Raw genomic sequence first — 144,179 nt, forward strand, 5'->3', positions numbered from 1 at the left:
AAAATAAAATGATAGACACATAAAAAAAGAGTAAAAACAACAAATAATTGCTGATATATTCGTTCTATGGAGACGAAATAGAAGTCTAGAGTACTGAGAGATCATGTAAATAGACACCTAATGACATCAGGCTTGGTCTGGTCTTGGGGAGCAGGCTCATGCTACTTCATACCTGTGAGACTTGAAGCTCATCATTTAAATGACTCAACTTTAGTTTTCTCAGCAATGGCATTAATAGGTTATTGTGAGAATTCAACTGAATAAGGTATGTAAGAGTACCTGGTAACCTATTTATGGAAACCTAAATTATTTGTGCTGTTGTTGACAACCTATTCTGTGTCCATATTTGTACCAGGTCCTACTGGAACTACCTGAGAGGTAGAAGATACAGAATTGTCTTTTTAAACTTGGGAAATCAGATTAGTTCAGGGGAGTAATGAAGAGATGATATTGAAGGACTCAAGCTATCTAAGTTTTATGAGTTCAAAAAAAGGAGAAATTCATCAAGGTGGGTGAAAATATCAGGCAGTCTTCAAACAGATGACTGGATTTCATGAGTTTATCTAGAGGGAATGAATAATTTGGAGTACTACAGGAAGTGTAGGCGAGGAAAATGTTTCCCTTCTTACCTTTTAGGTTATTTGGCTGGTCTAATGATTAAATGGACATAAAACAAGTTAACAGGAGAAAATAAAATTTAAATTTGTATGTATAGTACAAGAGCCCATAGAAATGACCAAAGCAGGCAGATTTTATGCCCTTTAGACAAGAAAATAATACACATGTGAAAAATTGATAGGACAAAAGGATTTGGGTTTAGTGTAGTAAATTAGTGAAGAGGTAACAAGATTTGTTTAGCCTTTTCAGCCCTAAATTCCCTATCTCTCTATCTCTGGTGATAAGGATGCCTTCTACCCTCCTACTACCTTTCTCAGGGGAGAGTTACTGGTTTCAGGGGCATAGAGGAGGACTGCAAGTCCTTATTGTACTGGCTTTTTCTTAACAAACTTCAGTTAAAAATAATCAATATGCTGAAGTGGCATATTTTGGGGTGGCATACTCTGCTCTCCTTTAGAAGGGATATGGAATATAATAGGTACAGGTATAGGATGCGATTATACTGGACTAACCTATCCTGGGTATGGTAGGAATGACCTCAAAGGCAGCTGAGCAAACTGCTGTGGGGCCAGAGTGTCTGGGTTTCCACTTCACTGATATCTCTTCCCACATCTCTAAAACAACAAAATGTCCACCTTCCAATTACAGATCATTAAAAATGTTGTATTACTATATTGCCCCTATTAGTAAATGCATATGACAATGTTTTCTCTACCAATTATTAGTTCTGAAGCCAGAAGAAAGAAATCTATTGCTTCTGTTTGGGGTAGCCATGATCCTGAAGATAGGTTCCATTTGTCCTTCCCTTCTCATATCTTGTTTGTTTTCTCTCTTATGAATTGCCTTATTATTCCATAATTCTACAATTCCAAAAGGTGGAAACCATGAGATTCTTTTATGAGTTCTATAGAACATGAAATTAACATTAAGGTAAACAGATTCTTCCTTTCTGTTCACCCAATTTCTTCACTGCTAGTCAAGAAAAGGTAGAATTTTGGTGGTTACTGAAATGGAGCTTTATAATCATATCCATTTGTGAAGGTGTTCAAAGTGGATTCTTAAGTATTATTTTCTTATTTCTCCCAGTAAACATTTTCTGGACCACACAGTAGAGCATATAATTATATGCTACCATGGATTGTGTTCTACAAGATTGCTTGGTTATTTCTCTATTTTTAAAGATATTTCAGAGCTAAATCCTATATGATCTTTGTATTTGACTTAAAATGTCTAACAGAGAACTATGCACATACCGTTTTTATTTTTTATTGCTTGACATTTTGATGGGCACTGTGTTCAAGTTTATTGATTTATCCACTTCCTGAGACATATTAAGCTATAAAAAATATCAACTGCTCAGCCGGCATGGCTCAGTTGTTAAGTATCGATTTATGAACTAGGAGGTTCGATTCCTGGTCAGGGCACATGACGGGTTGTGGGCTCGATCCCCAATGTGGGATGTGCAGGAGGCAGCCAGTCAATGATTCTCTCTCATCATTGATGTTTCAATCTCTCTCTCTCCCTCTCCCTTCCTCTCAAATAAAAAAAATATTTAAAAAATCAGCTGAAGGAATTATTGAGGTTGGTCAAAAGACATGAAGGGGCTCAACATGCCATGATCTTGGATATCTTCATATTGAACTAAAAGAAAGCAGTGATTATTTTTGGAAATGTACCTCTTACATGTTCTAGAATAAGATAGTGTGGATTTGAATCCCAACTCCACCACGTAATGACTGGGATGTTGGTTCTCTCAAAATGTCGACAATAATGGTAACTACCTCATGGAGTAGTGTGGATAAAATGAAACTGAATATGAAGTAATTTGCACAGCTTAGAATATTATTAGCACTAATTATCTCATTATCTCATTCTCATTACTTTCAAGAGTCTCATATATGGGATGACTTTATTTTTAATGCCTAATTTGGTAGGGGGGTTTTTCAACCCCTTATTTTCAGACATAATCATCAATCCATTATGGTTCAATTCAGGCATTTCCCCCTGAGGATCATTACAGTGAAGGACTAGAACTCTGTGGTCTTAATTATTACCTGTCCAGCCCAATTCAGCTAACTTAAAGCATTGCATGGAAATCACTGAAGACTCTCAATACCATGGCTTACATTTACAACTGACAGGAAATGGCCTGGAATTCCATGCACTTGGGCAGCTGTCTCCTCCTTATGAACTGAGGGCTTAATGTTCCCTTGCTAACTGCAGGATGAACCAAAGACTCACTCACTTTGATTCTTTACTTGAATTCCAAGATCTAATCAATTAATATTTGCTGAACAAGAAAGGCAACCATGCTCCCTTGGATCATAGGCCTAGACTGGTTCCTCTCCATCAAGTTGTACTTCATCAATGTGGAAGTCCTCAAGACCAGCCCAGTGAAAACCTTTAAACCTATCAGCTTGAAGAAATGTTATCTTTTAGCTTTTATTTCAAACTTCAGAGGTATCTGATTGAGAAAACCTTTGGGTCACCTATTGGACAGGAAAAGGAAATAGTCTCTATACTCAAGGGGTCTCAATTACTAGCAGCTGTATTTACTGGGGGAGTTGGTTATTTGTTCACTAAAGATCATTACAGGCATTTAGTCACTCAGAAATCCTACTCAAGCACAGTGCTTTTGCTATGGGACACCAGGAACTCCAGAAAAGATGTTATCAGACAGCCCCCTGAGTTCAAAGGGATAGGGCTGTTCCCTTCTCCATTCTTGTCGGTCTCAGAGGAAAGATTTCAAAGGAGTGACACTGGACAGCAGCATTGTAGTAAAGCAAGCAAATTCATTAAGGAAGTGTGGCAAACAACTTTATCAAAATGCACCTGGCATGGAGCACAGGTGGGCACTCAACTAATCTGAGCGCCCTGCCTGGTAGATGTTTATAATTTTATACTTTTCTGTGTATAGTTTTCAAGTTTCCTCTGCCGGATATCTAGGGCACAGACTGGATTTCAAGGTCCCCATTTTACTTTGTTGTGGCTTTCCAAGAATTTATGAGAACATCTGGCAAATTTTATCTTGGCAAGCCCTAAGACTACTGGCTTCTTTGCTCAGTGAGTGAGATAAACTTCCCCTTTCCCCCTTCCCCAAGATGGCTGACTTCTTTGTTTAGTGGGTGAGAGAAAACTCTCCCTTCTTTCCTTCCTCCTCCCCCACCTCCTGCCTTAGCAGTTCCAGGGTGATTTAAGCTATGAATTCTCTGGTTAGGGAGGAGAAGTATTAACCATTTGCTCTCAAGTGTCCTTGGTTGGTGAAGCTGCTTGGTTGCTGCAAGCTGGCTGAAATCTGCCGAAACTATTAGGCATCATTTAATTTTCTTGTCTTAGTTTCTCTATTCCACTTGCCCAGGAGTCTTCCTAGCTTCTTACTATCCTGTGACACTTTTTTTTTTTTACACCAGGGTCAAGGAATAATTTTTTCTGCCAAGGACCATTTGGATATTTATAACATCATTTGCAGGCCATACAAGATTATCAGCTTAATTATTAGCCTGCTATATTTGGTCAAACATTTAATTAACTCACCCCTAATACCTTAGCAGGGCCAGACCAAATTATTTCTTGAGCCTTATATGGCCCACAGGCTAGATGTTCCCCACCCCTGTTTTACACCATGGGTGCTCTGCTTCAAAATTTATCTTGAATCCTGCCACTTCTTTTCATCTTCACAGTCACCTCATTCAGGTCACCATTTTTTTCTTGTATTAAGGTACTCAGTCACTTCTTACCTAATTTCCCCCAAATAATTCATTCTTCTCACAGTAGATAAATGATCTGTAATAATATATATATCTAATAAAAAAATAGTGATAGTGATGACTATCTTTGATACAGCATTTACTAGACACTCAAACCTGTTTGTTTGTTTAAAAAAACAGCTTTATTGAGATATAATTCACATATCATAAAATTCATCCTTGGTGTCCTCAAATGATTCTAATGAAATTCTATTGAGTGACCCACGCTCTGTGGTGGAGCACACTCAGTTCATGTGGCCTTGGGCATCACAAAAAGAATGGATTTTTCTCTATGGAATTACCTTGGAAATCACTGAAACATTTGTGGAACCATTCTTGCCAATGTTACTTTTTCCTCTCTCCCCTTGTTAGGGAAGGGGAGCTGGAGGTCTGGCTGGGGAGTCTGTCCCCAGTGAGAATTCTTTACATTTTAAGTAAAGAGAATCCTAAGAGTCACTCAGTCTATTAACATGTGGAAATGCTTCTGTGTCTCAGATCAGCCATTCCTTGAAGGTACAATCTTGATTTTATGCTTAAAAGATACAGATAGCAATAGTTTGGAGAGCAGACATATATTTGTTTATTGCTTTAAGGAAAAGTTTTTTTTTTTTTTAAAAAAAGAGAAAAAAGTAGTGCTGTGTTTTTCAGATTCCATTATTGGGAGGAAGCATTGCCCCTAGGCAAATGTTGTGTTCATTTAAAATGTAAATGAACTCAACCATCATTCACTCTGAGCCCTCTCAGCTCCATTATGTGAAATCAAATGGGTTTTTATATTGAGAAGCAGTTCAGCTCACAGCAGGCTATTCCTTCTCCACACACTTGCCCTGCTTCAAATCCTCTTAGGCTTTCTGTCAAAGAGGAGCCTATTCTGCCTGGTGTAACCAGGGCCAGCTCAGTAGGATGGGCACATTTGCACCTGCAAGTGTCACTCACATCAGCATCTTGTCAGTTAGTGAGAACCCTCCAGTGCCTCCCTCTGAGGGAACCTAGTATGCCCAGGGTGAAAAGGTCAGCAAAGAGAATGTCTTAATGAGGGACAAAGGCTTAAAAAGTGGTTTCAGAGGTTATGGCTTCAGAGACACTGACAAGTAATTCTCATGAGAAGCAATGGGTTAGACCAGTGGTCGGCAAACTCATTAGTCAACAGAACCAAATATCAACAGTACAATGATTGAAATTTCTTTTGAGAGCCAAGTTTTTTAAACTTAAACTATATAGGTAGGTACATTGTCATTAACTTAATTAGGGTACTCCTAAGCTGGCCTTTGCTAAAATCTCAAGGGGCCAAAGAGCCGTATGTGGCTCGCGAGCCGCAGTTTGCCGACCACTGGGTTAGACCTAACAGTGAAGTGAAGGAGGGGGCAGCATAATAAGAAAGAAAGAGCCGTGAATTGCAAGTCTGGAGACTGGGTGTGAGCCTAGGTTCAGAATGGCCATCTGTGGAATCTTGTGCAAGTCATTCTACTCTTAGATCCTCAATTGGTTTTCCTATCTGTAACATGGGTGGTTTGGATGAGCTGACTTGCAAGGCTTCTTCCAGCTTTGATGCTTCGTTGGAAAGGAAAGGCCATGCATTTCCATTTCCATTTGGTTATGTGTTTATGTTACTGTCCAAGTCCTTGGATGGTAGATTTCCCGTAACTTGTATGTACATGAAGTTTGCTGTCTCTGAAAGAACTTAATATGTCTCGGCACCCTCATTTATTTCAATATGTGGCCTATAAAACAGATATATGTAAGGTAGACTGAGCAGTTATTACCTGAGGCCTGGATGTCTGTGAATTTGAGCAGTGCTTCAAGGCAAGGGATTAAGGAAGAAGCTCTGCCATGGGGAGAAGGTAGGTGGTTACATAAATGACCTTGAGAGTACTTCCATCCCTTTCAAATGCACAGTGCTGATGATACTTGCCCTGCCTAAAAGCACAGGATACAACCAGGTTATCATTATAGGGAACACATGTATTGCTAGTTGCTGCAGAGAATTTCACTCCACCGGTGCCTGGATGCCTCTTGCTTTCATTGAAGCCATCCCCATAACTGTCTTTTCAGTCTATCCAAAGAGGCAACATGGTGCAGTGATGGAGTCTAAATCCCCAAGTTTAAATGCACTATGCACCTGCCAGCTCTTTAACCTTGCACCTCTCAGGGCCCCAGTTTCTATTTTTCTAGAATAGGAGCTTCAATAATAGTAAATGTGTGAGTTTTCCTAACAGTAAACTGAAATCATTCATATAAATTACCCATCTCAGGATCTGATGCAGAGTAAGAACATGGTAAAAAATATATAGTTGCTATTCTCATATATTTTAGAGCCAACCTTAGGTGCCACCGTCTCAATTAAGGCACTTGTTATTACTTTGACCCATAAAGATCTATTCAGTCTTAAATGATAGCAATTAATATTTTACAGCCTAATTCAGCTTTTGCCTACACACTGTCTTGGAATAGTCCTTAGGGGCAAAACTTCCCAATCATATAATAAGCTCCCTAGTGAAAGAGGAGGGGCCTGAGACAAGTTCAGTGTCTAGGTCAAAGTGAAGCAGCTAATAGATGGCTCCATTCTTATTTTCTGGCTCCGAGGCCACTCTGTCCCCCACTGTTTCTCAGAACACTCTTCTACTTCTTGAAATGAAGTCTGGTTATGTGTTCTCATAGACAGTACTAAGAAGAGGGCACTTTTCTAGGAGTTGGTAACCAGGCTTGAGAGATGTCAGTGCTAAATTGACTTATTCTGGAAATAGGGGACTGAAGAGTTCCTTCTCTGAGCCCCTGTTTCCCTTGAAAATAGGATGCTAGTGGTAGTAACTGGTCAGAGCTCAGGTGCTATAGCTAGGCAGAATGGGCCCCCTCCTGGTGCTGTCTCAGCTGTGTAGTACAGAGCACGTTGCTGGACCTCTCTAAGCTCAATTCTTCTGAGCTTTAGGTAAGATATTGATATCACATCCCATGAAGAGCTGTGAGGGTTCAAAGAAGTTGTGTGTAGAAAGCACTTGCCATACTGGTTGTATTTTCTTATTGTTGGTGGTGTTATCCTCAATAACAACATTATTATCTCCATTAGCTTTTATAGCCCAGTGGGGAAGAACATAGGCTGTGGAGTCAGACTCTACTTGGATTTTAATACCACGTCCATGTCTTACTAGTTGTGTGACCATGGGTTACTCATTTGTAGAATGAGAGGTGGGATAATGCCTACTTTACAGGGTTGGTATAAATTAAGTGTTTTAAGTGTTGTCCACATTGCCTAGCTCAGTGGTCAGCAAACTGCGGCTCGCGAGCCACATGCGGTTCTTTGGCCCCTTGAGTGTGGCTCTTCCACAAAATACCACGTGCAGGTGCGCACGTACAGTGCGATTGAAACTTCATGGCCCATGCACAGAAGTTGGTTTTCAGCTCTCAAAAGAAATTTCAGGAGAAACCAAGATGGCGGCATAGGTAAACACCTAAACTGCAGCCTCGCACAACAATTTCAAAAATACAACTAAAAGACAAAACGGACATCATCCAGATCCACAGGAAAGCTGGCTGTCTGGAAATCCTACAACTAGAAGAGAAAACCATAAGGAAAATCAGAGGAGCTATAAAAGACTGAGGTACAGAGACAAGGGCATGCGCTTGCGGAGAGGACGGAGCTGGAGAGGACGGGCGGCTGAGTGCCTGGCTGGCGTTCTCTAGCTGGAAGGAGATAAAAGCTCCAGACTGCGCTGAACCCCAGCTCTGACTGCACTGAACCCCAGTACCGGGCGAGACCCTTGGGACCCAGGCTCATACTGGGGGAATCTGGGCTGTAAGGCGGAAACTCAGGGGAGCAGCGAAAGGCAGAGCTCCAGGGCAAGCACGTGAATGCGCACAGAGGACAGACTGTTGAGTGTGCCACAGGATTGCTCTAGTGGGAAGGAGACAAAAGCTCCGGACTGCGCTGAACCCCAGTTCCAACTGCACTGAACCCCAGTTCTGGGCGAGAATCTGGGAATCCAGATTCATTGGGGGAGAGACTAGACTGTTTGGCAGCGGGCGAAAATCAAGGGCGCCTTTCTCTCAGAGGTGCTTGCAGAGAGAACCGAGGGACACTGAGACCCAAGAACCTCATAGGGCAGGGCCAATGGGAAGCCAAGGCTGTAGGCTCCACCCTGAAGCTCCACCCTGAAACTTCACCCCATCCAAGCTGAGCACAGAGGCTTTTACAATTTTACAAGTCTAGTCGAATAAGGCTGTCTCCTGGCGTAGACACAGCTGATCCTACAAAGCTACCCTACCAACTCAGGGAAGCAGCAAAAATGGGGAGACAAAGAAAGAGATCACAAACCAAAGAAATGGAGGAAAACAAATGACTGGACATAGAGTTCAAAACCACAGTTATAAGGTTTTTCAAGAATTTCCTAGAAAAGGCTGATAAATTTAGCGAGACCCTCGAGGATATGCGAGAGACCCTCGAGGATATGGAAAAGGACCAACTAGAAATTAAACATACACTGACTGAAATAAAAAATATTATACAGACACCCAACAGCAAACTAGAGGAACACAAGAATCAAGTCAAAGATTTGAAATACAAAGAAGCAAAAATCACTCAACTGGAAAAGCTGAAAGAAAAAAGAATTAAAAAAATTTGAAGATAGTGTAAGAAGCCTCTGGGACAACTTCAAGCGTACCAACATCAGAATTATGGGGGTGCCAGAAGAAGAGAGAGAGCAAGACACTGAAAACCTATTTGAAGAAATAATGACCGAAAACTTCCCCCACCTGGTGAAAGAAATAGACTTACAAATCCAGGAAGCGCACAGAACCCCAAACAAAAGGAATCCAAAGAGGACCACACCAAGACACATCACAATTAAAATACCAAGAGCAAAAGACAAAGAGAATATTAAAAGCAGCAAAAGAAAAACAGTTAATTACCTACAAGGGAGCACCCATACGATAGTCAGCTGATTTCTCAACAGAAACTATGCAGGCCAGACAGGAGTGGCAAGAAATATTCAAAGTGATGAATAGCAAGAACCTACAACCAAGAGTACTCTACCCAGCCAAGCTGACATTCAGAATTGAAGGGGAGATAAAGAGCTTCACAGATAAGAAAAAGCTAAAGGAGTTCATCAACACCAAACCAGTATTATATGAAATGCTGAAAGGTATTCTCTAAGAAGAGGAGGAAGAAGAAAAAGGTAAAGATAAAAATTATGAACAACAAATACATATCTGTCAACAAGTGAATCTAAAAACCAAGTGAATTAAAAATATGATGTATAGAATAAACTGGTGAATATAATAGAATCAGGGGCATAGAAAGGGAGTGGACTGACAACTCTCAGGGGGAAAGGGATGTGGGGGGTGCTGGAAGAGACTGGACAAAAATCGTACACCTATGGATGAGGACAGTGGGGGTGGGAGGTAAGGGAAGAGGGTGGGATGGGAACCAGGTGGAGGGGAACTATGGGGGGAAAAAAGAGGAACAACTGTAATAATCTGAACAATAAAGATTTATTAAATTAAAAAAAATGTTGAGCAGCAAAATAAACACATGTTTAGCAAAAAAATAAAATAAAAAAAAATTTAAATCGTTGTACTGTTGATATTTGGCTCTGTTGACTAATGAGTTTGCCGACCACTGGCCTAGCTGGTATAAATCATAATGATCATATCTACTCAGCTGTAACTTCTTGTGATCTAGTTAGTTAGAAGTTGAGGCTTTGGGAAGAAGTCGAATTTATGCTGTAGGACTTGGTAAAGCCATCTGTGGGTGAGCGTGGGGTAAACATCCTCAGACGTAGCCGGCCAGACATCTATCTACAGTCAGTGCAGTGGCCTTGGAAGGAAAACAAATGGGACGTGGCAGGCTTTTGGCCTCCTGCCCTAGGACCTGCAGCTTGGCACTGTTGCACAGACCTCTGCAGACCAGCTGGCCAAATGAAGTTCTGCTGACTCTCTCCCCACCCTGCTCCTCACATTAGCAAATGGAGGAGAATGCACAAGTGGGTATTTGAGAGGAGATGTGATGAAACTTCCTGAGACTCTGCAGTCAGTAATGAAATACAGCATTGAGAAAGACTTTCTGGAGGGAAGAAGGGAGACCAGGAAGCAATGGCCAGTGGGAATATGTTCTTTGCAAAAGTACTTCCCTTTTATTAAAAGAGACCTCTGGTTAGATGAATTTAAAAAACGCACAAAATACCTCAGGTGGGTCACAGTACTGTTTGGAAAGCACAAGACTAAAGAATTTCGAAGTTCCCTTTCTATTATAACTTTTCTTAGGATTAAAAGGGCTTAAAAGAGCCAGAAACAAACACAAAACAGCATGAGTGATATTGCCATTTCCTTCTCTCTGGGGAAAAAGATGCATGACCCATATCTGTGATATAGATTGCAGTACTCCCTACTGAGGCAGTCAATAGATTTTCTTTTTTGTTAGTTGAAAATTAGGAAGGCAAGTGTGTCAAGCGATACAAGATTAGTTATTGTATTTAGTGATCTTGTAGCTCTGTTGTGGTGTCTAGCCATATCCTTTTCTGCTTCCCTGGATCTTCTCATCTGTCAGCCTCTCAAGGTTGCTTTCTAGAATTCTATTAGAAACAAGCTAGGAAAAGGAAGGTGACCTAGTGAAGGCAGTGCAAAGCGGTGCTGAAAATGACAGCAGTAATGGATGGCAACAGTACTCCAGAAAGAGTCCCCAAGTATGTAAAGGATTTAGTTAAATGAAGCCTGGACCAGTAAGTGGTGTTCTGAGTGATTTATTACATGGTTGAATAAATAAGGGGAAGGGAGTTACTTTATTCATATGTTTAAAACATTTCTCCCTCCTTGTAGCCCAGTACCTGGACACAATGGGGCCTGTGACTAGTGAATTTATTCTTTCTTTACAGGTGTGTATTGGGCATCTATTAGGTGGCAGGAATTGGGCTGTGAAAAAGAACAGGGATTTAATTCTTTTCATTTTAATAGCTTTATCAAGATACTAGAGGCCCGGTGCATGAAAATTCATGCACTGGAGGGGGGTTCCCTCAGCCCGGCCTGCCCCTCATAATCTGGGAGCCCTCAGGGACGGGAGGCGACCCGGCAATCAGGGGAAGGTGACGCTCCATCACACCTCTGCTGCTGTCACTGCTGGCAGCACAAGCCTTGGCTGGCCCTGGTTACCTGAGCCTCAGGCAGCCCTAGGCGCCATCTGAGGCTTGCCTGTGTCTCTGGCAGCCCTGGGCAGCTGTGAGCCGCCATCCAAGGCTTGCTGCTTACCTCCTGCCCCGGCGGGGCTGAGGGGACTGGGTGCCACCATCTTGTGGCTGTGGGCACCGCCATCTTTGCGGGCATGGCAATCAATTAGCATATTCCCTCCTTATTGGCTGTGGGCACCACCATCTTTGAGGGTGGGACAGTCAATTAGCATATTCCCTCTTTATTAGATAGGATAATTCACATACTATACAATCCACACATTTGAAGTGTAGGTTTTGCCTGGCCTGTGTGGCTCAGTGGTTGATTGTCGACCCATGAAACAAGAGGTCACTGGTTCTATTCCAGTCAGGGCACATGCCCAGATTTCATGCTCAATCCCCAGTAGGGGGTGTGCAGGAGACAGCCCATTAATGCTTCTATCTTTCTAGCCGTCTCTCTCCCCCTCTCTCTAAAATCAATAAAAATACTTTAAAAAATAAAGTGTAGGCTTCAATCTTCTTAAATTTGTTGAGGCTAGTTTTGTGTCCCAACATATTGTCTTGAAATCTATATAATCTTATTAACCACGGTCACCCCCAATAAATTTAACTTAACATTTTTTTTAAAAGAAAGGGTAGAATTTAGTGGCTTTTACTGTATTTAGCAATATATGCAACTATTACCACAGTCAATTTTTGAACAATTTTATCACCTCAAAAAGAAATCACATACCAGTTATATATTGGTCCTCTGTTCCCCCCATCTCCCAGCTCTAAGCAATCACTGATCTACTTTCTGTCTATATAGATTTATCTATTCTGGACATTTCCTATTAATGAAATAATATATAATATGTGGTCTTTGGTGACTGGCTCTTTTCATTTAGCATAATGTTTTCAAGGCTTATTCTTGTTACATAACATGCATTAGTACTTAATTTCTTTTTAAGGTAAAATATTTTATTATTTGGATATATCACATTCTGCTCATCCATTCATCAGTGATGGACATTGGATTATTTCTGTCTTTTGGTTACATGAATAATACATTTGCATACAAGTTTTCTGTGTGGACATATGTTTTCATTTCTCTTGGGTACGAAACTAGTAGAATTGCTGGGTCCTATGAAAACTCTATGTTTAATCATTTGAACAACTATCAAACTGTTTCCCAAAGTGACTGCATGAAACTTCACTCTTGGTGAACTTAAAGAAATAGTCAAATTGGAGGTGGCAGTGTGTGAGATGTTTGACAATATGTAGTCTGTCTCTCATCACCCTATTCCCTTCATTCTTCCCACCTCCATCTGTATAGACTCCTTAGACCATCTCTTTCAAATGTTATTTCTCTACTCAAGAATCTACTATGGAAATCCAATGACTGGTACGATTAAACCCTCCAGGATATGATACTTGAGGCCCCCATGTTATGACATAAACAAAGCAGTGCTTTAGACATAATAATTAACATTAAAAAGACTTATGTTTTAATTCAGCATTGGAACTTGATTTGCTTTATGTCCTTGGCTATATGATTAATTTTGTTCTGCCTCAATTGCCTTGTCTCTTAAATAGATTGCTATAATGATTTTAGCAGAGAACATTTAGTTCAGTTTCCGGCACATTATAGGTACTCAGTAGTGACAATATAATATCAATATAAAATAATAAGTTGTACTTCTATTTATGAGCTGCAAATACTTGGAAAATGAAATTTTAATATAACATTTACAAGAACATAAAAGGTACTCATAAAATCTAGGGATTAATTTGATGGCAAGATCTGTGAGACCTCTCTACTAACAGCTCTAAAATATTCCTAAGAGATTTAAAGAAGATCTAATTCGATGAAAATAACATGTTAGTGAACTAGGAAATTCAATATTGTTTTGATTAAACACAATCTCAAACAAACTTTCACATATTCTTTTGTGTGGAAACAGATACTCATATTCTAAAATATATATAAAAAGGCAAAGCATATACAACATTCAAAGACATCCTGAACAAGAACAAAGTCAGATGAATTATATTATTTGATATAAAGATTTATAAGCTATAGTAATTAAGACAGTATTTTATTAACATAAGGATATACAAGTTGATTAATGGGGCAAAGTAGAGTTCAGAAATAGATCAATAGATCAATTGTTCAATAAAAGTTCAAAGGCAATTCAATGAGAAAAGGAAAGTCTTAACAAATGGTGCTGGAATAAGTGAATAAACATATGGAAAAAAATGAATCTCAACCACAACTTCACACCAGTCACAAAATTACTTTAGATAAATTATAGACCTAAGCATAAAAGCTAAAACCTTAAAGCTTTTGAAGTAAACATAGAATAATATATTTATGATTATTGGGTAGGCAAAGGTTTTTAGAGATGAAAGAAAAAGCAGTAACTACAAAAAAGTGATATACAAACCCTGTACTTATTGAAAGAAACTGAAAAATTTAGCTATAATCTGGGAAAAATATTTGCAGAGAATATTTTACAGTGAACTTGATCCAGAATAAATTCAGAGCAAGCCAAAATTATCAAGACAAACTTTTTTTTTTTTTTACAATTAGGCAAAAGATTTGGACTCTTCACAAAAAAGGATGTATGATTGGTGAATATGCACCTGAAAAAGTTCTCGATTCCAGCAGTTATCAGAGAAATGCAAATTAAAACCACAATGTAATACCTTTTCATCATGGCCACAACAAATGGTGGTTAAGAGAGGAAGTGGGGGAACTAGAAACCTCCTATTGCTCAGGGAAGCATTTATTAATGGAACAGCCCCTTTAGAAAACAGTTTAGTGGTTGCTCCTAAAATTAAACACATACCTATATGTCTACTAACCCAGAAAGTCCACCTCTAAGTATTTACCCAAGAGAAATGAACATATTTTTTTCACAAAAATATTTGAACAACAAGCAGCTTTACTACTATATAGCACCCCCAAAAACCACTTTACTAATAATAGCCAAATGGCCATAACCAGGACAATGAGTGAACAAATTGTGGCATATTCATACAAAAGCATAGTCCTCACTACCTAAAGGCAACAGACTGCTGATACTTGGAAATATATGGATGAATCTCAAGAAAATTATGTTGAGCAAAAATCATGTAAGAAACAAATGAGAACACACCGTCTGATTTTCTTTATATGAAGTTCTAGTTCCTGGTGATAGAAATAAGAACCATCATTGCCTATGGAGGTTCCAGGAATGCCTGGAAGGGAGCGTGGGGAGATTTTCTAGGGAATGGGGATTTTCTTCTACATATTGATTGCAGTGTTGGTTATATGGGCTTATCCACTTGCCACACTTATGTAATTGTACACTGGGATCTGTCCATTTCTCTTCATATACATTTTACCTCCAAGAAAGAGACAGATTTTAATTTTTCTTTGGAAATTTATTAGCTTTGTGTACTTGGCAATATAATTTATCTCTGCATCAATATAATTTATCTCTGCATCAGTGTCTCTATTTCTTTAACGAATTGTTACAGGATATAAAGACAAATGTATGTTAAACGTTTAGCTATTTTTGGCACATTATAGGTACTAAGAAGATGCATTGCACCATCATGGCAACTAAACTTCCAGCTAGACAAATAAATGCTGTAATCAAATAAGAGTCTTGAAAACTTTTGCACATCCCCCTTTTGTCACTTTCCCTATGTATTTTCTTCAGGCGTCTTCTAGGCTGGAGCTTAGGCCTTTACTCATTGATAATTAAGGCAGCACCTACCGCCTGCTGAGTGCTGATAAGACCTTAACTTCTTTCCACTTTCATTTCTCATTTTGTTTTCTCATGCCCCGCTGTATATTACGATCACCTGGTGAGATGCTTGGTTCTCACCTCTACAGATGCTCATCTAATTGACCTGGTGTGGGGCCCAGGCATGTGTTAATTTTTAAAAGCTGTCCCGGGATTTGAACATGATGTCAGAGTAGAAAACCACTGAGTCAGATGATCTTGAAAGACCCTTTCATCTCAAATGGGAGTCTACAAGCTGAAGACATTCAAGTCTTTGGTGAAGCCACCTTTTTTATTATTGTTCTTAGGGAGGTTGCTGTCACTGAATGACATTATGCTTAGGCAGGACACAGAATTTCCAACTGGTTACTCGCACTGTGCTTTCTACTGCCCCATCCCTAGCCTTTTCACCCATCTGCCTGGGCCTTTAAAGTATTAGACTCCCTTATTTGGGGTTTTACTTGTGGTCTTCTAAATATGTTCAGTACCTACTACAAGGAAAATATTTGTTTTTCTTTTTTAAGTCATTGTTATTTTTATTGTCCTCTTCTCTGAATGGAAGCCATGATCTTACACATCTGGACAGGCAGACAGAAGTGATTCTGAATTTTGAGTAAATCTCTCATCCTGCAGTGCTCAGATGCAGCAAGTTGGCTAGAAAATTGCCCCACACAGCTATTGTGTCTCCTGCTGTATCAGCAAAGTAAGGCAAAGGAAATCTGATACAAAACCTTCTGAAATGCAGAAAGATTTATTTTTTTAAATCTGGAAATCGCAGAGCAGATGAAAAAGTAGCTTCATTCTTTTCTTTCCACGTATAATAAGATATTCAACTTTGGTGAGGAAGATGAGGTCACTAGCTACATTACAAATAGCTTGAGCATGTGGGCTGATTTTGCAAAGATAATGCTTTAGAATTCATAAAGACAGAATAGAATGGGATACTGGGGTTGCTCCTGAAGCCCCTTTCAAAGGAGCTGGGCTAATGTTCCCCACCTGTGAAAAATGATTTGCTATTGTCCAATTTTTCTGAATGGCTGACAGTATAATCTATAGCTCAGAACCTCAGAAGTTGGTAAAAATGGGGCTTTTTTTTTTTTTTTTTTTGCTCTTATAGAGGGAAAAATGAAAGTAAGTCCTATAATGATTAAAATAGGTGATATCTCATCTTAGCCATTGTGGTCCATTCAGTAAGGTGGCATGCTTCCACTTTCCTTAATTTTGATGAAAAAAAAAAATCCTGTGGCTTTTAAAAAAAATTAGCCAAGGAGTGAGGATATTTTTTCCATTGATTTTTAGAGAGTAGAAGAGAGGGGTGAAGGGGAGAGAGGGAGAGAGGACAGAGAGAGAAACATGGATTGGTTGCCTCCCGCTCATACCCCAACCAGGGCCAGAAATCTAACCTGTAATTGAGGTTCGTGCCCTTAACCGGGAACCCAACCTGAGATCCTTCAGGCTGTGTGGAGATGCTCTAACCACTGACCTAACTGGCCAGGGCCCCTTTGGCATTTCTGTAGAAAAACCCTCACTCCTCTTCCTACCTCGTGATGTCTAGTGCTTAAGAAACAAAGCATACCCAGTATTTCAAACTGGTGCCTAGTTAAGGTGAACGTATATGGTTCTGAGTTGGTTGAATGCATGATTTTTAAAAGTTCCTTCTGGCCACCTGACATTAGTATAGCAAACAGCTCAGATATTAGTGGCACTACTTTATAAGCATCATTTTAAAAATTTTAGATAGGTTTTGGAACATCCACCCAGCAATCCTATGCTGTTCTCTAAAATTACATAAAAAATCGAATTCCTCTTCAATGTGATAGAACTTTTCAGTCTTAGGTAAAACATGGTAACTATTTTCCAGGTCTTAAAATCTTGCTTATCTTGCTTGAAGCAAGACAGGGACTAAATAAATAGCTGTTGTTCTGTTCAACACAGACTTGGATTGCATTAGCTTTTTTTTTGGCAACCTCGTTTTTCCTGTTCAGTGAACTCAATCTCCGTGGCTGGTTAATTCTGTCAGTTGAGAATGTGATTCAGATGAAGCCAGGCTGAGTGCCAAGCCATCTCAGGTTAGAGTCCACACCCTCTTTTTTGCCAGTCATCAGCCCATAGACTGCTGGTTATAAGATAAATGGAGACATGCTTGGTGCATCCCATCCCCCCAAAGCATACTCAGGGCCATGGGAAAAATAAGCTGGTTTTAGCAGTTTGGGATAATAATTCTGGATCTGCTCAGAATGGCTGGGTGATCTTGGCTAATTTTATAACGGGGCTTGTGGAAGTTGTTGTAAAGATTACATTGACACAGAGTACTCTCTTTACCCATATCGATGTTCACTAATACCCATCCTAGTCTTTTAGGAAGGTGGGCACATTATTACATTTTTGGACTGGTAGGACACAGAAACCTTTTGAGCATTAAGTGATAAAATTTCAATTGCCCTTTCCTTTTCTTTTCCACTGATTTTTTTTTTTTTTTAGTATGGAAATTCACTGTAAGGGTCATGTGACTTTTGGACATGCATTTAATCTCCACTGTATTGTAAGCACACAGGAGAGCTCTGTTGGTCATTGAATTGTTATTTTCAGTAATAGACATGGGGATGAGGAGAGTGAAAATCAAAGGTTGCAGCCGTATAACTGTTGTAAAATAGAGGATAATAATCTAAGATCTTAGGCTTTTATGCTGTTCTAATCATTTCACACTGTCCTAGGAGCTCCTCACCATGTGTTCAAACCCATAAAAACGTTGTCCAGTAGTGACCTTATCTTTGATGCCTCGCTTTGCGTTTTTGGGCAAGATCACACATGTGGTTAGTGGTTGCTTACCTTCTGGAACTCATGCCAGTGTTGCAAATACTGACGGTGCATGTCTGCACTTCATCCACTGACCATAGCACTCCTTCGTGTCAAGCCCAGATACACTAAAGTACTCCTCTATGTGGCATTACAGACAGTTACTACCAGTTGATAGCTGGCATGGTCATGAAAGATCCCCGTCTTAGCTTAATATTCTAGAGTTAGGTCACCTGGGTTCAAATTCAAGCTCCGCCTCTTCCTTGGTATACTATTTATGATATTATGCATACTAGATCATCTGTATAATTTCTCAGTTTCCTCATCCACAAAATGGATATAATAATAGTACCTACTCCATAGAGTTGTTGTCAGGATTACATGAGATAATGTGAGGATGTTGGCACAGAGTATACACATTGTTAATTCTTAATAAATGGTAGCTCTCAAGTGAACTCAATGGCCCTTTGCTTTATGCAGCATCACCTTCCAATATACAAGTAAAAGCCTATTTAATGCCTTGGAGCTGGATAGGGGCAGTGGAGATATATTTGACAATTACAGATGTTCAAGTGTGTGCCTGTACATTTGTGCTGCAGTTGATTCCTGTGTGCGCTTGGGGAGATGAATCTAGCAAGATAGCGATTTCTGTTTCTATAATGTACTATTTTAGCTAGCATTTGAATAGGACCATTTGGTACACATGTCAGTAAAATATCCTTTCTAAAATGGGTACCAATCCAGCTAATGATAGTACTCAGCCATTAACCCCCATTTCTTCCATCCTCAATTCTATTTTTAGAAGTACAGAAAAATTACCAGCTGCATCAGGAAGCAGGAGTTGATCATGCTGACCTTTCTATTGGCATTTGGCTAGGTCTTTCTGTGTTTCTGAGTGCCTCTAGGTCAGACAGCCTCTGTCTTTGTGTCTATCTTTAAAGTATGCAAGTGTTCCATTTCTGCCCTTAGGTCAGACAGCTTTGCTGGGATGCTGCTCTCATGGATGAAAGGAAATGTGCAGGGGGAGTGTGTAATGTGTGTGTGTGTGTAGAGGGTGGTGGTGATGGTTTCTGGCAGTGTATTTACGCTGTGCCTGGACACATGAGTTGTACATACTGAGGAAGATGAGGAGATTGTGTAATATACAGGGTGGGGCAGAAGTAGGCTTACAGTTGTTCATATGGAAAATAATACAATAATAAGTAAATAATAATAATACAAGAATAAACTGTTTCACCTACTCACAACTGTAAACCTACTTTTACCCCACCCTGTATGCAGTGGCTGTGGGTGAGGGAAATGTGTACATATGTGTGTCTCTGTCTGTGTGTTTGCAGGTGTGCACCTTTGAGAGTATAAAGAAAAGCCACTTTTCAAGTTGGTATTTTCTTTAAACTCAACCCGTTCACTGTTATCAGACCTTTTCTTTCTTCCTTTCCCTCCTCTTTTCTTAGTTCCTCTCTCTCACTTTTCCTTCCTCATTGCCACAAATGTTACTCTCTCAGATAGTATCACCACTGAACAACTTGTACTGTACCCGCTTCCTATTAGAGCTGAGAGCCTGCAGAGGCCTCACGTGTTGGATCTACCTAGTTTCTCAATGGTTCTGTGCAAGCTAGCTCGTGTTTGCCCAGGCATTCACCACTTTGGGATTTCTTGGGTAAAACATGCCTGACATTTTGAATTTCAACTTTTCTCTTATGCTCCTTGGCAGAGCATTCCCTCTCTGCCAGTTCTAGCCAGGGAGGGTAGATATTATAATCATGCCCTGTAATGGCAAGGAATTTGAGGCCCATGGTTGCAGAGTCAGAACTAGACCCTGGTGCTTTTTTCACGAAGTCATTTCTGTAGAGGTCGGAGGAGAGTGTGTTCAGATCAGACACAAGTAGAGGGGTCTACCAATAAACTACTCCCAGAATATTAGTTCACATGCCAACACGGTTGAGTCTTCACCCATCATAGGCCTCAGTAGAGATCTGCTGATCGACTGACATTATCTCTGGCTTGAGTGAGATGGGTGTCGTTTCCTTCTTTAGTGGCATTCCTTGCAGAATTAATTTTTGCGTAAAGGAGCCTTTCTTACTTCATACTTAGTACCCATGTTGACAATGTGCCTGGCAAAATTAATAGTAATATTAATCATTATGGCAGGTTGTGAACAAAATCTGTCAGTATCACGAAAGATTCATGCTTTCGGCAGCCCTTATGTTCTGCTTGCAGTTCTAATAATTAAGCATCTCAGAGCTCTGTTAGAGAAATAACAACTGAGTTTATTAATGATAACAAGTATGAATATGAAATTATACAATGTACCATTTACATAATGCAAATAAAGGGATTAATTACAAACCTAGAGAGGGAGAGGGCTACAGCTTGTCAGTGAACTCTAAGCCCACAATGTTGGCATTAGGAAAGTTTTCTTCTTTTTTCTGGCAATGGCATTGATCTACCAAGTATCCATGGAAGGCAGACTACAAGTTGTGAATCTAGAGGATATAGGCTTAAATATGATTGCTTTGCATCTCATTCACAGGGTGACTTAAGTATAAAGCTAGTGCCTGAAAGATATACAGCCCTTTGCCTCCCACAATTTTTACTTCTGTACGTGGTATCACTTAAGACTTAAAACCACATGACAGAAGATAAGTCAGGTTTGACTGTTGAGGGCATGCAGTTATATAAGCTAACTTTGAAAATAGTACCTCAGCTCACAAACAATCCCCCTGCAATGGGGACTGGTCCACCTTCTGTTGGGTCATAGAAGTGGGCCAGGCAGAGTATCTGAAATTGCTGTATGCTCTCTGCATGCCTGTGGGGCACTGGGGAGGCAGCTCACACTAGTTATCAGGTCACTAGCTGGGAATTTAACATGGAAATGAACATGAGAAGTGAGGATCAGTCTTTCCTGGTGGTTGGACCTAGACCATGAAAACCTGGGTTATCTTGTCTTCCATCAGGCAGAATGGGAGGGAAAAATCTGACAGAGAGAAGAGAAAGAAGCAGATTGACAGAAAGAAGCAATAATGAAAGAAAGCATGCAATCTCTTCCAGGCCTGCAGTGCATTGTTAGCTCCTTTATCCACAACCTTGAGACCCTATTGTGTTTCTGCTCTTGGCTTCCATGAAATGCCTGTGGATCCTGGAAATATCCTGCTTGTATTATGTTTTTGATTAAGGTAGCTTTAGTGTGTGATTATTAATAAACAGAGTCTCAACTATGATAAATAATTCACCTTAGTCACAAAGCTAGTGAGGAGCACAGAGTGAGAGAGAACTCGGGCTTCCTAACCACTTCTCCGCAGCGTTTCTATAGCTCTGCAGCTGCTGCTCTGTTTGCCAGCCCCCATCCTATAGTCAGGACCCTCCAGGCCTGTCACGAGGGTGGAGCCCTCTTCAGGGTCCTCAGATCTCATTGTCTGGGATGAGAGCATTCTGCTTGACTTCTAGCATGTACAGATGTTCTCTATCAGGATGCTCCTTGATTCATCAAAAATCTACAGGAAGGAAATGCAGCCACCTGCCATTCTCCTTGCTCATCATCTTTCCTGGTGTCACTCACACCTCACTGCATTTGGCAATGCTCTTGTCATGAGTGACATTAGCCAGAGCACAAATCAGGCAGCATCTGCTGAGGAATCGGGGTGGGGGATCATAAATCATTTATAAAGGGGGAAACAAAATCAGGTGACATCTAAGTTGTCTTTCTGATAGTCTCTGTTTCTGGATTTGTGTTTAGGATAGATGGCTCTGATTTTTAGTGTTCCAGTTTAACTATTTCTAATGCTGGCTCTAGCATTTATCACAGAGGAAACTCAAACATTAAACTGATAGAGTAGGTTATAAGTAGGATAGCCACGTGGTCCAATTTGTCCAGGATGATCTCAATTTATAGCTGTTGTCCTAGCAAAAATTTTAGTAGGGCCCCTTTCCCTCTCAAACAGGTCCTGATTTGGATGACAAATTATTTGATCACCCTGGTCATTGTCCCCATTTGACAAACCACCAACCAGTGATATTTACTGAGATCCTACAAGGCATGACCTAAGGTGGTGTGAGATGTGTGTGTGTGTGTGTGTGTGTGTGTGTGTGTGTGTGTACTAGTAAGTGTAAATGTAAGTATTTCACTAATGAAGTTAATTCCAATTTAGGGTTACAACAATAGCAAAACAGAAGTGTAGCTCCAGGAGGCAAAATCTTCTTCTTCTTTTTTTTTTTTTTTTTTTTGAGACAAAATCTTCTTAGTGGTGGGACTAGAGAGAGTCTGGAGATAAAGAACTCAGGTTCACATACCAACTCTTATGTTAGCTAGCAATGTGACTATGAGAAAATTAACTCATATTCACAAGCCTCTAGTTTTTTAACTATATATGTGGATGATAACAGTATCTTCCTCTTGGGGGTGTTGTGAGGATCGTTATATGTGGAAGGTAATTAGCATAGTGCCTGTGGAAACTAAGAACTCTGTAAATGAGAGTAAGGTGGGATTTCTAGCAGCAGGCCCTTACTGGATTAAAAGTCTTTGGAATCAGCCCTTGTCTCTGTCATTCCAACTCTGCGACATCTTAGATAGGGCTAATCATAGCGTCCCAGTGTTGTAAGACTGTACTGTAACCCAGCCCCATCCCTACCACTCAGTGGTGCGAGGCTGGTAGGTAAACAACATTCCTCAGAATCATTCATCACATTTCTTCTCTACATTTTCACGTAGAGTTGTGACAGCAAGGCAAACTGTGTGCCATGGGCTTAGGAGGACAGATGGTGTCAGAAAAATCTAGCATGTGATGGAAAAACATGGTGCATTTCCATCCAGCATAGGGCAAGGCAGGAACAGTATGCACTAAATAATTCCTCCTTCCAGGTGCTGGGGATGGGAGGTGAAGGGAGCAAGTGGGGTACCAACAACAGACTTCACGGAAAAGGTCTAGACTGCTGCTTCTCACGAATTTCCTCCCTGGACCTAGAAAAGTACTAAGTTATGTTACATGCCATTTGAACCTATGTTTCTTAGAAATCTACTAGGGACTCTTTTCATGAGTTGACTGAGAAATTTGTGACATCTTAGGACCTTGGCCAAAAAAACATGAACCCCTCAAAAAAAAAAAAGATATAAAGCCAAATATGTTATTATTTAAATCAATGATTAACATTTATTGAACCTTATATGCCAGATCTAAGAGCTTTACGAGCATTATTTCATTAAATGTTCACAAACAGATTCTCATACGGGTGTTATGAGAATTCCCATTTTGCTTATGAGGAAAATGGTTTGCAGAGGCTAAGGGTCATGCATTCACTAGGAGGAGAGACTACTTACCTGGGTCAATCTGACTCCAGACTTTATGTGTCTGACTATTATGCCTTGTGCTATGATGAACTTGCCCTGACAATAATAGGTTATGAACTAGGCAGTCAAAATATCTTTGATGATCATCATATTCAAGTGTGGAACACTAGTGAATAGAAGAGGAATTAAAATACTGAGAGCTAAAAGGGCATTTCTGGTTTGGTTGAGTCTCCCTCCTGCTCCCAATTGGAGACAACCTCTGACCTTACAGTTGGGTGGCTAGTCTTGTTTCACAAGGAAGCTCTTTTATTTCTTCTTTGGGAAACATTCCAAGATTTTAGCAATACTAAAATGCAAGAAAGGTCTTCCAGATTTTGACCCTAAGGTGGTGGTATGTATTCTACCTAAATGATATGAGGTAGGAATTGGAATATGAGCTCTTTTTGCTATATTGGGTAACACACTGGTTTCTTAATTTTTCTTTATTTGTATTCTTTAGTTTTGTAAATATTTATGATATGATTTCTGTATGCCAGGCTCTGTGGTGTCATACAGAAGACACAAAGACAAGGGAAATAGACACAATGCTTATCCTCCTAAGTTTATCATGCCTTTTGCTTGGAAAACGCAGATTATGAAACTCTGCCATATCCAATAGTGGAATGTATTAATTGCATTTTGCCAATCATCTATCTTTAAAATTCTTCGCTTGCGTGTGTTTCTAAATGCATCCACATGCTGTCTCATAATAAAGTCACAGAGACATCAGTAATGGAGTATTTAATGGTTGATTGCTTTGCTTCAGAAAGATAAGGGGGTCAAAGCTTTGCTAAGTAACCCAGAATGAATTGTTACATTTCTCCAAGCTTATTTACTAATTTAGAAAGTTACCCTCTGCCTTACTTTCTCTGCAGGCAAAGCCACCAATTTCACATGAAGGGGCACCTGTTCCAGAGTTGAACAAGCACCCGCATGGAGCCAGAGAACTCTGGAAGGCTGGTCATAAAGAATAAGCTTTGACTCCTTTTCAAATGTCTACTTTTGGGTAAGTCTCCTCATCTTTTTGTAAGTGGTAATGCTGTTCCTTGTTCTGCCTACTTGATGAGGGTAGGATCAAGTGAGATGGATGCAAGGGTTTCTAGTGAAACGGAGCTTGAATCTGAGCCACTTAACTGACAGGCGTGAAACAATTCCCAGCTGCATGCTTGTGTATCTTGCAATATTAGATGACTTCTTTGGGGGTTGCATGGGACAAGAAGATGGCAATGTGAATTATTCTCTGAACTCAGCTGCCCCTGTAACAGAATGCCTCCTGTAATGCAATGACTGGAGAGCGACCATGTGGAAATGCAGGCAAAGTCATCTATCAGTGCAAGAAAGAGTCCAAGGAATACGAGTTGGTCCTCAAACTTTCATTTCTCCTCCCTGTTAAGGAGAGATGTCTTTAGTTCCTAGCACCACGTCCCCAAAGCAGCCTCCAGATTACAGAGTATGCTCAGCAAGGAGTTGTTCCCTTGTCAACAATGAGCCTTAGTGCAGCAGTTGGACTGGAAGGAAAAGCCTTTGTCTATTAGAAAGCCTGCAGAGCTTGGTTGCTAGGCAACCCAGTGTGGAGGCAGCAACCAGCGTGCAGCACAAGGGAATCCAGGGAGGTGGGCCTGGGAAATAGGGAGAAGTAATTCTTAGAGTCAGCTGGGGCAGAAGAAGAAAAAACACTGCCTACTAACCAGGTAAAGAACTGGTGCATACCCTGAATTAAGTTGTGCATTGTAGCATCAACGTGCTAAGTGCCAACACTCCCTAGTAACTACATGGTCTGGGGGAAAACTGTGTGACCTTGAGTAAGTGACTTTCTCCAGCCTCAGGTTGTCTGGCAAAAGCAGAAAGCCAAGGAACCTGGTATCACTACTTCTCCCTATCATTGCCACTGCAGCCACAGCCCCCACCCCCACCCCCGCCCCCACACCTCCTTAAATCAGAGAAACATGATTCTGACTCTTTATATACTTGTACTTTCATGAAAGGATGGAAAGAGAAGGATATCGTACTAAAAACCCCGAGTAAATGGTCTTTGGGATTCCTTAAGCTTGAGGTTATAAATAAAATGACTATTTCTTATTTACAATACTTTAAGTATTTACACAGGACAGAATATGCCAAAATACAGATATGGGGGAAGTTATTGTTCATATATCATAGCTCTTATAGCTCCTCTATCTTAAAATATATTTCCTGAGTATTTTGCCCACAGATTTGAAAAAAATGCAAGATTAGATACTTTGGGTGAAGGTAAGGCAGGATCTATTCCTAAGTTACTTGGGAGGTCTGACATATCGAATAAACATTCATTCATTCTTAGTTTAGGCCCGACAATGAATTCGAACTTAACAGAATGAGGCACCTTCCAGTGAAACTTGCTGTAAAGGCATATCCAGGGTTGAGAATTGGGCCTAGGTTGGCACATGCCATCCCTGGAGGTTGAGGGCTCATGGGAAGAAGGCAGCAGATTGTAAGATTTGCAGATTGGCAGTTAGTTGAAGCAGGACTCTTTCCCTGATTTTTGCTGTTAACCTTGGACATGTTACCTAAATTATTTGATGCACAGGTTATTCATGGGTACTATGGGAATAAGAATAGTATTTGCCTGTAAGAGGTGCTATGACCTTTAAATGAAAGAATTCATGGAAACCATTAGTAGAGAACCTGATGTATTGCAAACACTGAATAGAAACTGGTGAGCTGGCCATGTAGATACTTGGATCAGTGTCACAGAGTAAAACTGGGTGATATTATGTTTTTTTTGTTTGTTTTTTATAGAATATGCACTCACAGCTCAGGGGCAGGGTGTTGGCATGGAAAAGTACTAGAGTAGGAGTCGGAAGACCAGGATTCTGTGGAGGTCTAGGTCACTGCCAGGCATTTAGAGTCCAGATGTGCAATAGTGACAACTCAGAGATTGCCCACAAAGAGCAGGCCTATGCCCACGACCACCTTCCCGAGCACCACTGGGCTCTAGTTCAGACGGAGTTTAGGAAAGCAGCTCCAAATGCAGGTGCTTCCAGTCTGAAATCGTATTTGCAGATATCACTTGCCTTTGAGTACATTCAGAGTATTTTTGTATTCTCAAATCTGAGAGTCACATTCTCTGAGTGCTCTGCCTTCCAGAATAGCACTTTTGCAGCTTCTTTTCTTTTGTGTAGGCCTTGATTAAAACAACATGTCCTCTTACTCTCTGGCTTACCATTTCCTCACCAATAACAAGAAAGATTGGCCTAAATGCGTTTTGAATTTGCTTCAGCTTGTCTTTTATACAGTTTTTTTAAACTTCTCTTAAGCGTCTTGGAGCTTTTTATTCATTCATTCACTATATAAATTTTATTGTGTGCCTACTAGGGGCCAGGCACTCCCAGAGGCATTGAAGATACTGACAGTGGTAAATAATCTGGCAAAATTTTTATTATCATGGAGCTTACAATGACAGGAGATGGGAAATGATCAGGTCAACAGGAATGCCTGGTTATTTCAGATGGTAATAAATGGTATGAAGTACATTAAAAGAAAAAAAACTGTTATCAGTTGCAGTGTGAAAACCAACCTAAAAGTACTATCTTAGAACAGCAGTGATTTATTAATTCTCTCAAATCTTGAGTTGACTGGATCAACTGAGTGGTCTTCCTTCTCCACGTGCTATAGATAAATTACTCAAGCAATTGCATTCAGCTGGGAGGTCAGTTGGGGCTGGAACATCCAAGATGACTTCTCATCCTCCAGGGTCTCTTCACTTTGTCATCACTCCATATTCCTCCCCAAGCTTCTTTATAGAATGGCAGCTGGACACTACTAGTAAGTGCACAAGCCCCAATGTATAAGCGCTCTCAAAGCATAGCTGGTTGTCATGTTTTTGGATGTCCCATTGGCCAAATCAAGTCACATGGGCAAGCCCAGAGTCAGTGTGGGAGGGGCCACACAAGGGCATGGAAACAGGGCCATGGTTCATTAGGAGTCACCAAAGATAGGAAAAATGACTTCTTATATTGGAAAATGACTTCTCAGAAGCAGTACAATGTGAACTGAGGCCTGAAGACTATGAGAATATCAGAGAGAAGAGGGTAAGCACAGAGGTGCTGAGATAAGAAAAGCTTGGCATCTTTGAGGATCAGAGATTAGGCCTGTATGACTGGTACTTGGTGAGAAGAGTAGTTAGAAGTTTAAGTCAGTGAGGTTGGGCAGAGGCCAGATCATAAGGCCTGTAGGCGATAATAGAAGTCTCAGTTTTACTCTAGATACAGTGAGAAGCTCTTAATATGTTTTAAAAAGAGGGCCAACTAGTCTGATTTACATTTACAGAAACAAATGTCAGGCTTATTTGTGAAGAAAGGATGTTAAGGAAATTGACTGTCTTTTAAGAAGTCAGAAACATAAGAGAGGGACTATGCTAGGTTAAGAGTATGATTAAAGTATGGGGTTGAAATAGGGAAAAATAAGCTGTAAAGGCATTTCAGGATCATTGGAGAAATTTTAGAAATTACTGAAATGCACAGGTGATATTATCTACTAGAAAAAAGTTATAAAAGAGTAGGGGAAATATATTTTCAATTTGGTTAAGAAACAATGTATGTATATACACATACACTCATAGAAAAAGATGTATGAAGACATATACTAAGGTGTTAACCATAGTGGTGATTTCTAAGTGTAAGATTATAATGTTTTTATTTACCTAAAAATAATGGATGGCAAGGAGGCTAGAGTAATAATTGGAAGACCAGGGGGAAGCTGTTAACGATGAGAGATAATTGTTATGTTTAAAGGCTGATTTGAGTGGAGTTGGTGAGAAGGTGATATAATGGAGATAAAATTTGGAGGTTGAGGGGTCAGGACTCACTGATGTTCTAGGAGAGGCATAAATTAACCAATAATGACTTCTAGGCTTTTGGTTTGAGAAATGAAGAGAAGTGGTGATATTCTACGTTGAGGTAGAACTAAAGTCTGGTTTGGATGTCTTTTTCAGAGGGAGCATCTGGAGTGACTAGACACCCTGTGGAAGGGTCATCTATAAGGAAATGTGTTATTTTGAGTTTCTTATTTTCTTGGGTGAGTTCCCTTCAGTCCCCAGAGTTGTATGGAGGCCAAGCCTTGCCAAGCAGTTATAGGAACATTTAGTTAAGAAGAGGTTGAATGAATGAGGACATGTTTTGAAAAGTCACCTGGGATGCTAGGTGGAATATATTTAATATAGCAGAGGATGCTCTGTGGAATAGTGGTTGCCTTCTTAGACCTCTCCATTTTAGAAAGTCTGTGGCCAACACTTGCGATGTTCCAGTGAAATGCAACCCAAATGCAGATAAAAATGAAACCATTGAAGAGGAGTGAAGGCTACTATGTCCAGAAAGTGAAATTAGACATTTTGGAGAGAGATTATCAATGTAAGTAATCATCGATTGGAAGACGGTTTTTGAGCCAGCAGTTACCTGAAATCCTCAATTAACCCAAACTCCTATCATCTCTCTGATCATGAGTTTATCGTGATAGTTTCACAATTTTGTATGATTGCCTGGAAGATTTTCCTCTCTAGGCTGAAGTTAAGGCAATGTGGCCTTTTCGTTAGTCATAGAAGACAATGTTAGGTTAGTTATGAAGAAGAGCTTTCCTAGTACTAAGTCAAGACTAGAATGGATGATTCTTTGAAATGATTTTCACCCATTGAGACTGTTTTCTAATTTATGACTTTATGGCCAAATCTGTAAAGCAAAAACAACCAAACTCTTGAAAGGCAACTCCATCCTGTGTATTTTTTTAACCTGGCTCATACCCAATCTACCCAGCTGAACCAACCCAGATGGTTCTTTGAAGCAGCCAAACTGAGCATTTCAGATGTGTCACAAATTTGGATACTGAGATTTCAGACCCTTCACTAAATAGGAAATCTGAGATGCCAATTACAGATGCTCAGGGACAACAAGAATGAAAAGGGTAGGGGTAAAATGTCAAGTGGTGAGCAGATGTGGATTTTAAAGGAAAAAAACTCCCCAGCCTTCAGTTGATTTTGGGTATTCAACCAAGTTCTGTTAGTAATGCTTATTTAATTTTTATTAAAAAATTTACACTCTCTGAACAATAGAGTCTCTCAAGATACATGCTGTTAGTGTTCTTATTTAAGAAGCAATTTCACAATGGATAGAGGAGGATGTATGAAACACTGATTGTCTTAACAGCCTGTACAAAATATTTGAGTATATAAACTAAAGGTTGGCTTTCTGTAGCAGAGATAGACTATTAAATTATAACCCTTGTAAACATTTGCTCTAAAAAATACCCACAGAAAGTAATAATTTTCTAAATATATCACTTAGAAAATACCTATCAGATATACCACATTTCACTCCACAGTTATGAAATATAGGATTGGAAAGGTACAGTTGTGTAACAATAATTCATGATATTGCATGAGAGCAGAGTCAGATTAACTACTAGGGCTCAAGCGAGAGTCTAAGGTGAAGGGAGGACCAAAAAATGTGCCAGAATAAGTTAGAGGTTGTAAATGATGCAGATTTGCCTGTCTATGCCATGTGAAGAAGCCCAGAGATAGGCCATAGCCACTGTGCTTGATCATTCCTTGCTGGTAGTTCTGTTTTTAGAGGAGCAAAGAGCAGTGCCAGAGATGAAATGACTCAGGTCACAAAAACTCTCCTGGCAGAATCATCCAGAACTAAGTTCATACTCTGACTCCATCAATTATATTCAAAGGAGCTCTATCAATTGAACCTAGTGTTTCATTTCTCTAAGTTTGCATGTTCTCATCTGTAGAAGGGTTGATTATGAGGATTAAATAAGCTACTTCTATCTAAAGTATTTGTACAGCGTTTGATATCTAAGTCTCAATGTTAGCTGTTTCTATTATAATCCAACAAAGAGAGTAGAACCAAAAATCAAAGAAAAGCAAAGAATAAATATTACTGATTTTTGAATGTTATAACAATTATGTTTCTGAGAATGCTATACAGTAGTCCTCCCACTCTCATCACTCATAACTGAGACAGCTACTAAATGACTCATGGACAGGAAGCATATTCAGTGTGGATATGGTGGACAAAGATATGGTTTCACGTCCGGGGTAGGATGGAGCAGGATGGTGCAAGATTTCATCATAATACTCAAAATGGTATTCAGTATGAAATTTGTGAACTGTTTACTTTTGGAATTTTCCATTTAATAGTTTTTGACCACTGTTGACTACTGGTGACTGAAATCAAGGATAAGTGGGGACTATTGTATTTCCTTCAGGTTAGGTAGGGACTAGAATTATGTTACCGCTCACACAGGTGTGGCTCTCTGAACATTTATAGCCTGCCATTTATTTATTTACTTTGGGTAACTCTGATTTTTTTTTTTTTAAACCAGTAGCCCAAATATGATAAAAAAAAAAAAACAGTTGTCTTAAAGCTTCGTGGGGCCTACAGAGATAAAAATGCCACGGTGGACTTATCCTTAGCTCCTTGACTTCCTGGTTTTGTTTAACTAGTTTTGGTTGAGGACCACTGACTTCAGTCTGGGAGTGCAAAGAGAGCCCAACTCTGTCCTGGGGCTGAGTTCCATCCTGCCCACTAGAGCTATTCTTCTTTGACCCCTAACTGCCGCAAGCCTCAGTTTTGCATTTTCTTTGCATGTCTGGAATCTGCCTTCATCTTACATGGACTTGAACTCCTACAACAGGTTGGCTCACTTTTTTAATCTGAACTGCATTCCTCATAATAGTCCTCTGATGGGCCAATCAAGTTTGAACAATATGCCAGTACACATACTGCAAACAATGGGAAGACTACTACAAGGCAATGCTTGCAATTTGCTATAGCTCTAACAGCGCACATCCTTATGTGAGACCATGCTTTACTGATGCGGGACCTGAGGGCCAGTAAAAAGAGAGGGAGGAAAACATCAAGTTCTGGTGTTCTGACTACGAATTCAGTGTTATTTCAATTCTGTCATTCTGCCTGATGTTTTGACTTGGGGCGTTGGGATACAAAGAATGATATGGGTGTGATGGGGCTAATCAGCCCAATTCTGGGCAGAAATGAGTCTCAAAGGCTGTGATAGACAAAGGATGGGCCAGGCGGGCATTTTAAAGTAGACCAAGCCACACATATCCCGATTTGATGGTGATAACTCACACCCTGCATTTTGGGGAGGAAAATCCTAAGTCTCTCATTTGAAATTCTTTTTATCCTTAGGATGGTAATGTTATTTTCTAGTGAAGAATACTTCCCTGCCCAGTAGGTGGTCTGGCTGCGTTCCTAATTTAATCTTTCACTGAATATATATATAGTCCCTCCAATACAGTATCTCAGTTGACAGTTATTAACCGCCTGGTTGACACCAGGCATCAAAGAATCGGGGAACAAACAGGAGATGCCGCAGATTCATTTAGCAATCAAAGATAACTGCGGGATAAATAATGCCCAGAGCACATGTGTTTTCAGGATGAATGGCCAGTTGCTCTGAATTGCAATTCCTAAATTTGTCCTCTTCATCAGCCTGCCAGAACACTCCAGAGGCACTTGTTTGAGGCGGTTCAGAGATTGGCTTTTAAATTCTCACTGCTGCTTAACAATCAGTTCTCTTGGATACGAAATGCATTTTCCTCTCTCATATCTTTCCCCATGCACTGTGCATTGTGTTTTTCTGGTTATCCTAGCTGGTGTAGCATCTGTTACTTATGAATTCATGGCACTGAGAATACCAGTGAAAAGGGGATTTGTCAATGATAGGGTCTTTTCCCCACCTTCCTTCCCAATTTCAGCAGCATAATTTTAAGAACTAGGAGAGGCATGTCTGGTGTGGCTCAGTTGGTTGGGCAGAGGCCTACTAGTATGCACTGAAAGGTTGCTGGTTCAATTCCCAGGCAGTCTCATTTTTATGTGCATGTGATCCCCAGGACAACTCCCAGCTAGACCGGCTTGTTCTCTTATGCAAATGACTCAGAACTCAGCTATTTAAAGGAGGCCAGGGCAGAGCCTGGGTTCAAACCCAGTTTTTGTGTGTGTGGGTGTCTGAACAATACATAGCATACATAATCTAAAAAGCAGGTCTAATTTCCCTCAGACTTCCTCATTTAGAAACTGGAAATAGTAAGCGTAGAGGAAAAACTTTGCAAATGGATAGACTTTGGATCAAATGATAAGACCGCTACTTTCAAAGTATGTGACTTTGTGTAAGTCCTTTCAACTATCGCGCAGTCTCCTCCTTACTGGGTCTGCCTAGGACCAGCTGGTAGTGTGTGGGTTCTTTACTTCATGCAGGAAAAATTTCACAACACAAGTCCAGGTGACTCTGAGGGAACATTTATTAAAGCTGGGGACAGTAAAACAACAAAGGGCATAGCAGAGAAGAGACAACAGGAGAGCCTAGGATGGGTTGCCTTAACTCAGTGGGAAGCCAGAAAATAGGGGGGCTTGGGCTCAGATTCAGGGGATTAGCCTGGGACAAGCTGCTGCTGCCTATTGCTCCCCTGGTTGCAAGCCTCATGTGTCCTTTAGGGCAGCAGTCACCAACCGGTGGTCCGAGGAACACTCATGGTTCATGAGGTCCGAAATGTTAGTGACCACTGCTTTAGGGTTTTGAAGATCCATGCCTGTGAGGGAAGAGGAAAGGAGAGGAAACGACAGGGCTGCTCCCCAGAGGGAGTACGCATAGGCACACTGGATCCTTTCTCTTGAGGCTTTCATCTCTTTCTCACTGGTGAGGATCTTAGGTCTCACGGGAGAGTTTCAGCAGAATCTTTGTCAGTTTTCCGGGTTTACTCTTTCAGGGTCACGGTCTCCACTGATTGGTCAGTGTCAGAGCAGGGGGTCTTCAGTCACTGAAGCTAATCCTGGTGTTGCCCACCTGGTTTTGCTGCTTTCCTGGGTCTGGAACTGAAATACACAGAGACTTACACGTTATTTCTGGGGAGGTGACCTTGTGTATCTGTGTAAATTGCTCTGCTATCTGTCTTAGTTTCCCTATTCCTCTTGTCCTGCCTCATCCTCAGCCATAAATAGGGTGGCAATAGTAGCCCACTTAATGTTCTGAGGATAAAAGGAGATGATGCATCTTTGTAAGGCACTGATGCCAGCAAGGCTTCAATGGATGTTAATAATATAACCCAGTGGAATGTGGCAGGGGGACCATGCAAGGCCAGGTCTGTCAGACTTCACAAACTGCAACCTTTTATTTTGGGGGGTAGGGGGAGGAGTCAAGCCTCAGATCATTAATTTTACTGAATTTAAAATCAAGTTCAACTAAGCGTTGTAGCAGGTAACAAGATTCCAACACCATAGAAAAACCTATGTAAATCACAGGAAAGCAAGCTCACACAGGTCTGTGGGCCATTGATGGACTTTATTTTTGATTCTGAACACCCCCTGGTGTGCCAGTGTGGCAACGTGACGACATCACATTTCCTGCCTTCCGTTGCTTCCCCTCAAGCCAAGGGTGGAGGCTCTCTCCTGCCCATCACAGTCCACATAGACTCATTGCTCTATGACTCAATAATAGGAACATGACCCCAGGTGTTATGAATATACAGTTCATAGTGTACGAGAGAGGAAGGTTCCATTTGCCGCTCGATATTTCTGTCTAAACCCTGTGATTTTAAAGGGAATCCAGGAAAACTATATACAGTTGATTTTCCCATTGGGGCCAATTAATTTTTTAATGGTAACGCATAGTTTCTTTTTAATGAACCTTTGAACTAGTTCAGTGGACCCTTTAGCTAGTTCTGACTTTGTCTGAAAAGCAAAATGTTTCCTCTGGTTTGCGGCGAGAAAGCAGTCTGTTGACATTGATCTTGCAAAATTCCAAAGGAAAGAAGGAGCGTGACTGAACTGTGAAGTTCTAAGTAAAGTTAGAGACAAGGGGAGCAGTTGAGAAGGGGGTGTGTGGGAGGAGTATTGATCGATGGGGAGTCAATTTTTCATCAGTATAATAATAAGGGAGGAAATAAGATGCTGTCATGAGAGTAAGGAAGGATCCAGGTAATGGTATGTGATGTCCTCTGGGAGGAAAGGAATATATTCAATCAATAAGGTTAACAAGTACCAGGATGTGAGCCAGGAGTGGGTGACAGTTTACTAGAGAGCTGTGAACAAGTCGTCATTGCCAAGAGCCTACTGGCTGAAATGGAGCAGGAGGAGCCGACCCATAAAGCAGGAAGCTCCTACTTTAGAGCGCCTGCGCTGACCCCCAGCCTCCATCTCCAAACGGCTCCTGGATTAGCCCTATGGGTGGGCGTGTGCTTCCACATCCTCTCCAAAGGGAATGTCCATCACACCGGTGCTTTTCTTCAAGCTAAATGCTGAGGTAATGCATGAGGCCTTTGCTTCTGAGCTGGATATTTTTTGTTGTCTTTCATTTTTTGGTTCCTGAGCTTTTGCCAAGATAACTCAAATGAAGTTACATGCCTCCTGCTGTGGTGTGGTAGCTGTCCCCTGGCCGGCCAGGTGGGTCCCCAACTTGGTTGAACCCATAGAGGGTTGAACCCTCTAGTTAGGAAGTCCATGCCCCTGAAATCTGAGATGGGCACCTAACGGTCACTGTACCGGATGTGAGACATTGGGCAAGATACTTAACCTCTCCAGGCCTCAGTTTCCTGACCTATCTAATGGGGAACACAGATGGTTAAGTCTCAAAGGTTAGAGAACTTGTTGTTTGTGGAAGAGTTAGAATACCTTGGGTGCTAAAACTAATTAATTCCCTTCAAACCTGATCATGCAAATCTTGTAGATGATGGCTGTGACCTTTCTCTTATTTGAAAGGAAACAGCATATTGAATGTATTTTGAGAAATAACTTAGATCCCGATGCTATCTATGTCCTTGGCATTCTGAGAGGAACAGTGAGCAAGAAAAATATTGATGCTGCTAACCTGAAAATAAAGGCGATGTATGTACCCCAGGACTATTCCACTAATGAGTAATTTTCTATCTTTGCAATTTTAATACTAGAAGTCTAGATAATTTTTAAGGGCCGTGTCACCATATTTTGTTTCTCTAAATTGCAGAATCAGAATACATTGTATCAAAGATCTGAAGTATCCTCAGTTAGGAGAGTGTTCAGAGTAATGCAGTGGAATCTCAGTGCCGGAATGTACCCTCTGCTAACCTCTGCCTATTGCTGCTTATGTATCACAGACAATAGGGGACTTGTTGCCTCTCAAGGCTGTTTATTCTCATCTGAACTTGGACTGCTTGGGCTGTTCTATGTAAACTCAGTATAAGAAAGATAGGCCTGACTCCTTGCAACTTCAAGAAATTCAGTTCTTGCTGTCACAAGGTACATGATGAATTGTTCCTTAACAAGGCATTCCCCTCCTTTGATTCAAAGAGGATACATAGATCTTAGAATCTTTTCTTCCCAGTTAAATCACCTGAGGTTGTCTAGCTATTCTACATGAAACACAGTTTTCAGATCTTTTTTTTTTTTCCTCATGGCAACTGCCCTCTTAAAACACTGGCCTGGCAGTCTAGTGTCCTCCTAGGATGGCACCCAGAAAAAAATGCATAGGCTTCTAATCTGAATTCTACATCTCATGGTTCTCATAATCTCGGGTGCATTTCAAATAGCCTCAACCTTCTTTTCACAGAAGCTCCTGCCTGGTCACATCTTCCTATTTCCTACGTGTACACTTGGTTAAATTATGTATTTAAGATCTTTACATCTTTCTATTTGCTGGTCTGGAGATAATTTTCATCTGGGTTGTTTTTTCCCCCAGCCAGAAAAATACCTGCTCATCTCAAAGGATGTTTTGCAAAGAAAAGAGTTTGGATTTTGTTATATTGGGCCAGGTCCTTCAACTCCCTGAGCCATTATGTAAAATGGGCAAAAAGCTAAGACCTACCAAACAACCAATAGTGATTGTTAAGAAGATTTAAAGAGTTATACACATTCTAGTGCAATGCCAGGCCCATAAGTAAGTACTTAACAAATGGTCCAAATTATCCATTAATAGTGGTAGATAGTGACTCCCAGAGAAGTCAAACCCATGATCCCTCAAGTAAATCATTTTTATTTTTCCAAATTTACACACACCAGAAGTTATTTGTGTCTAGCCATTGGCTTTATGGCCGCTGGTTTCATCCTAGGAGGAAAATGGTTACCAACCTCTGTGAATAACCTTAGTCTAATACTTTAAGCTTTTACATCCTGCCAAGGTAGAATAACTATAGCCATTGTCTTAAAATTCATTTGTTAATCTCATTTTTCAAAGCAGAGAAAGGAAACATGGGAATTTTGTCTTCAGCCTTTTGAGGTAACAGTGTTTCTCATTTTCTGTGTCTTAAAACTTTAATGGATTTAAAAACATTATCAGAAGGAAAGAGAACCATCTTTTTAATTATAGAAGATTCTAGTTTATCTACATATACACTGTGTTCAGTAAAGAGATTATCTTCTGGAAGTGAATACTCCTGATGTAAATTGAGATTCAAGAGCTTGTGTTTTAGCTTTGCTCTGAAATTATGCAGCCTACTTGTATGCATATTGTCAGAATTCTGCAAATATTGTTCTGCTTCAGACTACATGTTGGCTTACTCCATGGTTCCTTGTGAGAAATGGGGTTGCATGCATAATTACAAATTATGTTTTTATATTTTCATAACATTTCATTTTAATAAGCAATAATACACACACACACATATAGTAACCCTCACCCAAAGGTATTTTTTTCCATTTATTTTTAGAGAGAACTATTGATGGGTTGTCTTCTACATATACCCTGACCAGGATTGGGCCTGCAGCCCAGATACATGCCCTAGACCAGGAATTGAACCCAGACCCTTTGTCAGAGGTTTGACGCTCTAACCACTAAGCAAAACTGGCCAGGGCAGCAATACCACATTTTTTAATACAGTATTTATCTTACTCTTTGATTATGAGGAGTTATTTTCCCATTTTACAGCTAAGCAAACTGAGGCTACTCTTTTCCTAATCCAGAGTCTTTAGATGTAGTTAACTGTTCTCTTCTAAAGGAGAGAAAACAATGACTATTAAATGAATAAAAGAGCCAGTAAAGCAATAGCAATTTGATATTATAATTCAAGGTTGATAGAAATGTTCCAATGTTCATAGGACATTTGCTGTGGATAGTAAGGTTTGGTTTCTCTGCAGCCTTTTTTTCAGTTACTCACCATCCATCCATAATAGATATTAATAGATATAACAGAGCCATGAAAGCAAAAGGAGTTTTAAAAAGTCATCTATGGTATGTGGCTGAGCAAGCAGATGTTTGATGTTCATGGTACCCTCATCCAGTCCCTTTATTCTAGCTGAAATCACTCTTCCTCTTCACTAGGCTACAGTTTCTCTAACCTGTTTCATGAATGGTCTTTACACAAGCGTGAAAACCATGAACAACTGCCACATGGGCATTTCTCACATGACAGGTTGAGTTGTATAAGAAATCTGCCTTGCCCTGAGGCCATCCATGTGGGGCACACTAGAAAAGACTGTAAGCATTCTGAATGGAAAATGAGGAAACAATGCTGGAACACAAGACGGTGTGTCACCACTAAGAGAGCTGCTATTATTTCAACAAGCTTACCTTTGGGAGGGGGCTCTGCACAGGGGAACATACATTAGGTAGTCATCCACATCTAGGTGGTATTTATAAACCAAAAATAGATGAGGTCAGCAGGGGATAAGTGTAAAGAAAGAAAGAGGATGGAGGCATGGCTTAGTCCCACAAGAAGGAGAGAAAGGAGCATAGGGGATGAAAATGGAAGAGAGTAGAAGCAAAACCAGGGCCATGTGTTATCCAGGAGGATCTGATTTCATATTCAATGCTATAAAAAGGGCAAGAAAGGTGGGAGGGGCCATGGAACACGGATTTGGCAGGTCTAGAGCAGTGGTGATCCTGAATAGCATAGTTCTGAAAGAGAAGGGAGAGTGGGTTCCAGAGGAAATTAGACAATCTTGTCACAGTTTCCAAGATTACAGTGGGATTGAGTATGAGATGTAGTCTTTTCCAGGCTAGCAGGATCTGCCTCAGCTTCTTCTGAACTCTGTCCCAAAGGAAAATGGGGATATTCCTCATCCATAGGAGTAGCCTACAGAACACTCAGTACTGAGGTCTGAGGTTTGTAGTCTCATATTCCTACTAGTTTTTTTATTAGGCTCAGTCTAAAAACATCTATAAAAGATTCGGCAGATGTTTACTCACTTTTCATATATGTTTTCTAATTTCCAACAACTCTTTGAGAATAAATAGTATTCTTTTCCAAGTGTTATAGGTAAGGGATCGATTGGGGACTCACAGAGATTAAGTCCCTTTACCAAGATGTGACATAAGTGCAATAGGGTTGTGAACCGTGTGGTTTGATTTTACTGCCTCCCCAATTAGGTACTTACAATGTGCATTATGCTTTCCTGGTCCTAGACATTCGCACCTGAAATTTCCTATGCAGAGGAAAACATTAAATTAACCACGCTATACCTTTAGCAAAGAAGGGAGCACACTCATCAGTCATTAGCAAGTGAAACAGAAGCTAAAGAAGGCTGCTGGGAAGAAAGGAAAATAGAATGACTCATGAAACTTTCCCCCAAAGGATTATATATAAAAGAGAATTGAGGAGGAATTATTGAGCGGTAGTTTCCTATGTTGAGCTAGGGTCTCTTCTAGAAAGGCTTGAGGATTAATGAGTTAATCATTCAGTGACATTTAATTAAAAACTGGGAATCTAATCAATGGCTGACCCTTAGAAACATTGGGGTGCTGGTCTGGCTACTTGCCTGGACTATCCAACTGTAATTAGCAATTATCGCAGCTGGATAACCCTGTGCTCCTGGGAAATTTCAAAAAGGAATAGCTATTTGTAAGTGGGAATTCTACCTTTTGCCTCCATCACTTGGTATTAGGCAGTATGTTTATTCAGTTTTCAATGTCTCATTGATGGGAAGAGCTTGCCTTAGACCAACAATTACTGTAATGAGGAGAAATAATGAAGCTCTCCTAAAGGCAGGTCCAAGATCTCAAATGTCCTTCATTTTCACAATTTCCTACCTTCCTGTCACTCTGAAACGTTGCCTTATTTCATTGTATTAATTGTAGTTCTTTCTTGACTAAGTGGAAAAAGAAACCCAACTCAGCATGAAGAAGAATTGTTTTTGCCTCAACTTGAACCTGAGAGTTTTCAATGAAAATTGTTTTCTCAGAGTAAAGAGGAGCCTCTACTCTGACTTTCAATGATGTCTTCTTTTGACCCCCACTTTCAAAGGTGTAGATTCAAATTGTTGCTTTGCCTCTTTGCATCCATGGCCCAGTGATTTAATCATTTTGAGGCTATTTCAGAGGGGACGGTCAGAAAAGGCCTTTCTGTAGTGGTATCATTGAACTAGGAGTCAAAGGATCCTATTTCATGATAATTAGAAATGGGAGAGAAGCTTTGGGCCAATGTGGCTGAACTCATAAGCCCCAGGAAGAATGGCACATGCTGGGTCAGAGAGACAGACGGGGACAGACCACACAGGACCTTATAGATAGAGAGGTACAAGAGGACTATAGTCTATATGCAAGGGCACTCTATGATAGGGTTTTGAGCACTGGAGTGACATGAAACTCTGTTGAATTTCTGTGTTGATGACTTATTAGGAGTAAATGCAAGTTGAGTGCTTAGCACAAAGGCTGGCTTGTAGTCTGAGAAATGTCAGCTGTTATCTTTATGGTTGTTCTCCGTGAGGAGCATCCTTAGGAGGGTCGGTCAGAATTTTCCATGAAAGCAGGGCTTGGCCTCAAATCACTATCCTTGGCCCCCAAAGCATCTAGTCCAGTTCTGTAGGAAGATGTGCTCTCACCATTCCCCACCCTCTCAACCTGTGGAATAATGTCATTGGCCACGATGCGTGTTGTCTATCATAGGTGTGTTGGGTAGAAATAATGGTGAGGACTTCTGCATTTCTATCTAATCTCCTCCTGCAGAATTACACTGCCCCTGGGATCAAATCAAATTCTGGTTTGGAATACAGATCATTAGAGAACCCATTTCTAAACCAAATGGAGAAAACCAATATTTGCAGATAAGGCACTTTTCAGGGAACTCATTATAACCTCAATTGTAAAAGCTGTGCAACGGAAAGCAAGTTACATTTTCTGACTTGTTTATTTGCCACTGTTAATAATGCCAAGAAGTGGCCTTGGATGACACTGGATGCATGGGAAAGCATCCCAAAAGTTTCATCTCATTTGACCTTCTCTGCATTCTGATGACTTCCAGCTTTGGGGGAAATCATGAAAATTGTGTGACGTGGCCAGCCCCACAAGTGAGCTCCTAACAGGGACCCATCCTTGCAAATCACAGTCTGGCATGGTTTCCCTTATCCCCAGTGGCTGCTGCCACCACTAGCCCTATGTTCCCTTCATGGCATTATGGAGGGCAGGGATAGTTCAAAGTGCTACATAGAGCTGGGATTTCTAAAATGCCATGTGGAAAGTGTGCCAGTATTAATTTCATGGTATTCTGAGAAGGCAAGAACTCTGAATTTGAGTTCTTAACAGAGAGGAAATATAAGTCTTCGTAATGTATGAGAAGCCCAGGTTTCACTTAGAAGCCAACTGAGTTTGGAAAGGATTTGCTCTCTGGCACATGAAGGTGTGGAGAATGAGCTGGCCAGATTTATTGTGTTTTCAAGCTATACTGTTCATCAGTCTTTTCAATGAATATCCCCATGTAAAAGCGGAACTGATAGTATGAGGACATTTAGGGAGTAGACCACAATAGGATTCTCTCTGGTAGCATGAGTCAGTATCCTGTTTGTTTTTTATTTTGTGAAGTATGTATTCAAGTACACTTATAGGGCAGCCCATGCATTTTAAGTCAAGCATTTGAATAATGTTTATCCAGTGACTATAGCTATGCAATTACCATCCAGGTGAAGGGATGGAACATCTCCAGCACCCAAGAAACTGTCCTTGCGTCACTCCCAGTCTCCACCACATTCTCAGGAAACCACTATTCTGATTCTCTAACCTCAAATAAATTTTTCTGATTTTGAAGGGGTGGATATGATGTGGTATGACATTGGCAGTGCATTTTTTACCCAGCTTCCTTGAGGTACCATATACATAACATAAAATGCAACCATTAAAAGTATGCAATGTTTATGGTAAACCTAGAGAGTTGGGCAACTTCCTAATTTAGTGTCAGAACATATCTATCCTCTTGAGAAATTCCCTCTACTTGCTTCCAGTGAATCACTACTCTTATTCCCACTTCCCGCCCTAGATAACCAGCAATCTGTGTCAGTGAATTGGCCTTCTCTGGAAAATTTGTAAAATAAAAGTGGATAGTATTTGGTCTCTTATGTCTGGCTTCTCTCGCTTTGCATCATGGTGTTGAGATTCATCCGTGTGTAGAATGAGTCAGTAGTTTTTTGTTTTATTTTTCTGGATTAGTAATATTTCATGGTATGGATTTCATGTATCTATTTATCATGTGATACACATTTGAATCAACTCCTTAGAAGTTGAATTGCTGGATCATATTACAAGTATATCTTGAACATTTTAAGAAACTCTATTTATAACAATGCCTGTACCATTTTACATTCCCATTAGCAAGTTATGGGGGTTTTAGATTTTCCACATCCTTGCCAACAGTTAGTCTTGGCAATCTCTTTGAGTAGAGCCATACTTGCAAAGGCATAGGGTTGCATTATAGTGTCATCTGCATTGCCCTAATGATTAATCATATTGAATATCTTTCCCTGTGTTTACAAGCCATTTATATATTGTCTGTAATGAAATTTAGACTCTAAAAGTTTGCTCATGTAAAAATGTAATCAGGTTCTTATTGGGTTGTAAGGATTCTTTATGTATTCTGGATAGAAGTCATTTATTAGATATATAATTTGCAAATAGTCTGTGGCTGTTTTCCTACTTTGTGGCTTTTCTCTTTATTTACCTAATGGTATACTTGGAAGAATAAAGGTTTTTTATTTGGAGAAAATCCAGTTTATCTTTTTTTCTTTTTTTGGATAAGCTTTTGGTGTCGTGTCTAAGAAATCTTTGTGTACTCTGCGGTCCCAAAGAATGTGTGCTATGCTTTGTTTCGGAAGTTTTACATTTGTAGCTGTCACATTTCTGCCTGTGATGCATGTTCAGTTTCTTGTGTAAAGTAAGGGCCCATGTTTGTGTATGAATATGCAATGAGCCCAGCATCATCTGTTGGAAAGACTTTCCCTTGACATGAGCATAATGTAAGGGTGATTCTTGACTTTTTGCTGTCCTGTGGGTCTGTATGTTTATCCTTATGTCAGCACCTACTGCACTGTTGTGATTGCAGTACCTTTATAGTAAGTTTAGAAATCAGGTAGTGTTGGCCTTTCAATGTGTTGTTCTCTTTCAGAATTGTTTTGGCTCTTCTAGGTCCTTTGTCTTTTCATAGATCTATTACAGTCAACTTGTCCATTTCCCTCACCCCTCTAAGACTAAAAAAATAGCATCCCAGAAGTATGATAGGAATTGCATGGAACCTATGGAAGCATTTGGATAGAACTGTTATCTTCACCATATTCAGTCTCACAACCCATGAATTTGGCATGTCTCTCCAGTTAATTAGATCTCTTGTAACTGTGGCTGGCAACGTTCTGTAGTTTTTAGAATAGAGGTTTTTTTATTGTTCTTAACTGCATTCCCATGGATTTGATTCTTTTGGATTCAACTGCAAATGGAAAGCTTTCCTAATTGTATTTTCATATGTAATTGTTAGGGTATAGAAATGGAATGGAAGCAACACTAACATCACTTTCAGGTAACATGCTGCTATCTGCCAGTTATCTGTAAGCATCTTCATGTGCATACATTTACCAGACTATGAAAACTACACTTCAGATACGTCAGAATTCAGTGACTGCAATGCAGTTGGTGGATATGCAAATCAATTGCATTTTCATACACAAACAACAGTTAGCAAATACATATTTGAAACCATTCACATTAGAATCCTTACAACATTACATATCTAGGAAGACATCCATCGACAGATGCACAAAACCCATCCAAACCACAGAATATTACTGAGAGAAATACAAGAACACCTACATAAGGAAGGGTACTTCATACTCATGAATTCAATGCCCACTGTTTCACCAATATCATTTCTCTATTTCATCCCGATAAAAATTATTGCAGGCATTTTTTCCATAGAAATTGACACTCTGATTCCAAAACACCTGAAGAGTCCCAGAGGCGTGCTTACAGACATCAAAATTAATTCTTTAGCACCAGAAACTATAAAGAATGGTATTGATATGGGATGGATGTATAGACAATGGAATAGCCTATAGAACCCTCAAACCAATGGATATTTAGGTAATTACCTAATTCATGCACGTGCTTTCTAGTGGCAAAAACATCACCTGCACAGTGTCAGTACAATTGCCTTAAACAACACAGCTCATCCCCTACCTTACATCATACACACAAAGCCAGTTTGGTCTCTGGTCACTCCCAAATTATCAGAAATAAAGCAACCAAGTTCCCACACAATCCTATCTAATAAAGAGATAATATTCAAATTGACCATCACTCCAACACACAAGATGGCCAACAGGGGAGGGCAGTTGGAAGGGACCAGGCCTGAAAGGGAGGGCAGTTGGGGGCAATCAGGCCTGTAGAGGAGGGCAGTTGGGGGTGACCGGGCTGGCAGTGGAGGGCAGTTTTGGGGGACCAGGCCGGCAGGGGAGTGCAGTTGGGGGCAATCAGGCTGGCAGGGGCGTGGTTAGGGGGTGATCAGGCTAGCAGGCAGAAGCAGTTAGGGGCAATCAGGCAGGCAGGTGAGCGGTTGGGAGCCAGCAGTCCTGGATTGTGAGAGGGATGTCCAACTGCCCAGTGGGATCAGGCCTAAATGGGCAGTCGGACATCCCTCGAGGGGTCCCGGATTGGAGAGGGTGCAGGCTGGGCTGAGGGACATGCTCCCGCCCCCCCCTCCCCCCGCCATGCATGAATTTCATACACCGGGCCTCTAGTAATATATAACAGAACAACTTCATGACCTGGATGGAGATAGCATGGTCTAACAAAAAATTCTTAACAGGAACCAAATAACAACACTAATCATAAAAAAAATTCCATTACATTGGACTTCATTAATATTCTGCTTCAGGTTCTTTTGTTTGTTCTTTTTTTTTTTTTTTTTTGCCCATCTCTTTGAAGATTCAAGAATCAAACATAAAATACACTAGTTTTCAGTCCATCCTGGCACATTATTTACCAGTTTAGCACATTATAGAACTTAAAATGACATTTGTGCTTTAAATGATTACAAAACGTTGCATAAAGGCATTCAAATTGCATTACCATATAAAGTCCAGCTTATCAATTTCATGCTACTACATATTATGATGTAGAATACTATTACAAATGTATTACTATAGTTCCCTTTAAACCATGTTCTCCTGTGCTATTGGACATCTGACCAAATTCAACTGAAAGTTTTCAAAATTTATCTCTGCATTTGTAAAAGAAGATTGCAATTTGACAATATACTCTCCCCTTTTATCACAACTTACCTACATACTCTTCTTTCTCCCTCTCTTCTTCCTCATTGCCCAGAAAAAACAAAATTTTCCACAACAACCATACTTGCTATTGATTATATGTAGTTTGGTGATTCTTCATAAGCAAAATCATACAATTATTTATTTTTATTTTTTCTTTATTGATTAAGGTATTACATATGTGTCCTTATCTCCCCACTCATTTCCTCACTCCCCTGGTGTCTGTGTCCACTGGTTAGGCTTATATGATGCATACAAGTCCTTTGGTTGATCTCTCCCCTTTACACCCACCCTCCTCTATCTTCCCTCTGAGGTTTGACAGTCTGATAGATGCTTCTCTGTCTCTGGATCTGTTTTTGTTCATCAGTTTATGTTGTTCATTATATTCCACAAATGAGTGAGATCATGTGATATTTGTCTTTCTCTGACTGACTTATTTCACTTAGCATAGTGCTCTCCAGTTCCATCCATGCTGTTGCAAATGGTAAGAATTCCTTCTTTTTTACAGCAGCATAGTATTCCATTGTATACTCACATTTAGAAAAGTAATTGGATGACAGTTTCCTTGAAGTCATGCACTATCTCAGATACATTCAGGTTATCAATCTGACATGGCCAACAATACCATTCATCACACACTTAATCTGCAGGACTCCAAACAGGACCACCGCTAAGCGGGAAAGGTCTTGTGAGTAGCAAAGTGAGCACCACTGGTGCCTATAAAGGCCTGGCATCTACCTCAAAGCACCACGTACAGCACTGAGTGTTCTGTAGGACCTTGGCTAAGAATGGGTAAGGCAACTGGGACTAGAGGCCTCAGAAGCCAGACTAAAAAGATTGGCAAATGATCACATTTTCTTGTAACATAAGAAAAAGAGCACCTCACAGACTAGAATTAGAGAAGGGCATTCACAGCAGGGGAAATGGTACTTCATCATGGTATAAAGAATGATGGGGCCCTAGCCAGTTTGGCTCAGTGGATAGAGCATCGACCTGTGGACTAAAGGGTCCCAGGTTCAATTCTGGCCAAGGGCACATGCCCGGGTTGTGGGCTCGATCCCCCCCCCACCCCCAAGTAGGGGGTGAACAGGAGGCAGCCAATCAATGATTCTCTCTCATAATTGATGTTTCTATCAATCTCTCTCCCTTCCGCTCTGAAATCAATAAAAAAAATATATTTTTTTTAAAAAAAGAATGATGAAATGCTCAAGGGGAGAGATGTCCTGCATGGTGAAGGGGGAAAGTATGGAAAAGATTTAACCAGGAGGAATAACTAGCAGTAGAGGAGATTAGTGGAGTAAATTCAGATCCTGGATTAGGAAGGGCTTTGTATAAACCTACTAATACATTTGGATTTCATTCTGGAGGCAAAATTTTGAGTAGTGGATTACTCCTTCTAAATCTCTGAATCTGATCATTCTAAAAACACAAACAACCTAAATGAATGCTAGAAGCTGATGTGGGACACTCCCTTTACTTTGATTGGCAAACAGTGCATGCTCATTGTAAAATATCACACGGGGCATTGATGTGTCAGGGAAAGTGAATGACAGCCACCCTCGCACAGCCGTACCTCTTAGCTAATCAGTGTTAAGACCTAGGTATTTATCACTGCATCCTTTTATCTACAATGAAAACATATCAAATATATGCATGTCCACACACAGTTCATTGTATAAAAATTAGATTTTACTATAGTCATTGCCCTCAAACTTGCTTTTCAACTTCAAAAGATAGTAATTACAAACAATGATACTAGTGCCTGATGTTTTTGAGATTTCACAAGGTACCTGGTGCTATTCTAAGGATTTCATTTGCATTACATGTATGTCCTTTAACTCTTGCTGCAATCCTGTGGTTAGTGCCATTATTTTCTCCATTTACAGGCAAGGAGACTGAGACTCATTGACATTATGTAACTTCCCCTAGGTCAGGCCCACCAGCTAGTAAGTGATGGAGCCAGACTCTGAACCCGTGCCCTGAACCACTAGACCAGGGGCACCATTCAGGGGGATGAGGGCTGCCAGTGATGATGTAACAAGGAGTCAGAAGAGAAGAAAACAATCACAAAAATTGTTGAGGCAAAAATCTCTGCAGCCCAGTAATTCATTGTATGTGTTGGGTTGAAGTTGAAATTCCAGGTTTCTAGCCCTGCGGTAAAAGATGATGATTTTCAAAGAAGTCCATAAACTGGGATCAGTTTGAGGGGCACGTTTGGGGCTGGGAGAGAGGACCATTTTCTCCATTTCCCTGCATTCCAGCTGGCTTTCAAAACAGGAACTTAGGGATGTGTTCCAGAGAAAGTTCCTATCCTTTCCCTCTCGGAATTTCTCCCTTCAAAAAGAATATCATCTGCTTTCTTGTGGAGATAAGACAAAGAATTTCCTGCAATGCTTGTGCTACTTGGCACGGGACTAGGCAGTTAAATATAATTTGGGATGTCTGAGGGGGTGAGAAATCCCATTTGGGAGCCCATCCCAGGACTCCTCCTCCTATCTACCTTTACCAGGAAGATGCTAATATTTTTGGCTTCCTCCTCTTTTTTTTTCTCTCCACTAGTTCTGACCTTGATGGGGAGTCAGGGTGGAATCAATTACTGCATTCAGAACCAAATAGTGGTCCCCTGAATTGGGTGCTCTCATAGAACGTTCACAAGGAGGAAATAGTCATATAAGAATCTTCCAACAAAGTGCCAGGTGTTGGCCCATAAGGACTTGGAAATATAGGTCTGTAGTTTACAAGATATAAACAGAGAGAGACTGTGAGGACAGAAGATGGGCGGGGGGGGGGGGGGTCCAGAATTCCCAAGTAAGCTATTTGGAATATATTCTCTGGCCTATTGGAAGACAGGGAGGCTCTAAGTCAATGTATATGTTGAAATGTACATGTGATGGTTGATTTATTATTATGTTCAGCTGACATCTACTGAAACTTGGAGGTAATATAGCAATGGTTGATTTCTCTTCTTTCTCCTGTACCATGGGCCTTTCTCAGGGCTCCTATAAACATATCTCACTGTGGCATTTAGAGAGGTGGAAAGAGAGGGCAGATGTCTGAAGATGAATTGCTATAATACTGCAGCTGTATTAAACTGTCATAAGCAATATTCCCATCCGGCCCGCGGATACAATACTGGCTTTAAACAACGCCTCAGGACTCAGTCCAGGACCCTAAATTATGTCTGGCTTTAGCCACTTGTTACAGAGCTACGATGGATGTATGGGCATTAACCATGCCATCAGAATCCCTCTGGGATGTCGATAGACATGAAACATGTAGATACAATGCTACAATTCAGATTGACGTAGCAAAAAATGGATTAGTAAAAAATGGATTAGCAGGAGATGCAGTATGTCTTGGTAGAGCTTGGCCTGGGTTGATTCCCTGTGGCCTTTGAAAACCAGGCATAACCCTCAAGCTTTCCCACTGGTCCACTCTGTTGTTGAATTGAGCTGGAGATCAGAAACATCATTCCTAGGTCCATGTATGTAATGGTAAATCAATAGCTTGTGACGTGTCTTCTCACCAAGAATGAGGGTTTTAAAATTATAGGAATTCTGTGGCACCTTACAGTTCTGATAGGTTTGGGTCAAATGACTGTTTTATATCAAATAAATAGGGCTTTCTGTTATATTTGGGGCTCTCTTTTCTATAAGTCTCCGTCTTTTATTTCTCTGCCAAACATAACTATAGGAAACTCAACATTAGTTAAGTGTCGTTAATTTTGTTGCCTGTGGGAACAATGGTGTGCTTATGTAAGAGAATAGCTTTTTATTTATGCTGGTATAAAAAGGTTGCTTTTATTTTTAGTGGGAAATATCATGTGAGGTGTGTAAATATCATAACTGCTCATGCTCTATGACTTGCAAAGTAAGACTATCACTTTCACATATATGATCTTGTTGGCCCTTGGCTTTCTAATGCCTTTAGGCTTAGATTTAAAATTCTGAAAATACCTACAAGGTCCTACATCCTCTGGCCCCAGGCTAATCCCTCAGTGTTCTTCTGTGCCACTCTCTCCTTTGATTAGGAAATTTCAGCCTCTTGGAGTCTATGACATCTCATGTTCTTTGCCTCCTCAGAGTCTTTGCAAATGCCGTTCTTTTGAAACCTACATTACTACTCTTTTCGCCATATCTTGACAGCCATTTAGTAACCAACTCTTATTTATACGTAGAACTACTCAGCTTTGACTTGGTTATGTGGAGAAATAAACACACCGGACCCCTCCCCCCTCCCCGATCATGATAGCTTACAGGAATAATGGTGCATTTCTTGATCTTCTCTCGACTCTCACAACAGCCTTCTAAGGACCTTGGGAAGTGTATTGCCTTCACCGGCCTTTCTCCCTCACCTATAAAATGGCTGCATGGTATATCCTTCCCATTTCTTAGACCTTTCCACTGTACTAGGTTATAATCCAAAGTCCTTAAGCATGACCTGTGTCACCTGACCCCATCCCAGAACTCTGGCCTTACTTTGAATCCCTTTCTCTCCTTAATTTGCTACCACAGCAGTTGTCTCACTCTGACTCTTTGCAAGCACTCCATCTTTCAGGGTCATGTGATGTTTCTTAGTTCTAGAAGACTTTGATCCCCACTCTACAACTAGCAAGCTTCTCTCCAGGTCCCAGCTAAAACACTCACAGAAAAGTCTTTTGAATTTTCCAATTTAAAAGAGCTTTACTGCTCATAGGAAGTGGCTCTGATAGTTATCTGAACTTATTTTCCTCATCTTTACAATGGGTATAAGAACTGTGCCTGCCTCAAAAAGCTGTTACAAGGATGATGTTCATTATTGTAAAGGGCTAAAAAAAATTAAGTACTTAGTAAATGATTATTATAATAATACTAGAGGCCTGATGCATGGACTTGTGCACTGGTGGGGGACATGGCCTGTGGGATCCGCCCACTGTGGGAGCGCCACTCATCCTAGTCAGCCAAGCGGCGCTCCCACTGTAGGAGCATACCGACCACCTGGGAGCAGCTCCTGCATTGAGCATCTTCCCCCTGGTGGTCAGTGCGCGTCATAGGGACTGGTCGACTGGGTGTTCTGGTCATTCTGCCATTTGGTCGCTGGGCTTTTATATACATATATTTCTAATAATTTACTATCATAGTTTTGTGTGTATATTTCTGAATACTGCCTTTTCCAGTTGAAAGGCATTTTGAAGATCTTAATGAATCATTCCCCTACCTCTGAAATCCTTTCTGATATTCCTAACAGTCACCTAAATCTTCTTTGAAACATTCCTTGAAAGACTTTACTTTATTACAAAGCAACCTTCAATTTCTGTAGATTTGTGTTCCTATAAATTCCACCACTTAACTCTAGAACAAAACAATTACATTCCCTTTTCCAAATGACAACTGTGGCTTTCCTGGCAGCCCAAGCAACGCTATTTCTAGTGCCAGTATCCCTGGTCTCTCTACCATCACCCTTCAGTCAACTTTCAAATCTGGAGTAATCTTGGATGCCACCTTCTCCATGTGAGTCTATAAGTTTGTTTCAGTGATAAATACGTGGAGATGTTGAATGTGTGGGTTTGAGCTGATGCAAGTGAGCAGGTGAGGAGGGGCTCTGCCAGCATAAAGAGGTAGGCCTTTCAGACAATGCCGGCTATGTGGGGGCAATGCGAGCACATTGACACAGTCTGTGGACATACTCTCATCTAATGAGACTCTTCTGGATTCCTCCTCCTCCTCATTTGTACACTATCATCCAGGACATTAATAGGTTCCACTTGCTCAATCAGTACTCACTTGATGTGCAAGGCTGTGTTGAGTATGGGGATGCAGACACCCTGTCCTCATGGAGACTAGAGTCATGGAAATTTCCAATCTAGATTGCAGGAAATGCATATGTGAACTCATAATGGAGCTGGAGGCTTTTGCAGGTATTGGTTTTTATCACAAAGTTACTGAGTTTGTGTCAGGACTTTAGCATGCAGCCTATATTTATCGAGTACCTGCTGTGTGCCTGTCATTGTTAGTGCTGAAATGAAATAAGAAGCAAGGAGGAAATAGAACGAACTCAAGTCAATAGAAAGGTGAAGAAAAGAGTAAACATGTGAAATCTTGAGGACTATTCTTCAGGCGTTGCTAATGCACAGGAGGAAAATACCTCACCTGTCAGGTGAGAATCCCAGAACTGAAAGGAGCACATGGCTAGGTGCCTTGTCCATTTCCAGCCTCCAGGAAGGTGAAAACCTGCTCATTCTTGATCTGAGGACTGTGTGTCATTTTCATCAGGATCTCTGGAGACAGATTCTAGACGTTTGTGGCTAACTTACTGATTTCATCCCTTCTTCCTCCTTTCTATCTTCTATTTCTTCTGCCTCACTTAGGTCCCTTTTCTCCTATTTTGTCTGACAACCATCTAGACAATCGAATCAGCACACTTTTCCATCACACAACTGCCAGTTTCCACTCCTGTGGCCAAGGCTCTGACTGGGCTCCTGACACTACTTGCCTCTTTTATTAAACTTGGTACAAAAAGGTTGCCAATAAGAAAGCCTTGGGAATAACAGCCACCTGCTCCTAGGCCCTGGAGCCCTTAATGAAACCCCCCCCTTTCCTCTCCCCAGAGGGAGGGAAGAATTGTTGCTTTTCACTCTCAATTATTTTTCCAGTCTATTAAATTGACACAACTCCCGTGTCTTTGTGAGAGGTGGGTGTCCCGTAGCTCATCTCCTAGGGACAGGGGACAGTGGTGCCAGAGGAGATGTTCTCCACGTCTGTTTCCCACTGGAGACAGGAAGATGCTGATGGGAATGCTCGAAAGCTATGGCACTAGATGTCCTGGAGAGATGGCTGAGACAATGCAACAAGCGGAACCAGGATGTGTGTGCCATCGGGTTATATAAAATATGCAGTTTTAATCCTCTAAGCAGTTTATCTTTTCCTGCAGCTTAGTTTGCTGGGATAATTACTTTCCTGGGCAGTCCATGTCATGGACGAGGAGGAGTGTGTGCAAAATGCACAAATCTGATAGTGCCGTAGGAAAATATGGCAGTGGGAGGCGTATTAACTCAAGGTTTAGACAAACATGCTGTAGTCAATTAATCCAATTCGGGAAGTCAACTGCTCAAAGTTTCTCTTTTGTTGTGAGCAAAACTGTTAAGCTTCGTTTTGTCTCATAAAAACAGCTAATGGAGTTCTGTGCTGAATATTTTTCAAGCACCACAGAGGTTAAAGAACAAAGATCTCTAGTGAGGGCACATCTGGGCTGAGATTTGATCCCAAATGAGCCCTCTGTACTTCCATGAAAAAACCAGCACCTTTCACTGTGCACCAGGCCCCATTCCTTCCTGAAACATTTATCTTCCTTTCGCTGTTGAATCTTTCCCACCAGCATGCACAATACTGGTTTCCCCCACCTTGAAGAACCTCTGCTGACTTCATTTTCCCTTTCAGTTATTACCTCATTTTCCTGCTCTTCTTTATATCAAACCTATTTAAGAGACTTGTTAATGCTTCTTGTCTCCAATTTCTATTCTCTAATTCTCTCTTGAGCCCATTCTGATGAAGCTTTTACCCCACCACTCCGGACACTGTTCCTCTAATGGTCACCTGTACATTGCAGCATTTGACAACTACTACTCCCTCTTTCTTGCAACATTTTCTACATTTGCCTGCCAGAAATGTACTCTCCTGGTGTTCTTCCTTATTCACTGTCCATTCCTTCACATTATCCTTGACTGGTTTCTCTTCAATTCCCTGAATTTTTATGAAGTCATGGAAACTTATTCCTAGGTGACTTCTCTTTTCTGTCTACGCTCACTCCCTTCTAGAGATGATTCTATAATTTGTTCTTTCAGCATGAAATCCTCTATGTATTTTCTTTTGAGTGCCAAATAGCCATTTCTAACTCAGCATAACTCAAACTCATCTACTGACATCTCCCCTGCCCACCCACCCCCAATTCTTTGCAAAATCTGCAATTATTTACATCTCAGTTGATGGCAACTCCATCCTTCCAGCTGCTCAAGCCAAAACCATGAAGTCATCTTTGACTCCTTTATTTCTCGCATACTCCACCTCTAATCTTTCCAGAATTCTATTGGCTCCATCTTCAGTATACATTTACACTCTTACTACTTACTCATCACCAGTGCTGATTCTACCATTAGCGATGTCAGCAGCAGATTTTTACCTAAATTACTGCAGTTGCCTCCTACATGCCTCCCTGCATCCCAGTCTCAATACACCTGTCATATGATACTTGAACATTTGCCAGTCAGATCCTGTCACTCCTCTGCTTAAAACCCTTTGATGGCTTCCCCTCTAACTCAGAAAACACAAAGTCACTTGCAAAGGTTTACAGGGCTCTACATGACATGTTCCATTCCCCCTCCAAATCTCTGGTCTCATCTCTGAATCACTCTGAGATGTAATAGCTTAGCTTCCTTGCTAGGTCTTCTTGCTGTTCTCTCTGCATATAATCCTCTTTCTCTGGATATCCATATGGTTTGCTCCCATTTCCTCCTTTAGGTCTTTGTTCACATGTTTCCATCTCAGTGATGCCTTCTCTCTAACTATTTAAAACTGACCGCCCACATAGCCATACGAAATTTATTCCCCAAGTTATTTTCTCCATATCACTGATTGTCCGTTACCATAACACATCATTTATTTATGCACTTGGCATTCTGCCTGCTCTCCTAAATGAGGATAAGATGCCAGTTCCTTGAAAGCAGAGGTTTTGTCCGCTTCCTTCACTGCATATCCCAGAGCTTAGGCCAGTGCTGGAAACACTGCTACGTGACATTTGTTGGGTGACTGAATCTTAATAGTTGTTTGTCACCAGAGATTGGTGGAAATGACATCACAGTCGCAGATTCATCTTCGAAATGGGTTGTGTGCTCCTTGTAGGTGTAACCCCGTAAGTTATAATGTTTATGTTTACTTGTGAGATGCATAGAGTGCAGAGGTTATGTGTGCATTGCTGAAGCCAGAAGAATTGGGTATGGAGAATCCTACCTCTGGCACTTACTAGCCCTTTGATTAAGTTTCTACAATAGCTTGTGCCTCAATTTTTCTTTCTCATCTGCAAAAAGAAGGTAATAATATTACTACCTGAGAGGGTGATTCAACAAGTTAGTATGTACAAAGTGCTTAGACCCAATAAGTGGTATTAATTATAACAGTGGTAATGAGGATAAAGATAACAATGGCATTTCTGTTCATCAAGAGAAATCAAAGATTATGGTCAAAGAGTGAAAACTTTCAGTTATAGAATGAATGAGTTCTGGGGACTTAAAGGACACCATGTGCCTATAGTTACTGGTACTGTATTGTACATGGGGGAGTTGCTATGACAGTAGAGCCTTAATTTTCTCACCATAACAACAACAAAATGGTAATTATTTGAAGTACAGACTGTGTTCACGAACCTTATGGTGGTAAACATTTCACAATACATACATGTATCAAATGATCATTTTGTACATTTTAAACTTACACAGTGTTATATGTCCATTATGTATCTCAATAATATTGGAACCAAAAAGTCAAAGAGATACTATGGCTGATTCTGTGAAAAATCTTCCATTTCCAAATAAAAGCAACTTAAAATGTATGCTATAGCCTATGAAATACATCTCAGTGACATTATATGGAAAAAACATCTGCATCATAAAATGACCTGTGAGTATAGTGATATTTATACCAGCAATGAAGATTTATTGAGCACTTATCCATTACTAGGCACTGTTCTAAGCATGTGACATTAATTCAGTCCTTACAATAAGCCTATGATATATACAGAATAATTAGACTCATTTTAAAGATGTGAAAACTGAAGAGAGAGAAATTAACTAATTTGCCAAACTATAAAAAAACTATTAAGTTGTTAAGCCAGAATACAAACCCAATGTATTTGCATAGTAGATAGAAGAGAAATCTTCCAGGTATAAAGAAATGTATTCAAGTCACTACCAAAAACGTCAGGTTACTGATAACAAGCAGAACAGGTCACCAATGCAAACATCATCTGAAGGCACTCTGGTCTATTTCCTCAACTTTCCCAAACGTGGGAGTATTCAATGTGGTTATGGCACTGCTGTTTTAGAGCAATTGTGAGATGGGCTCTTGAAAAATTTTTCCTCACTGCAAAGTACTGACATTTAAAAATGATTTAAACAAATGATTAGTATGGACGCAAGATAATCACTGAAATTATGCCACTCTTACTCTGATATGCTTTCTAAACAGGATGAGAAAGGAGGAGAGTTAGAGCTAGGATGTTGAGAATTACCCTTAATGGACAGCACCTATGCCATAACTACCTTAGGTGGGGAATGATGGCTGGTGCATCAGTAGTAATTGTGCTGATTTCTGTAGCACTTACAAGGTGTGATCAGAGTTATATCAATTTTTGAGGCCTCATCAAGACCTGAGATACCCATGGGACACTGTCACTCACTGGAATAGCATGTGTCATAGCAGAAGAGGTTGAGACCTGATGGACCAGGTGGTGAGGTGTCAATAATTGTAAGAAATTGCATAGCTAAGGCTGCTCTCTGCATGCCAGAGTTTGGTATTTAGTTGAAGAACTCTGGTCTCACATTCAGAGAATACACAAAAGAAGTGCTGATTGTAAGACCAGTTCAGACAAAGGGGACCTCATAGCTAGGCGATGGTCATTGAAGATACTGTTCTTGCTTGGGTCTTGTGCTAAGTCCAGACACAGGAATAGAAATATATTCTATTTTCCCAGGAGTCACTGGGAACCCATTTTCCTCCAGACCCTAATACCCATGTGACTCTGGTTACCTCAGCTCCTGCCACCATCTAACTGAGCCCTTTGGGCTTCTCCCACAGACTCCTTCAACGTCTTCAAGAAATGTGGACTTCTGGTCAGGATGGCAGAGTGAGTAATCCCTGTGATCACCACCTCCCACAAATACATCAACATTAAGAATGTTGTGGCAATTAAGAATCAGAGAGATATATATCTTGGCAGCAGAGGTCCCCACTGAGGAGTGTATGGTCCCAGCCCCACACCAGATTCCTTAGGCGAGGGCACCAGTGCTGGGAAGAGGTGTCCGCATACCATATGGCTGTGAAAACAAGTGGGGATTGCATCCAAATGAGGTGAAAGGCTGCAGGAGTCCCAGGTATTCCTCTTTTGGGGGCTGTGCACAGACTCACTTGCTCAAAAACTCAGCCCCTCTGGGCTGCAGGATGAGGACTGCAGGGGCAGCCCTCTCCTGGGATGGAAATGCTGGCAGGCACCATTGCTCCTTTGTTAAACGCTCCTCCCACTCTGCTGGCATCAGATCTGAGCTATTCAGTAACCTGGGTAACACCATTCACCCCACCCAACTCTGGTGCCCCACTGAACCTCTTCAAGTGGCTTTTCTATGCAAGCACCCCCACAGCTCATGCTGCAGACTTTCAAAGGTCCACAAACCCCAACCAAGAAGGGGCTGGCTTCAGCATGCCCTGTGCCTCTGTCTAAACGGTCCCAAGCCTGCCTTGAACAGTCTCAACTTCTATCGTCATTCCATCAGGTGGCCCCAAGCCTGGCATAGCTGTAGCCAGTGTCAGCTTGGAACCCAGCTTCAAGTGAGCATCCATGAATCCAGCAGCACAAGTGGTGGCTGAACTCAGCTCATATCATAGTGCCCACCAAGGAGTCCCAAGCCTGGTACTAGTGGCAGCTAGCCATGGTCCATAACACAGCCTCTCCCAAGCATCTCCAAGTAGCAACCCACCACAGATTACTATGTAGCGCCCACCAGGAGGTCCCAAGCCGAGCACAAATGGTGGCTGATCTTGACCTGAACTGGAGCCCCTCCTAAGAGGCTGCCGAACCAAAATACCCGGAAGCCTGCTTCAGACACACTAGAGCACCACCCAGCTCCACAGAGGACACACCAGAAGGGCAGACTTGGCTGGCTCATTTCATTTTGTAAGCTGACTTTGTCATCCTGTGGATCCCACAGTGACCTACAGTCTCTGCTCTTAGTGAAGGAGAGTCCATTTTGCATTATCATTGTGGGCACACCTAACTTCACCGGTGCCAGAGAAGAAGTACATTGGAAGTGAAAGACAAAGGACATCAGCAAAAATGGCAGAGGAAAGAGATCTGAAGATCTCCTCCTCTATAGAAATAGCAAATTTGTCAGAATCTAATTTCCAGAGTTCTGAAAAAGTTAAGTAGCATAGAATCTATAGGGATGTTTATTTTAAAACAACAGCTGAATCTAGGTAAGAACAGTGAGAATTATGGCATTTTCACTTGCCCTATTTGCACCACAGTAGCCTTCAAAACCCACAGCCTGCAATCATGGTAAAAACTAGTAGCCGCTGGAGGGAAGAGGATGAGATTGGAGCTCTTTCAAAACCCCATTAATAGAGAATTTATCATTGTTTGATCTGTTTGGTGATTTCCTGAGAGACCCCACTAACAAGGCGATCTTTATTTGATATAAATGGAGCTCAGTATTTGAGGCAGTAATAATAAGAGTTGAGGCAAATAATAGGCTAACCAAAAAGCTTAATTAAAAGGAAATCTAGGGAATATGTCCAAAGGGGCTTTGCAAAGTGCTGATGTATTCTGCAGAATTCAGAAAGCCATGCACATGCGCAGGGCTATGTAAACACTCACACACCTGGGAAGGCCCTGTAGCTGAAACAGGAGGCGAGGTGAGGATTGTCACCTGCCTGGAAGAGCAGTAAAGGTGTGCCCGAACATGTACACAGAGCTCCTTGGCAACAGCTGGGAGACTCATCGGGTCCAAGAATTTAAGGAAATCTCTATCCAATCATTTAATCAAAGTGAGCGGAGGCTGCAGTGCCCACACAACAAAGAATTAATTCAGAAAAGTCACTAAATAAATAAACAAACTCTGGGCAGGGAGAGAATCTGATTTCAAGAGTTTCCACATTTATTTTAAATGTCCAACTTGAAAGGAGAAAAAAAAAAAAGCATGAGACAAACAGAGACACAAAAACTATAGCCTGTGTATTATGTTGAAGATAAAGTATTCAACAAAGATTGTCCTTGAGGAAGCCAAGACATTGGATATAGTTGAAGAAATGCTGCAAAAAAAAGTATATCTAAGAAGTTCAATAAACTCTTAGAAGGATAAACTCAGAGATACAAGCTCAGACACAATAACTGATCTGTCAAACATCTAAGAAAGAGAGAGTCTTAAAAGCAGCAAAAGAGAAGAAACTGATCATGTACAAAGGGTCTTCAATAACAATTGCAGCTGATTTGTCACTAGAAACCATGGAGAAGGCAGTGGGATGACAGCTTCAAAGTGCTAAGAAGACACGAATTCCATATCCAGAGAAACCATCCTCCAAGAATAAGAACTGTAGACATTTCAGATGAACAAAAACTGACAGAATTCATCACTTACTTCACCTGTCCTGCAAGAAAGACTACATAGATCTTTTAGGCTGAAATGAAGGCACTCTAGAAAGTCACTCTAATCCACATAAATAAAAACACTGTTAAGGTAACTACATAGATAAATTATCAAGGGGGGTATACATATATATTTGCTTGTAGCTCTTTTTTTCCTCTTATCTGATTGAAAAGAGAACTTCATAAAGCAGTGGTCGGCAAACTGCGGCTCGCGAGCCACACGCGGCTCGCGAGCCGTGGTTTGCCGCTCTGTTGACTAATGAGTTTGCCGACCACTGCCTTAGGGAAAAACACTTAAAAAACATTTTAATAATGTACTAATGTCTTTAACCTGAAGTCAAAAACTTCTGGGTAAAGGTAATGCCTTACGCAGTGGTCGGCAAACTCATTAGTCAACAGAGCGACAAACCGCGGCTCGCCAGCCGCAGTTTGCCGACCACTGGCATAAAGCAATAATTATGTGCCCATCAACATGAATGCACAATGTTTAGTTCTGTACAGAACTACTTTGTATGACAATAGCAGCACAAAGAACAGGGAGAAGATATATAGGAGCAAAATTTTTGTATAGTATTGAAATAAAATTTGATTAATGTAAACTATTTTAAATTGACATGATAATTATAACCCCTAAGAAAATAACTTAAAAATATAGTAAAAGAAATTATAAGGGGATGAAGATGTACATTAGAAATACCTATTTAACACTAGAAATGCAGTAATGGAGGAGCAGGGACACATAAAAGACCTGATACCTATAAATACTATATAGAAAAATAGCATATGTAAATTCTACTTTATCTGTAATCCCATTAAATTTGAATTTCTTAAATTCTCAAGTTAAGAGGCAGAGATTAGCAAAATGGTTTGAAAGGAACCTCAATCCCACTGAATGTTGTCTATCAGACACATACTTTAGATTATCAGCCATATAAGTCAAAAGTAAAAGGATGTGAAAAGAAACTATGCAAACAGTGACTAAAAGAGAGCTGGGGTGACTATACTAATATCAGGCAAAACAGACTTTAAGACAAAAACTGTTACTAGAGATAAAGAACAATCCGATATAATAAAAGGCTAATATGCAAATTGTCCCCTCGGGAGTTCGACCAACTGAGTTCAACAGCTCCCTATGACGTGCGCTGACCACCAGGGGGTGGCGCAGAATGAAGGAAGGCCCCGATCGGCCCTGATCACTGGCCTAGGGACCCTACCAGTGCATGATTTTGTGCACTGGGCCTCTAGTATTTTGTAATGATATCAAAAAATTTATCAAAAATATACAGGGAAGGCTATAAAATTCAACAATAGTTGTAGACTTTAATATCCCAATTTAAGCAATAGATAAAACAAGACAGAAGATCAATAAGGAAATAGAAAATTTGAACAAAAAACTAGATATAAAAGATATCTATAGAACATTCCATCCAACAACAGCATAAGTTTAACAACAGCTAGAATAAGTCGATTCCTCTCAAATACACCTGGAACATTCTCTAGAACTGACCCTATGTTAGGCTACAAAAGAGATAAATTTGAAATGACTTTGGGTGGTAAACATACATTGCTATATATAGATGAACTGCACACTTGAAACCTATGTAAATTTATTAACCAATGTCATCCCAATAAATTTAATAATTTTTTCTTCATCCAAGACCCTTGAGTAGAATCCTCTCTTAACAACAACAACAAAACAAAAACAAAAACCTTGTGAGGAGCCACAATACAGTGAACAACAAAAGTTGAGCTGCTATGATTACAGTGGGGGCTGGGTCTGGTTGGAGCGAGAGGCTGCCCATCCTATGTGACCTTTCTCTCTCTCCTCCTCCTGCTTTACAGTGGCTCCTGAGCACCTCAGCAGAACTCGTGGCCGCTCTGTGACATGATTGAATAAAAAGGAATGTGCCAAACCTCAGAATGGCACGTTCACTCTTGTAAGTGGGTTGGTTGTAAAATGAGCTATCTCATTATTCCAACCCACAATACAAAACCGCCTTTGAAGGCAACTCCTATTCTTAAAAAAAAAAATGGGCAGTTTAGAAACAAAAGGCGTTGGGCTTAGGAAGGTACTCTTTCTTGTGATATAAATTTAAGTTGGGTAGCAGCCACTGATTTGAAAGTACCCATGGGGTTTAGGCCAAGCTTCGGAACTTTATTTCCACACATAAACTAATATGGAAAGAAACCTGCTATCACTCTGGAGCAGCAGATCCTGCAAATCGCACACCTGACAAAGCATTTTACATCTGCCGACCCCCTTCCTTCCCCTGGAGCAGATAATGGGCTCTCCATTTACTAAGGTGGCAAGAGGCACCGGTTTTGGAATGAATTAGATTACCCGCTGAAATGTATATTACATTTTATCTCCCGCATCCTTACTGCATAAAAGGATTTAAATACCATTCTGTCTTACTAACACAGCCAGCTGCTGGCCATTCCTCCAGAATGAGTCCCTTTTCAGAGGTGAACAATCACACAGCCCAGGCAGCTGTAAAGGCAGTCGGCTGGCCACCATGAACCGTGGCTCCCGAGTTTCCCATGGACTGCTCTCTCCTCTGCTCCACCTGACCACCCCCACCCGCTCTAGCCACCAGGCTGACACCATCTCACCACTGGCCCATCAGCCAGCTGCTCCAGAGAGATGCTCAGAAAAATCATATTTGGTGCTGCTCAGTCTCACGAGTCAGAAAATCTAATTAGATTTCCATGCCTTCCAAATACAATACTGCATGTGGTTCACCAAGCAAATCACTGGGCTCTTTTACTCAGTCATTTCAGGTGAAGTTCTGGGGGCCCTGGGCAATGGCAGCCTTCCCGGAAGGAGGCGTGGGAAACGCTCACGGAGAAGGAGCCAAGGCTGTGAAGCGTATGCTTGAGGACAAAGCAAGAACAATTTCAGAGTGCTTACAGCTTACAAAGCACATTCGTTCTTACTTATTTCATTTCAGGTTCTAAACTGACCAAGGAAGTAACACAAAAATGAATATGCTTCTGAAATCCATTTTTCAGTTAAAAAATGGTGTTCACAAACATAGTTGCTAACCCAATTCTATGCAGTAATTGACAAGACTCACAGCAGGGATTTTGTGATCCCAAATCTGGTGGTGGTGGTGTTTTTCTCCACAATGCTGACACCCACCACCGTCGCTCACACAGCCGCTAGTACTGGGTAAAGTACTACGTGCCAGGGGCTCTGCACAAAGCTTTTCCTGCGTTATCATCGCAGGCACCCACCCTGGGCGATGGATACAGACAGGTCCAGAGGAGCTCAGAGAGATTTCAGTGTGTCTAAGTTTGCCCGTCTCCAAGCTAACAAAGCAGTCTTACCCTCTGATGCTTAGCTCTCCTTACCTGTACAACTAAAACTTCCTCACCCGCAGGGAAATTTGCTTGACTCACACATGGGCTTTCTCGGAATTTGCAAGTTCACTATTACTACAATGCTTAACTTTCCATTCCTGACACTACTGCTTTCAGACATAATTTTTCTAAACCTAAGACTTCTGAACATGTGTACCTTTCAATATTTGTGGATCACATTTTGTTTTCTATACTGATCAGGAAGCCTGCCCGAGCAAATATTATGTCCTAGTCCAAATAGGTCCAATTAAGGCAGAAGCCCTTAGTTAAACAAACTGGAAAACAGGCTCAAAATACATATCCTTGGGGTTAAATCCAGCAAAAACAATATAGTGTGGGTTAATTTGTGTCTACAAAAAGAGAAAAAGGGTTATTTCTGAATTTAACAAGTATTTTACATTTCTCAATTTCAGGGACCATTTAGGAAAATAGGACAATGCATGAAATATTTGTTTTAAAAAGCAGCCCAGGAGAGAACATACAAAGGCTAAGTGTTCATTTGTTATTGTCAATCAGAATATACACTCTTTGTGCCATAGCATGGAGGATCTGTAAGAAAGAGCTGGGTAATCTCATGTAACAGGTGAGGACACTGAATCTTGGAAATGCTAAATGACTCACTCAGGGTCACACGATTGCATATCTAGCACATTGGTTCTAGTTCAATCCCATCTCCAATGAGATTGAAGCACCTTAGGAATACTACACAGATGACAGATGTTAATGTAAGGCTGAATAGTCTGAGAAAACCTGCCTAGTTTTCTCATTTATTTTTATTTACTATGTTTCTTCAAGGTAGGTGGAAATGATGGGTCTTTTCAATTTTGCAAATTGTACCACCCAGGATATTAAAACACTATAGTAAATAGTTTGAGAGCTGAAAAGGCAAAGAAGGCCTCATCCCTATTCATCAGATGTAAATGTAATGATTAGACTGCAGTTGTCATTAACTAGCTAATAACTACTTATGACCTCAGGATGCAGTTTCTACCCAGCTAATGGGCTACATAGTAAAGCTATGATTTTATCTCAGCTGTTACAGCCCTCCATCTCAGTTGCTCGCATTAAGGGATGAGCAGGTTCTGCTGATTATCTACATAATAAAAGATCATGTTCTAAGGGCCTTCAGAAAAACTCTCATTAAACAAAATTGGAGTTGTGCCTGAGAACAAGCCTTGCAGAATAACTTGTTGATGGCCCCAAATAACCCTCACGAATCACACTTACAGGAAATTGATCATGGGTTTTCTCAGCCGCATTTTCAAGCAATTGGGAATCGCTAAGTGCTGGGCATTGTATCTGCTGACACTATGCAAACAAGATTTTTCCATGCTGCTTCCACTTAGCCTTAGAGATGGCACCCACTTCCTGTAGGCTCAGTTTGAAGGAACATGCAGAGGAACAATTCTGGCTGAGCTGGGCTCACAGTGCAGAGGTTGGCCTCAAAGGAAGAATAAGGCTTGGCAATGCCTACATCTGCTAGCCTCACTATTCTTCAAGCCAACCTCCACTTTCTCCTCCTCCCCCTTTTTTTTTCTCCTCAAGAAACTGTTCTTTCCTCTCAGGTGATAGAGCAAGGAAATCTGTATATGTTTACTAAACTGTGATTAGTATACATAGATTTACAAATATTTCTACATATACCCATATGTATCAATATTAACTTAAATATTAATTAGTTCAGACTGATGTCTTCAAATCTAATCCTTACCACATGGGTCATTCTTGCTTCCTCCCTTTGCTTATCTATAAACTCTTACTCCTACAGGGAAAAACATAGATCCCCACCATCCACCATCCATTTACTTAATTATTCAGTTTCAGTTTACATGTATAACAATATCAGAATTATTAACTTATTGACCTGTGAGAAACAACTCTATCAATTAGAGCCGTGGGCGGCAAACTGCGGCTCGCGAGCCACATGCGGCTCTTTGGCTCCTTGAGTGTGGCTCTTCCACAAAATACCACAGCCTGGGCGAGTCTATTTTGAAGAAGTGGCGTTAGAAGAAGTTTAAGTTTAAAAAATTTGGCTCTCAAAAGAAATTTCAATCATTGTACTGTTGATATTTGGCTCTGTTGACTAATGAGTTTGCCGACCACTGAATTAGAGGATAGTCATTATGATGTTCATGATATTCCACAAATGAGTGAGATCATGTGATGCTAAGATTTAGAAACAGCCTAAGTGACCATCAGCCAATGAATGGATTAAAAAAACTGTGGTACATCTACACAATGGAATACTATACTGCTGTAAAAAAGAAAGAACTTTTACCATTTGCAACAGCATGGATGGACCTGGAGAGCATTATGCTAAGCAAAAGAAGCCAGTCAGAGAAAGATAAGTATCAGTCTTCTTATATTTAATGCCCTTCCTCACAATAGGAAAACTCTTTCCCTTACCATGTAATATGTCCAAACCCTTCCAAGCCAATTTCAATGCCATTTACTCCATAAAGCACCTCTCAAAACATATACCTTCTTTACCAAAGGAGGTGTCTTTCTTAAAATTCTAATGCCCTTTATCCTTAACATTTAAAGGAGTCCATAAGATTTTTAAGAATGTCATTATATCAGTTTCCTCATTAAATCAAATTTTTAAAATTAAATATTTTTCAACACTTTAGGTGCTTATTGATAGTTGCTACATATATGCCAGTGAATTGAAAACAACAAAGCCATGCTGAGGTGGAGAGAAGTCTGTTTGGTTCATTTACCAGTGATGTGATTCATTCCCACATACCAGTCTTACCCCATAGGGAATTCAATCACCTTGGAGTCTACCATGCCCTGGGCCATTGCAATAACTTTGGAATTGTTGAAATAATGAATATTAAATCTGTGCATGAGGAGTGTCTACAGAACCATTTTCAGGGCACACTTTTTTTGAATTATAATTTCTGTTCATGTCCTATTTTCCTTCTAGACTATTAGCTCTTAAGGATAAAATGTTTCTTATTCATTTTATATTCATGAAATATTTATCAAATAATAAATATAAACAGTAGTTCTATAGAGTTGAAAAAGGAAAAGATTACTCTTTCTTACAAAAGAATTACCTGTAGCTTAATTGATTCCTTGTAATTTTAAAGAAACCTGAAAGAGAATAACAAAACTCTAGGATAGACCCGAAATTTAGGCAATTTGTGGAGAAGGCAGTCCTGGCATTGATATCAATGCCCTCAGGAGGACATGTGTGCCCTTTGTCTTCATGAAGGCTGTGGGTATGGAGTGGGTGATGGTGCCCAAGTGTTCAGCTTCCTCGTTGCCATGGAGATTTAGCCACCCTTGCTGCAGTCAGCAGGTCTCCCTTCTCTGCCCCTGAGGAGTGAAACTGCTCACCTGTTCTTTCTCTGTGTTTTCCGCCTGGCAGGCTGCCTTTTATTGAACACAAAGCAGGGTTGTGAACTTCTGTCTATGCTGTGGAGTAATTAAGTGCCAGAATACGGGTAAGTATAGAAGGGTGGCCTGGGGGCAGGGAGACTGATAACCTCAGGGGATTTGAGGACATTATCTGTACAACACAGCTAGGGACCTCACTGTGTCTTTCTTTGAAGAAGCAAGACATGTGCAAGGAGACACTATTCAAGGAAATCCTCCTCTGTCCCAAAGTGTGGCTCTATCATGTGAGTGTTTTCAGAAGACACATGCAGAACACCGGCGAGTCCACAAGCCCAGGACAGTGCTGAGTGGGAGGTTGCTGCTCAGTAAAGCGAGAACTGAGTCAGTAAAGTCAGAGTTCCTGGAAGTCCACCCCCCCCCCCCCCCCACGATGCTTTGCGCAGTCAGGACTGGTTCTGCTGGTGGGAGTGAAAATGAGCACACCTCAGGTGGCAGCTGAGGATTAGTAAGCCATGTACTAGTTAGCAAAGAGCTAGCATTTCCTTTTCCAGTTGAACAGTATTTCTTAGCATCTACTTGCTGTTAGGCACTGGGGATTGAATATAAATCAAGACAGATATGTCCTGTTCCTCATAAATCAAGTAGATCTTTAAATTCCAATTTGCTAAGCTATTCCTTTGAGTTATATTATTTTACTTAAAAAGCATCTATTACAATTCATGTATTTCCTGGGAATAATTAACATTCATATCAACAACTTTAGTAACATAATCTCTACATATTTATAGTACTTTATAGCGTTCACAAAATTCACCATCTCCCAAACAACAATGTGGGTCAGTGTTTTTAGATCCATTTTGCAGTTGAAGAAACTGAGGCTCAGAGAGCACCTCACTTGTCCATGTGAAAACATCAGTATTTCAAGTGTGGCCTGAGGTTCATTTACATTAAAATTATTAGGAGAGATGCCTGTTGAGAATGGAATTTGGGGGGTCAAACCAAGAGCTACTGGGCCAGTGTGTAGGGGTGGGCTCCGGGACTTTCATTTTCCATAGTTCTAACTCTCCACTAACCCACTGCCACATACCTTGGCTCATCCAGGATTTTAACTCATGCCTTCTGAGCTTTGTACACGTCCTACCATACCATGCTGAGCAGAGTGTGGTCTGGAAGAATTGCTGCCTCTGCTACCCTGAGACAGGTGTGAGACTCCCTGCATCTCTCAGTCTTTCCCTAGCTGAATGCTTCTGTGAAAACGGAAGGGAGGCCTTCAGCATGCTGATTCAATGTCCTCATCACTCCCCTCTACCCCCAAAGGTTGACCCCTCAGAGCCCAGAGCTGCAGTGAAGTGCTTGGATCACCAAGAGCCTCTGTGTCTCTGAACTGGTGGCAGCACTTTGTCCCTGGTGTTTTCTATTTTGACAGCTCATCAGCAGAGCCACTGGAAGGTGGCAGGAACCTCACTGTTCAATTAAGGTTTACGTGTCACCGGAGCATGTGCAGGAGGAGGAGAAAGAAGAGACCTGTGTGGAGGCAGCTGAAATAAATGAGCTTTAACAAGAAGATTAGCCATCCTTCAGAAGTCAGGGCCCTCCCAGGATTTCAAGCATGGTGCCTACGTGTGGTGGGATACAGTGTCTATTCTCAAGGCCCCTGTTTCCCTGATTTACACATATTGCTCTTTGTCAATTATTGTGTTCTACAAAAGAGCTTATCATCAACAAATTTGTGTAGAGCATTCACTCTGCTATAAATACACAGACAAGGACCCTACCCTAGCAGTATAGCACACAGATTAGCAGGGACTACAGACTTAAAAGAAGTAATTAAAAACAACAACATACAATAAGGGTTCCACAGCGAAGTTAAGAAAGGTATATCACATAGCAAGGGAATCTACCATCACTCAGAGCTTCTCAAAGTGTGGTTGGAGAGCCACCTGGTCAGTAACCTTAGGGGATATTTGTTATTAAAAAATGCAAAATGCCTAGATCACCCCACATCTACTCTGGGGATGGGCTTGGAAAAGCTACATTTTTGACAACTCCTGAGGGTGGTTCTTTTGCACACTGAAATTGAGAATTTTTGGAGTGGGGGGCAGGAGTGATGAGACTTGAGGCTGTGAAGAAAGGCCTTTGTAAAGAAATGCTGTGTGCAAGACAAGGCTTAATGTAAGGGGGCATGGGCAAGAGTTTCCCAGGGAGAAGCAACCTTGTATATAAAGTGAGAGGAAGAAGGCACACAGTACTCTGTGGGCTGGAGAAGAAGACTGAGAAAGGTAGTTATAAAGCCAGGACTTTGGATGCAGGGGCATGTCAGTTAGTTAAGGATTTTAGATTTGATCTTAAGCCATTGAAGCATTTTGATAAAGGAAGATCATAGTCAAATTTTAATAAAAAATAAAAAATATATATAGCAGGAAAGGATTGGGCTCTTTAGAGAGTCTGTTGAGCTATGAGGAGTCTGTAGCAATAATGGGATAATAAATAATGCTACCTTGGCAATGAGATTGGAGATAAATGAATGGATTCAAGAGATATTTAAAATCACCAAATCCTGGTGACCTCCTATCAAAATGCCACCAGACCCATGTTAACTCACCCTTCAGTTTTGAGGATAGCAATTGAGTTGAGCTGCTACTGCAAATATGAGAACATGTTTTTTCAGGAGACCTCCTGCCACTAGTCTCTTCTGTTGGCAAAGACATGCTTTGGTTTGGATAAGAAAAGGCTGACTGGGATAAAGCTCTCCAATTCAAGAGCTCAGAAGACTTTTTGTTTTATTCCAGACTCTGCCACTCAATAAATCCCTTTGGCCCAGTTAGGCCCTCAAGTTTCTAAATGTTTTGCCATTTTTATATATTCTCTTTGTATTCTGTGCTTTTCTTCCATAGCACCTATAACAACTTACAATTAAATAAGAAATGTCTTCGATTATTTGTTAAATATCCATCTCATCCATTAAACTATAAGTTCTGATGACTAGGAGCCAGTAGGTCTTCATTGTTACCTCCAGCTCTGAGTTTTAGCTTGGGTACCTGGCTAGATGGCATTACCATTATGGGAGGTAGAGAAATCTCTAGAAGAAATACAGATCTTAAATGTAAGACAAGTTGGAGCATCTCAACTATAACGGGAATAGAAATGTCTGGTAGGAAGTAGGCTATAGAATTTTGAGGCTCTGGTAAGAGGTCCAAGTCAGAGGTTTTGCATATACTTTGGAAAAGTAGCAAATTCTTTTTTCTTTAAATCAATTAGATGTCATATGATTTAATAAAATCCAACTGATGATCCTTGTTATTTATAACTAAGGGGCAGCCTCAGTTCTAAGTGCTTTGACTTATTTAATTGTCATACCAACTTTATGAGGTAGGTACTCTTATAATTCCTATTTCAAAGAGAGGTCACTGAGGGATAGAAAGTTTGAGTATGTTGTCCAAGGTTACACAGGTTTTAAGTGCTGGAGACAACCTTCCAACCCCAACAGTCAGATCTACTGCATTTGCTCTCAAAATGCTGCTCTTCTACCTGTTGCACACTTGCTCTAATAGCAACTAGTTGTCTAATAACAACTGTTCACACTGTCTTACTTCAGAGCTTGTGAATATCTTAGCCAATTGGTATGTTATTCATTATTTTTCAGATGAGAAAATTGAGGCACAGATTAGTAAAATAACATCCACATAGTCAGGGTGTGGATGGACCAGTATTTGAACTTAGCTCTAACTATTTATAGGACTAATAGATTTAAATGCTACATAATCTTACAAAACTGTATTTCTGAATACAGCTTTTTGATTACTAAAGGAAGACAAAGAAGGCTGAGCATTGATCTGAAAATCAGGTAAAGTAAAACCTGGTCTAGGAATTGTCATTAAATTTGCAATGTCAAAGAAAAGTCACCTGGCCCTTTTCATCTGTAAGTGGAAGCATTTAGATTAGTTAGCTGATCAAGCTCTAGGACTTATCCTCTATCTATATATATAAAAGGCCAATATGCAAAGTGTTCCCTCTGGAGTTTGACCAGGAGACCAGGAGTTCGATCACTCGCTATGATATGCGCTGATCACCAGGGGGCAGCACGGAATGAAGGAAGGCTCTGGTCAGCAGCCGGAAAGCCCCAATCGGCCCTGATCTCTGGCCAGGCCTAGGGACCCTACCCGTGCACAAATTTCATGACCAGGCCTCTAGTTGTTAAATAAACTATTATAAAGGGAGGACAAAAAGTTGAAACTCTTTAGAAAGCATGACAACCAACTTTAAAATACCAAATTATTTGTTAATCAGAGACTGCTTTAAATGCAACATCCTATTTGACCCTCAAACCAGTCTATCAAGTGGCACTGTCATTTATTGTCCATTGCTAAGCCCACATCACCAAATCAAGACTCAACTTAATTACGGTTTCAGCTATCCCTAAAATGGAACCTTAAATCAGTGAAACAGGAATCAGGTGATCAGCATTAGTTAGGTAATCTGCCCAATAAACAACCCCTGTCATCCCCTGAAGGACAGTGACCTTGCAGTAAACAATCTGCTTTTCTGCCTTGTACAACTTCTTGCTGCGTTCCCTTCTGTGTATAAAAGTATTCCATTTGTACAGCTCCTCAAAGCTTTTGTCTATATGCTAGACTGGACGCTGCCTGATTCATGAATTGTTGAGTAAAGTCAGTAAGATCTTTGAAGTTTACTTAGTTGAATTGTGTGTGTGTTTTAATACACCATCCTGCCTCCATTGTTTTATAGAGCAGGGAATTGAAAAGTAAATTAAACATCTCAAGGGCACACAACTGGTAAAGGACAGTCCAGTTTGAAATCAAGGTTTGTCTTATGCCCAAGCTTAAGCTGTTAAATACTATATATTATTGCTCTTTGACTTACTATAGAAATTATTGTGCTAAAATTGGAGCTTAATCATCAAGAGACAACTGGAGCAGGTGAATTTACCCTAGATACCTGTTTGTGAATTAGTAGGTGTGCACCACAATGAAAGCACCCTTTTCTTTGTCTTAGAACAGCTCATGATGATGCTAAAATATACTACAATAGGTTCTACTATTTTGACTAGGGTGAAGTACAAACTCTACCATTTCCAGTGACATCTGGACATTGTGATGAAAACAGGTGCTAGGAAATGAGTGATACTGTGATTGGTGGTGATAACTTTACTTAAATATATCTCTTCATATGAACTCACTGCAAAGTCTTCACCCCCATTCCTTCATTAGGTGGATTTTTAATGTTGGCATTTTGGATTCTTACATTTTAAAATGATATTAATTATCTCCTGGATTTTAGCATATGGTTGGTAGGATCTTTGGTTGCACAGTAAACACGATGAACACATGAAAAAGAAAAGCTGCTGGAGAGCAAGAAAGGCAGGGCAGGCATTACATGTAAAATAAGTGACGTCCTCGTGCCTACTTGCCTGAAGTCTTTAAGTGCCTAGATAAGTGAGTACTTGGCAATTTGGTTCTTTGGGTATTTCCTCTTTGAAAATGCAAATGCCCCTCAAGGGCCAAGGGATGGTCATTTATAGCTTAGTATGCATCCATTTATTTAGTTTACTTTCTAATTTTTAGGACAGTTCCTGAATTAGCAGAGTCTGAGAGAGCATCTGTTCCGATCCCTCTCAACAGATCTGTCACTAAGGCTAGGAGAAGGGAATGGTTTGATCAGGAGTCCATAACTAGTTTTAAAGGTAGCTTTGGATTCCAAGTACGAGGAATCTCAGTACAGTGCTCTTTCCTTCAATACCATGGTGCTCCAGTGTTAAAATACAGAAATCATGTTATAGGCACGACATAAAGTATACTTAAATGTGGCGTGTGGCAACACGTAGACTTGGCTATTCCATTCACTAGCTTTGAGAACCTGGGAATGTTTCTTATCTTCTCTAAGCCTCAATTGGTTCTTCACTGAAATGGAAATGAATATCTCACTATGATATTATGAAAATAAAATAGAATCATGCCTATAATATTCTTAGCAGAATGCCTAGTGCTCAGTAACTAGTCAATACATGCTAACTCTTAAAAATCTACTACTTAGAATTAAATGACAAAAACTGTAATTATTTACCACAATACATTTGGATTCAGACCTTAGATGAAGATTTCGGTCAATGATTTTAAACTTTTTTCCTGGGTCTAAATCAATCTTGTTTGATGTGGCCAGTAGGTGCTACTATAAAATGCCAAGGATATACATAGCAAAAAATGCACATCTCTAAACATTTCCCTTCCCAGCATCTCCTAAAATTCAACAAGCAGAAAACATCTTTTACAATTGGTAATTTATTGACATAGATGTCTAAGTTCATCATGAGAGAGGCCTGATCCTTTTAATTAATCCCTGTGAATTTCTAGTTTACACAAAGCAGCGTTGGTCTTGAAAAAATTAAAGATGAGTGAGAATTTTTTAATGGAAATTAAACTAGAATATCTTAAAATGTTGGAGGGACATTATGGTCAGAGGAAATGAAAATAGCAGCCGAAGACACAACTTCTCCAGGAGATTGAGAACACTGTTATTTGTCAAAGTCCTGGACATTAGATAAGCAACAGAATTTTAGCCAGTTTTTAAATACAATGTTCAGTGAAGATGAAAATAAGACCAATCATTTTTGGAGGCCTCAGTAATCAGACATAAGCAAAATATGTCTGAGAAGACTGGACCCTAATTACCCTAGTAATGCTACAGAAAAACTTCAATCAGATATAATTAACTGTAATTAATGGATTGACACTGTTTCAGATTAAGATTATGTTACTGAGAAAAACTCTAAGCATATGTTTAAGATCTGTCACTGACTTCCATTCAAGACGCCAACATCTAGAAAGTGTTGCTCTCAACTTGACAATAAGAAAAAGTGGAATAATTTATGAAAGTATACCTTTCAAGAAGCTATGAGAAAACTGAGGTTGCAGGGCAACTGACTAATCTGCCATCTAAGAACAAAAACAGACACCTCCAAGGAGATGTGGGCACTCCTGGGGCATTCCTGGGGCAAAACACGGAATACAGAGCCACCACACAAGTGGATAAGAAGACATTCTATTCAAATGGAAAAAAAGAATTAGGACATACTTCTCATAAGAAACTAAGCATGAGGCAAAAGACAAGGGAGTGATATCTTTAAAGTGCCCGTATAAAGTAAAGTGAAATGGAGTACCATTTAGACTGACAATATTTGTTCAGCAATGAATGGTAGACTGATATTTGTCAGTGACAGCATTATTAGGGGAATTTGCAGTGTACTGAAGAAAACATGTTCAATATCTAGAAAGCAAAATAGCAAAGCAAAGTAGTAATGATAATTTCCAGTATTTCTGAGCAGAGAGAATGCAGGAAAGCTCTGTGGAGGTCACGAGCACAGACTCTGGCTTTTGTTTGGGGCTCTTGCCAGGAACTTGAGAGCAGGTGTGGCCCCAGGGGAAAAATAACCTGCTTCACCCGCAGCCATGGAGAATTTGTAGTGATATGCAACACAGATGGGCCGCAGTAATTTGTATGACTTCTCCCATTTTTTGTGGCCTTTGTCACTCCTTAATGCTACCCAGATTATTTAAAACATTTTTTTCCCAAATTTCTTTATGAGTGTATAGCCAGAGCCGCTAGGAGAGGCAGTCACTATTTCTCACATTATTCAAGACAATATTTCTGAGTGCACAAAGGCCCAAATTTGAAATCTGCAACCCTCAGCTTTTCTGGGCTTACATACAAGAATTCTATTCCCCAAGGTGCCATTGCTTTCTTCTTGACAATAAAATCACCTACTATGAGGACTCAAAAAACCTAAGTCCTCTTTTTTAGTCTTTATTCAAATGCCTACAGTATTTCAGGAACTGCCCTAGCTACTTTATAAACATTTTCTCATCTACACATCGCATAATCTGACTTCAAGGAAGAAGCAGCTGAGGCTAAGAAGTGAAATGAATTTCTCAAAGGTACACAGATAGTCCATAGGATAGGGATTGTGAAAGCCTGAGTCTGAAGCTCATGCTCTTATGTGCACATCGTATCATCCTATCTCACACCCAGTTGCCCAATATCGAATCCTACAGCAGAGTATAGGACACCAGTACCAACGCTGTGTTCTTGAAATAGTGGGCCACAATCCGAGTCTGGTGGTGCTCATCTAGTGAAAACAACACCAATTTATACTTGCATTAATACTCACTTTGAGAGCTGTTGATCACCAATAAGTACATATTGATTATCAACTTTGTGCCTGACCTTTAGTTTTATTGTCATAGTAATTATATTAAGATGAGGTTCAAGAGTTTCTAGGCATATACCTTGGTAGGATTTATTTCATCAATGTTTTTCAAATTGTTGCCCATGGAACATGTGTGTCATAAGTACCTGAGCGCTTAATTAAGAATATAGATTCTGGTATCACAAAGTTATAGTAATCAGAACAGTATGGTACTGGCTTAAAAACAGACACATAGATCAATGGGACTGAATAAAGGGCCCAGAAATAAACCGACACCTATATGATCAATTAATCTATGATAAAGGAGACAAAAATATGCAATGAGGTAAGGACAGTCTTTTCAATAAATAGTATTGGGAAAACTGGACAGATACAGGCAAAATAATAAAACTCAGAATGGATTAAAGACTTAAATGTAAGCTGAAATCATAAAACTCCTAGAAGAAAGCATAGGTAGTGAACTCTGACATCACTCTTAGCAATATTTTTGTTTGGATATGTCTCCTCAGGCAAGGGAAATAAAAGAAAAATAAACAGATAGGACCACATCAAACTATGGTTTCCTTTTGCTGTGCAAAACTTTTTAAACAAAACAAAAAGACAACCTACTGAATGGAAGAAGATATTCACCAATGATACATCTGACAAAGGATTAATATCCAAAATATATAAGAAACCAATACAACTCAACAGCAAAAAACACAAATAATCATTTAAAAGATGGGCAGAGGGCCTGAATAGACACTTCTCCAAAGGGGGCACACAGATGAGCAATAGACATATTAATATATTTAAGATCACTATTCACCAGGGAAATGAAAATTAAAACCACAATGAGATATCACCTCACACCTGTCAGAATGACCCTTATCAATAAATCAACAGACAAATGTTGGAGAGGAAGTGGAGAAAGGGTAACCTTGTATACTGTTGATGGGATATAGTACACCTGCTATAGAAAACAGTATGAAGGTTCCTCAAAAAATTAAAAATAGAAATTCCTATGACCCAGCAATTCTACTTCTGGTTATTTATCCAAAGAAATCCAAAACACTAATATGAAGAGACATATCCACCCCCATGCTCACTACAGCATTATTTACAATAGCTGAGATGAAAGCAATCTAAGGTGTCCATCAATAGATGAATAAAGAAGAGATGGTGTGTGTATATATATTGGAATATTACTCAACCATAAAAAAGAAGGAAATCTTGCCATTTGTGATAACATGGATGGACCTAGAGTGTGTTAAGCTAAGTGAAATAAGACAGAGAAAGACAAATATTATATAGCTTCATTTATATGTAGAATCCAAAAAATAACTGAAACAAAAACAAACTCATAAATATAGAAACATATTGATGTGTGCCAAAGTGGAAGGGGTGGGGGGAATAGACAAAAAAGGGGAAGGGATTAAGAAGTACAAATTGCCATTTATAAAAATAGTCATGGGGATGGGATATAACATATAGCATAGGAAATGTAGTTAGTAATATATATATATATATATATATATATAGATAGATAGATATAGATATAGATATAGATATAGATATATATAAATAAAAGGCTAATATGCTAAGTGTCCTTCCCACTGTCCGACCAGTCACTATGACGAACTGAGCACCAGTGGGCAGATGATCAACACAGAAGCTGCCGTGATGCACTAAGAGAAATGGCATTATGGACCTGGCACCAACAAAGCAACACTTGGCTTCCCCCAAGTGGGACACAGGTCCTGCAACCACACCGGAGCAACAGTCCACCAAATCGCAGCCAACACTGCCATGGCGCATTTGGCGCCAGATAACGATGTCAGGTTTTTATTGTCATTCTGAAGCTGAATATGTCTGAAGACCAACTACTGGCACAATGTACCTCTGAGGCTGAAAGAAAGCGACATCATCAATAGACTATGTCTGAAGAATAGTCATCGACAAGTACTACCAATACTGGTAGGAACTGCCTTCATAGCGAAATGAGGTAAATGAGGATGCAACTATCGAACACAGCTGTGGTGGAATGACTGTTACATGTCAATTTTGCCTATCTCTAAATTTCTCTGATGAAAAACCATCTGATGGAAAATTTACTTGATATTGTAGCAAAGGCAAAGTTTGTCCAAATGATATAAATTTTCCAGAAACCCGGCATATTTTTAAAAATTAATAATAAATGAAGATTCTATCAGTAAAAATTTCATGGAAAATATTTGTTGTTACATCATGTTGTTATTGTTTTTTATTAATCAATTTATATATTATTTTCATGTACATTTTACTAATTTCCTTTCATCTCTGACACTTCTATTATAGAGAAAGGGCAAATAGCGATATTAAAATATTTCTCCTAATTAATTTCCTTTCAATGTGCATGAATTTGTGCACTAGTATTGTAATAACTATGTACTATGCATGGTGACAGATGGCTGCTGGACTAGTAGGGGTGAGCACTTTGTAAGTTATATAAATGTCTAATCACTATGTTTAAACCTGCAATTAATAAAATATTGTGCCCTAACCGGTTTGGCTCAGTGGATAGAGCATCGGCCTGTGGATTGAAGGGTCCCAGGTTCAATTCCCGTCAAGGGCATGTACCTTGGTTGCGGGCACATCCCCGGTAGGGGGCGTGCAGGAGGCAGCTGATCGATGTTTCCCTCTCATCGATGTTTCTAACTCTCCCTCTCCTTTCCTCTCTGTAAAAATTCAATAAAATATATTTTAAAATAAAATATTGTATTTCAACTATAATAGAAAAATAAAAGAAAAACAAAACTGAACAAACAAATAAAATGTATCTTATCTGGGATTCAATCCGGACCTCTTGAATCAGACAGATTCACTAGCAAAGAGAATCTGCATGTTTAAGAAGTTCCTAGGGATAAGCTTTGCCTACACAAAAGTTTGAGAGCCACTGTAATAAACTATACACATAAGATGATGAGCTTTGAGGAAAATTTTTAAGTTGTTTTTAAAAGGGAGGGGGAGGTATAGAAAATGGTCTGAATGTCTGGCATAAAATCTTAGGTTTTTCATCCATCAAATGCTCCTCAGGACATCTTCTAAACTATTAGGTTTTCTTCCACATTATCATTAGGTAAGTTTGCTTTTCAAGTGAATGCCATAAATTCCGTATCTTGCCTCTGGTAGCACTCCTCTGTGAGTGACCCATTTTAGAAAGAAATGAGAAATTTTTATGTGTGTCTTTACAGATTCCCAAGTTTTTCAGCTTGCTCTACACCACCATTGGACAGCAGAGTTGATCTCTGGGGTTCACATAGCTTTACTTAAAGTAAATAAATAAAAATGTCCTCCTCCCACCCTGGCTGGGTGGCTCAGTTGATTGGAGCATCGTCCCCTCCACCAAAAGTTGGCAGGTTTGATCCCCAGTCAGGGCACATACAGGAGGCAGCTAATTGTTCTCTCTCTCTCTCTCTCTCTCTCTCTCTCTCTCTCTCTCTCTCTCTCTCTTTCTCTCCCCCACCCTTCCTCTCTCTCTAAAATCAGTAACCATATCCTTGGGTGAGGATTTTAAAAAAGTCTGCTTCCCCAAATTCAAACTCATCAGCCTTAATTTTTATGACATGTTTTCTTTCTAAGTATCAAAATGAAAGATTTACTGATACCAACTAGCTATAGCTGACAATGTGGTTTCCACTGTGAATGAGGAATTGCATCTCAGCAGGTAACTGGCTTGTGTTTTGCAAAAGAAGAAAACATAAAATAATTAAGAAGATAGGAAGCTGCATATATTTGTTATTTCTGTAATTAGCAATGTTCTGTGCTGAGAATTCTGAATTTTTGAGAAGGCCACATTCCTTATGCTTCCGTTAATAAAGGCACATTGCAGAGCCTTCTAGAAAAAAGAGACAAAAATAGCCACTGGGGTCCCCAATTCAGTGCTTGCTGATGATCTACGGGTTTCTCATACCTGCCAGAATCATAAAACACTTCTATTTAGATGTCACTTCACCCTATAGAGAATGATAGCCATCTCTGGATTCAGTTATTGGTAACTTTGTAGAACTTCATAGTCATATTGCAATAAATAATTAATGTTCTCTCTATTTTACAGCCTGAAGCAGGGAGTGACACACAGAATTACATCTCACTTTCTCTTCTCCACTTAGAATCAGGTCTCTCTTAGGACTAGAAAGAGGCTCTATAATAACATTAGGAAGCTTATTATTTTTCATGTTTAGCTCATAAAGGGTAAAATCAGAGAAACTCCAGCTTTTTCAATGCAGAATAAGCGTTTTTCTCTTGTATGCTTATTGAAATTTGAGCTCTTTTTTCTTTTTTTCAATCACCAATGTGAACATTCCTTGCTTCGTGTTTTCTGAACATTTCCCCCACAGGTATCGTAAAACACTCAGCAAATATTTACAGAAAACAGAGATTGTCTCCTTGACCAAACTCTAGACACTCTCCATTAGTTAGGCCTCCGATATGATACACAGGTTCATTTGTTTCATCTTGCCTTAGATTTTCAGCATTGCTTCTGACTTACTTTGATTTATTATATGATTATGTGTAACCAAAGTCAAATTTACTAAAACCTCTGCCCCATTACCTCTCTTCCCCTATGGTTAATTACTTCTATTTATTTGATAACTTTTCCATTTTTATAAATATCAGCATATATGCAATTATATTTATATTTCCCCTTTCTCTTGGATAAGTGGTAACACACTTTTCTTTCTTTTTCTTTTTTTTACACCTAATATATCCTGGAGATCACAGTATAGTAGTTTACAGAGCTATGGCTCATCCCTTCTTACCGAGCTACAAAGAGCAAGTGTGTCACAGATTATTCAAAAAAAATCCCCCACTGATGGACATGTAGGTGGTTTCCAGTCTTAATTGCAAATTGCTGAAATTCATACCATAATACATGTATATTTTCATAGTTTTGTCTAGAATACCTTTAGGGTAGATTCCTAGAGGAGGACTGTTGGGTAAAAATGTATGTGTATCTATAGGTAATGTCAATAACCTCTCCAAAAAAAATTTGCAACAGTTTGCATTTCCATTATCAATATGATAGTGACTTAAAAAATTCCCACACAGCCACACCGATAGAGTATGCTGTCAAACTTTTAGATCTTTGCTGCTCTGAAAGGTGAAGTAATGGTATCTCGGCAGAGTGGAGAGAGGTGAAGTGCAAAGGGCGGACCAATAAAAAGATATAGGCAAGATCCAGGTGACAATTGAAATGAAATTGGAGTTATGGTAAATTCAGGAGAGAAAAATGACAGGACTTGATGTAAGATATAACTTAGAGAAAGAAGGACGGGAATACCAGAACAAGACCAAAACACAAATACATATTTTCACTTATACTTTCCTCCTTATCCCTGCCCTTTCAAGAATAATTTTTGTATATTTCCCTTTCTCTACATGGAACACTTTATTCTTTATTTGTGAAATTATTTTGAATGTAACATTTTGGAATATATGAAAATATATTAACTAAAGCAAATTGTGCTAAAAAGATTTGAATGGGTCAAGATGAACATGTGGTATTAGAAATGTGTTTAATGCAAATTCCCTAGATTCTCATCTGGCAGTCTTACCTTCTCCCCGAATCATAACTGAGCTAAATAGGAAACAAAAACATTTCCTTAAAGCCCAAATAGATTGCTGGAGAGTTTTGTTAACTATTACTGATTCTTTGGGTAGAAACACACAGTGTGGGTTGAATTTCCTGCAACTGTTTTCAATATCATCTCTCTTTTCTTCCTACCCTCACACTGTCAGTCCAGCCACATATGCCCTATTTCATGGCACCTTCATCTATTTATATGGCACGTCTCTCTGCTCAACAATAATTCAAACCCCACTTGTACTTTAAAGTTCATATTTTAAAGATTCACCTATATTCTTAGAAACTTCTCTATGTAGTCTTAAGACCCACATGGGCCTTTTTTTATTTTATTATTATTTTAACTTTGAGGAATGCACAAAGCAGTCAAGAGAAGGTGGGATGAGCAGGGGAGGAGAGTGGAGTACAGGGGCCAGAAAAAAAACCAGGGGTTTAATGAGAAGAAAGAAGACCTGGGCTTTTGTTACTTGGTTGTGTTTCTTTGAATCTGAAAGTAATTTAACTTAGTGAACTTGAGACAATTTAATTTTGTGGAACCCAGCTTTCTTCAGGTGTGAAATATTGAGAACAATAACTTTCCTGGTTCTCCCTTGTTAAAGATATGTAATTGTTAAATAAAAATGTATGAGTATATAGTAAAATGGTACTGGTGGTAAATAACCATGAAGAATTTCTCACCACCTTTTTACATGTCTGTATTAAACTTGTTTAATGTGTATATACATTCAGAAGTATATATATACATATATACTGTGCATACATGTATGTGTTTTCATGTGCGTATGTGTGCATATGTATAGTGCAATATATTACATTGCAAAATTGTAGAAAACATCCACTAGACGGTATTAGAAATGAAAATTAGCACAAACAATCAAATTTAATCAGAATGATTATTTATAAAAATTAATGATTACTGGTACTTGCAGAAAAGTGGATTTAATTAGAGGAAGTGTAGGAAGTAGATACCTTTTGCAGGGAATCTGAAGGAGATTTCTGAACACTTAAATGCACACATTCATAATTATGTATTATTTGATATAAGAACCTCTTGAAGCAGGTGAATAATCATTAACACTCGTCTTTTACATGTTGCCTTGATGAAAGGTGGAGGAGCAAAATGAGAGATGGAGATTAATTCCTAACTTCTTAGCAAGAAGTAAAAGAAGAAATAAAGGTTATAAAGAACTTATTTAATAGGTACCAGTTCCTGGGGGATTAACATGAGCCAGATAAATGGTCTCCTTACACTCTCCAAATGCTGATACTTTTGTTTGTTTGCTTTTGGCCAGGGTTTTTTGTTTTTTTTTAATCAAATAATAACATACATATTTTCAAAAAAATGCACGAGTTCTGAGTGTTCATCTTGATCAATGTTCATAATTTGAAAACGCCTGGTGTGTAACTACCACCCAGATCAAGAAATGGAAAATTACTCAGAGATGCCTGCCTATTCACCTGTCTCAGACACAAAACCCTGTCACAGATAAGCATTGTCCTGACTTCTAAAACTGTAGGGTAATTTGGCTTGCTTTTGAAATTATATAAATGGAAGCACACAGTCTATATGCTTTTGTGTCTGGCTCCTTTTCCATGTGTTGTCTAATAGTCAGCCATGCTTTTGTATGTACTTGCCATATGTTCATTCTTATTGCTGGATAGATATAGCTTTTTTGATGAAGTGGTCCATGTGACTTGTTCCCACATTTTTTTTATGTTTTGTAAAAAAGGGTTATGTTTACCCTCTCATTTACCACTCTGTTTAAGATGACAATTTTAAGGGTTCCTTCCCTGCCTTGTTTTCCAACAGAGCACTTATCATCTGTCAAACACATTAATATATTAGTTACTTACTCGTTTCCATCCCCACGCAGGCATGGAATTTTTTAGTGTATTTTGTTCACGTCTATATCCCCAGTCACTACAACAATGCCTGGAACATAGTGGAGACTCAGTAAATATTTGATGACTAAATGATTGACAGACAACTTAAGCCTTTGTAATTTTTGTTGATTTTCCCTGTGTTTCTTGAGTTACATGAAGCAGACCTAGCTGTCATTTCAACATTACAGCTGTGGTGAGCAGAGCATGGACAATTTTTACCTCATCTGCAATGAGAGGAGAGGCAGAAAATCTATTTGAGTCAGCCACCGAGCTAACATCCATGGAAAGCTCTTGAGTAATGGAAACAGTCTCTATGAGCTCTCAACCTGAAGTTTTCTCCATTCTCCATGGAAGCCTGAGCTGAAGCTGACTGTTAGTATATGTTGTTCAAGGGGTTCAGGAACATTTTGGATTTGTAACAGACCACATAGGAACAACAAGGTTGAGGAAAATACATCACAACCATTTATTTTAATCCATGTGGCCATATGCTAAAAATAAAAAAAAAATTCAATGCTATTTTAAATTGAAAATAAAAATGACTAAAAAAGCAAGTCAAAGAAACTGTTGGAAAATCTTCTTTACCTAATTTTTTTATTTGCTTAGAATAAAAAATACTGGGTGGGGCAAAGTAGGTTTACAGTTATAAATACAGTTTATTCTTATATTTTTATTTATTAAGTATTGTATTATTTTCCATAGGAACAATTGTAAACGTACTTTTGCCCCACCCTGCATATATTATCAGAAAAATAATATATAATGTGTAATATAGTTATATAATATATAAAACATATAATTGTATTATATATAATATCTATATCTATAAAACCCTAATATGCAAATAGACTGAATGGCAGAACAACCAAACAACTGAACAACCGGTTGCTATGATGTGCACTGACCACCAGGGGGCATGCGCGGAACATGGCAGGCATCAGCAGCAGGCAGGTCGCAGAGTGCGGAACATGATGGGCATCAGCCATGGCTGGATGGTGGAGCAAGTGAGCAGGGGCGCCAGACCAAGGCGGGGCGCCGGTCGCTGTCATTGGGGCAAGCCTCTAGTGGTTACTGAAAATTCTTTGCTCCCACATGCCACGGTCCTGCTGGGCACTCACACTTGCTGCCAGCACTGGCCCTGCTCACACCCACTGCTGGCACCAGAGCCGATGCTCGCAACTGCTGCCAGCACCTGGTGCCAGTCCCAATTGCTCAGCGCCATCAGTGGGTGCAAATAGTGGCTGCCAGCCTTGATCATCCCTGAGGGCTTCTCCATCTTCTCCTGTATCTGAGGGGTGATCTGGGCTGGCAGCTGCCACTGCACCAGCTGACGGCACTGAGCGATCAGGGCCGGTGCCGGTAGCAGGTGCGAGCGGTGGCAGCAGGAGCAGGGCTGCCGGCAGACAGGGAACTGGGGGCCACAGCAGGAGGGGCCAGGCAGGGGTGCAGAGGATGGGCCAAGACCCGCCTCTGTGCCCAGCGCAGCCTCTTGGCCCACAGTTCCTTTCAAGGTGCACAAATTCATGCACTGGGCCCCTAGTATAGGTAATAGAAAGCATTATTACTTATATGTTAAATATATCATGCTCTTTTTAGGCAAAATCATTTTTCTTAGAAAACTGTTATTAAAAATGGTGATTTAGAATCAAAGAAATAAGATAACCATGATTGAGTGAAATGCTCATTAAATAAACTAGCCACAGGATCTGTAGTTAGATATCCTTGTCCAGTGACCCTTTGATGAAAGTGGCAAATTATTGATACTTGTAAATATCAATATGAATTAAGAACCACTTCATTAAAAACTGTCCAATTCCTGACTAATAAAGTGACAGCTGACTTGACTGGGACTGCTGAGGAAAAGGATATTATCAAACAGTGACTGAATCTTCAGATTTTTCTCCTGTTATATTTAATAAGACCCAGCATCAGTGAATTTGGGACAAATAGAAGGGGGAATCAACATGACAAGATGCTTTGTTCCATTGTGCTTAATATTTTTACCACACACTGTGAAATTTTACATGAAAATGGTCAATGGATTTTTTTCTGTGTTCTCTGATTTGAAGAAACAAAGACATCAGGAGCCACGGGGAGTAGCCCACTGGGAATCTGAGGTCAGATACAACATGTGTGAGATATCCAGAAATACACAGAAGCAGCTTGACTACACATCTGGCTACTAAGAAAAAGTGGTTACAACTGGACTTTCTCTTCATCTTGAACATACTTAGGAGATGATGTGGAAAATGTAGGGAGACCACTGTAGGGTCAAAAATCTGGTCAGAGACACAGATGAGAGTGGGACAGAGGCAAGCTCTGGTTTCACGTTAGAATCTAATGATTCATGCCATGTTCTGTACACTTAACTATCACCACAGAGAAACCTACAGATTTGCTTAAGAAAGTCATAGCAATACTATATTTGTTTTAGAGGTATACTGCAGTTACTAGACATTATATAACTTATTAAGTGATCATCCCAATAAATCTTGTACCCATCTGACACCATACATAGTTATTATAATACTAGAGGCCCAGTGCACGAATTCATGCATGGGTGGCGGCTTGGCCAGCGATTGGGGCTGATCGGGGCCATCTTGTCCAGTCTGGGGGGGTGGGGAGAGGGATTGCAGGAGGTTGGCTATGGGAGCACACTGACCACCAAGGGGGGCAGCTCCTGCATTGAGCATCTGCCTCCTGGTGGTCAGTGTGCATCATAGCTACTGGCCGGTTGTCCGGTTGTAATGGTTGCTTAAGCTTTTATATATATAGATTATTGACTATATTCCCTATGCCGTACTTTACATCCCCATGACTATTCTGTAACAACCAATCTGTACTTCTTAATCCCTTCACCTTTTTCACCTGTTTCCCAACCCCCTTTCATAATATTACTAGAGGCCCAGCACACAAAATTCATGCACTTGGGGTGGGGTGGAGGGTCCCTCAGCCCAGCCTGCGCCCTCTCACAATATGGGAGCCCTCGGGGGATGTCCAACTGACAGCTTAGGAGAGCGGGCCTAAGCCGGCAGTTGGACATCCTTAGCACTGCTGCGGAGGTGGGAGAGGCTTCTGCCACTGCCACTGTGCTCAACAGCCATGAGCCCGGCTTCCGGCTGAGTGGTGCTCCCTTGTGGGAGTGCGCTGACCACCAGGGGGCAGCTCCTGCATTGAGCATCTGCCCCCTGGTGGTCAGTGCATGTTATAGCGACCGGTCATTCCGCTGTTCAGTCGATTTGCACATTAGCCTTTTAGTATATAGGATGATTCTTTCATCAATCTTGCTATGGCTTTCTTTTAAAATCATTTTTTTTATTTTTCAATTAGTTGACAGCCTATATAATAAAAGGCTAATATGCAAATTGGCTGAAAGGCAAAACAACCAGTTGCTATGATGTGCACTGACCACCAGGGGGCAGATGCTCAATGTAGGAGCTGCCCCCTGATGGTCAGTGCACTCCCACAGGGGAAGCACCACTCAACTAGAAGCTGGACTCATGGCTGGCAAGCGCAGCAACCATGGCGGGAGCCTCTCCCGCCTCCGCAGCAGCGCTAAGGATGTCCAACTGCCGACTTAGGCCCACTCTCCTAAGCTGTCAGTCGGACATCCCCTGAGGGCTCCCAGACTATGAGAGGGCACAGTCCAAACTGAGGGACACCCCCCCACCCCCCGAGTGCACAGATTTCATGCACCAGGCCTCTAGTTTCAAATAGTTTACTATATTTAGTTCATGCTTTGGTAAAAGGTGTACTGAGTAGTTGGTCTTGCATGTCTACTCCTTCATTCCTATATGCAATCTGAGTTTCCTTCATGATTTGGCTACTGTAGTTTGATGGATGATCTTATTTCAATGGGCACTCTCTCTCTTTTTCACTTAGTCCTCTAGTTTGGTTTTACAGCAATCGGTGGAATAAAATGAGCACAGGGATGGATGGTACTAAGTACTAGAATGGGGCTCTGCCCAGGCCTTCTGCTTCATGGAAGAGCCATTGCAAATCCAGATGTCCTGGCTTTCCAAATTAGATCCTTTTCCCACTGCAGTACACAGATATAACAATAGCATACCTTGTTCCCTCTGGGCAGGCAATCCTTTGACTTTGGGATGGCAGGATCAGGTTATGCCATGTACTGCTTTTAACTTCCATAACTCTGTGTTCTAAATCAGAGCCCACAAAGCATGGGGTTGAGAGGGGGCTCAGTACTCAATGAGCAATCAAGTTCCTTGCATCCATGAGATTCTAGGATTCTGAAACATCCCCTAAGTCACATGGAGGTGGCTCACTGGCCAGTGTGGTTATTGCACACCCTTGATAAGTCACAGTAATGATCAGGATTGATGTGATCCTTCATCTCTATAAAACACTTGAGTGCTAAGTGTGGCTTTTTTTCTGAACTGATTAAAAAGTGGGGAGATTTAAATGCGAGGACCTATTGGAAGAAGTAAAACTCGATGCAGGATATCCCTGAACACAACAGAGTATGGAATTAGAACATTTGGGCTTTGGATTCAGAACAGAACCACTTAGGATTAAAATTTTTGTTCTGCTGCTGGGTCACCTCTAGTGAGTCATTTAATCTGTCAGAGCCTTCTTTCACTTTTTTTATGAAATGGGAATGACAGACTTCATTCATAGGATCATTGTAAAGTTAAATAAGATGTACTGCCTAACACTTAGTATAGAGCGTAACATTCAGCAAGTACTCACTAAAGGTTTGCAGTTATTATTATATATTTTACTTATTTCCAATTATTTACCTGTCTCATCTGTATTTTTACTTAGGTCTCTGAGTTTAATAACCCAGTTGTGTTAAGGACCTTCATCTCACAGGAGCTAACAAAACAAGCTCTGAGTCACTTTCTTTTCACGGAACACAGAGCCTTTGCATCCTCCTACATGAAAATGGCAAATTGGAAAACAATTCCTAATGCTATGCATTACATGTGTCAAAAACCAAAGTGAGGGAAAAATACTCCATCAGATCATCTTTAAATTGAACATCCTGGGCTACTAGATCTGGGTGTTTAACTCAGTTGGTAATTGACATTCCTGGAGCTGTCTAAGCAAATCCAAGGTATGACAGCTTTTGCATTTCCCCTGTGTTATATGCAGTCATTCACTCAACAACCATTTGATTGTATAGGAGAATCAAATAATCTTGACACTAGAAAGGAGCTTAGAAATAATCTATTACAATGCCTCTTTTTCACGAAATAGGTCCAAAGAGCTTAAAAGTGTCCTATTTCCATAGTGAGTAGAAAATAAGCAAAGCTGAACAAAGAATACTGCAAGGCAGCATGGGAAATACAACAATGAGTAGGAGCCTCCACTATTTAGTCTCTGGGATATGAAAGGTTAGCAGGGAAATGAGATGTGTGCACAGATAACTATACCACAAGATAGCAACTTATCAAGTGCTATAGGAATTTTAATAGGACAGCTAGAAGGAATGATTGAAGTGGAATCTTCCTATCTGTGCCATCCATGCATCCATTTTCCTTCTTCTGTTAGTAGAATCCCCTTTTTCCTTTCAGAAGTCACACTCCATCATTCTCAGTCCCCAGAGTACAGGTGGAACTAAGCCTACTCACAAGACCAGGCTCTAAATATGACCTTGCCCAATTGATTAGAGAACCACCTTTCCCATACATGTCAGTCACCATGATCCAATGGCAGCCATGAGATCCATACCCAGGACTTTTTTTGGGATATATGGCAAATAGGTTTCCTCATTTTAGTAGGGGTGGTTAAGTTTGTAGAACCTATCCTTGAGGCTGTTGGAAGCCATTTTTTGCTACCTCAGAAGGAGATTTTAAAATCTATTCAACACAAAAGTCATCAAGGATAAAATATAGAAATATAGATTCCTAATGACATCATTTGGTCAGCTGGATCCAATTATATTGTAAGTGACTGCAATGGTTGTTCCTGTCAGTTCTTATAGCTATGCAAATTTACCCAGTTTAAGGTAAGATTTTAATTTGCAACTGAAAGCAGTGATATTTTAACTTGGCCTTGATGGATTAGTAGACATTAGACCTGTGTGTGCATGAGAAAGAGAAGGTAGACCTGTAATGAGAGGGCAGATATAGGAAAAGTATAGATTTATCTGGGAAATACAAATCTTTGGTTGCAATGAGAGTGAGTGAAGAGACACAGTGGGAGGAAGAGTTTGGAAATGTGGGATAGAACTCCATTTTGGAATGTCTTCAATCCTACACCAAAAGTCTGAACTTGGAGGAGAAATATGAGACTCCAAAAACTTTAAAGAGGAGTCTGGCAGAAGCAGAGCTGTGCTTTGGAAAGAGTAAGCAGAATATTGTATCCTGGGTAGATTTATAGGGAAACAATTTTCTCCCTTTGATAGAGAAAGCCCTGTGATAGACATGTTATTAATGTTCTTGTAAAGTTTCTCTTCTATTTCAGAAGCAGCACCATACTTCTATTTCCTTCTTGACATAAATTTGTGTTCTGTGAGTTGATTCATTCTGCTGATGTTTTTGATTGCTTAAATGTCACTCTTGGTTCTTGGAAAATTCCAGGGGTGTCATTTCACATTCCAGCGCATACATTCACTTCCAGTGATTATTTAGAACATCTAATCTCTCCTCCTTGAAATTGTCTTTAATTCAATTTCCTCAGACCCATCACCATTAGCTTAGACTAACATGGGAAAAAGATTAACAATCATAAGCATGGCTACATTGGGGAATAGGTTATTAATACCTTATGTTCTGATTAATTATTTTCATTTTTTTATTGAGCCTTAACAACTATTCCCTCTTTTGATTATCCAAATATCCTGTCAAATAACTAGGTAAGTTTTTTTTTAATATGTTTTTTATTGATTTCAGAGAGGAAAGGAGAGGGAGAGAGAGAGTTAAGAACATCGATGATGAGTGAATCATTGATCAGCTGCCTCCTGCACACCCCCTACTGGGGATTGAGCCCTCAACCTGAGCATGTGCCCTTGACTGGAATCAAACTTGGGTCCCTTCAGTTCATAGGCCAACGCTGTATCCACTGAGCCAAACCAGCTAGGGCAAACTAGGTACGTTTTTATCCTCCTTTAACCGATTAGGCAACTACAGCCCAAAGATGCTAAACCAACTACTTAGAGACAGAGACCATGCTAATTACAGAGCCAGCATTTTAATTTCAAGCTTCAGATACAACCCCAGAAGTCTTTCCATGATTCCAACATACTTTTTCTAAGGATTTATATGTAGAAAGAGGATTTCTCCATCTAGCTAAAGAAGAAATCCACTGAGGGACATATCTATGCTTTGGGAGGAAATGTGGTGAAGGATTTTGTGATAGCAAACCTTAGAGTAAACTTTGCTAGTGATGCTGGAGGGTTAAGACTGGCATGACCACGTGTTTGTGTTAACTATAGAGAGAGGGTAGTTTATATTAACTATAGAGGTGTTAAAACCATTTATATTAACTATAGCTCACCCTAGGGTCATTAGTTTGACAATGACCTAAGAAAAAAGGTCTGCTCAGTTTTACTACAATAGAAAAATCTTGCTTCTTTTTAAGAGAGACCTAAGAGCATTCTTTTTAAAATATTGTTGCTCAGACTTCAACAGAATCACCCAGAGGGCCTAGTAAAAATGTAGATTACTCAGGCCTACCTTCAGAAATTCTGACTTAGTGGGTGTGGACGGGGCCCTGGAATATGTATGTAGTGCTTAACTCACACTTTGAGAACATTAAAGCCCTCTGACCATGTCAGTCAAGCAGGTTCTAAAGTTGTGTCATTGTAGTGAGACTCCTATAGCAACAACGTGAAGAGCTTCTCTAACCCGGATATACATACTATCCAATCTCAGAAGGAAGGCAGGGTGGTGGGTCAATGGGGGGAAAAAAAGGGGCATATGTAATACTTTCAACAATAAAGATTTTAAAAAATATACTATCTGCTGAGGGTTAAACAAGGAAAAGTGGATTCTATTAGAGGAATGTAAAGTCCCTTTAAAGAGTCCTTATGACAACCAGATGGGACACTAGGATCCATAAACCTAAAAGAGTATGTGTTAACCGGAAGAGGTCAGTTATAAATAAAAGCACAGGAAAATGGTGTTTGGGGAGCAAAGAGTAGCAGCAACCACCCAGGGAAATTAGTGCTTTGGCTCACTGTGGAGCTCCCAGTGCCCATGGCAGGTCTATTCCTAACAGAAATGAGCTCTACAAGGCTCTGCTAAGTGCACGTCTGAAATTAAATCGCTTCCTTTTTCTCGTTTATGCTTTCCAAGAAAACTTCTTATTAGTTTTTGGTTTTTCAGGTAGCTTTCTGCATAGAAAGCTAATATAGATACCCTAGCTCATGTGACATTTCACTCATTTACAATGAGAAACCCAAGGGCATTCTAGAGTCTTTATCAGTTTCTATGATATTGATTAATGATGACAATGCTGAAGGCTGGGTCTAGACATTTGTTTACTAACAAAAATAAGGTTTCTAAGTTTGCAAGGTCAGAATCTCTTCTGATTGACCAACTGGCCTTCCTTTACACACTGTTTATCAACCTTTTTTTTGTATCACTTCCCTATGGAGCCTTTTAGACCTTTTATCCCCTAATTATTACTCTTTGAAATTTCATTATCACAGATACATTGAATATCTATATTTATATATATATGTTGTATGCATATCTGCAATCTATGCCTCAAGAGTAAAATTTTTTGTTCCTCCTTCTAAGAATCAATTTTTGCCCCCTGGGTGTCAATATTGTCCCTTTGGAGAAATATGCTCTCGAAATATTCCAAAGTTGATCTCTGTCTTACAATTAAACTTCAACCTATGCAACAGAGTTTTCAGAAATTCCAGTATGCCTTCATTTTAGCAGGGGTGGGGAATGTCTGGCCCATGGGTAGTAAAAGGCCCATGAAATCATTTGGTCTGGCCCTGCTAAGGCATTAGGGCTGAGTTAATTAAATGTTTGACCAAAGATAGCAGGCTAATTTTTAAGTTGATAATTTTGTATGGGCCACAAGTGATGTTATAAATATCCAAATGACCCTTGGCAGCAAAAAGGTTCCCCACCCCTGATTTAGGGGATACTCTTAGAGTGATGCTCTGAAAACAACCACGAAATTATATTTATTTTCTTTGTATGGAATAAACTGTTATCTATACTCAAGCATGTGAACTTGCAGGTGCTGACTTTTTATGAAATCAACTCAGGTGGGCCCCTGTGTGTCTTGCTCAAAGTCACTGGCAAAATGGAAAGGACCTGTTATGTCTCATTGCTAGTTCCCAGCTACCAGATCCACACATAAGTCTTTCTGGACTTTGTAACTTTACTTTGGCATCACTGATATTTATATTTATTAAACATCTCCCTGTCCATTTTTCTGGGACAGAAGTCTATTAATTTCATCCTTGTTCCCAAGTACAATAGCTATTCTTTTCTCTATATTTTTGTTACTGCTTCTCTTCTTGCCTAAATGTTATCCTCTTTTCTACCCATTGAAATTCAAGGCACATCTTTTTTTTTTGGTAAAGTGCTCACAGCCCACGGTGACCTCTTTCTTTTCTCCTTCAGCAGCTGAGAGCTTCTCTCTGTCTCTAGTGCTCATTGGTAAGTATTTATGCACTCCTCACGGACCTAGAATAGGACCCACACACAATGCACCAAAATGAGGAAGGAGGCTCTTTCCACTACTTTACCCATCACACATCAACAGCCAGTCACCTCAATCCCACTGAACAACAAAGAAGCTCAAGATAGACACTCCTAGTGATGCCAAGTTAATAGACAAATAAAAGCTAATTGCCTCCTGGGCTTTGTTATCTTTATAGACTCAGAGCCCCCAGCGCAATCTTTCACACACAGACTGTGCTCAGAAATAACTATTGCTTTGGTAAACGAATGTATGAATGAATCTACCTAATTTGCATGCCTCCGAGAAGGCCATGGCCCACATCCCAAAGCCCCGTGGAAATGTAAATGGCAAGCTCAGAGAAAAATGAAGACATTAGGTGGGAGATAAATATTAATCACATCTGGGTGACATTTGCCTAAACTAATAATGTCTCTGGATTTTTATTTCTTTTTAAAAAAAATAATGAGTGATTTATTCTAGGACCAAATCCTTAAGTTTCCCTATACCTGAAATTTTTGAATAATTATTTGTCACAAGTGTCTTTGACATGAAAACATTTGCCAAGAGGGCACAAGACTCAGGTGAGCCCCCAGTAACTGCTTTTGTATGTGGGAAAAGGTAATTGAGCTCTCAGCTCATGTGAAGAAGAAATTTCTAACAGTAAATGCTAGTCAAGGCCATAGCACACTTCCTTTGGAGATGCGTGCCCTGTCACTGGAAGTGTTGAACACGTTTGACCTCTTTGAAAGGAATCATTAGAAGGCATTCAAACAACAAAAGGGAGCAAGAGGAGACTGGATCACCGTTAAACTCTTGTTACTTGAGACTGTAATTCAGATGATTTGAAGGGGTTCAGAACAACTCTCCCCAGAATGAACCACTTTGGCATACAGACTATTCAGAACTGAAGACAATGCCCAAAAGACCCAGGAAGAGCTTTATATTTTTATTTTTTATCCCCCCGCCTCTTAACTGCCTAAAATAATTTAGATAAAGGGCCTAGTTCAGGAAGAGAACCATCATCAGAGATAACAAAAAGAGTAAGGGCTAAGTATGGTAAGCTTGTAGGGGAAGCTCAGCAGGGCCTGGAGATCAAATTCCTTTGTGTCCCATTTCATCTTCATGGCATGGCAGAGAGATGTCTTTTTCCTGTGAATCTGTTGTATACCACACATTTGCTCTTCCCATCTTCCTGTAAACGGTCTTCTTCCCCTTTAAAGTCCCAGATCCTAATCCCCTTCTTCTTAGTTCAGGATGGCATATAAGCCTCCTGACTGCCTGTGGGTCTCATCTTTTTCTGGGGCCCCCATATGTAAGTAATTAAATTTGTTTTTCTCTTGTTAATTTGATGATTAGACCAGCTGAAGAACTGAAGAACTGAGAAGGGTAGAAGAATATTTTTTCTCCCCTATTGGTTCATTCCAGTGCCACCTGGATAATTTATTGGGTGTCATGCTCAAACAGTCCAGGCCAATCTCTGAAGGTCCCTATTCCTTTACCTTCATGAGGACACAAGCTATGCTCTCAAAAATTGCCACTTCTTATGCTCATTCACAATAGAGAAAAATAAAAAAATAGCTTTTAAAAATTATTATTACTGCTGCAAAGAAAAGAGTTTGTTAAATTCTACCCTTCCCTACTCACAAAATTACCAATATGTTTTTCCCAGGTCTGAGGTTGCTGTTTTGATTACAAGCTATTTGAATATTACATTTCTTCCCAGACAGCAACTTTGTACTGTAGGCAAATTGAGCCATTTCATGTAAATATAGCCAATGTTTCAGCAATATTTTAATTACCAACTCCAATGGTTACTTGAAATTTTTTGTTAGGAATATACACTGAATTTTCTAGGAATGTAACTATAAGTAAGTCAACAGAAGATTGTATTTTGTTTTGTTCAGCACTTTACTAAAAATCATTTACCACTTTGGTAAACCATGCAATCAACAGCATTGCTTTTCACAGTGTTTGGCTTGCTAATGTCACATACTTGTATCAGTCCACATTTGTAGCTGTGAGAGTCATTGTGATTCTAAACCTGTGTGTGTATGTGTGTAAGTCATAATTTCAAAACAGCAATGCTAAGAAAAAGTGTTGATTATATTTAGTTAGATTGCTTCTATCAAATCCAAACACATTCATTACAAGTATATATGGGTTCTAGTATAACTGGACCTAGGTACTAAATAGTATCTATTGTAAATTGATTTTCTTTTATTTCCCTTTTATGTTTTATTTAGAGCATTAATTTGATTTTTATACATGTGTGCATCAACATTATGTTATCTATAAACTTTTATGGGGATATGAAAGGAGAACATTACAAATATTTGTTATGAAAAGGGGGATTTCGATCTAGTAAGGTTGAACTATGGATGAAGAAATGGCGATGTGTTGATGGTTGTTACCTAGATTATCAGTGCCACGGACCAGGGATCAGTTATATTCACCACTGTAGCCCTGAGGCTTAGGACAAAGCATCCCACCTAGTGGGGCTATTCACCTGCTTTACAGACATTTGCTGAGCACTGCTCTGAGTCAGGCATAGCAGGGATATGACCATGGATGAGACAAGCAATCAAGAAGTGAACAGATAATGACATACATAGATGGCAGTGATGTGCCAAGGAGGAAGATACAGGAGCAGAAGATAACTGGTGGTATAGGTAACTCAGAGAGCATGCCAAAGGCAGGCCTCTCTGAGAAGGTAACTTTCATACTAAGGCTGGATCCTGAGAAGGAATCAACAGTGAGAGAGCCAGCAAGAGCATTCAAAGCAGAAGGAACAGCAAATACGATGAACTGAGGCAAAATAGGGCTTAGTGTGATCTCAGGACACAACACTTGACATGTTGTTGGAGGATGGTGAGGAGGAGGAGAATTTGTCACCCCAATATATGCCTCTTTGGCCCAAGAATTATTTTAGGTTAATTATTTTTAAGAAACAGCAGACACAGAAGAAGCTCTGAAAACAGGAGTTACCCTTTTGTAAGAGACATGTAAATTTATAAGGGAAATCTTCATTTGTAAGTGTCTCTCTGGCTCTCTGGGGAAGAGGAGGATGACTAAATGTCTAGAAACTATCAATCATGAAGACAGACAATTAAATTTGCATCACAATCATATCCTTCTTTACACTGCTTTCCCATGACTGGTTTCACACCCTCCTTCAACATCTCTCTCTCTCTCTCTCTCTCTCTTTCTGTGTGTGTGTGTGTGTGTGTGTGTGTGTGTGTGTGTGTGTGTGTATCTTTAAGGTGATGGCTTAGGTCTTTTGGGGAAGTCACTCAGTTTTCCTGATATCCCTCCAATGTGCACAGGAAGTATATATGTTATTAAACTTGTCTTTCTCCTGTTAATCTGTATTTTTATTACAGAGTGTCTCAGCCAAGAACCTAGAGGGGAAGAGGAAAAATTATCTTTCCTTCCTTCAGTGGTGATGGAGATAACAGGGGATTTGAGTGATACAAGAAGATGAGTTAACAGAGGCAAGCAAGGGTCAAATCCTACTTGGCCTCATAGGTCCTGGTAAATTATTTGGATTCTACTCCAAGCACAATGTGAGATTACTGGAGTGTTGTTCTAGGGAGAAGAAAAATGAGGAAAGAACGCCATAGGAAACATAATATGAACTCACTTTACACAAGCTGCTAAATTTGTTAACATTATGAAGGTTGACGCATTAGGAAATGGTCCTACTCTTGCTTTAACTAGCCTGGGAACTTTAACTTTTGAACTTCTTAGTTCTGCATCACTGCCTGGATAACCATTTCATTGTGTGTCCATACCTGGATATACACCAGTCCTCCAGATAATCCTCTGATGACCCCTTGAAGACCTCACATATCTGGACCACCTGACATCCACTGGGTATCTATTATTCAGACCACTGTACTTGACCAGACCTCCTTGAGCCCATCTTGTAGACCACCTGTTATTTATCATCCAGACCCCTGACATCTGACTAATAACAATCTTAGGCCAATCCTAGGGCTAAGAATGCAAGACTGCCCTGGCCAGGGTGTCTCAGCGGTTAGAGTGTCGGCTCACACACCAAAGGGTCATGGGTTTGATTCCCAGCCAAGGGCACATACCTGGGTTACAGGTTTGATCCCCAGCCATGGTCAAGGTGCATGTGGGAGGCAATCAATTCATGTGTCTCTCTCACATCTATGTTTCTCCTTCTCTCTCTCTCTCTCTCTCTCTCTCTCTCTCTCTCTCTCTCTCTCTCTCTCCCCTCCCACCCCCTCTCTTCCACTCTCCCTCTCTCTAAAAATCAACGGGAAAAAAATATCCTCTGGTGAGAATTAAAAAAAAAAAAAAGAATGCAGGACTGATATTTCTCCAGAATGCACTATTTAGATTCTTAACTGTTGTTTCTTCTTTGAAACACTTCTGGGGTTTTACCTAGCTGTGTTTCCAGACCTTTCAATAAATTTTTATCATTTATTTCTAGCAAAGCCTCCAGGCCCTTTTTGAGTTTGTTCGACAGAAATATGATCTAGTTTTCATTTTTAAAAGATGAATCTGGCCATAGTGAGGAGAACGGACAGACTATTGGCATTCAACAGCTGCTTAATAAATAAATGCCCAAATCCATCCATCCATGCATGGATGAATAAATCTATGAAGTCAGTGGTGCAGAGAAGGCCAAGGGGTGCAGCCCTGTGCAGTGGCTCACACTGCTCCCTCTCCCTCTTCCACCTTGCCCATTAGTCCTTTCTGGTGCCTCCAGTTCCTCACAGGAGAACAATAAGCCTTGAAGATCCCCCTCCAGCTCTGAAATAATTCAGCAGCTCCTGCCAACCCACCCTCCTGCCAAGGCTTTCTGGCTTCCAGCAGCTGAAAAGAAAAGCTGCTGAATGTGGCTGCTGTTTATCATCCTCGGCTTGGCATTCTGTCTGCAGCTGGGGCCCTCTCTACAAGACCACTCAGCATCTCGGAGCTGACTAATTTCCATGTTGATTGCAAAGCTGGAAATGTATACACTTGTCATTCTTATTCTTGGCCCAAATGCTTCGTGCTGACAGTAGCTCTGACGATGGGGCACTGACACCACTTGCTAGTTATTGTCTGATGTGCAATTGACACAAGTGGGTTTACGAGGATGTACAATTTGATAATCAGACCCCATCTGCAAAGCAATCACGAGTCACATTATGGAGGAAATGCAAGGAAAAGCTGGGGATGTGGCTCTTACTTTTGACTTCCCTTAGCCTAGCAAAGATTGTGCAAGGAGAGGTTGCTGTGCAAAATACATTAATATATTTTTAAATATATAATGAGCAAATGTTAGTGCTTTGAATGTATACAAGGACAGCAAGTAGCAGACTGTAAAGTGAAATGCTTTCATGTATAGGGTTAGTTTGTGAATGTAATGTAAAATATGAATGTCAAGTTTAGAATAGTACCTAACACATATTAGGAGCTCCATAAATTTTAGCTACTCTTACTATCTCTCTTATTACTCCACCTCTCTAAAGCCAACCATACCCGGCAGGTGCCCTACATACAGCTTTCAATCTAACCATCTACTCAAGATACCTTTTATCTCTGTTTTCTTTGATGAAAAATGGGATCACAAACTACAAAAGTTTTTTTTTTTTTTCAAATTTCTCCCCTCCCTCCCCCCAGTTAAAATGTATCATGGAGATTCTTATTCGTATCAATATACAGATCTACAGCATTGATAGTTGCACAGTATTAATTTTATGGATGGGCCAGAACTTATTCACTATTCTTCAGCTGATGAACATTTAGGTTGCCTGTGACTTTTCGCTTCTACAAATAATGTTGCAGTAAACTCCTCTGTCACTGTATCTGCATGTCCCTCATACTTTCTCTACAGGATAGACTCTGAAAAACACAAGATCCTCTCAGCTGTATATTTGTAAAAACTCTAAGTGCGAAACAGGGTGAGTGAGGGCTGTTTCCACAAAAGAGATGAATTCCAGAAGTTTAGGAAGTCCCCTAACTCCTCACTGAGAGTACCCACATGCACAGTGAAAAAGACAAATTCCCAGGTCCTCTGATTCCAAACCCAGAGCTTTTTGTATTGCATGAGATAGGGTTAATCTCGCCAGGTATCTGATAACCTCTGTAGCCTGCCCAGTCTCTCATGTTGAAAACCCTAGTAGACTTATGAACTTCATTTTCAGATGGGCCGGATAAGCCTGACTATAAACTGACTACACAAAGCCAAAAGGGTAAGGGGACCAGAGGAGGGACTTCTACTCTTGCAAGTTCTTTGGCTAGTCTAATAAGACAGATGAACAGGAGGGGAAAAAAAGCAATTTTAATTTCACATGTACTGGGGTTCCCTAAGAATATGAGGCCCAAAGACAATCAGGCAATTGAGGCTTAGATGCCATCCAGAGATAAGAGGAAGTTGGTAGAAGTCAAACTTTAAAAAGGAAGAAGGCAACTCACAAGCATATGGGAAAACAAACGTTTGCTAAACAAATGTCTGAAGACAGTGGGGCACAGAGAGGACTTCCAACAAGCTTGCCTTGCTGAGTCCCCCCAGCCAACCACAACTACCTAGTCCACATTAGCTGTGGTTATCTCTGGTGATCACTCTTTCTCCTGGGACAGGCCCTCTTTCTAAATTCTTTTAGGAGGTTTGTAGAAGGTGGATAAAAAGCTCTTCCTAAGCCTTATGTGTTTAAAAAATATTCAGCCTAAAATGATCCTCGCACCAAAGAGTCATAGCCTTCCTCATAGCCTCCTCCCTCATAGCCTCCTCCCTCATAGCCTCCAGTGCAATTTATCCCTGCTCACAGGAAGATCCCCAATCCTTAAGCAGGGGTTAAAGAGAACATTTCCTGAAAACTCAATATGGAAAAAGCACTGAACAGAGGACTAAAAGGAAGCAAAGTTGAGTCAGATACCGTGGCGTGATCTTGCCTTGAGTTGCTTTACAGTCTAAAAGGTAAACAAGATATACATGAGCAATTAAAATATGAGGTAAATTACCCAAGAAATGTGACAAGTCACAGGCTTTAAGGGCTTAGAAAGGTTGGATATTAAAAACCACAGCTTACCTGTTTTTACCTTTATCCCATAAGATTTCCACCACCATGTCCCTACAATTAATTAGGTAATAACCTCAAGCATTATTAGAACCCCTAAATCCAACCACAGAATAAGCATTTACTCATGGATGGACAGCAACCTTAAACTCAGCCACATATTTTTAGCCTTGTCAGTCAATTTGTAAATAAAGGTTACAAGGTACAAAAGCTGTTGGTTAAGTGCTTAAAGAAGATGGTTTATCCCTAAGGTTAGATTTTTTTTTGTATCAACTTTATATCATATTCTGAAAAATATTTATCCAAGTGCATTACACAAAAATTTCTATTTAGTACATTGTAATTATGACATTTTTGACAAAACAAAAGTAGCTCCGATGCTTGTCTCACAGATCACTATCAAACTAGAACACTATGTTTTCACAGCATTTATTGTTCACTCTCCTAGGGCCTTTATGCGATAGTTTGAATCCATAATGTTACAAATGAAATTCTGTTTCTTTTTGGTGTTTGTGGTCATTTAAATACCATAATCAGGCAAAAGGACAGATGGAGTTTTCCTTAGACTCAGATAACCAGCATGAGTCCCTTTCTCTTCTCTTCTCTTCTCTTCTCTTCTCTTCTCTTCTCTTCTCTTCTCTTCTCTTCTCTTCTCTTCTCTTCTCTTCTCTTCTCTTCTCTTCTCTCTCTCCTCTCCTCTTCTCTTCTCTTCTCTTCTCTCTCTCTCTCTCTCTCTCTCTCTCTCTCTCTCTCTCTCTCTCTCCTCTCGCCCTTTTGTAGAGATAAAACTAAATACTAGAAGCTTCAACTATCTTTGCTATAAATCAGTGTTACTTATTAAGGGATTGAACTTGTTGGCTATATTACTCATAGCAATTTCAGATACAATCTTGATTACTAGTGTTCTTTGAAATTCTGATTTTTTTCAAGACTGATACTATTAACATTTATTCAGTTTTCCAGATGGAAACAATCCAGCTCAGAGGACTGATGCTTTATCCTTCTACCTACTGCTCAATCATTAATTAAACTATAGAAAAGGAGGAGGTGGAGGAGAGGAACGTACATTCATTATCACCAGCATCTTAGTTAATAACGACTCATTCTAGGACATCAAAATAAAATATTTCCTGAAACCTTGCAAGCATCTGTGAGTTTAACAAGAAAAAAAAATAATAAAGGAACAATTTGATTGGTTCAGTGTAAATGAATCAGAAACATATGTCTTGGGTTTTTCAATATGGGAACATGGCTGGCAAAATTCACTTAAGCTGTTCAGAGCCCATGGGACTTGAAAAGGAGCTTGGCAGCCTGAATATGTATCTGTGCTGTCCGGTAAGCAATGCAAATAACTCTTAAATTAAGCCCAGATTTTTCCCCCGTGGGCCAGGAAACCTAACTGCATAATAACAGCTTGCATTTTCATAGTTATGATTTTCCTCTTCAACAATCCTGAAATGCTGTGAGCAATGCATCCATTTTTCCTCTCCCTCCTTGTATAGGAAGATGTTTGCGTATGGCAGAACAAGCATGAAAAACTTATATGCATACATTATATATATACACACATATTAATCTTGTGTGTATATAGACAAAGTAAATGACATTCAGTTAAGCTTAAATTTCAGATAAACAACAAATAATATTTTCATATATGTATACCTCATGCAATATTGGGGTCACATTTATATTAAAAATTGTATTTAGGATATGCTTGTACTAAAAACTACTTGTTGTTTATTCATAATTCAAATCTAACTGGGTATTCTGTATTTGCATTTCCTTTGTCTGGCAACCCTGGTTCTTTTGCTTCCCCCAAACTAGATAAATGAGACATCAAATGTAGTTTTTGAATTAGAGAAGTGTGTCTTTCTTCAATGGGAAAAACATCTAGAATAAGGCAAAGGCTGGAGGTGACTGAAACTCTTCATCAATTATTGGGATCAGAAAAGAAAGGCATCCATGATTTCTGAAAAGGACACAACTTTGGTTTTATGAACAAGGCTCTACTCAGGCTCTGCTAGAAGCCCCTTCCTACTTTCAATAATTGTGGACAGTTAAGTAAGCTTAGAAGGAAATGGTGCACATATTCTATTTGGAGGACTTACTATGAAGGCAGAGCCTAGGAGGCCACTGCCCACCTTAGTGGGAGAAGAGAAGGGCAAACTGACAGGTGTATGGGTACTCAAGGGAGACTGGTGTTTGCAGAGGGCTGCAGGCTAAATAAAGGTCAAGAGTCCTCGTGAATCCCTTACCCTCTACTTGTTATGTCCTTGGTTCTTAGCACAGTGCTTGCCAATGTGAGTACTCAGTATCTATTTGTGGAGTAAATGAATAAATGGACTCTCTTGTCTATAAAAGCAGAAAAGTGGAACCAAGTCATGTAGAACTGCCATGCTTCGAATCAAGTCCTGTTTGGAACGAGGCCTAAGTTTCTGAAGCTGCATCTCTTACCTTCAGTGAAGAAGCAGGTGTCAAAGCAGGCAGAGACCCAAGCACACCTCATCTACATGAGCCAGAACTCACCCACTTCTCTTCTGCATTGAGGTTCAAATGAGATTTAATTTAAAAATGGTTCACTGCAAAGATTAAATAGTTGTCTAAATATGTTTACGATTTAGGAGAAATATGTCCGTTCTAAGTTTTTTACCCCATCCACAGTCTAGTCTTCTCAACAAAATGATGCACACGTTTGCTCACAGCCAGCTGGAGGTGACTGAGAAGACACAGATCTAAAGAACAGAAAGGGAGCCTGCAGAAGGACTTCTCACTCTGGTCTCCAGTTTCCCCAAACGGTTCATCTCAGTAACAGCACGTCTTGCCTGGAGTGATAATTACTCGTCGAATCCCAGTACAAAAATGAGGAAGAATAATAATCCTGTGCAGTCTCTCCAGCAGTTTGTCATACTGAAAATGCGGCCTAATTGATTCTGCAAATGCACCGAGGGAATATAAAGCCGTAATCAGTTTCTCTGTAATGTTTATATCTATAGTGACGGAAGTCTAATTGCAAAATTTATCATTATGAAATAAACCATAGAGAGCACAGGTATACATGGCAATCAGTAGGAGGGTGTTCCTAGATTTTGTGTAAATCACTGTTGGCATTTTTTGTTCGGTACACAAATCAGCCTGGAGCAAGCTCAATTTTGACCGTGAACAACTGTATTCCAGTTGCCATGCTACGTATTTCAATGATCTACACAATGTATCAGGTATGGCATTTCTGTCCCCACCTCCACCTCCAGGAAATTTCTGCCTGTCTCTGGCTCATCAGCTCAGGTGAGGATCTTACAGGGGGGCTACCTTGAAAGTGCCCTGGAGCCATGCTCTGGTCTGAGCAATAGGCTTCAATGGCTGCCCGTTGGCACAGAAGAAACTCAAGCTGCTCAAGGTCCTTATCCTCAGCAGCTTCTCCTTTGGTCTTACCGTGTACCCATGACTTCGCAGCCCTGTCAGATTATGTGCCAGTCACTGAAAACTCGATTATCTTTTTTCTTCCCTTGTCCTTTCTTCATTTCTCTGAATCCTCGGGTTTTTATGTGCATATTAAAATGTCTATATTTAACCATTTTGACATCAGGCATGCTTCTAAGCACATATCTGTCATTAAAAGTAGGGCAGCAGATTTCCAATTTGGGGAGGACAAAGTAGATGTATTTTCCTCCTATGTCTCCTGCTAAGGACTTTATATTTAAAAACAAAAACAAAAAATAAGAAGACTCTGAAAGGTGAGCAGAAGGCAGAGCAGATAGGGAACTGTGCCCAGAACAATGAGTTCTGTGGGTTTTCTTTTGGCCTCATATATCCCAGACTGGGTGCTGGAGAAGCCTCTAACTGGGAAACACAAAAACCCAAAGCAATTAATAGTCCTAGGTGGTCCCAATAGCCAGGCAACAAGCAGAATAGTCCTGCGTCATACTGAAGATGTTGGATGTCTGCTGCTCTTTGTGTCTAACCTGGGCAAGGCTCTATAACCTAAACCAGAGATGGCGAGTTCAAAGCATTTATGCCGCTGCTCTTCGCTCTCACACCCAGGGAAGACATTACTAATTGAATGTGACTCCTTGCTGCCAATCAATCATAGCTGTCATTCAAGAAGAAGCCTATTGGTCAATCCTTGTTAATTTGCCTTTTGACAACAAGTCTTTCAACAAAAATTTCCGTTTGTATATTGTGATTTAATGTCTTTGATGTATCAAGCAATGGGGAGACAGACAGCCGATATTAGGGGGCTTAGTGTCTGCCTTGGGGGCGGGCATGCTGCAAGCTCTGAAAGAAAGGCACAAGCCTCGAGGGAAATATAACAAGTGAGAGGTTGCATGTTACTAATAGACTTGGGGAGTCTTCCCGGTGATGTGTCCAGGGGGAGAGGACTTAAATTGCCAGAGATGAGAGCAAGAGCATTCTGTACCCCAAGCAAAGGCAATAAATGTAGGGAATGTATGGTGCACACAGGAACAAAGAATGCTTTACTTCGATGGTGCACAGGGAGTTCTGAGGAAAATGGCTGGAGAGAGAATTTAACAGGAAAACAGGGGCCACAATCAGAGGACTACCATCAGAGGAGGTCAAGACACCTGTGCTTGACCTCCCAGCATCCATACGTGACAGACTCACAGACACATCCATTTCAAAGCCAGAAGAGACGTCAAGGAAATGACCTTCTCTTTGCTTTTTACACAGAGACATGTTACAAATGAGAAAACTGAGAGTCGAAAAGGCTAAGTATCTGGATCAAGTTCCAGACCCCGGATGAAACCCAGGGGCCCTGCCATTTATTAGACAGCATGTTCTTTCCAGTTCCCAGCATCTGCTCCGGGCACAGCAGACAATCAAGATCACCACCGCTCCTCTGCTTGAATCACACTTTCCCCAGACGCTTCGCCAATGGTGACTATTCCCTCATAATTCAAGTCTCAGCTCAAAAGCCACCTCCTTGGGGAGCCTTCTCTGACCATGCTGTCTGCACTAGCTCTCTCATCACCGCCCATCCCTGCAGCCTGATCTTCTTCACAGCATGAACCGCTTCTTTCATTTATCAATTTATTTTTTTGTTTGTCTTCTCCTTTCAAAAATAAACTACAGTCTTTCTTTCTGCTTCTGCCAAGTTTATATCTTGGATTACTAGCACTATTCTAAACCTAGGAAAAAGCAAAGGAGAGAGAAAGAGAGACAGGCTGGAAGCTTATGAAGGACAGAGATGGAGAGAAGAAATTTACAAAGAAGTTAATACAGGTAAACTAGTTTATTCAAGAAACTGTGAACACCCACTGTTGTTGAAACACTGTGCCAGAGAGGAATGAGCAGACAGGAATGATACAGTCCTTGCTCTCAAAGAGGCTGCAATCCAAGGGTGAAGTTAAAATGTACCCAATTCACTTACCAGATAAAAATAAAAGTACAACGAGGATTAATGCAAAGAATGACAACTACAAGCTGCTCTGAGAGCAAATGAGAGCAAGACTTGACCTTATTGGGAAGAGCTGTGATTTGAGGGTAGGTATGAGTAAATGAGGTGAAGAGAAGAAAGTATGCAAGGAGAAGGGAACAATATCTCAGCAGTGGAGTGTTACACGTCTGGTTATGTTACGGCTAGTGGTCTCCACGCAGCTTAATGCCCCTGACACTCTGGGACACTGCCAGTCTAGCAGGGTTCCTGGTCATATGAGGAAGACATGAGCATCAGCGATGTCAATTAATTACCATTGTTCACACTAGAATCATTATTAGTTAGTATCAGAATTAACACTGACTAGCTAAAGCAGCTTTATCTGTCTGCAGAAGAATTTTAATTTGCATGCTTTATGACACTAATATTTGTACAGTAGCCAGTAGATAGCTTTGAAAGTCAGTTTTTCTCTCCATTCTTTTAATGCAATGTGGGAAGTAATTCGATTTTTATCCCCGTTCTCCCCCGAGAACTTCTCTTTCCTCTGGGCATTGTTGTTTTCTTTTCACATTTCCACTAATTTACTTGCTTATTAGTTTATTAGCATTTGCTAAGTCCACTATGGGCAAGGTCCATGGCAGGAACTACGGGGAATTCTAGCTTTCAGGAATCAGACATGTTCACAGGCTGAACAATCTCTTTTCTTTTACATAGAGGACAAACATCCTCCTCTACTTGCCATTCCCCAAACACACATGCTGTTCCAGGTCTTTATGCATCGGACCTGCTATTTCCTTGGCTTGGCTTTTCTTCCTCCTTTTATATACACCAGATAATCTTTACGACTGGGTTAAATTCTACCACGTTTTTCAAAGCCACAAGTCTCTCAGGATTATTTTGATTGCACCTGACAAAAGAAACCAATTCTAACTAGCTTATGCATAAAAAGGAAATTTATTATCTTCATAGGTGAACAGTCCCAGGGGAAATCTGGCTTCAGGAATAGCTTGTTTTAAGACAAACTAATGTCACTAAGAACCAGGTCTTTTTTTTCTTTCTTACTTTAGTTCTTCCTCTACATAAATTCCAGGCCCTGTAAATTGTTAGTTTCACATCTTATAGGGCAAAAAAAAAAAAAAAAAAAAAGTATTGCCTCATAAGTCTCAGAGGAAGGTTTTATTGTTTTCCATTTACCTGTACTATGTCTCACAACCATTCTTGAACCTGTTACTATTTTTGTGGGAATGGAAGGTTCTGATTAGGCAGACCTCTCATATGATAGTCTTGCTGAAAGGGGGTCTCAGGAACCTGGGATCTCAGGAGCCTGGCTAAGATGTTTATACATAATCCATAGCAAAAGAGAACCATCAAAATTTGCAGACAGGAGGAATGACTTGACCAAATGAGCAGGTCAGGAAAATTGTTGTTTCATCTTTTATTTTTTTAATTTTATCTTATATCTCCTCAGGAAAACATAGCACTATTGGGTGTCTGTTACATCCTATGGACAACTTCAATCTCAGGTCACAGCATTAAGAGCTCCTGGTTTTGGTCCCATAAGCTCTCTTGTTGCATCTTATAAAAGAAGAATGGAGGGGCATAGTGAAGGGGAGCAGAGGAGACTCGCGGGAGAGGAGCAGTAAGGAGGCTGGCACCTTAGGTTCAGAGGAAGATAGAAAGGGTTTGAAAAAGGCTAATGGAGACGGAAAGGACAATCAGATCCAAAGTCTACAGTACTATGAATGTGCCATCATGCCGGGTACTGGAAGGTTACTGAAGGATTAATAGGGTTATCCTCTGCCTGAGGAAATTTAGGGAGGAGTAAGATTTGGTTTCATTTCTATAAGCCCAAATAAGTAATATGAGATAGAAAAATAGCTAGAGAATTTCAGAACACAGAGACAAGAGGGGTGGTTCTTTTTGAGGGGATCCAGGAAGACCTCAAAGAGAGACTAAAATAATTTAGGGTGTGGTTTTAGTTCAGTAGACAGAAGAAGAAAAATAGATTTCAGAGGTCACAACCTCAAATGCCCATGTCTCCAGAACAATGGGATTTTGATGTCTGCCTAAAATTATAGTGTAGCACGTCCGGTTCCTTGGTATGATTTTTGCATCTCTTTGTTTTCAGCCAGAGCCAACTCAACACCCTCTACAAATTACTCTGAGACCTGTAGACCTGTTCTGGAGTGGTTAATGAAGATGGTAATGAGATCGGGTTGAACTCTGATCCCAGAAAGCCCCCTGTAGACACCTTGACCTCCTTGTAGTCTGTGATGCCACTCACTACTACCCTTTGTCAGTTTTCCCATTGCATTCTTTGACAGTTTTCAATCCTAATAACAGTGTTCACATCCAAGCCTATTTTATAATTAATCTTACAGGCAGGCTCCCTTCAAACTCTATCACACAATTCCCTGAGATGCCAACATATAACACACAATGCATTTATTTCACATATTATGATTACAATTCTATTAGAAAACCAGTTAAGGATTGCTAACATTTTTATCCTCATAACTCTAAGGAGCATATCCATTTATATTCATAGCTGTGGGGCTGATGGCTTTGTTAGGAAATGAGGTTATAATTACCAGTAATTTTTCTAGAATCACAGAAACAAAATATTTTACAGTGGGAAGGGGGCTAAGAGATTATCTGATAATAACACTAATATTTGTTCAACAGTTTTAAACCATTCTCATTTGCTCCATGGAATACTCTGGGCAGGAATTGCCATCATCATTCTGCAGTTGAAGGAATGGAGTTTTAGAGAAGTAACATGACTTGCTCAAGGTGACACAACTAGCTATTGGCACATGAGCCTGGAACCCAGGTCTTCTGATCCTTAGATTTCTACTAGTCTAAGTACTCCACTGTGAGTACTTTAGTGTGGGGGTCTTTAAAGTGTGAACATTCTTAGAAGGTTGTTAAAATCAAACATCAGGGGACTGAGAAGTATAAATATTTGAAGCATTTGGGTATTAACAAATTTGGGAGAGATGGAATTATAGCCAACAGGGAGAGTGTATGCCTAGTTAAAAGGCAACAACACAAAACATAATCCAAAACACTCTTCTGGCTGAATATATCATGTATGGAAACTGATTGTGCCTTCAGGCTGCCAGACTATGACCCTTTAACAATTAAAAGGAAAGTCACTCAGTTCTGATTCCTTCAACCTCTAAGATTCTTCTATTTTATTTATCTTTGTGAGAATTTTTGATAATTTTCTTCCTTTACTTCTTTGCCAAATACTCAAATCTTCAGGTTTTTATATGTGATTTGCAGAATCACATTTATAACATGGAAGCTTTTAGGCATATGGTTATCATGATCATCAAGAGGCAGAGTTGAAATTACTATAGGAACTCAGAAAAGGGAGGTTTTCCTGGGGGCTGATGTGATTAACAGAGCCTTCCAAGACAAGATGGTACTTCAGTTGAGATTTGAAAAATGGGTATCTCTTGGCCCAGCCAGTGGTTGAGTGTCGACCCATGAACTAGGAGGTTATGGTTCGATACCTGGTCAGGGCATGTTTTTCATTTCCCTCTCCCTTCTTCTCTCTGAAATCAATACAAATGTACAAAAAATGGGTAGTTCTTCATTAATGATAACATTCAACTAGTGGTATCTTCCATGGAGTATGAAGGTAAAAGATATTTGGGTCAAAAAATATGCAATTGGTAGAGAAAATAAAATAATCTCTTTAAGAAGGTATAGAGCAGAGTCCATGATGGCAACCATAGATGGCCCTAATGTCAGATTTCTCTGTTCTCCTCTTTTGTTTTGTTTTGACAAATTATTAGATGTGGCTGCCATGAAACCCTTAGTGACTGTAGGCAGTTGCCACCTCGGGAATGTTAGTGTGGCAGCATACTCTCAGGAGCTCCTAGCCGTTTCTGCTTGCTTGGCTGACATAGTGTGCTGGCTTCATGCAAGCTGCTGATCTCCCTGTGAGGCCAGGGCCCCTTACATAAGCAGGGAAAAGAGCAAAACTCTATCACACAGAACCAGAACTTACCTTCAAAACTGTGTACTCCCTACAGTTACTACTATGAATCCTCCTGCCCCCTCAGAATCTGTGTCCCACTGGCCTTGAATTATATGATTTTCAGTTTGATACCCTGACGTTTAAAAGGCTGTAAAGTCTTTTAAAAAAACATTGATCACATAGTTTAGTCCATGCCCCAAGTAACTTACATGGAAATACAGTCCAAAGAGTCAAAATCAAATTTTAATCATTATAATTTTTGAAGTCTCCCCTGGGACATTAAAAGAAGACTCAGTTTCTGTTAACCTTCTCATATGACCCTTGCTCCTCTCCCAGCCTCTCATAGGCAGTGTGCACGCAATGCTCTTACAGTCTGAGGGGCGTCTCTTCTTTTTCTTTTTATATTATGTCAGTGATTCTAACAAATTTTATTAAGTCTTTCCTCTCCTATTTCTTTATTCTGGTTTCATCTTTTTTAGCCTATTAATTTACTTCTACAAAATATTGAGACTCAGTATGAAAAGGCAGGACATTCTTCCAGGGCAGTATGGAATGGATTACGGAGAGACAACGCACTTGGATTTTACCATAGCTGCCAATGCTTTTATAGAATTGCCTATTTCTATAGAGTTAGCTCTTTAAAATATGATACATAATGTAATAAAAATCAACATCATTTTATCTTCCAGCAGCTCAAAATTAATTAGACACTAATTAAAATAATTTCTCAATGCCTCATTCCACTGTGAACATGGGCAATGAAGGTACCATTCTGTATGCAAGATCCAGAGGTTGGAAATCACACATTTAAACATGGGCAGTGTGTATCCAGCTCCAAGCATTGCTGGATAGCTGTCTGAATTGGAAATGATCTCAGAGACTACCAAGCCCTGTGTTTCTCACCTTGGAGCATATGTAATCCAGGGGTGCACCAGAGGATATACAAAGCTACAAGGAAACAGTTGACAACATTACGGAGAAAACAACAGTATTCAACAGTGAGTACAGGATTTAACAAGTAAGTTTTAGAGTAAAACAAGCAGAGATACATTTTTTTCAATAAAATAAACAACTGGAAGCCATTTTTAAGATATAGAAATTGATATTGATATTTTGCATTGGACCACAGCAGAATATGTCGCCTCCCCCCCCCCCCCACACACACACACAACACCATGACTAGAGTGTATATTCACACCTTCTTCATTTAGGACAGTGGTGTCCAGATCTATGTATGCACCACCATAACTCGGGGGTGCGATTTAAATGACAGTGCTCTGATGCAGTGGATCTCAATCCCCACCTCAAACATAGTGGAATCAGAATCTCTGGACAGAGTGCCAGGGCATTTGGGTTTCCTTTTTGTTGTTACTTGTTTTATTTTTAAACTTAAAGTTCCTTGGCCCCTCTAATGTGAAACCAGCATGGAGAACCCCTGACACAGGAGGTACGTTGGTAGGTCCAACAGAAAAGCACTGCAGAGCTAGTTTTTCCTCTTCTATCTAAGGCACCTAATGCTCGGAAATAGGAAGAAATTCACTCAGGTCACATAGCACCTTACTGTCAGAGCTGAAACTAGAATGCAGATTTTCTGATGTCTATGCAGTGGTTCTTCTCTCCATTACGTTTGTCATCACAGCAATTATAGTTGGCTAGTGTCAATTTTATAGATGTTAGCTACACGATGGCTATTTAGAAAAAGAATCTCAAGTCTAAACCACTGAAGAAAGTATTTTCCTATATAATAATTAAGGAACTAGGGGTATGTGGACTGATCCCCACAGATTATTTCCAAGGAAATAGCTTGTCTTAGAAGAAGCAAATATATCCACATCCTATATAATAAAAGCCTAATACGCTAAGTGTCTGACCATTCATTCGACTGTTAGACCAGTCGCTATGATGCACACTGACCACCAGGGGGCAGATGCTCTAACCAGTAGGTTAGCTTGCTGCTGGGGTCCAGTCCACTAGGACTGGGTGAGATGGACCGGACATGCTCTGGAGCCCTCCGGCGGTCTCTCCCAACCCCTGATAGTGCACCTGTGGAGTCCTTCAGCCTGGCCTGCACCCTCTTGCAATCCGGGTCCCCTTGGGGGATGTTGGAGAGCCGATTTCAGCCTGATCCCCACAGGCCAGGCCGAGGGACCCCACCAGTGCACAAATCTGTGCACCAAGCCTCTAGTTTATAAATGTATACATTTATTTTTTAAACATAATAAACATACATTCAGGCACAACCCAATGCTAGAAATCCCAAGGAAAGCAAAGAGGGTCATAATTTCCCAGGACTGTCAAGGAGGGTCATAACATCCCAGGACTTTCCTAGTCCAGTGGAAATTCAGTTGAGGCAAGGTAGAATGAAGGACCTATAACTCAGATGAAACACAGATGCTGGGGGATCAATAGGAGAGGAATGATGCTTTAGGTTGGGGCGCCAACAATGTTTCAAAGAAAAGTGGGCTTTGAACTTGATTTTGAAGACTGAAGAGCATGTAATTTGGGTTGAAGGATTGTGTATATCCCACCTAGTCAAAGAAAAGGTGGGGATGGGAATATGAAGGCCACTCAGTGGAGCTACATTTCACAAAAGGTTTTGCTCTCAAACAGGGATAGTGAATGCTGTCTTTTAAATGCACTGCAGTTTTGTACAAGCTTGTGCCTATATGAGACTCATTATAAATTTAGAAAAAAATCACCCACAGAGTAAGATACATAGTACATTATGTAACCAAACGCATACAATCATTCTTATGTACAAGTATAGGAAAGGAATGCTGAGCAAGTCTAAAGAACAAAAGAGGAAATCTATGACTTTCTGGTCATTCAAATTGGACTACCTTTAAGATAAGATTCTTAGCAGGGTGGTAAATTCCAAAAGGTTCTTGCTTGCCAGAAGGATTTATGATTCTACTAGAGTCCTGATGCATGAAGATTCATGCAAGAATGAGCCTTTCTTCCCCTGGCTGCTGGCACCGCCTTCGCTCTGGCCCCGAACAGCATGACCTGCCCCCAGCCCTTTGGCACCTGTGTATGCAAATTAACCCACCATCTTTGGTGGGTTAATTTGCACACTCACTCCTGATTGGCTGGTGGGCATCATGAAGGTACGGTAAATTTGCATCTTTCTCTTTTATTAGTATAGATATGGTGCACATTACAGTAATGTTTGCTGTGGTACAGTTTAAATGAGGTAGAAGAGTCATACTTTGCTCAAGAAAGTCCAATTTAAAGTTCTCCTATGAGATATATATATATTGATGAATAATAAGGGCTGATCCTAGGGTGTGTGAAGCACCAATGAACATTCAGCAATCATATGCCTCATAATCTATGCCAAGGAATAAATACAGAATGTGCAGAACAGAAGGCATGGGCCCACCATCAACCAGCTATTTCAGGAGGTGAGATTCAGGATAACTGGTAAAAATGGGATTCAATGCACAGTTGAATATGAGCCCTCACTCTAACCAAAATGTCCTGTTTTATTTTTTCCTGGAAGGAAGTAGGTCTGGCTGAGTAAGAATGAGGTTGATGCTGGAGTTAAGAGTGAGATCTCTAGGAAAAGAAAGTGGAATCAGTCCAGATCACATTGTTTCTGCTGTAGTGATGTAGGAATGTTGACCAATCTTCAGAAAAGCTGCAGAAAAACAGCTCCTGCCTCCCAGGACCCAGCAAACCAGAACATAGGCTGAAGTTACTGTAGGAGCTGTAGACCTCTCTTGCTCCTCACATACTTTTCCCCACCCCCTTTTCTCTTCTCCCTTATTTCTAACCTTATATCCTGGGATTGTCTTTTTTTTTTGTCTCTAGGAATAGAAGTACCTAAATTAGGATGGAATGGAGGTTTCATTGCTATTGTAGTTGCTGCTATCTTTTAAATGCACTGCAGTTTTGTACAAGCTTGTGCCTATGTGAGACTCATTATAAATTTGGCTTACTTTTACCATGAGGTATTCACATTGATATTAACAGTCAAATAAAAATAATTATCTGAAAAAAAATAGTCCCAATTACAATAGCATAAAAAATAATAAAATACTCAGGAATAAATTTAACCAAGGAAGTAAAAGATCTCTACAAGACATTTGGTGAAAGAAATCAAAGAAGACACAAATAAATAGAAAGGTATCCTGTGTCCATAGATAGAAATAATATTGTTAAAATATTCATATTAACCAAAGCCATCTATAGACTCAATACAATCCTTATTGGGATTCCAATGGATTTTTGTTTTTACAGAAGTTGAAAATAATAATCCTAAAATTTATATAAAGCCATAAGAGGCCATAAATAGCCAAAACAATTATGAATGAGAAGAACAAAGCAGGAAGAATCAAACTTCTTGATTTCAAGCTATATTATAAGGCTATAGTAATCAAAACAGTATGGTATTGGTATAAAAATAGACATCTAGATCAATGAAAAAGAATTTGAAACCCAAAAATAAACCCATGCATATATGGTCAACTAATATTTGACAAAGGAATAAAGATTACTCAATGGAGAAAAAGACGGTTTCTTCAATAAATGGTGCTGGGAAAATTGGATATGCACGTGTAAAATAATGAAACTAGACCCCCAATCTTATATCACTCATAAAAATTAACTCAAAATGATTAAAGACTTAAATGTAAAGCCAGAAAACATAAAATTCCTAGAGGAAAACATAGAAAAAAGATACAAATAAGTGGAAGCATATACTGTGTTCATGGCCTGGAAGAATTAACATCATTAAAATGTCCACACTACCCAAAGTAATGTATAGATTCAACACAATTCCTATCAAAACACCAATGGCATATTTCACAGAATGAGAACAACTACTATAATACAACAATTTTTGAAACCACTAAAGGCCTTGAATAGCCTCAATAATCTTGAGAAATAAGGACAATAATTGGAGGTATCATGCTACCAGATATCAAATCATACTACAAAGCTGTAGTAGTAGTAGTATATAGATGAATGGGACAGAATAAAGAGCCTAGAATTAAACCCATACCCATATGGTTACATATTATTTGACAGAGAAGGCAATGACATATAAAGGGGTAAAAACAGTCTATTAAATAAATGGTGTTGGGAAATTGGACAAATACATGCCAATAAATAAATAAATAAATAAATAAATAAATAAATAAATAAATAAATAAAACTAGACCACCTTCTTATACCACATACAAGAATAAACTCAAAGTGGATTAAAAACTTAAATGCAAGATTGAAGCCATAAAACTCCACAGGAGAAAATATAGGCAGTACACTCTTTGACGCTGGTTTTAGCAATATTTTTTCTGATATATCTCCTTGAGCAAGAAAAACAAAAGAAAAAATAAATAAATGGGATATCAAACTAAAATATTTTTGCACAGCAAAAGAAACCATCAACAAAATGAAAAAAAAAAAAAACACCACACCCAACTTACTGAATGGGAGAAGATATTTGCCAATGATCTATGTGATAAGGGATTAATATCCAAAATTTATAAAGAACTCAGACATTTTAACATCAGAAAAACAAATAACCCAATTAAAAAGTGGGCAGAAGACCTGAATAGACACTTCTCCAAGGAAGACACACAGATGGCCAATAGACATAATGAAAAGTTGCTCAAATTCACTAATCATCAGAGAAATGAAATCAAAACCACTATACGATTCCACTCCACACCTGTGCACTATTGGTGGGAATGCAGACTGGTGCAACCACTATGGAAAACAATATGAAGGTTTCTCAAAAACATTGAAAATAGACCTGCCTTATGACCCACCAATTTAACTTCTGGGACTATATCCAAAGAAACCCCAAGACACTAACTCAAAAGAACAGATGCGCCCCTATGTTAACTGCAGTATTTTTACAGTAGCCAAGATATGGAAACAACCTCAGTGCCCATCAATAGATGAGCAGCTAAAAAATCCAAGGTATACACAATGGAATATTACTCAGCCAAAAAGAATGAAATCTCACTTTTTGGGGCAGCATGAATAGACCTATTATTCTAGGTGAAATAAGGAAGAGAAAGACAAATACTGTACCATATGATTTCACTTATATGTGGAATCCAAAGAATGAAATAAACAAAATAGAAACAGACTCATAGATACAGAAAACAGAATGACAGCTGTCAGAGGGGAGGGAGCTTGGCGGGTCTGGGTGAAAAAGTGAAAGAATTAAACAGTACAAATTGGTAGTTACAGAATAATCACGGAGATACATTACAGCATGAGGAATATAGTCAATAATATTGTGGTAACTATGTTTGGGGCCAGATATGTGCTTGCAGCATTGGCGGCAGCTATTCTGTAAAGTATATCATTTTTAACCACTTTGCTGTACATCTGAAACTAATATAGAATACTACTGAATATAAACTGTAATTGGAAAATTAATAGAAAATAAAGAAGAAAGACCCAAACTCATGGAAAAAGAAATCATATTTGTGGTTATCAGTAGTGAGGGGTAGTGGGAGGGGAAAGTGGATGTAGGTGGTCAAAAGGTGCACACTTTCAGTTAGAGGTTGAATGAGTAATAGGGATGTAATGTACAGCAAGATGGCTACAGTTAACACTGCTGTATGCTACATATGAAAGCTGTTAAAAAAGAGTAAATCCTGAGTTCCCCTAATAAGGGAACATTTTTATATCTATAGGAGATGATAAATGTTAACTAAATTTACTGTGGTAATCATTTTACAAAATATGTTAGTGAAATCATCATGCTGTATTCCTTAAATTTACATAGTTCTGCGTCCTATCAATTATCCTATCTAATAAAGAGTAATATGCAAATTAATCACCGCTCCGCTATACCCACAAGCCATGCCCACCAGCCAATCAGGAGCGAGTATGCAAATTAACCCAATCAAGATGGCTGCGGCCACAGAGCGAGCAAAGGGAGGAAGCCAAGGTTCCGCAGCCCTGGCCTGCCTTAGCCTCCTCTCAAGGCTACAAAGTTTCAATTATAGAAGATAAATAAATCCCAACAAAAATGGCTGTGGCCACAGAGCAAGCAGGAGGCTTGGCTCCACTCAAGGCTACAAAGTTTCAATTATAGAGGATAAATAAATCCCAGATACCAGGGCCTCTGCTTGGGTCACTGGGGGGTGTGGCCACCTGCAAACCACCACAGGCCCCTCACCCAGGCTGCCCCACACCACAAGGGAACCCCAATCCTGATCCGGGACAACCTTCAGGGGCAAATCAGCTGGCCCCCACCCATGTACCAGGCCTCTATCCTATCTAATAAAAGAGTAATATGCAAATTGACCATCACTCAAACACAAGATGGCTGCCTCTATGTGGTCAAAGATGGCTGCCCCCAGTGGACACAAGATGGCCACCACAAGACAGCCTGCAAGGGAGGGCAGTTGGGAGAAACCAGGCCTTCAAGGGAGGGCAGTTAGGGGCAAACAGGCTGGCAGGGGAGCAGTTAGGCATCAATCAGGCTGGCAGGGGAGTGGTTAGGGGGTGATCAGACTGGCAGGCAGAAGCAGTTAGGGGCAATCAGGAAGGCAGGCAGGTGAGCAGTTGGGAGCCAGCAGTCCTGGATTGTGAGATGGATGTCCAACTGCCCGTTTAGGCCTGATCCTACTGGGATCGGGCCTAAACGGGCAGTTGGACATCCCTCGAGGGGTCCCGGATTGGAGAGGGTGCAGGCTGGGCTGAGGGACATCCCCCCACCCCGTGCACGGATTTTGTGCACCGAGCCTCTAGTCCTATATAATAAAAGCCTAATATGCAAATGACCAAACAGTAGAACCACCAGTGGAACAACTGGTTGCCATGATGCACACTGACCACTAGGGGGCAGACGCTCAATGCAGGAGCTGACCCCAGCCCGCAGGCCCCAGGCCAGCCAAAGCGGGTGCCAGTGGGAGCCCCCAAATCACCCTACCGGTCGCTCTACAGATCAGCCCTGATCACCAGCTAGGCCTAGGGACCCTACCCATGCACAAATTTCGTGCACCGGGCTTCTAGTATCTCAATAAAACTAGGAAAAAAAACAGCTAAGTGATGGTTCAAAGGAGCAAACCATCTGAGCCAATTGAGAAGAAATGATGATATTACTACTAGGAAAGTGCAGAGGAAAGAGATCACTAGCCTTGAAGTAATCGGGGAAGGCTGCCTTTTCCTTCAGAGCTTCTGTTTTCCCCTACAGTCTCCATGAAAATCCAAAGTAAGACAAACAGCATGTTAGCCATGTGCAAACTCCATGACACCTGGCCTTCAACACCTGAATATTCAAATAGCTGTAGAAGCACAGCATGATTTGGGAAACCCAGATATTTCTTTGAGAAGATGCATTACCAATGGCCCTACTCAACTCCTTTAGGAACAGGGAGCAGGGAGGAGAGTTGGAAAACTGAGAATTTGGGGTTTTTTAAAGGAAGCTTCATGCAGATGGCTGGGGAAAATGTATGCATAAGAATAAAAATGAATAACAGTAGAAAGAATTCCTGGAGGCATAAGACATTCTGCAGGGACAGGTCTCACATGTGTCCTAATCTGTCACACACTCCCCCAGATACAAATGCTCTGCCACCATGGGGGGGGGGGGGCGATTTGCTCCTACCACACTGTGAACCCTGAGGGCAGGGACAATGCCCTGCGATTCTTTGTATCCATCATTTGGTACCTAAGGGGTGAACTGTAGATGTTGGAAAGAAAAAAAGGAGAGAAGTAGGAAGATTCGCTGGCTAAACACCTGCTTCACAGACTTGCTATAAAAACAAAATATTTGTGAAAATGTTTTATAGTGTGTTTTGTACACAGTTTGCCCATAAGAAATGTTAGCTGAATTTGAATGTGACTAACTCTCTAGAAATACTCATCAGAAAGGGAACTGAGCTGTTTCTGGGCATCTTTTAAAATCCCTGACTGCGTGGAGACGGTGCATCCCCCATCCAGGTACATCTTCGCGTTGCTGAGGGGATCAAATGTAAGCTCCTTGTTTGTTCCTGGGCCTCTGAACAAAGAAGGCAGAACCTGCCGCCTTCTTCTCCTCTCCTACCTTCCTTGTGAGCACGAGAATCGTGTTTGCTTGTCAAATAAATGTTTCCTGCCTCAATCTTCCAAAGTACTCAGCTATCTCTCTGACTTGCATCCTTTAGATACCTTCAGCTATAACTAATGCCTCTTTCCTGTTTTGAAAGACAAATTGTTAAAAAGCTTTCTAAGAGGCAATATATAAAAATGCGATTTTTTAAAAGTGAGGTGCGAGCACTTACATTTCCATAAACTGTAAAATGCTTCATCTATCTTCTCCTACTTACCGTGCTCCATCTAGTCCCAGGAGTTTTCCAGATCCATACATGTCTATTATACAGATTATCAAGGGCGTGACAATGACATATGCAAATGGAAAAACTACTGGTTTCTCAGAGCTTTTATAGTCAAACTTCAAAAAAAGCAACAACTGAGCAAATAATACAAATCGACAGAAACTCAGAGGCACAGACAACAGCATGTGGTTACCAGAGGGGAGGGAGGTGGGAGAAGATATGAAAGGTAAAGGGGTTAAATATATGGTGATGGGAAGGAGATTTGATTTTGGGTGGTGGGCACACAATGCAATATACAGATGATGTATCATAGAATTGTATACTTGAAACCTACATAATTTTATTAACCAATGTCATTCCAATGAATGTGACAACAACAATAACAACAGATAAGTAATGTTTTATAGATGACTAGAGGCCCGATGCATGAAATTTGTGCAAGAGTAGGCCTTCCTTCTCCTGGCTGCCGGCACCGGCCTCCCTCTGGCACCTGGGACCCAGGCTTCCCTTACAGCCCCGGCTTTGTCCGGAAGGTTGTCCAGAAGGATGTCTGGTCTAATTAGCATATTACATTTTTATTATTATAGATGGTGGAGTGTGGGTTATCATAGGGGAAGTGTGGATCATCAGAAGGTGAATGAGGATGACAAAGAAGATGGATGGGTAGCAAAGATGGGTGGGTAGTTGTCCTAGACATTACACAGCACAGACTGATGGCTGAGCATGCACTGGATGGCCTTCTGAAGGAAAAGGAGAAAGATCTCACAGGCAAAATTGTTCTGAAATGTGGGAGCACAGGAGGCTCTCCTTTGGGATCGCTCTAATAACACATGTTGGCATCAGATCGCATACATATGTTTGACAAGTTGGGGGACCCACCACCTTTTAGCAGAATACTAGCAGCTTAATTGTATATTAACTGTAATTGCAACCAGGGTAAATTTGTGGGATTCATTAAGATGGATCATCTACAGATTACACATAATCTTGACAGGCACAGCTTTTAATGTCTAAACTATTTAATGTTCCTTAGTAGGCTCTCCTGACCCTGACCTCGATCTGCCTCCTCCACCCTTCCCCTCACTGTTATGGAATTAGAAGTCTAAGCTCCAAACCCACTGAACTTTTTTCAGGCCCTTATTACTGGATTTTCATGGCTCTCTTGCCTATGCTTAAATGCCTCTCTCTTTAAAGAGTCAATAAAAGTGTTTTATTTTACTCATGCATGACCTTAATAAAAGTATTGTTTTTAAAAAAATATACCCAAACTATAAAATTCACCTTCTACCTTGATTTTTTGTGCTTGTTGGGGATCAAGTTTCTTTAGTCAACTATTTCCTAGAGCAGTTTTATGTTCCAAGAACAAAATTAAGAGGATTGTACAGAGACTTCTCATATACCCCCTGTACCACACATGCACAACCTTCCCAACCACCAGAGTGGCACATTTGTACATTTCAGGAACCTACACTGATACATTATCACCCAAAATCTATAGTTTACAACAAGGTTCACTCTAGGTATTGTACATGCTATGGGTTTTGATAAAGGCATAATGGCATGTATCCACCATTGTAGTATCATACAAAATAGTTTTAGTGTCCTAAAACTCTGTGCTCTGCCTATTCATTCCTCCTTCCCCTTTAACCTCTGATCTTTTTACTGTCTCAATAGCTTTGCCTTTCAAGAATACCATGTAGTTGGAATCCTACTGTATGTAGCCTTTTAAGATTCCTTTATTTCACTCAGTAATATGCATTTAAGGTTCCTACATGTTGGTTTATGTATGGTTTCATAGGTCATTTTATTTTAGCGCTGAATGGTATTCTATTGTCTAGGTGTACCACAGTTGATTTATTCACTCACCTACTGAAGGACATCTTGGTTGCTTTGAAATTTTGGTAATTATGAATACAGCTGCTCTAAACATCTGTGTGCAGGCACTTGTGTACACACGAGTTTTCATCTTGGGTAAATACCAAGAAGCTCAATTGCCGAATCATGTACCAATATGTGTAGTCTTGCAAGAAACTGCAAAACTGTCTTCCACAGTGGTGGCACCATGTTGCCTCCCTACCAGGAATGAAGGAGAACTCCTGTAGCTCCATATCCTCCTCAGCATCTGGTGGTGTTTATTTTGGATTTGGGCCATTCCAATAGGTTTGTAGTGGTATCTCATTATTGTTTTAATTTATAATTCCCTAATGATATGATGTTGCATCATATCATTTTCATATGCTTATTTGACATTTGTTTATCTTTTTTAGTGAGTTGTCTGTTCAGATTTTTTCCCCCATTTTGAATAGAGTTATTTTATTTATATTGAGTTTTAATGATGTTGTCTTCCACTACCTGCTGAAAGATAAGAACATCTAACTCTAGGGTCTTATTTTTAATTTCCAAAATTAATAGGCACTTCAAGTTCACATTTGGAATAACACGTGTGATTTTAATCTGAAAGCAAATGGAGAGGAATGCGCACGTGTGTGTGTGTGTGTGTGTGTGTGTGTGTGTGTGTGTGTTTTGGGGGGTCATATTGAGTGATTCCGTACAAAATTTCAGCAACAGAAGTGTGACCTCAGCCCAAGATGAGCAGAGCAAAGCAGAGGATGTGGCGAATAAAAGAACGGCCTGTTATAAAGTAATAAAGAGTAGTCGCCATGAAATCTACACTTTTACCCTAACCCATTGATCTATTTCCATTTCTGTAACCTTGTGGTCCTGTGAGGGACTTTATGATAAATTCAATCCTCTAAGGCTTTCCTGACTCAGGGAATCTCATACTTTCTTCCTTTCTCATTCTATAGAGAAATAGAAATATAATTTTACTAATAAAATCAAGACAAGTCATTCCTCCTAGGCTAAGGAGAAGCTGCCATCTAATTAAAAGAGCAACTGCTGCTAACATCTTAAGAGAAATGGGAGTGGTGGTCATTTATCAGGAGGAACATTACCATTTTAGTAAAGGCTAAAATGAAATCACTGGAATACAATGTCCTCCTAGAATTGTTTTTATCTTAAAGAGACATGGCCATCTAGTTACGCTGAGTTTCACTTTTCCTAGAAAATCCTAGTGTGGATGTGGTATTAAGGTAAAAAGCAGTGATGTGAAAACAAGAGAAAATAATATTCTAATTTACATTTCCTCTGTGTAATAGAGGAATTAGAGGAATTACTGAAGAGGGGCTGATCCAACTGATCCACAGCAAGTCAGGTGTACCCTGTTCTGCTCAGTCAGTTAGGGCCATGAGAAGGGGATAGGATCACACCACATCAACATGGCTTGAAGGGCTCAGCCCTATGAGTGGCATTGGCAGCTGTCAGAGGAGCAAGACCATTATGAGCTCATCACACATTCACAAATTTACCTAGAGCTTTGGCCTGAGATAGTATTTCTCTCTCTGCAAGTCTCTATCCCAGTCAATAGTCCTCATAATACTTAGGGACACAATGGTAAGTGGAATGCAAATTAATCCAACAGCTCTCCATGGTAACCAGTTTATCACCCACCTCACATATTTACTGTGGTTCTTTGATTTCTCTATGGTTGCCTTTTCTTATTTTCTTTTCCTCAAGAAGCAGATGTGCCCTCTGACAATAGGTTTGATATAGCATTGTCTTTGCTTTATCTCCAGATGTGGCCAATTTAATGGCTCAGTCATAGGATGGCAAATAAATGCTTTCCAGGGAGAAAGCAAATGATGACATTTTAGTCTTAATTGCTGCTTACAATAATACCCTTTTTAATGTTCAATTCAAATAAATTGATTCTCATTTTTTAAAGTTTCACTTAAAAAGAGTTGAGTTAAAAATACAATAATTTGCTTCTACTGCACTTCTTAAAATGAAATGTAATTTGTACAACCATTTTTATATTCATGAAGAATGACTAACATGTATTTAGTTCTATCATAGTTTATATCTCATCTCCCACATACCTACTGATGTACAAAAGGTATTTCTTATTGTAACAAAAAGTCCTGTAAACATCTGTCATCCTGTATACCCCCACACCTACATAACAATAGGATCTTAAATTTGTGAAGCATGAAATTAGCTTTTTTTTTTTCTTGTTGTAAGCTCTGGTGCCTGAAATTCTGCCCTCAAAATACAAATTATTTTATTTCAAGAATGTGCTTCCAGGAGTCTCCTACATACCACTAGAAGGAACAATATATTAATTCAGCAGCCAAGTAATGCACTACAGTAGTTCAGCATATGGTAGAAGGGTGCAAGTCCATGTTAATAGACTTGTTCAAGGGTACATGGGATACCTGAAGAAATGACAAACTCCCTATTGAGTAGAATTCCAAGCTGAGGCTAAATAGCCACCTGGAAGAAGTAGTAAAGATATTAATTTAGGCACTGAATGAAATATAGGGTGGGGCAAAAGTAGGTTTACAGTTGTTTATATGGAAAATAATAATAAATAATACAAAAATAAACTCTGTGTTTCACATACGCACACTGTCAACCTACTTTTGCCCAACCCTGTATTAAATATGATGATTGCTGACATACACACTTCCACATATGAAATTATTTTAGTTTGCTTTTCTGTCCATACATCCATCCTGTATTCAGTGTCTCTTACTATTATAAGCTCTGGGCAATCAGTTTGTTAACAAGAGGCAGAGCTGAGGAGATGATAATCAAAGGTTCTATGATTAGCCATTGGTGTTATGACATGAAGTGGTTTATGAAAAATTTAGGCATGTAATTGCTCAAACAGTTGCAGATAATTATATGGTGGGAAGGCTGCTAAATATGGGCCAGAAGATGCCTAAGTAGATGTTAAGGATAGGGGCCCCGGGATAAAAGAGGCCAGAAAAGAACTGGACAACAGTGGAAATACACTAGAAGTAACTAGAGAATGATGCCAGAACCACAGGGTCATGAATACCCCTGCCCAGTATTCAAATCTCCTCTAAACTGAATCTCTCCCCCTTTTTAAAAAATAATATTCAGTGATAATTACCTTATCTCCCCTTAACGCAGCCCAACTTTTATTATATTCTAGATTAATATTAATAGCACTAGAATGAACAGCAACCACATCTAACAATCACTGAGTATGTACTACGTATCAAACATTGTGTTGTTGTGTTGTTTTTTTTTAATATATTTTATTGATTTTTTACAGAGAGGAAGGGAGAGGGATAGAGAGGTAGAAACATCGATGAGAGAGAATCATCGACCAGCTGCCTCCTGCACACCCCCTACCAGGGATGTGCCCGCAGCCAATGTATATGCCCTTGACCGGAATCAAACCTGGGACCTTTCAGTCCGCAGGCCGACACTCTATCCATTGAGCCAAACTGGTTTCGGCAAACATTGTGTTGTTAATTTGCATGTATTATTTCATTTTCATCTGTACCAGTGCCCTCTGAGGGCATATTATTCCCACTTTACAGATGAGATCACTGAGGATCAGGACAGTGAAGTAATATGAACACAATAATAGTAAATGGCCAAGCTGGGACTCAAACCCAGGCCTATCTAATGTCGAAATCCTTTCTCTGTGATTTTTCTTTTTATGGGATTAAAGTTAGTTTCTCTGGAGCTTCAACTAGTGAATCTGATTCTGTTTTCTGGATTTTTATAAAAGGTGTTCTGATCATACACTTGACAGTATAAATATGTTCCCAAGACTACATTGGTCTCTTTTGATTAAATGTCACCATGTCCTTTATTCTGTATTCACTGAATGTGCCTTACAAATGGTCTCATGAGTTTCTATCATTAGAATTCAGTGGAATTCTCCTCAAACTCCCTAGAAGTAGTATATGAGAACTGATCTGACAAGCACCAAGTGAAGTAGAATCACCATCATCATTACCATCCATGGACCATTGTCCAAAGGCCATTATCACCATAGCAAATAATATTAAAATTCAAATTAGAATTTACAAGTATTTAAATACACAATTTCCTACTTGGTTCCAGACACTATTTAATCAACTGAAGAACATTTAAGCTTTTTAAAAAATATATAAAATCCCTCCTTCTCATGAGTTGAATCCTATCCTCCTATAGCTTTCAATCCTTAGTCTCAGTTCTGCCAGAAGATCACAATGATAGTGAATGGAGGAGCTTGGGTTCCAACCCACATCTGCACTTCCCCAAAGCATGTACTCTTAGCCACATTTCAGTAATGCATTTAGTGTCATCTGAAAATGTAGTCAGCATGTCCTGCTCAAATAACGAACAAAATACCACTAGAGTCAGGCTGAGCAAGTAACACTGATAGATAATCTTAATATACTTTTTTTTTTTCCACCGAGGGTTGGGCTCTCATACCATGCTCCCTTTGCCTATCCTAGAACTCATGAAAATATTTGAAAAGCTAATTAGAATCTCTCCACACCACATGGCAAATTACATATCCCTGTTGCCAAGAAAGCTACAAAAATGGAGTCCTGCAATATATTTGATACAGTGAAACAACTCAGGCCTCTGAAGAGCAGCAAATTGATTACCACTCAGGTGAGAGCAGCAACCAATCTTTGAACAAGACGAAATACTGGATTTTAGATGATTTTTAAAAAATCAGTGCCAGATTCTTATTTAAAAAGTAATTATTAATCCCTTGGAATTATATTTAGCTCTTTTAATACTAATAACTGAGCACAGCATCTAAAAATTATGTTACCTCTTTAATTTTTATATCTATGACTCCCTTTTTCTCTCATAAAATAGGTAGGAGAGGTATTATTTCCCTCAAATGGCTATAAAGAAATTGAGACACAGGAACAATATTTATAATATTTATAACGTAAAAAGAGTTTCATAGTAATAATATTAACAAAATTAGGGTGACTTACAACAGGACAGATATTACTTGAACTGAGAGCAATGACAAAATAATAAAATTGATATAATTAGGATATGGAAAAGGGTATTATTGCACCAGAAAATTCAGACTAACAGGAGCTACTACTATTTTCCATGAAAATTAACTCCAAGCTTATTGGGAGCCAAAAGGAATGAAGGAAAACCTATTTACTCCATAGGAAACATCATTTAAAGAAGGAAGGACACCAATTCATTGGGCAAGAGAAACACGGACCATAGAAGTCACAGAACTGACTGCATGAAATATAACAAGAAATTTAAATAAATAAAGAACCATACACTTTAAAGTAGAAAGGAAATTGAGATCTTTTTATGTAACCTAATAGTACAAACAGACAGACTTGGGCACAGTGAAGGGAAGTGCATTTCCCAGGGGCGATAAAGGCATGAAATGGATAATGCTAGCATCAGCAGCTCAGAGTCCCTCATGTTTTCCATGCTATTGCATTACTTACTTACTTTGAAATGCACATAGCTCCTTCCTAAAAGAAGAAGGAAGAACTACACGGGTCTTGATTCCTTGTCCTTTGCTAAAAACTCATAATATAAAACCAAACTAGCTCAGATTAAGTAAAGGTTCAAATAGCTTCCCCCTTTTCTTCTCTTTTAGAAGTCTAAATTTAGAGAGCTATGTTTAACTAAGTCTTGGTTGAGGAGTAGAAATGAATAAAAATGATAGGGCACAAAGTCTCTGCAATTCTCAAAGGAGAATATGACAAAGGAATGAGAACAAAAATTTTGTTTATACCAGTTTTAACCACAGAAACAGGAATTTCTGGTTAAAACTGGTATAAACAAAAACCAATGGTAGGTGGATTCTGAGTAAGTGCCAGGCACTGTATTAGGTACTTAAATAATTATCTAATTTAATCTTCATAGGATTTTTCTAAAGTAGGATCCCTATTTTACAGATTAAAAAAAAAAAAAAGACAGGCAAAGAGATTATATACATTTTGTAGATAAGGAATTGAAGGCAGAGGTTATATACATTTTGTACACATAACTTAGGGATGAAACCAGAACTTGAACAAAGGTGTGCCTGACTCAGAATCCCCACCTTTCTTGCTTTGCTGTGGCATGGCAAGAATCTAATTAATGGGAGATGGAGTCTATTTGGGGGTGGGGTGGGGCGGGGGAGTGGGGGGAGATTGAGTGCGGGGGGAGTGGCAGGAAGAGAATCCCTAAGAAACCATACCAGGATCCTTGGTGTATGCCCTATGTTCACAAATGGGAGTAGGAAAGAAGTAAATTCAAAATTTAATGAGTTTTTTTTCTGTTTTTACTTTTGGATTATTTTTTAGCTTTTTGTGCTTTCATTGTTTTTTTTTTTAATATATTTTTATTTATTTCAGACAGGAAGGGATTGGGAGAGAGAGATAGAAACATTATGATGAGAGAGAATCATTGATCAGCTGCCTCCTGCAAACGCCTTACTGGGAATGGAGCCTGCAACCTGGGAATGCGCCCTGACCAGAAATGGAACTGTGACCTCTTACTTCATAGGTCAACACTCAATCACTGAGCCACGCCACTGGGCTAGCTTCCTATTTCTGCTTTTAGTTTTTACTTTTCCTCACATAGAAACTAAGTTTCTGTTTCCAGGAACGAAGTGAATCCTTACCCATATGGGAAGTACCTGTTCTTGTAGGGGAACCAACTCAGAAGTCACAGGCCCTGCAACTAGAACAGCAGGACTGCTGCTCTGAGAGCATCAGGTGGCTCTGGTTTAGGGACCTCCCACCCATGTACCCACTGCCCACTGCAGTCACAGCCCTCGCACAAACTTTCACCACCAGGAAAGGACACAACGTCTTCCTTATGTCTGTCCTATCTGTTTATGTACCCTGTATATATTTTACATAATCACAAAATGAGATTTTTTTTTTAATTTCCAAAATCAAGAGCAAAAGGAGACGGATGGATTCAAGTGCATGTCAAGTGCACATAATCGCGCAGAGAGGAATTACTTCAAGTGATTTTGAAGTGCAGTGATTTGACAGTACATCCTTTCGAGACATATCCTAACAACAAAGGAAACTGCAAAGAAGTCTCAGCAGCTTTTAATTATCTTCCTGTTAGTGAAAATACTAGGGCGATGTACTTCTGATACATTCATAAATGAATTATAGGACAGAGCAAAGAACATCCTCAGGAATCAAGAATTTCAGTATGAGAGAGATGAGGTATAAATATAAGAATCAAAGAAGTTAAAGTCCTGTAATCCTAAATTTGAATTAGAAATAATAGTTTATAGTCAATGATAGGTCTTTGGCAAGAATCTTCAGAAGTGGATTGTACAGCTCTATCTGGCGGCACATAATAGTGACTTATTTGTGGATAGGTCTTTTCCTGTCCACTGAAAAGACCTATATATGATACATACCTAGTAGCAATGAGCACCCCTAGTGTCCACATTGTAGCTTCCAAAATAATTCCCTAACCAAAAGGAACCAGGGTGCTTTTTAAGAACAGGTTGATTCTAGGTTTGAGATAAGAAATACATAAGACCCTAGAATTTCTTGTCATGTCGTAAATCAAAGAAGTTACTGATTACTATGAGGGGCATGTCAAAAAGGCTCAGAAGACAATTTGAATGGGTCCAACTAGGGGCATTATGGGACATTGTTCAATAATATAAAAAAATTAATTATAAGAATATCACACTAGGCAAAATCCATTTTATTAGAAAAATATGAAATATGTAACTCATGAAAACAGCATTTTTTTAGATTTTAAATCTGATTTTTGAGTAGGTAATATATTCACAAGGTTCAGAAAAATTTAAGTACACAGAGTCATATAGTAAAAGTCCTCCTTTCCTCTTTCTTCCTAATCTCCCCACCTGCCTTGTCCCCTATGGAGTCACTGTGATTAGTCTCATGTATCCTTCCAGAGTTTCTTTAGGTGTATATAAGCCAATTTAAATACAGATTTATATCTCCCCTTAATAAAAAGATAGCATGCAATCAGAAATAAAAAAATAATAACTGCAATGGCTTTAAACACCTATATACATAAAAGCCTAAGCGACCATCCGACCAGTTGCTATGACACGCAATTACCACCAGGGGGCAGACACTCAATGCAGGAGCTGCTGAGCTGTGGTGACTTGGCAGCTGTGATTCTCAGGTGACACACCTGGAACCAGAGAGGAGGGAGCCCGATTCCGGGGTGTGTCACCCAAGAACCACCCTCTTGCAATCCGGGATCACTCAGGGTATGTCGGAGAGCTGCTTTTGGCCCCATCCACAGGTAGGCTAAGGGACCCCATCATTGCACAAATTCGTGCACTGGGCCTCTAGTCTCGAATAAAATTACAAACATATCTAATAAATGTATAACTTTATAATAAAACAAAACAACAGCATGCAAGAAAAATATATTGGTTAGCTTTAGAGTATGATAAAAACAAACAAACAAAAACACACAACAGTTTACCAGTTTGAAAACTAGTAAGTAAAATAAAAAATGAACCAAGTATCTATCTTGCCTTTTCTATATGAACAGTAACATCAGATAGTCAATGAGTGGAAATTCCAGCTGACCGTTTTCAATCTGTTTGATGTAGACAGCTATAAAATAAAGTCACTATTATGTGCCTCCGAATAGAGCTATACATTCCACTTCTGAAGATTCTTGCCAAAGAACCCTGATTGTGAAATCAGCAGAATCAAGAGAATATAAGAAACTTCATACAAAACCAAATTGTTTCCTCAACCAATAAGTTAGAAACAAAAAGAGATGGAGAACCTATCAATCAAGAAACTTAAGAGATATAGCAATCAATTAAAATGTAGAGACCTTAGTTTAATGTTTTGAAGAATTCGTGAAAAACAGAAAAGAGAGAGACACAGGGACAGCTTTTGGGACAATCAACTAAGACAAGTTGAATATTTTCATAATTATTGTTTGTTTCTGTTTAGATGTGATGATGACATTGCAGTGATATCTTTGAAAATAAAAACACAGGCATATTTGTAGATGAGATGATAGGATTTGATTAAAAATTACCCAATATGGGGGTATACAAATAAAACAAGATTGGCCATAGTTGTCTTATAAAAAACAATTTAAGAACTTTTCTTTTTTGTCTAAAATAAGCTCTGAGATTATGTGATCTTTATACCTTTGGCATAGTTCCCCTTGGGAACCATCTGGATCTGGTGCTTTTTCATATTTTTGAGAATTAGGAGTGGTGTAGTTTTAAGTGTACGCCTTTTGAGGCTATACATGACTTTGATTTTGTCCTGCTACTTCCCAACAGAATGCCTTTGCATTTGTTACTTAAGCTCACCAGGTCTCAGCTCAGTAGTACAATGAAGATAATAATGCCTAAAACCCAGGACTATTGTCAGGATTTTAGTTTTTTTCCATTATCTAGGATATATATGCATAATATTTATTCTTTTCCTCTCCTCTTCGCCTAGTTAATGCCTACTGAGCCTTCCTATGTCAATGCTCATTATTACTTTTTGGAAATCCATCCCTTTTTCTTCTTTGCATGTTCCCATAAACCATACACCTCTCCTTTGTAGCTCTTATCACAATTTCGAGTTTGTATTTGTTAGTTGATACTTGAATCATATTCCCTGTAGACTCTAAACTCCATGATGTGTCAAGGAAAGTATCTATCATCAGCCCTGATTCTCCCTGGCAGCTAGCATATTCAGCAAACGTTAGTTGAATAGACAAATGAATGGATAGATGAAGAGGCACATGAATAAAGTGCTGAGCATAGTTTCTGAATCAGAGCCAACACTCAATAAGTGCTGGTTGTTACTATGACCTCCATTGTTATTGTTTTGGGTATTAGACTTCTGTAGTAGCTGAGAAGAAAGGGAGAGGCCTGTTAAGAAAAACATAGGGTGTTAAATGTAGGGCATCGAATATAGGGCAACAAGATTTAGAGCAGTTCTCCAAGCTCAGTAGGAAACAAGAAGTTTATATGGTAGCTGAACAGAAACCCCATTGTTTAACCTTTTCATCATGGAGCTATGGCTTGGAGGATCACTAGCCCAGGCACAGATATACTGGGACTATGGTATGAGCTTAAAACCCAGTGTTCTCTCACCAGATTAGGTAGAATGGGGCTGGGAAAGGCAGAGAGTACATTCCTCACCTTAGTTACCCCACCCTGAGAAGCATGGTCTCCCCTAAGTTCTCAATGAGTGTGTTGAGTTGATTTTAAATGAGTTGTACTTAGTTGACCAAGAAACAATGACATTTTATCAGAAAATGCTGATCACAAAAGGAACAAAAGGTTAGGCCTCTGGTTTTAAAAGTTTTGTAAAATGAAAATATGTGAAATGAATGGACAGAGCCAGTTTCATGACTATTATTTTACCAAACTTCACCCTCTGCTTTGAGATACAGAGGAGATAAAAAAATGAATATAATTTTTGTAGACTGCTGAGAAAAAAAAACTAAAATATATCCTACCTATTCCATCTGCTAAAAGTTTGTTTTAATTCACCTAGTTGGAAATGATTTGTAAATATTTTATAAAGCATCTAAGGCAGTGTTCTTAAATTTTGCAGGTTACAGTTCTCTTTGAGATTCTAAAGATAAATAAAGATACTTCTCAGAAAAATTCCAATACAAACACAATTTGCTTTAGGTTGTTCGTGGAATCTTTGGAGCTTACACAGAGATCCCAGGGCAGGAAGAGCTGTTGTGGAGCTATGGCTGTATGTCTGTGTGTGTTCTGTAGATTAAATCTAGCTTTTCACAATGTGATGGCTTTCATATTTGTAGGTCTACTGATTAATGGTCAATGTTCATTGGGAACAAAAACACAAGAAAAATACCTAAATATACTTCTCTATTAATGATTATACCATTTGGTTTAAAATAATCATTTCAATTCCTTGTTACAATGAAAACAAGCTGTATCTATATGTATCAATACAAGTTTTAAAATAATTTAGGTCAAACAGCATATGATTTATTGATTATGGTTTAATGTTATCTTCACACTCTTAGAAATATATATAAAATGCAAAATAATTATATATTTTATGGATATATAAATGTGTAGTAGAAAATAAAACATTCACAGAAATTGCATACACTCAAATTCATAATAATGTTTACTTCTGGGCAGAGAGGAAGGGAATTGAATACAAGTAGAACATAGGGGATTTTAACTGCAATGTTTTCTTCATAAAAAAGGAGAGAGAATTGGAGCAGATATGAAATTAAAACTTGATAAACATGGGCTGGTGGGTACCAAGTGGTTCATAATGTTATTCTTCCTCATTGTCTATATAAATATTTGAAAAATAAAAATAACACACTGTCTAGCTCATAGGGATGTCATTAAAAACAAATAAAAAGGTAAGTGAAAGTACTTTGGAAAATACAAATGCCAAGCAAAATTTAGATGTGTTTCCCCACCAAAATTCTATTCATCTTATTAAGTTCAACCCAACAAATATTAAGCAGAGTTACTATCCAATGATTAGAACCAAAGACTAAAATGAATATAAGATAATAGTCACAAACTCCAGATTCTATGGGGCCTTACTATTCAACGTGCTCAGTAGAATCCAAAGTTTTATCCTCATACTCTTAGGAAGATATATAAATTGGGGTTAAAAAATGTTTAATTTGTTAGATCTCTAGGCACTCATGATGTTTCAACCAGAAGAGCATCCTTTTTGTTACACATATTTTTATTCTGTGAAATATTTTGTTGGATGTTGGTTATACAAACTGTTGGATCCACTGCTAAAAATTTACTGAAAATTGTTGATTGAATCATTTCACTTTTCTAAGACCCAAGTACTATGATAGAAACTTGTTGCTTTTGCTTCCAATCTTTCATTTCTTCTTATGCCACCAGAGTCCTGATTTTATTTGGGGTAACACCCTTCACACATTGGATACTGTCTGCTGAGATGGCAGTGAAGACACTTCTGGGTGGGAGGGGAAGCTTATCCAGACCTGGAAATCAAGCCATGTTGAAGGTCATGGGACCCAAACTTCTTCAACTCAGAACTAATCCTGAGACTTCTACATGAGCATTTGGCAGAGAGGAGGTTCTTATTTCCTCTGATCTTAAAACTGATCATGTAGCATGGAAATCTGAATCTTCCAGAAGCCACCTTGCCAACATGAGGGTCCAGAACTTGCTTGGGACAATGGCGCTGACAAATGGAGCTACCAGAGAAGTCAACAGAGTCAAGAAATGAAAAGGCATGAGGTCCTAAGGATATTACATGAGCCTTAGATCTAGCTGGGACTGCACTATTGAGCCACCTGAAACAATAAATTCCCTCTTTATTTTATATACACTGAGTGGCCAGATTATGATGATCTCTGAATGTATAATAATCTGGCCACTCAGTGTATATTCTCTATAATAAAAGGCTAATATGCAAATTGTCCCCTCGACCAGGAGTTCTACCAGCAGGCAGGCCCACCAACCGCCCATGTCCCCTCCCCCTGGGCCAGGTTATTATATATATATATATATTATATATATATATAAACTGAGTGGCCAGATTTAGGAACTTAGTGTCATATGTTAGTTCCATCTCTGGGCTGACTTTAGAAAGTTCTTCATGATTAGCTAAAAATTATCTCCTCTACTTTACATCCATTGCTCCCGTTCTTTCATTTGAAGTCAGATGTCTCATTGTTCATGCAGACCTATAGATATTTGGATATTATACCCTCTGCTCACCTGTCCTCTGGCCAACCACTGTCCAGAGTTTTTTACACATTAAAACTTCAAGCCTCAACTCTGAGCTTACCTTATCCGCAAAATATTTTTAATAGGGCCTCTAAAAATGACTATTTTTGTTATGTTGCACAATCGTTGGAATGCAAATTCAATTATCTTTAAATGTCTACACACAAGTTGAACTTTTTTCCTTTCTTGAGCTTCTCAATCTGCTTATAAAATGTGACTACTTGAATGGGGAATGATTAATACATTCCATTTATACATAATAGTGCAAGCCCACTTATCACAGAGCAACATGGAAACAGCTGCCAAACCTATTCACTTCATTCTTCATGGAAAGGGAACAGCTGCTGAGTGTTTCATAAATTCCTAGGGAAAGATAAAGAAATTGCAATGGAAACCTTTTCAAAGCAGGAAGTATATTTTCCCAAATCCTTGAAAAATAACCTTAAAGAGTAGTAAAACCAGGCAAGGTCTTGAAAGTTAGCATACAAGTTCCAGAGAAGAGACTTTGCCAAAGTCAGAGAGAGATAGCAATAGATCTCAGATCTGAAGACTTTCCCATTCTGTCTTTTTTTTTTTTTTTTTAAATATTTTATTGATTTATTACAGTGAGGAAGAGAGAGGGATAGAGAGTTAGAAACATCGATGAGAGAGAAACATCGACCAGCTGCCTCCTGCACACCCCCCACTGGGGATGTGCCCGCAACCAAGGTACATGCCCTTGACCGGAATCGAACCTGGGACCCTTCAGTCCGCAGGCCGACGCTCTATCCACTGAGCCAAACCGGTTTCGGCCCCATTCTGTCTTGATGCTAATTTCACACAGCAGCATATGATCAGTTATCAAAGTCATTCCACTATCAAGTGCATTGGATGGTAAGGAAAGAGATAACAATAACATGTGTTCTGAAAAAGTAAGAAATGGAATCTATAGGCAATTTGTGAGCTTGGCCAATGGTTGAGATTTAGCCAGGAACTCCATCTCCAGTCTGCCTAAATTCCTAATCTGAACAGTAATCTAGGTAAAATGAGATTGTATGAACCAAGGGAAATTCTGAGTCACAGTTGCTCAAACATCCAGGCCTGCATAGATTTATCAAACATTTCTGAGTACCAGAGACAAGGCACTGTGTTGAACATGTCATCAATGTGTCAGAGGCAGAAGATGTGGAGGTGGGTGGAATATGCATGGCCTCAAGAAGTTTACAAATTCTAAGAAAGTTCCTAAGATATAAATACATTTTCCGCGTTAATGAACAATAAACGTAGAGTTTCATTTACCTCATGGGGAACTCTTTTTGTCCCAAGAACATAGTAGACTACACTGGCCTTACATGTTTGCTAGATATTTATTAGGATGAAAAGTTGAGAATCTTAAATTATGGCTATAAATGCTGTCTCTCCTCCTTTTTTTTTTTTTTTTTTTTAATCTTCAAATACTGCCCATCTTTAAAATCTATCCCAATTCTCTTCTCATCTACAAAGTTTTCTTTGAAGTCTCCTCCACCAACATTAACCTTCCTAAGGAGCCCTTGTAAATGTATTTCTGGCTTTTTTTTTTTTAAGTATAAATCATATGCTGCCTAATGCAGTTAACTGCTTTCTACGTGAGAGCTTATTCCCCCAGCTAGATTGAGCATCTGGTAAATAAATGCCTTACTTTTTCTTCCAGTTCCTAGAACAGCAAAATTTAAGTGCTCTATGTATTCAGAGGAAGAAATGAGCCAAGTTGTGTCCCCAGGGACAATCAAGTCTACTCCAGAAACCTTCTTTTGCTAGCCATCCAACCTCAGTCAGGACTGAGTTACTAGATGATGCACCTTAAGGACAGGGGCTAATTTTTATTTTAGTTTTGCCACAGTTTTCCTAGTTGAGGAAAGGCCCTTGTTTCGCTTACTTTATCCACTTTAGGCCTGAGGGATGTGTGGAGAAGAATGAAATTTGGTCATCCTATCTAATAATAGACAAATATGCAAATTGACCATACCTCCAACACACCCACAAAGCCACGCCCACCAGCCACGCCCACCATCCAATCAGAGTGAGTATGCAAATTAACCCAAACCAAGATGGCTACAGCCACAGAGAGCAAGGTTTCCTAGGTAACAGAGGAAGCCAAGCTTTCTGCCTGCCCTTGCCAGGCCTAAGCCTCCACTCAAGCTACAAAGTTTCAATTATAGAAGGTAAACAAATTCAAACAAATGGCGGCAGAATGGAGCTTGAGAGAGCAGGCCAGGGTTGCCACCGGCAACAGGGGAAGCAAAGCTTTCCGCACACCCTGGCTGGACCCAGGCCTCTGCTTAAGGCTACAAAGTTTCAATTATAACCCCAACAGAAATGGCTGCCAGCCTCAGAGGGAGCCCCAGGCTCCGCTCCAGGCTACAAAGTTTCAATTGTAGAAGGAAAATAAATTCCAGATACCAGGGCCTCCACTTGGGTTGCCAGGGGGCGTGGCCAGCCTGCAAACACAGGCCCCTCACTCAGGCCGCCCCACGCCCCAAGGGAATCCCCACCTGATCCGGGATGCCCTTCAGGGCAAACCAGCTGGCCCTCACCCCTGTACCAGGCCTCTATCCTATCTAATAAAAGAGTAATATGCAGATTTATTATCACTGCAACACACAATATAGCTGCCCCCATGTGGTCAAAGATCCTGCCCCCATGTGGACACAAGATGGCCACCACAAGATGGCCAGCAGGAGAGGGCAGTTGGGAGGCACCCAGCCTGCAAGGGAGGGCAATTGAGAAGGACCAGGCCTGCAAGGGAGAGCAGTTGGAGGTGATCAACCCTGCAGGAGAGGGCAGTTAGGGGTGACCAGGCTGGCAGAGAAGGGAAGTTGGGGGCAAACAGGCTGGCAGCAGAGTGGTTAGGGGGTGATCAGGCTGGCAGGCAGAAGCGGTTAGGGGCAATCAGGAAGGCAGGCAGGCAAGCAGTTTGGAGCCAGCAGTCCTGGATTGTGAGAGGGATCTCATATTGGAGAGGGTACAGGCTGGGCTGAGGGACAACCCCCCTCCGTGCACGAATTTCGTGCACCAGGCCTCTAGTAAGAAATAATTAGCACCCAATTAGTCAAAATGCTATAATTTTTGTCTGATATTGAAGCACAACATATCCCAGAGAAGTATAATCTAAGTTAATAGAGCAGCCACTGAAAACTACAGCCAGCTCATCAACTATCTTACCTGAAATTGTAAGGAATTCCAAAAATCTGGTATGTGCAGGGAACGTGAGAGGTTTTCAGTGTTGTCAATGGATGTGTGGAGGCCCTGCTTCGAGGAATAGTTAAGAGAGCTTAGTCAACTGCAAAAGTGATGTCTCAGTAGTTGAGGAAAAGAGGACTGAACTGTAATGATCCTCAATAGGACCTTAGTAGACTACATTAATGTCAGATATGTCTTTGTGTATATATATGTTTATGATATCTTACTATACTTTACCCATTAAAAAAATGTTTTCATGTTTGATCACATAGGTCCTGTTAGACAAGGAACCTACCTGGAGATCTCCTCTTAGGCAGAGACAATTTTTTTTAAAAAGACATTAGCCAAGAATTAAATGTTTGTGAACTGCCCTCAAAGGAGCCACCTTTATGGAGAATTTTTATCTTTTTTTGATCTACTTCATCTCTGACATAATTAACATATGTTAACTGAAATAGAGTAAGAGGCAAAACAATACAACAGGGTCCACTTAGACCCAGTGCACAGCTGAAGCCTAGCGGAGGAATGCTAATTTGGTTATTAAATGGCAACATATATTTGTTCTAAATGAGTGGCTGGATCTTATGAAGTGTCAAGTCTTTGCAGACTCTCACCTGCTAAAAAGAACTGGCTATAAGGAGGTGCACATTTCAATTTCTCAGGAAAGAGAGACAATGTAATTTATCTGACACCTGGGAGTAAGCAAAATTCTCACCAGCCTTCTCTCCTGTTCCTTTCTGCCTCTAACCCTGTGTACACATTGATATGTAGTCAAAGGTGCCTTCCCTCAAGCTGGAGGACTATAGAGATTGTGATTCAAACCAGAAAAAAATTTATAATGAGAGATAATTCTGAAAAGTATAACATATAATATTGCAATGGTTACTGACTTTTAAATTGGTTTTACTGTACTTAGGGTTCTATTCCAAAACTACTTTCAAAAATAAAAGTATTTCTTAAAAATATAAAACCAACATTTCTTTGTACACTTAAGCACAAAATTTTAAAACTTTATATTGATTAAACATAAAAATAAAACAAGGTGAATTAGCTTTAATCAAGTACTTTAATCAGTTTCTTGGCCACAGATGCCGTTAAAAATATGTCACTGGTATTTTTTTCTGAGGAATGTATTTTTTCCAATAATATGGATTTGTTATAATTATATGTTCATGTAAATTTCTTCAAAGCTGTATTTTTTGTGTTTAGTAAATTTGAAATCTTTGACAACTTCACTGACTCTTCTCTAGAAAGCATTTTTTAAATTGAGTTCAGAGAGGAAGGGAGAGGGAGAGAGAGTTAGAAACATTGATTAGGTGCCTCCTACAGAGCCCTTACTGGGGTTTGAACCCACAACCCAGGCATGTGCCCTGACAGGGAATCAAACCATGACTTCCAGGTCGATGCTCAACCACTGAGCCACACTAGCTGGGCTCAACAACATTTATTGAAAGTATTACCCAATCCTTTATTGAGTTGCCTTGGCACATATATGTAAAAACATATATGTGCGAGTCTTAGTCAGTAGTCAGTAGTTATTTTATGAAGACTTTGTCCAAGACAATGATTCAACACTGGTACCTGCAGAAGGTATAGTTGTATATTTACAGAACTTCTGTGAAATCTGACTTCTCATTTAGATATCTGGTTCTCAAACTTGCATGTGCATTAGACTATTCTGGAGGGTTTGTTAAAACAGATGTGTTGGAAGGAGAGTTGACTTTGGGTGGTGAACACACAATACAATCCTACCTAATAATAGACAAATATGCAAATTGACCATACCTCCGACACACCCACAAGCCACGCCCATAAACCACGCCCACCATCCAATCAGAGCGAGCATGCAAATTAACCCAAACCAAGATGGCTACAGCCACAGAGAGCAAGGTTTCCTAGGTAACAGAGGAAGCCAAGCTTTCCGCCTACCCTTGCCAGGCCTAAGCCTCCACTCAAGCTACAAAGTTTCAATTATAGAAGGTAAACAAATTCAAACAAATGGAGGCAGAATGGAGCTTGAGAGAGCAGGCCAGGGTTGCCGCCGGCAACAGGGGAAGCAAAGCTTTCCACACACCCTGGCCGGGCCCACCTGCTTAAGGCAACAAAGTTTCAATTATAACCCCAACAGAAATGGCTGCGGGCCTCGGAGGGAGCCTCAGGCTTGGCTCCGCTCCAGGCTACAAAGCTTCAATTGTAGAAGGAAAATAAATTCCAGATACCAGGGCCTCCGCTTGGGTTTCCAGGGGGCGTGGCCAGCCTGCAAACCACCACAGGCTCCTCGCTCAGGCTGCCCCATGCCCCAAGGGAACCCCCACCTGATCTGGGACACCCTTCAGGGCAAACCAGCTGGCCCCCACCCCTGTACCAGGCCTTTATCCTACCTAATAAAAGAGTAATATGCAGATTGATCATCACTGCAACACACAATATAGTTCCCCCATGTGGTCAAAGATCCTGCCCTCATGTGGACACAAGATGGCCACCAAAGGATGGCCAGCAGGAGAGGGCAGTTGGGAGGCACCCGGCCTGCAAGGGAGGGCAGTTGAGAAGGACCAGGCCTGCAAGTGAGGGCAGCTGGAGGTGATCAATCCTGCAGGAGAGGGCAGTTAGGGGTGACCAGGCCAGCAGAGGAGGGAAGTTGGGGGCAAACAGGCTGGCAGCAGAGTGGTTAGGGGGTGATCAGGCTGGCAAGCAGAAGCAGTTAGGGGCAATCAGGAAGGCAGGCAGGCAGGCAAGCAGTTTGGAGCCAGCAGTCCTGTATTGTGAGAGGGATGTCTGACTGCCCGTTTAGGCCCGATCCCAGTAATCGGGCCTAAACGGGCAGTTGGACATCCCTTGAGAGGTCCCATATTGGAGAGGGTACAGGCTGGGCTGAGGGACAACCCCCCTCCGTGCACGAATTTCGTGCACTGGGCCTCTAGTATATAGATAATGCATTATAGAATTGTACACCTGAAACCTACATAATTTTATTAACCAGTGTTATCCCAATAAATTCAATTAAAAAACACACACACATGGCTGAGGTCCAAACTCCAACTTCAGTAGGTCTGGGTTGGGGGTCAAAATTTGCATTTTTAACAAATTTATAATAAGAAATCAAGTAAATGTTATTTAATTTTACTCATTCTCTCTTGTTTTGCTGTGAATTACAGCAAATGAAACAATAACTGATATTATATGGCCTGTATTAGCATAAAAAAAGCTTTGCAAGCAGCTAATGATGCCTGTTTTACACTATTATCATCAGTTGTTTCTAATATAAAATCATTCATTCTGATCATGATTCAATTTGTTATCCACTCATGGAATCAAAATAAAAGTTTTTAAACTATATCTGCCACTGGTGAAATGTGACATTATTTTGATTAATTCAATTTAAAATTCATCACTTTGGATAATTTTTGTAGTGATAATAAAAATACACATTTTGCTAGGACATCCCATTATATTCTTACTGAATTGAGTTATATTTATGAAGCTGAAATGTACTTGGAGTTAGTTGTGAAACATCCTATATAATAAAAAGGTAATATGCAAATTGTCACTCCAACACACAAGATGGCCACCCCCATGTGATCAAAGATGGCCGCCCCCATGTGGACACAAGATGGCCGCCACAGATGGCCTGCAGGGGAGGGCAGTTGGGGATGACCAGGCCTGCAGGGGAGGGCAGTTGTGGGGGACTGGGCCTGCAGGGGAGGGCAGTTGGGAGGGGACGAGGCCTGCAGGGGAGGGCAGTTGGGGGGTACTAGGCATGCAGGGGAGGAAAGTTGGGAGGGACCCAGGCATGCAGGGGAGGGCAGTTGTGGGGGACCAGGCCTGCAGGGGAGGGCAGTTTGGGGCAATCAGGCCTGCAGGGGAGGGCAGTTAGGGGTGACCGGGTTGGCAGGGGAGGGCAGTTGTGGGGGACCGGGCCTGCAGGGGAGGGCAGTTGGGAGCAACCAGGCCTGCAGGGGAGGGAAGTTGGGGGAGACCAGGCCTGCAGGAGAGGACAGTTGGGGGTGACAAGGCCTGCAGGGAAGGGCAGGTGGGGGTGACCTGGCTGGCAGGGGAGTGGTTAGGGGGTGATCAGGCTGGCAGGCAGAAGCAGTTAGGGGCAATCAGGAAGGCAGGTAGGGGAGTGGTTGGGAGCTAGCAGTCCTGGATTGTGAGAGGGATGTCCGACTTCCCATTTAGGCCCAATCTCACTGGGATCAGGCCTAAACGGGCAGTCGGACATCCCTCAAGGGGTCCCAGATTGGAGAGGGTGCAGGCTGGGCTGAGGGACACCCCCCCCCCATGCACGAATTTTGTGCACCGGGCCTCTAGTCCACATTTATAATTGCCTCCAATAAATGGTTCACAGAGCATGATTAATATTTCTTATAACTATAGCTAGCTCACTACTCTATTTCTTCTGCTAACAAAATGCAAACAAATCTATACTGACAGAGAGCAGATCAGTGGTTGCCTTGGGATAGGGTGAGAGTGGGTGATGGACAAGGAAGGGGTAGGTTGCAAAAGTGCCAAAGAAAACTTCTGGGGAAATGGGTATATTCATTATCTTAGTTGTGGTGATACTTTCACAAGTATACACATGTGTCAAAGCTCATCATATAAACACTTTAAATATTTGCAGTTTATTGCACTCCAATCATACCTCACTAAAGCTGAAAAAAATCTTAAAAAAGAAAAATCTAGTTAAATCAGATGTTATATCAGATGGTATAAACCAGGACTGTCCCAAACAGATAAAGGTGTATGGATAACACAATTTTATGAACACACATAGCTACTTACATTAACTTTTAATATTTTCAGCTCTTAGATTAATCCACATCTCCTATTCCTTCAAACAACCCATTCCTAATCATTCATGATTAAATTTCCTTTCCTTATGTTTGCTTTTAGCATCATATACATCTTTTGTTTCAGAACTTATCATGTACATTTGCATTTATTTCCATTGAATTAATGTCTATCTTGCTTCACTGGCTTGTAAGAAACATGAGTTCTGGAATACTTTTTTCCTTTTCCCCTCATTATTGTATTCTCAGTGTCTGGTACCTATGCCTAATTAATATTGGTTGAAGAAATAAATGAATCTGGCAACAAAATAAATGTGCTAAAAGGTGAGAAACATATTCTACTCTTCTAATTAATTCATGCAATCAATGAAATAATTATAACATGCTTTACATTGAAAACATTTGCATATGAAGAAATAATTCCCTATTTGCTATTCTATTTGATCTTTGTAAGAATTATATGAAGAATGCAAAAACAAATAAATGCATCTCCTTTTATGAATAAAAGGACTCAAGAGGTCACATGAAGAATCAAGCAGTGAATATAAGTCCAGAACCCAAAGATTTGGCACTAAGGCCTATGTCTTTTGCACTAAGACACAGCTATTGCTTTAAAGGACTTCATCATCTCATTCCCAAATATTGCAAGTGCCTCCTAACACACTGATTCTCAACCTTAAATATTTGGAATGATATGAACAGTTGTGGGGCTTGTGTGTGTGTGTGTGTGTGCGTGTGTGTGTGTGTGTGTGTGTGTGTGTGTGTGTGTGTGTTTGACAGTTTTTATTTTTTAATACTGATACTTATATCCCAATCTCAGAAATTCTGGTCAATAGATCTGAGATGGCTACTAGTCATGAAGAATTATCAAACATCTCCACGTGACTCTAACATGCAGTTTAGAGCCACTGGTACATTTGGCCTCAGTCTGGAGAGTCTTACTGCCTCCAACTCATTCTCAACTCTGAGGCAAACAATGATTTCAAACACAAACCTGAGTATGTCACTCACCTACTTAAAAGCCTTTCAAGTTACCATACAACCTATAGCGTGTCCCATGGCCCAAACTCCAGACCAGAAATAAACTCCTGCCCAAATGGAAGAATCAGAAATAACTGATTCCATGGCGGGGATAGTGAAAAGGTAAGATGAGTTCAGAATATCTAGTTCCAGAAAGAAGGGCTTACAGAAAATGTAAAGGTATATCAAAAGGTCACAGGAGACAACTTGAAGGGACTCCCACTGGCTACTTTGAGCCTCAAAATTAATAATGACAGTAACATATTGCCTGAATTCAGAAACCAATTGCCTGAATTAAGAATCCATGATTCTATACTGAAAACAAACAAACAAATAAATAAAGGAGGAGAAGGGAAAGCCCTTTAGTGTAATAGAATGCCAATTAATTCATTGAGGAGAAAATATTAAATTGGGGGAAGATCAGCATTTTAACCATCACACTCATAAATGACTCAGGACCAAAAAAAAATGTATCAAGAAAGGCTAAAATCAGTAGGCGAATGGGCAATAGGGAGGTGAAGACCTGGGGGTGGGTAGGTAGGGGCTGGAAGGAGGGGAGCAAAAGTGGGGGGTAATGAGAAGTAGTATTTCACAGAAGTTCTGTAGATATCTGTAATACTATCAAAAATAAAATAAATAAAATCAGCACGTGAAAGTTTTATAAGGAAAACTGGATACTGACACAGTCTCATATAAATTAGTTATTATAATATTACATTTTATACTATTTTCACAATGGTTAAAAATAGTAACCTTACAATGGACAGACCTGACTGCCAGCAATTCAACCAAGTGATTACAGTTAAAATCACCAATAAAAGGACATCTGGAGAGCACCATAGCACATATGTAATATTCCTGACCACCCCCCCCCCCTTCAAATGTGAAATCTAATCACAAAAAAAAACAGCAGATCAACACAAAGTAAGAGAGATTCTACAAAATAACCAGTTGGTACTTTCCAAAAATGTCGAGGAAAGCTGAGGAATCGTTCTGAATTAATGGAGACTTAAAATACCTGACAACTGAATGCAATGGGTGTCCTGGATTAGTTATTATTGGGTCAATGGCAAAATATGAGTACAAAGTATGGATTTAATATGAGCATTACATCAATTTTAAATTTCCTGATTTTAGTAATTGTATTGTGGTTATTGGTAAAATACTGTTTTTGTTCTTAGAAATATACCCTTAAGTGTGTGAAGAGTTCAAAGAGCAATATACCTGCAACTTATTTTTAAGTGGTCCCAAAATAAAATTACAGGGAGAAGATGGGGGAGGGGGAGGGAGGAGAGGGGAGAGGAAAGAGAGGAGAACAAACAGGAAAACAATAGAACTTTGATCATTCTGACAACCTCTCTGTGAAATGAAATTTTATCAAAATAAAAGTGACAAACATCAAACAAACAAGAGGGTGCCTACCTCTGCACCCTCTGCTCTCCCAGACCCCCATATTCATGCCTCTGTTCACACTCTACTAAGACCCTGCTGTTCTCTTGTTTATACACAAACCAACGCAACCACCTGGAATGTGCCAGCCTCCATTTCACTTGAGTAATTCCTACTCATTCTTTCAAACTCACTGCAGCTATTCTCTCCTCTGTAGAGCTTCCTCTGCTGTTCCCAGGCCACGTCCCTTGCCTTGAATGCTCTTCCATTCCTCTTAGTTCCAGCTGCCCATCCCTCTACTGGACAGTAAGTGCTTCTTCCTATAGTCTTTCATGATTCATTGATCTCCAGTCTCTTAGACAAAAAAAACAAAACAAAACACACACACAAAACAAAAAACAAACACACAAAAAAACACCACAAAAACAACAACAACCCCACAACAATGCATGCTATCAAAAAATAATGATTTGGTGGTTGAATGAATGCCCTCCATTCAGCAAAGTACCATCAAACACTGTGTATTTTAGCATATATTTTAAGAATGGGAAAAGAAGATTGCTGAATTAGCTTAGTTCTGTGATTTTCATTCAGTATATATTACCAGAGCATTTTTATATGCACTTCACTGTATAGATGCTAATAGGAACCTTAAAAGTTGCTCTCTTCTGACAAAAATAATTATTTTTCCTCTTGGAGTTTCTAAGGCAACAAACTCCTCTAACAACTGAGTGGCATTTATTTGATGAGCATGAATCACCTTTCTGCAAACATCCTCCTATTGAAGCATGTTTCAATGATGGGCACAGGTGAGCTGTGGCAGAGTTGAATTATTCTGCCTTAGAAAACAAAGAGACCAGGAGCTGGGGAGGAAGCTCTGGGAGGAGGATGGGGCTGATGGCTGCCCATGGGGAAGGGTGAGAGGGAGAAGGAGAGAGCCAGAGACACACATGCTGAAGAGAGAGCGATTGGGAAGAAGAGGCATTCTAGTGCATTGTAGGTATTCAGTAAACATTTGCTAAATGAATACATGGGAGTGTGATATGTTTTGGAAAGTGAAATTCAATGGACTGTAAAATCTTCATTTATCTTTGTTGCAAAACCTTCAGTGAGATAGCTACTTTTGTTAATGTTTGGTTGAGCAAGCTGAGGTGGGGGCATGGATAGATTTGTTGAGCATGGGGGATGCTGGCAGGGGAGAAATGAGGATGCACACAGGATCCTGCTTCCTGCTTCACTTGGGGTACACGACATGGACACTCAGCTAACAGGCACAGATAGGGCCATAGTGACTTTTCCATTGCTAGCATCCATTCTTACTGGTCAGGGCCTGTGTGATATACCAGTGGTTAAATATTGTTAATGTCTCTGGTAATATGATGGAATACATATAATAGCATAATATTATACAAGAAGAAATATCCACAAATTAATTTAGAAGGCGAGATATATATTCGTAGAAAAAGCTATCTGGAAAGAGCAGTCACAAATAAGGAACCAAATTAGAGGCTCAGTCAGTAAGTGCCTCTGGGTTCAAGTATCATGAAATATTGGGACCAGGATGCTGAAGTGGGATCCTCTTATAAACTTTTTTTTTTTTACAAAGAGTTTTTTTAATATATGTTCCAGATTATTATGACACATTCAGTTATGTTAAACATGTGCTAATTAAGTAGATTCAGTATCCTGAGTACTGAGACTCTACCCTCAAGGAGCCTGTAATCTAGAAGAATACATTAACATATAAGAAATAATCTAATAAAAATAGTATATTAAAACTTACAAGTGCAAATGCTTTTGACTCTAAAATTATTCAGACCTTAGACTCCAAAATAAATGGAGTCATGGAAACAAAATCTAAAGAGAAAAGAAAAACTTCACTGATCTTATAAAGACAATAGTGCAAGAATACTAAAATGTAACCATATGGCCAAGTTCTACCTTAATTTGGGGGTCAGATGTCCAGGCAGAGGCTTTGACTTAGTCACTATCTACCTGTGTAACCTTGACTAAGTCACTAAGCCCATCTGAATAGCAATTCCTCTTTTGCATAATGAGAGGCTGGATCAGATCAGGGATTTCAAATATTCTGCAGAAAGGCCCTGTGGGGTGAGAATGTGTCTATTGAACAGGACTCTCTGTCCTCCTCCCCTTTGTCAACCAAAGCAGCACCACTTTTCTATATTCTACACATTGAGTTTCTGTGTCATTAAAAAGGTTCTACCACTAAAAGAAGAAATAGGTTTCCTCTAAGTCATATTCTAGCTCATAAAAGACCCTGCTATTTCTTAGGGGGAAAGCAGTCAGAACTGAAAACTGGTGAATGTGTCCATAAAAAATTCACTTTGTCTTTAAGATATAATTTGATAAGCTCCCACAGAAATCCTTTCAGGTTGATTTGTGTTATAGTATGTATTTTTAAACCTTCCCCCAATTGTTCACATTAAATTGTTTTTCTCTGCTAGGATGAAAAATCTCTAGGGCTCTTCTCCAAAGTTCTAACCAATTAACAGCCAGGATTTCATGCAAGCAGAATCCAATTAACACACTTGATACATTCATCAACTATTAATTTAATTAGAACATTCAAGCAAATTGCCATCTTTGTTTCCAAACCTGGCTGAGTGCCTTGGATACTTTGGAGAAGTCAGGATTGCAACGTAGATGTGTTTTTTATCTTTAGGAATCTGATATTGTAAGAAATAAAACAAAACCTGTTTCTTCATTTTCCCTCTCAGGCAATTTGGAAAATTTGACTGCCTTTTAAGAAATTCAGACCATCCATTGGGTTTTCCAAGTTGCTAGAACAACTCTCTCCATTTTCAAGCACGCATTTCATATTCAATCATGAGCTTTTGCCTTAAACTAGCCTTGGTTGTGTTATGCTATGTTAGATTAGCTTCGTTGTTATTTGAAAATCCCTTCTGGTAAGTAACTAATACAAGTTAAACTCTTTGATACCTTGCCCATAGCAGACATTACTAATTGATTACTGCACTGTTTCCCCTGCATGTTCTCTAAGACACCTTCAGCACCAGAGTCCACTCATCATTCTTTTCTAGTCTCCATTGAAACCTCAAGACTGACTACTTTTCCAAAGAGTAGTGATATTCAAACTCCTCCGTGGATGCCATGTCTGGACTCTTCTACTCCTATTTTGTCACTCTCAACTTAACTTAGAAATCATTCATTTTTCGTGATGCTTAACACAAACTTCACAAAGCTAGTTAGAGCAAA

At 40.0% G+C, this 144,179-nt stretch overlaps 1 long non-coding RNA gene and 1 other non-coding gene across 3 annotated transcripts; one reads left to right on the plus strand and one right to left on the minus strand.

Annotated features, from left to right (window-relative positions):
* The first annotated feature begins 33,956 nt into the window (after positions 1–33,956).
* On the plus strand, positions 33,957–66,572 carry LOC129149507 (uncharacterized). 2 transcript variants are annotated; one of them, XR_008556417.1, is made up of 4 exons: positions 33,957–34,045; positions 55,698–55,746; positions 64,997–65,072; positions 66,392–66,572. It is a non-coding gene; the product is annotated as an uncharacterized LOC129149507 (long non-coding RNA). The 2 variants fall into 2 exon arrangements; XR_008556416.1 differs by lacking the exon at positions 33,957–34,045 and adding an exon at positions 34,480–34,687.
* A 37,596-nt stretch (positions 66,573–104,168) lies between these two features.
* Positions 104,169–104,294, minus strand: LOC114235386 (small nucleolar RNA SNORA25). The gene has a single exon (XR_003621592.2). It is a non-coding gene; the product is annotated as a small nucleolar RNA SNORA25 (small nucleolar RNA).
* Positions 104,295–144,179: the final 39,885 nt, after the last annotated feature.

The sequence above is a fragment of the Eptesicus fuscus genome, chromosome 6 (assembly GCF_027574615.1).
Source record: "Eptesicus fuscus isolate TK198812 chromosome 6, DD_ASM_mEF_20220401, whole genome shotgun sequence".
Classification (NCBI taxonomy): Eukaryota; Metazoa; Chordata; class Mammalia; order Chiroptera; family Vespertilionidae; genus Eptesicus; species Eptesicus fuscus.